Source organism: Littorina saxatilis, linkage group LG8, assembly GCF_037325665.1.
Source record: "Littorina saxatilis isolate snail1 linkage group LG8, US_GU_Lsax_2.0, whole genome shotgun sequence".
In the NCBI taxonomy this organism is placed as follows: Eukaryota; Metazoa; Mollusca; class Gastropoda; order Littorinimorpha; family Littorinidae; genus Littorina; species Littorina saxatilis.
Genome location: NC_090252.1, coordinates 2,973,214 through 3,117,392, shown reverse-complemented (window position 1 = coordinate 3,117,392; position 144,179 = coordinate 2,973,214). Strand labels below are relative to the sequence as shown.

The window sequence follows — 144,179 nt, the reverse complement described above, 5'->3', positions numbered from 1 at the left end:
ACTCCTGCTCTTTTCTCAGTTCTGGAGCTAGAAAAGCCCAGTGCACCATAGCTGCTTCTGACTTCCACACAGACCCCACTGTGGCCTGTGCTACAGCAGTCAGAAGCAGCCTCCTCACACATAGCATGTTCTGCTTCCAAGCAAAGCTTATACTGTACATTAGTTCAAATCGTTTTTCAAAGTTTATTACCGTCATAAACAAACAAATGTCAAGTCACTTGCAAAAATATCATCAAGGACTCATGTATTCATTCATTGTGTGGCCTAATGAACGCAACACGCATAAATAAAAATTAAATTGCCGGTACTTTTCATAGCGAAAAAAAAACACATAACAAAAACAACACACACACAAAACTCTCTCTGAAATCATTATACTTTTTTTTTATTGTGTTTTTCAAGAAATCCCAACGGTAATCTTATGTTGTATCAGCTCATATCGTTTTGCGTTACGCACAAAACTACACACCCAATAACACTAACAACAAACCAAACGAACAAAGCAGCAAACAAGCAAACAAACAAACAAATAAACACAAGGCTGAAGGCGCATTTTAACCACACAATGCAAATGGTAACAAAATCACGAGCTTTAGATCCTGACTGCATGCTACTCTGTTCATTATCAAGAAAACAAATTGGCATTCTTACCTTTTGTTGTACTTTCCTCTTCACAAAAATGTTGTGCACAAAGGTCGAAATAAATAAACACATTTTGCACTTTTAACAGTCGACCTCCTGTACTGCTTTTGTCTTTGCCGTTTGACCAGTTATTCCTGTGTAACATTCATCTCTGAGTGTCTTCGCTTTTCGAACACACCTTTTCTCGTAGTCCCGGGTTGCAGAGTCTTTAAGTTCGGCTGAACTTCTTCTCATGAGGTGTCACATAGGATGCTTCCTTCATCGATGACAGAATTTTCTTTGTTGGGGTTCCATAAACAGATGGAAGAGATGCTGTGGTAGTTTCACCTAAAGGAGCAGTGTCTGACATATATACTACAAGCTGATGTGAATACACCTACAGGGTAACAGAAACTGTGGAAGCACACACAGGAGAAAGATGTACAGGAGTTGGGTAGCTTGATTCATTTTTGAGGGGTGGAATCACAATCAGCAAGTATTGGAGTTGATGCATGACTCGAACAGGAGGATAACCCCCATTCACCATGTTCTCAAAAGGATCTTCGATTGAAGAAACAGCACAATCGTCATATTTTGGGGTAGATTTTGCCAATGGAGACGCATCAAAGTCATCAGGTTTCACTTTTAGCATTGGCAGAAAGGAGATTATGCAACCGTAATCCGTGAATCCGAAGGACAGTTTCCTGAAATGCATGGTGCTTCTTACTTGCCTGGACGGCCTGATGATTCATCTCCTTTCAAACAGCGTCTGCAAAAGACATGGATACTATGAATGTTATCTCCTTTGAACAGGCAATTACTACATGTACTTCTATTTTAAAATTATTAACCGATAATAAAAAAAAAAGGTAATTGCCTCCGTATTATCGCTTCTGCGTTAAAACTTTGGATAGTTTTCGTGTTTCTATTCACACAAGTACATTAGTACTTGATTACACTCTGACCACTCATGCTCATCAGTTTGACATTGTGATAACCTCTGAATAACAAAATATATTAGAGTCAATTAAACTGACAAAATCCATCAACCAAATCATTCATCTATCCATCTTTACAAGCATACACAAATACTGTAAACACTCACTTACATTTTTTTTATTTTTTAACAAACACTAAAGAGCTGCATGGATACACTACAACATTAAGGCATGAGCACATGCACACACCGTCACACACAAACACACACTGACACAAACAAACACACACGCGCGCAAGAACATTCACGCTGAAACAAACACATTTACCTGCCTGTGTTTTACAATTAGGAAAACAAAACACAAAAAGCTAGGAATCAGTTTGCAGATACAGGATTTAGACTGAATCAGAAGGTTAATCCCCTATATTTAAAAAAGGAATCTGAATTTCAGCTTTTATGGTCTGTTCAAATGGGGAAAAACATAATACTTGAAGATACTCACTTGAATCTGTGTCCTGACTCGAGCAACAGCCAAATTGACTGTGCAGCAGATGTAAAAATGGCAGAGAGCTGTTCTCTGTTCCAGTGTTTTCAGACGACCATCCTTTTGTCAGTTTAGGACACCACCCCCCCCCCCCCACCCCACCCCACCCCCTTGCACCCACTTTACCACCAACCCCCCTCCCCGGCCCCAACCCCCTTATTACCACCCTCCTCCCTCAATATCAAGGGACTGCATCTTTTCCAATTCATTCTTCATTCACTCTTTATCACAGGAAAGTTAATTGTGTTTCAACCCTGTACATCCGGAGTCAGGAATTCGGATACTGACACTTGACAGGTGTCACTGACCTGTTTTAGTTCCCACAGTCTATCAAATTCCTTTTTCTGTCAACAGCAGACTCTACTACTGCTAGTTACACTATTCTGTGTGCTGGAGGAAATCCTACACCACACAGAAAGGGTCAAGACCAGATACCACTATCGCTAATGTGCGCTTATCTGGCTGCGCTGTGAACAGGAAAAATGACTGTGACACAGCAAGCAGAAGAGGTCAGGTGACGATGGCTGCATCTGGCTCGCTGTGAAACACTCCCCTTTCCCCACAGGCCTCAGTAGCAGAACAGACTAAACTGAACTTAGCACGTTCTGCTTCCAACCTGGATGGAGTTAGAGGGTTCTGCTTCCAAGATGAGCAGGAGAAATGCTTGGAGCCAGAACAAATTATGACTTATAAATACGCAATTATGCAAGATTTTCAAGAATCCTTTACAGAAAGTGAGAATCATGTTACCATAAGTCAAATAACTATAAAGTTGCAAAACAGGTTATTTTGAGGTAATTGGTTCTGGTTTTAGCCCATCGCTTTTAACTACCAAGTTTATTGTTCTGTAGAATCCCTCAGCTCCCAAGTTATTTTGAGCAGAGACGGTCAAAAACGGGTATGCGTGTTTAAATTATTATTACTCAGTTTCTCTTTGTCAGATTGATAAAAAAAATTGGTATGTTATTGGATAGGGATCAAACTTCAAAGAGTATGTGTTCTTCTTCTTGGTGGTATGTATGTCGCAGTGTTATCATGATTTATCTACCTGTTTACCTGTCAATAAAGTTGAAAAATTACGCTTACTTGTTGCTCCGGTATATCATCCGTTTCACTGTCACTTGTTGATATTCATTGAACGATCAAAGTAGGTCAGATCAGCAGTGTTCACAGAAATGCTGATGTCGAAGCCAGAATCTTCTAGTTGATGTCTATTTTCGTGGAGATAATCAAGCATAGTCATGAAATCAGGATCACTGTCATCTGAATCCATGTCGGCACCAAGCGCCCAAAAGATTTGGTGAAAAAAGATCGATTGTAACTCTCACAGAGATCGAAAGCACATGGGGAAAAATCAAGGCGGAAGTGAGACAATCCCACAATGCATTTGCAACCGTCTTATTACTACTGCTCGCGCACAACAACCGCAAACAACCGAAACAGACGCTACACCGGCGACGGGCGGTATCGGGCGGTATGGGAATAGCGGCAATGGCGGAAGACGGGCGGTATCGGGCGGTATGGTAGTTAAAAGGTTAAACATACCTGTGTTTGATTTGCAGGGAGTGGAGTTAAACATACCTGTGTTTGATTTGCAGGGAGTGGAGTTTTTCAGTTAAACATACCTGTGTTTGATTTGCAGGGAGTGGAGTTTTTCGACGAGAAGCTGAACTCTCTCTGCATGACCTGGCTGGTGGACCATGGTAAGTCACTTGATCGCTTCACTGAATGAATTGATGTCCTGGATCAATGAATTGATCGCTTGAATGAATGATTTGATGTCTTGGATGAATGATTTGATCGCTTGAATGAATGATTTGATCACTTATATGAATGATTTGATCACTTGGATGAATGATTTGATCACTTGGATGAATGATTTGATCACTTGGATGAATGAATTGATACAAGGCAGGGATGTCGGACATCAGACATAGACCGATTAAAAGGCTCAAATGTCCGATTCACAAAGCCACATGGCGGTCAGATGTCCTATCGTTTTGAACTGAGCGCTGTCATTGTCCGATAAGAACTCCATTCCTTCGGACAGCGCGATATTTTCCCTTCAAGATACACACATTTTAAAAATACGACCGAGCACTCTCGCGTACGAGGTCCTGATTTGGCCTATTATGGTCCGCTGGACCCGAAAAGCAACAGCTAACTAACTAACTCTCGCGTACAGGTGCACTGAAGTTGTGCAGTGCGGATCTTGCTTTTTCGGGAATTCCGAACCGTTTGTGACATAGCCATTTGGGAACACCCTTCTGCAGCACACTAAAGTTAGGAGAACGGGAGACAACCCCAACTGATTACAAGTCTTACGTCTGCTGTTGATTTTAGTTCCAGACATTTTGAAGAAGCGCATTGAATTATGACACTGAAATTAAACTTAGGACTCCCAAAGATCGACAAAAGCTGAACACCTTTGTCTTTCAACGGCATCCTGTGCTACGTTTGGGTCAAAAACAGGTGAAAACACGCCGAGCGTCATTCTTGAAAATGACAGTGCCAATGACAGTGCCAATGACAGTGCCAATGACAGTGCCAATGACAGTGCCAATGACAGTGCCAATGACAGTGTCGCCGCTGAAACTGACACAACTACAAAAAGAGAAGTGTTGTCAAACAAGTGAAGAACTGGGAGGCAACAAGGGGAGGCAACAAGGGGAGGCAACAAGGGGAGGCAACAAGGGGAGGCAACAAGGGGAGGAGAAGAGAACACCTCATCCGTACAACGCGAGCAGACGGCACGAAGTTTTCAGTTTGGGTGAATGGCATTTATACTTGTCTCGTCATGAAGCGAATTTTTCAACCTCAGTTTTAAACGACTACATGAATGTTAGTGCCATGGGTTGTACATCAATACTTCAGAGGGGAAGTGGGGTATTTAGTGTGGAGTTACGAGATAAGAAAAGCCGAATGCGAAAGTTTGTGTCAGTCGGCAACTGCGCTCACAAAAACGGCTGTTCCGTTTTACTCCCCTGTTTGTACTACATCTTTCGACTTTGGGCATTTTGTGGTGTTTAGGGACAGAAAATAATTGGTTTAGTCCTGTTTCATAGGGAAGTTAGCAGAAAAGGGTATGCTATCGACATTTGTAAAGCTGAAAAACATTCCCGAGAAGAATTTCACGTCGTCAGTGTATGCTGTTGTCGACTGAAACATCGTGTGGTACAGATGGGTAAACCGGAACCATGCGTCTTTGTTATTGCCAATATGCTTTTGGATATTGGCAAAAATGGCCGACTTCCGTAGCAATATGCTTTGATGATCGGAAGAGACCATCCTATCACAGCCCCCGAATTCCCCCACGTGTCCATCAGAATAGCTATATATTATGATGATCACTGTGTGGTTATATTATGATGATCACTGTGTGGTTTTAGTGTACGCCATTCGTGAGGCGGCCACACTCAACCTGAAGAAGCTGGTGGAGAAGTTTGGCATGGACTGGGCCCAACAGACCGTCATCCCTAAAGTGGTGCACATGTCACGCGACCCCAACTATCTGCATAGGATGACCTGCCTCTTCTGCATCAATGTAAGTATACATCATGTGAGGCAAGCTTGGCTTTCCTATCTGTTTTCTAAACCACCGTTCAGTGACTTGTACTTTACGCTATATCGGTTCCTGATTCAGGGACTATTAGCAGTTTTCAAAACCACGGTTCAGTGACTTGTACTTACGCTATATCGGTACCTGATTCAAGGAATATTAGCCGTTTTCAAACAGAATGATTTAATAAGCTCTTCATACAAACTACTAAACTTCACGTTTTGGCAACTGTTTCGTGAGTTTCACGTTGCAGCAATTGTTTCATGAGTTTGACGTTGTGCAATTGGCAACAGTTCATGAGTTTCACATTGTGGCAACTGTTCATGAGTTTCACATTGTGGCAACTGTTCATGAGTTTCACTTTGTTTCAATTGTTTCATGAGCTTCACGTTGCAGCCACTGTTTCACGAGTTTCAAGTTGTTTCAATTGTTTCACTTTGCAGCCACTGTTTTGTGAGCTTCACGTTGCAGCCACTGTTTCATGAGCTTCACTTTGCAGCCACTGTTTCATGAGTTTCACTTTGCAGCCACTGTTTCATGAGTTTCACTTTGCAGCCACTGTTTCATGAGTTTCACTTTGCAGCCACTGTTTCATGAGTTTCACTTTGCAGCCACTGTTTCATGAGTTTCACTTTGCAGCCACTGTTTCATGAGTTTCACTTTGCAGCCACTGTTTCATGAGTTTCAAGTTGTTTCAATTGTTTCACTTTGCAGCCACTGTTTCATGAGTTTCACTTTGCAGCCACTGTTTCATGAGTTTCACTTTGTTTCAATTGTTTCATGAGTTTCACTTTGTTTCAATTGTTTCATGAGTTTCACTTTGTTTCAATTGTTTCATGAGTTTCATTTTGTTTCAATTGTTTCATGAGTTTCACTTTGTTTCAATTGTTTCATGAGTTTCATTTTGTTTCAATTGTTTCATGAGTTTCACTTTGTAGCAACTGTTACAGCTGCTGGCAGACACAGTTGGGTCGGAACTGACGACCAAACTGTTGCTACCCACCGTTATCGGCATGGGACAGGACCCTGTGGCCAACGTTCGTTTTAACGTTGCAAAGACTCTGCAGAAACTGTCGCCTCTACTTGATCAGTCGTGAGTGTTAGGTTGTGTGTCTGTCTCCGTCTGTCTGTCTGTCTGTCTCTCTCTCTCTGAGTCTCTCTATCTGTCTCTCTGTCTTTCTCTCTCTCTGTCTGTCTCTCTCTGAGTCTCTCTATCTGTCTCTCTGTCTGTCTCTCTCTGTTTCTCTCTCTATCTGTCTCTATCTGTCTCTCTCTGTCTGTCTCTCTCTCTGTCTGTCTCTCTCTGTCTGTTTCTCTCTCTATCTGTCTCTATCTGTCTCTCTCTGTCTGTCTCTCTCTGAGTCTCTCTGTCTGTCTCTCTCTCTATCTGTCTCTATCTGTCTCTCTCTGTCTGTCTCTCTCTCTGTCTGTCTCTCTCTGTCTGTTTCTCTCTCTATCTGTCTCTATCTGTCTCTCTCTGTCTGTCTCTCTCTCTATCTGTCTCTATCTGTCTCTCTCTGTCTGTCTCTCTCTCTGTCTGTCTCTCTCTGTCTGTTTCTCTCTCTATCTGTCTCTATCTGTCTCTCTCTGTCTGTCTCTCTCGTCTGTCTGTCTCTCTCTATCTGTCTCTCTCTCTATCTGTCTCTCTCTATCTGTCTCTCTCTATCTGTCTCTCTCTATCTGTCTCTCTCTCTATCTGTCTCTCTCTGTCTGTCTCTCTCGTCTGTCTCTCTCTGTCTGTCTCTCTCGTCTGTCTGTATCTCTTTGTCTCTCACTCTATCTCTATCTATTTGTTCTCTGTCTGTCTCTCTCGTCTGTCTGTCTCTCTCAGTCTATAAACTGCAAAAAAGTAAAGTTTTGGACACAGTGAGACAAGCAAAGGCAGAATATTTTAACAAACTGATTTCTGGAAAAAAGGATACAGCTACAATCTGGCGAGCAGTGAATGAAATTCTTGATAAATCTAGGAAGGCATCAACCAATTCTCATTCACAAATATCTCCAAATGATTTAAACAAACACTTCATTTCGCTAGCAGACAACCTAAAATCTTGTCTCGATCAGAAGGATTCCCTTGATACGGATGATTGTTTTGAAAAGTTAAAAACATTCTGTGGACAAAAGTTGACTCAAACTGACACTTTTTCTATTTCTTTAATCTCAGTGCACGAGGTAGGAAAACTGGTAGAACAAATGGCAAACAAGAAGTCAATGGGCCCAGTTTCCAGTCAAGTTGCTAAAACTAGCTTTACCTTACATTGTCGATTCCCTAACTTATGTTTATAACCTAAGCATACAACAAAACGTGTTCCCTTCTATTTTAAAGTGTGCAAAGGTATTACCACTTCCAAAAAATAAGGATCTTACAGACCCAAACAACTTTAGACCTATTTCCCTCTTACCTGTTCTATCTAAACCCTTGGAAAAGCACATACAAAAACACTTACTGGCATATATGGAACAAATGAATCTGTTTCATCCTTTCCAGTCTGGATTCCGCTCTAAGCATTCCTGCCACACCGCCTTAAGCTCTTTATGCGAGACTTGGCTGTCAGCAATAAACAAAGCAGAAATAACGGGAGCGTTGTTTTTGGACTTTAAGAAAGCCTTTGACCTAGTAGTTAATGTTAGCCAATTTTTGTAAAGATTTTAGTCAAGCAGTATGTAAGAAATGTTAAGTCCTTTGTACTGAAAACTTGCATTCTCCCAGTAAGGTAATATATTGTACTACGTTGCAAGCCCCTGAAGCAAATTTTTGATTTGTGCTTTTGTGAACAAGAAACAATTGACAAGTGGCTCTATCCCCTCTCCCCCCTTTCGCCGTCGCGATATAACCTTGAATGGTTGAAAATGACGTTAAACACCAAATAAAGAAAGTGGTTAAAAACGACGTTAAACACCAAATAAAGAAAGTGGTTGAAAACGACGTTAAACACCAAATAAAGAAAGACTGTTGGTTGTGGGGAGGCATGATGGAAAACACCAAATAAAGAAAGACTGTTGGTTGTGGGGAGGCATGACGTTAAACACCAAATAAAGAAAGACTGTTGGTTGTGGGGAGGCATGACGGTAAACACCAAATAAAGAAAGACTGTTGGTTGTGGGGAGGCATGACGTTAAACACCAAATAAAGAAAGACTGTTGGTTGTGGGGAGGCATGACGGAAAACACCAAATAAAAAAAGACTGTTGGTTGTGGGGAGGCATGACGTTAAACACCAAATAAAGAAAGACTGTTGGTTGTAGGGAGGCATGACGGTAAACACCAAATAAAGAAAGACTGTTGGTTGTAGGGAGGCATGACGGTAACTTGTTTCCTTGTGTGCTTGCAGAACGATACAGAACCTGGTGAAACCTTTGTTAGAAAAACTGAAGGCTGACTCAGACTTGGATGTACAGTTTTTCGCTGCGGAGGCTTTAGACGGTAAGCACTGACATCTTGGTGTGTTTGGTATCCTGCTTGTCTTCTGGTTCCTTCCCCCTTTCTGTCTCAGCTGGCTTGGCTATTTTGTTTTCGCAACACTGCTTTGCTTTTTTTATCTCTTTCTTTTCTCTTTTGGAGTGGAGCAAGCAGACAGCAATATGGGTGTGTTGTATATTGGTGTCAATGTCAACTTGGTGTGTTGTATGCTGGTGTCAATGTCAACTTGGTGTGTGTTGTATGCTGGTGTCCATGTCAACTTGGTGTGATGTATGCTGGTGTCCATGTCAACTTGGTGTGTTGTATGCTGGTGTCAATGTCAACTTGGTGGGTCATATACTGGTGTAGATGTCAACTTGATGGGTCATAGACTGGTGTCAATGTCAACTTGGTGGGTCATATACTGGTGTCAATGTCAACTTGGTGGGTCATAGACTGGTGTCAATGTCAACTTGGTGGGTCATAGACTGGTGTCAATGTCAACTTGGTGGGTCATAGACTGGTGTCAATGTCAACTTGGTGGGTCATAGACTGGTGTCAATGTCAGCGGTGTCGTGGGTTGAACAGAATGCAACATACATCTTTTTCAATCAGCCCGTTTGTTTTTTATATTTAGTCAAGTTTTGACTAAATATTTTAACATCGAGGGGGAATCGAAACGAGGGTCGTGGTGTATGTGCGTGTGTGTGTGTGTGTGTGTCTGTCTGTGTCTGTCTGTGTGTGTGTGTGTGTAGAGCGATTCAGACTAAACTACTGGACCGATCTTTATGAAATTTGACATGAGAGTTCCTGAGTATGAAATCCCCGAACGTTTTTTTCATTTTTTTGATAAATGTCTTTGATGACGTCATATCCGGCTTTTCGTGAAAGTTGAGGCGGCACTGTCACGCCCTCATTTTTCAACCAATTGGTTGAAATTTTGGTCAAGTAATCTTTGACGAAGCCCGGACTTCGGTATTGCATTTCAGCTTGGTGGCTTAAAAATTAATTAATGACTTTGGTCATTAAAAATCTGAAAATTGTAAAAAAAAATAAAAATTTATAAAACGATCCAAATTTACGTTTATCTTATTCTCCATCATTTGCTGATTCCAAAAACATATAAATATGTTATATTCGGATTAAAAACAAGCTCTGAAAATTAAATATATAAAAATTATTATCAAAATTAAATTGTCCAAATCAATTTAAAAACACTTTCATCTTATTCCTTGTCGGTTCCTGATTCCAAAAACATATAGATATGATATGTTTGGATTAAAAACACGCTCAGAAAGTTAAAACAAAGAGAGGTACAGAAAAGCGTGCTATCCTTCTTAGCGCAACTACTACCCCGCTCTTCTTGTCAATTTCACTGCCTTTGCCATGAGCGGTGGACTGACGATGCTACGAGTATACGGTCTTGCTGAAAAATGGCATTGCGTTCAGTTTCATTCTGTGAGTTCGACAGCTACTTGACTAAATATTGTATTTTCGCCTTACGCGACTTGTTTGTTTTTTTCTTTAATCACTTCTACCCCCGTGCACCCTCCTCCCTGCTAATATGTTATTTCTGAACCCTGCCTAAACTTTACCAAAGGTTCACATCTTGATGTCTTCCCTTACTTTCCCTGTTGCTGTGACTTGTGTATCTGCTGCATGCTGTGACTTGTGTATCTGTTGCTGTGACTTGTGTATCTGTTGCTGTGACTTGTGTATCTGTTGCTGTGACTTGTGTATGTGCTGCATGCTGTTTGAGGAATACATGTGTAGACAAACATATGGCAGTCTTACATCTGTGCAACTCCCAGCCTTCATTCTCAACTTATGGCTCAATCTTCCCACCCCAGTCCCAACATTTCATATTCTAACCACACACACACAAGTGAACAAAGAATGTTACCAACGTTACACACCCCAGTCCCAACATTTCATATTCTAACCACACACACACAAGTGAACAAAGAATGTTACCAACGTTACACACCCCAGTCCCAACATTTCATATTCTAACCACACACACAAGTGAACAAAGAATGTTACCAACGTTACACACCCCAGTCCCAACATGTCATATTCTAACCACACACACACACAAGTGAACAAAGAATGTTACCAACGTTACACACCCCAGTCCCAACATTTCATATTCTAACCACACACACACAAGTGAACAAAGAATGTTTCCAACGTTGCACACTACTGTCCCCTGTGTCTCATTTCCAGTTATTGTGCTCAAACGCAAAGGGGAGAAGACCAAGTAAAGATGTGATTGTATTTGTTAAGAAAGGTAACTCTGTCTTTAAAGGTATTCTCCTCCTGGTGTTAGCCATCATGTACGTCATCACCGATCTGTCCGGACTGTTAGCCATCATGTACGTCATCACCGATCTGTCCAGACTGTTAGCCATCACGTCATCACCGATCTGTCCAGACTGTTAGCCATCACGTCATCACCGATCTGTCCAGACTGTTAGTCATCACCGATCTGTCCGGACTGTTAGCCATCATGTACGTCATCATCGATCTGTCAAGACTGTTAGCCATCACGTCATCATCGATCTGTCCAGACTGTTAGCCATCACGTCATCACCGATCTGTCCAGACTGTTAGCCATCACATCATCATCAAGACTGTTAGCCATCACATCATCATCAAGACTGTTAGCCATCACGTCATCATCAAGACTGTTAGCCATCACGTCATCATCGATCTGTCCAGACTGTTAGCCATCACGTCATCATCAAGACTGTTAGCCATCACATCATCATCAAGACTGTTAGCCATCACATCATCATCAAGACTGTTAGCCATCACGTCATCATCAAGACTGTTAGCCATCACGTCATCATCGATCTGTCCAGACTGTTAGGCATCACATCATCATCAAGACTGTTAGGCATCACGTCATCATCGATCTGTCCAGACTTTTAGGCATCACGTCATCACCGATCTGTCCAGACTTTTAGGCATCACGTCATCACCGATCTGTCCAGACTTTTAGGCATCACGTCATCACCGATCTGTCCAGACTGTTAGGCATCACGTCATCACCGATCTGTCCAGACTGTTAGGCATCACGTCATCACCGATCTGTCCAGACTGTTAGGCATCACGTCATCACCGATCTGTCCAGACTGTTAGCCATCACGTCATCACCGATCTGTCCAGACTGTTAGCCATCACGTCATCATCAAGACTGTTAGCCATCACGTCATCATCAAGACTGTTAGCCATCACGTCATCATCAAGACTTCCACAGTGATACCACCATCAACCTGGACACAACCCTCCACCCCCCACAACAACAAGATTCGTAACTTTGTGACAGACATGGGAGTTGTTGATACGATGCAGAGTATGGACTGTAGCTAGTGGATCACACTGTGAATACTTTGTGACAGACATGGGAGTTGTTGATACGATGCAGAGTATGGACTGTAGCTAGTGGATCACACTGTGAATACTTTGTGACAGACATGGGAGTTGTTGATACGATGCAGAGTATGGACTGTAGCTAGTGGATCACACTGTGAATACTTTGTGACAGACATGGGAGTTGTTGATACGATGCAGAGTATGGACTGTAGCTAGTGGATCACACTGTGAATACTTTGTGACAGACATTGGAGTTGTTGATACGATGCAGAGTATCGACTGCAACATAAGCTAGTGGAACACGCTGTGAATACTTTGTGAACATTAAGCCCAGAACACAACACAGAATGGGATTGATGTTGCATCCGTCTTGCACAACCTCTGGCTTCCCGAGACGAGCAACAACATTAAACAATCAGGTGTAGAGCCTGGGCAGGCGTGTGATGGTTTACACGGTGGTTTAAACAAGGAGGAGGGTACCTGAAAGAGCCACTGCTGTGTTCTGTTGGTTGTGTATGAGTGCATGATGTCTGCTGCTTTCAGATCCCTGTGTTCTGTTGGTTGTGTATGAGTGCATGATGTCTGCTGCTTTCAGATCCCTGTGTTCTGTTGGTTGTGTATGAGTGCATGATGCCTGCTGCTTTCAGATCCCTGTGTTCTGTTGGTTGTGTATGAGTGCATGATGTCTGCTGCTTTCAGATCCCTGTGTTCTGTTGGTTGTGTATGAGTGCATGATGTCTGCTGCTTTCAGATCCCTGTGTTCTGTTGGTTGTGTATGAGTGCATGATGTCTGCTGCTTTCAGATCCCTGTGTTCTGTTGGTTGTGTATGAGTGCATGATGCCTGCTGCTTTCAGATCCTTGTGTTCTGTTGGTTGTGTATGAGTGCATGATGTCTGCTGCTTTCAGATCCTTGTGTTCTGTTGGTTGTGTATGAGTGCATGATGTCTGCTGCTTTCAGATCCTTGTGTTCTGTTGGTTGTGTATGAGTGCATGATGTCTGCTGCTTTCAGATCCTTGTGTTCTGACGGCTAATTCCCTGATGTGAGCTGTGCTAGTCCCCCCTAGTGCACCTCTGTTGGCATGTGGTAATTGAGACACACACTTTTTTCTCTCCTCCGTTTGCCTTTTTCCTTTGACTCGTTTGCTGTTCTTGGATTGGTTCTTGAATTCATTCATCTTATTCGTTCTTTTCTTTTTAATTTTGTTTCCATCTGGCATCTCAGCCTGACTGGAGGTGTTACTGAGTGGAGGTGTTACTGAGTGGAGGTGTTACTGAGTGGAGGTGGTACTGACTGGAGGTGTGACTGACTCTACTAAACTTGATTATTGTGGGGAAGTCTGGTTTTGTGTGTGTTACACTGTGTTAGTGGGGGATGTCTGGTTTTGTGTGTGTTACACTGTGTTAGTGGGGGGTGTGTGGTTTTGTGTGTGTTACACTGTGTTAGTGGGGGATGTCTGGTTTTGTGTGTGTTACACTGTGTTAGTGGGGGGTGTGTGGTTTTGTGTGTGTTACACTGTGTTAGTGGGGGGTGTGTGGTTTTGTGTGTGTTACACTGTGTTAGTGGGGTGTGTGGTTTTGTGTGTGTTACACTGTGTTTGTGGGGGATGTCTGGTTTTGTGTGTGTTACACTGTGTTAGTGGGGTGTGTGGTTTTGTGTGTGTTACACTGTGTTTGTGGGGGATGTCTGGTTTTGTGTGTGTTACACTGTGTTAGTGGGGGATGTCTGCTTTTGTGTGTGTTACACTGTGTTTGTGGGGGATGTCTGGTTTTGTGTGTGTTACACTGTGTTAGTGGGGGATGTCTGGTTTTGTGTGTGTTACACTGTGTTAGTGGGGGTGTGTGGTTTTGTGTGTGTTACACTGTGTTAGTGGGGGTGTGTGGTTTTGTGTGTGTTACACTGTGTTAGTGGGGGTGTGTGGTTTTGTGTGTGTTACACTGTGTTAGTGGGGGTGTGTGGTTTTGTGTGTGTCACACTGTGTTAGTGGGGGATGTCTGGTTTTGTGTGTGTTACACTGTGTTAGTGGGGGTGTGTGGTTTTGTGTGTGTTACACTGTGTTAGTGGGGGTGTGTGGTTTTGTGTGTGTTACACTGTGTTAGTGGGGGTGTGTGGTTTTGTGTGTGTTACACTGTGTTAGTGGGGGATGTCTGGTTTTGTGTGTGTTACACTGTGTTAGTGGGGTGTGTGGTTTTGTGTGTGTTACACTGTGTTAGTGGGGGATGTCTGGTTTTGTGTGTGTTACACTGTGTTGTTAGTGGGGGATGTCTGGTTTTGTGTGTGTTACACTGTGTTAGTGGGGGTGTGTGGTTTTGTGTGTGTTACACTGTGTTGTTAGTGGGGGATGTCTGGTTTTGCGTGTGTTACACTGTGTTAGTGGGGGATGTCTGGTTTTGTGTGTGTTACACTGTGTTAGTGGGGGATGTGTGGTTTTGTGTGTGTTACACTGTGTTAGTGGGGGATGTCTGGTTTTGTGTGTGTTACACTGTGTTAGTGGGGGATGTCTGGTTTTGTGTGTGTTACACTGTGTTAGTGGGGGATGTCTGGTTTTGTGTGTGTTACACTGTGTTAGTGGGGGATGTCTGGTTTTGTGTGTGTTACACTGTGTTAGTGGGGTGTGTGGTTTTGTGTGTGTTACACTGTGTTAGTGGGGGATGTGTGGTTTTGTGTGTGTCACACTGTGTTAGTGGGGGATGTCTGGTTTTGTGTGTGTTACACTGTGTTAGTGGGGGATGTCTGGTTTTGTGTGTGTTACACTGTGTTAGTGGGGGATGTCTGGTTTTGTGTGTGTTCCACTGTGTTAGTGGGGGATGTCTGGTTTGTGTGTGTTACACTGTGTTAGTGGGGGATGTCTGGTTTTGTGTGTGTTACACTGTGTTGTTAGTGGGGGATGTCTGGTTTTGTATGTGTTACACTGTTAGTAGGGGATGTCTGGTTTTGTGTGTTACACTGTGTTAGTGGGGGATGTATGACTCAACTTTGGAATTTTGTTTCTTTGAGCTTAGCCTTAATGTTCTCAAATAACATAATTTAGTGTGAATGTTTGGGTGGTTAGGAGTGTTGACACAAGTCAGACTTTTTCCACAAGGGGTGAAGGGCTTTGCTGTGAACACCATGTTTTCGGGACTATAAGGCACGTTTTTCCACAACTTTCACCCCTGTGCCAGAGTTATGTACCCATCCCCACATGCGCACGATAAAGAACCCAGGGTCACAGGCTTTGGAAACATGATTACACGCAGGCAGGAAAAATGAGAAAACAATGGCTATCGTGATTCTTTGGCTGCAAGTTATCGCCAGAGGTAAACCAGGCATGAGCAAGTTCCAAAATTTCCACTCACCTTGTGGGCTAGTGAATTTCAAAATTGACTAGCCCACAAACATATTCACTTGCCCACAAAAATGAGTTACCAAAGAACAAAACGATTCCATCCATTCAAACATGGTGAAAGGCGAGCAGGTCTTTGCAAGCGCCTGTACCGATCGTATCAGTTGAGCGACATGAGCACGCTGGTCTTGCGTTAGCTGGTGCATAGCGTGTTCCACCTCGATGTCTTCGACTTTCTTGTTTGAGTATACCCATTTTTTGGTGTTTTGTTGGTGAGACTTTGATGTTTCGTGTGCACGTATGTTTTTTAGCTTAAATTTGTCCGTACCAACAACGAATGGCCCCTTTCTCTCCTTCTCAGAAGCGGCATGCTTTTCGCAAGCAGTACACAACATGACGTTTTTTTCCCGATCATAGTTTAGCCAGTCTCTCTGCTCACCAGAGTCAGATTTTGTCCAGTCTGCCTGGAAGAACACTTCCTCTGTCCGGAGTCATACTTTGTTTCAGTCTTCGGACTACGTTCCCTCTGGTTTGGCTTTTTTCTTTGGGGGCTGGCAGTTGTCCAAGTATTTCCACATGTTTACAGCTTTAGATCTGCCTAGGCTTCTGAGACACGCGTGCTGCGTCGACAATTCTGATTGGTTCGCGTCAACGGAAGGTCCTGATAACCCCGAAATACGGTTCTGGTCATTCTGATTGGTTCATGATCACTAAAGAGAATTTCCCGATCAGCTCAAAATGGAGCTACTATCACATCTAATTTTAGCAGTCGTAGACGACAACGTACTTCACAACAGACACTCGTCGCTCGGAAAATGATACCACAGACCCAACATTTTCACTCGTTAAGTGGGCGATCATTATAAGACTTTCTACTCGCCCATACTCATTTCTGGTCGCCTGTGGCGAGTGGGCGACCGATCTTGCTCATGCCTGTAAACGTTTCCCAAGGATAATAAAATAGCAAAGCAAACACCTTATACAGTATCAGGTGAACACTCAATCATTGACCAATAAAATAGCAAAGCAAACACCTTATACAGTACAGGGGCGGAGCAGTTAAGCCAGAGGGGGGGGGGGGGGGGGGGGGGGGGAGTTACAACCTGGGGTAGATCCCTTGTGGGGTACATGAGCAAGGCCCCGTTGGGGGGTCTGGGGGGCTTTGTCCCCAGAAGCTGAAGAGCTTTAGCTATTTTATGAACAATGTATGGCTTATCCTTGATTTTAAACATGATCAACTGGTGTCAGCAGCCACTCATTATTTCTTTTAAAGGTGGTCGTCTACATTTTTGCTTTTTTTCAATAATCTTATGGTTAGATTTTGCTAAAAAGTTATGTCAGATGATGAATGAACCATGGGGAAAAAAGTTATAGAAAAAAAAAATATGTAAAAAAAAGATTTTATTTTTGGGTAGCGTGACTCACGCTTCCAATATTTTGTTTTCTGTTTGCTGAGAACATGTGCTTTGCCTAAAAATACTGACCAATCAAATTCATGTCACCATGCTTATAGCCACGCCCAAACAAGTGCAGCAACAGTTTAACACTGGAGCGCTGTCCACGCTTTTTTTTAAACGCACGAAATGCACGGGATTTGAGTACTACGCTGGAACACTACAATGAATTTTCAAATGGCTACACTGGCTTAGTCTTTCCTGATCGAAAGGGGGTGTATTGTTGATAATTGTAGATAATAGACTGCATTTTAATGGTCAAATGGCGATTTCGGTATAAAAATGTGGACAAGGACCTTTAAAGTTAGTATTAATTTTGTTGTTGTTTTGTTTTACAGCCGGGGAGGAGGGGGGTTCCGGAACCCCTGTAACCCCCCCCCCCCCCTAATCCGCCCCTGCAGTAACAGGTGAACACTCAATCATTGACCAATAAAATAGCAAAGCGAACACCTTATACAGTAACAGGTGAACACTCAATCATTGATCCGGGGTCAGTGTTTCCAAACAGGAGCAGGCAGCTGGTCTCAGCTGAGAATATAGGTCACTGACCGAGGTCACAAGGCCAACCAGCTGTTAGATTGCAGTACTTTGGTATGGTCGCACATCTTGGATGGAACATATTTCCACTCTGTTTCCTGTGGCTTGCGCCTGATACGCTGGAAGCGCCTATTGAGTTGATGTTTCTCATTTTGATATTAAAGTGGGGGTTGTGCCGTCTACTATGCAGTGCCTTGTAGTCCCCAAACACAGCAACTAAATAGTGAGGGCACAAAACTATGCCCTGTGGTTTCTTTTCTGTTTTCATGTGTTCTTTGGTAGATTGTTACTGCAAAGTTTGATGTGTTCTTTGGTAGATTGTTACTGCAAAGTTTGATGTGTTCTTTGGTAGATTGTTACTGCAAAGTTTGATGTGTTCTTGCTACTACAGTGTGGGCTGTTTGAAAGTAATCATTCTAAACAACGGATTGAGGTTTCCTAACAGTTAACATAAGCTTAAACAAATGTTGCTATTTTTGGCTCACGAAGTGTAGCCTATGCGATCGTAACTTTGTCTGTTTGTGCGTGCGTGTGTGTGTGCGTGTGTGTGTGTGTATGTCTGTGGTAGAAACTTTAACATTTCCGAGTCTATGTGTGAGTGGTTATTCAAGACTATGGATAAAGCTCGCATAAGATTACGTCACGGTCAAAAGTGTTTGACGTCAATTAATGCATCATGACGGCATGCCTCCCTGTAGTCTTTCTCTCTCGCGTGGTGTGTGTGGTCTCGGTCATTGTTATTTTGAGCGGGCCGAGACTATTTGGCAGTCGTGTCCCTGTAAGTAGGCTACATGCAGACACAGACAGATCTAGATCTAGTGTCTCTCTTTCTTGCACAGTGTCACCTAAGCTTACTGTGTGTGTGGGTGTGTATGTGTGACGGAGTGATTGAGTTTGTGTTACTGTTTGTCTATTTCTTACGTGAGCCTTGAAGGCTTCGCCTCTTGTTTTAAATGGAATAATTAGACAGACCTGTGGTTGCTTGAGAATTCCACGGTAACTACATATACTCAGCAAATATGTTTCTGTTTAATTGTAAATTTCAACCACAATGCTGTTAAGAAGGATTACTGACTTCTCTAGGTTGTGTACTTAGCAGCCTATGTTCTCTGTAAAAAAAAACCTTAGTAGCCTATAAATGTTACCCAAATATCTTCAAGAACGGTTGAAAAATATGTGGACCTATGTCTTGTCAAGTTAGTTTGACAGTTTTTGTAGTTCCTGGAATAGAAAATAGCTGTGTGTTTTGTCCACGGGTTGAGGGGAAGGAGACCTCACCTATAACATGTACTTATGTATTTATTTTCACCTATAACATGTACTTATGTATCTATTTGTTTTGAACAATACAAGGTTACCTCAACACTCACTTGTTGTCCCCGAGTCACATGAAATGTGAAAGCTTGTTTACTTCTCTGTTTATTCCTTCATTGATGGGGTCAATAGTGAGGGTTAGTTTGGTGTGTGACTCGACACGCTGTCCCTGTCACACTCACATGAAATGTGAAAGCTTGTTTACTTCTCTGTTTATTCCTTCATTGATGGGGTCAATAGTGAGGGTTAGTTTGGTGTGTGACTCGACACGCTGTCCCTGTCACACTCTCTCCCCCTCTGTCTGTTTCTCTCTCCCCCCTCTGTCTGTTTCTCTCTCCCCCTCTGTCTGTTTCTCTCTCTCTCCCCCCCCCCCCCTCTGTCTGTTTCTCTCTCTTCCCCCCCCCCCCCTCTGTCTGTTTCTCTCTCTCCCCTCTGTCTGTTTCTCTCCCCCCCCCCCTCTGTCTGTTTCTCTCCCCCCTCTCTGTCTGTTTTTCTCTCCCCCTCTATCTGTTTCTCTCCCCCCCCCCCCCCCTCTGTCTGTTTCTCTCTCCCCCCTCTGTCTGTTTTTCTCTCCCCCTCTGTCTGTTTCTCTCCCCCCCCCTCTGTCTGTTTCTCTCTCCCCCCCCCCCCCCCTCTGTCTGTTTCTCTCTCCCCCCTCTGTCTGTTTCTCTCTCCCCCCTCTGTCTGTTTCTCTCTCCCTCCTCTGTCTGTTTCTCTCTCCCCCTCTGTCTGTTTCTCTCTCCCCCTCTGTCTGTTTCTCTCTCCCCCTCTGTCTGTTTCTCTCTCCCCCTCTGTCTGTTTCTCTCTCCCCCTCTGTCTGTTTCTCTCTCCCCCCTCTGTCTGTTTCTCTCTCCCCCTCTGTCTGTTTCTCTCTCCCCCTCTGTCTGTTTCTCTCTCCCCCCTCTGTCTGTTTCTCTCTCCCCCCCCTCTGTCTGTTTCTCTCTCCCCCCTCTGTCTGTTTCTCTGTCCCCCCCCCCTCTGTCTGTTTCTCTCTCCCCCCTCTGTCTGTTTCTCTCTCCCCCCCTCTGTCTGTTTCTCTCTCCCCCCCCTCTGTCTGTTTCTCTCTCCCCCCTCTGTCTGTTTCTCTGTCCCCCCCCCCCCCTCTGTCTGTTTCTCTCTCCCCCCTCTGTCTGTTTCTCTCTCCCCCCCCTCTGTCTGTTTCTCTCTTCCCCCCCCTCTGTCTGTTTCTCTCTCCCCCCCCTCTGTCTGTTTCTCTCTCCCCCCTCTGTCTGTTTCTCTCTCTCCCCCCTCTGTCTGTTTCTCTCTCCCCCCTCTGTCTGTTTCTCTCTCCCCCCTCTGTCTGTTTCTCTCTCCCCCCTCTGTCTGTTTCTCTCTCCCCCCCTCTGTCTGTTTCTCTCTCCCCCCTCTGTCTGTTTCTCTCTCCCCCCTCTGTCTGTTTCTCTCCCCCCCCCCTGTCTGTTTCTCTCTCCCCCCCCCCCTGTCTGTTTCTCTCTCCCCCCTCTGTCTGTTTCTCTCCCCCCCTCTGTCTGTTTCTCTCTCCCCCCTCTGTCTGTTTCTCTCTCCCCCCTCTGTCTGTTTCTCTCTCCCCCCTCTGTCTGTTTCTCTCTCCCCCCTCTGTCTGTTTCTCTCTCCCCCCTCTGTCTGTTTCTCTCTCCCCCCTCTGTCTGTTTCTCTCTCCCCCCTCTGTCTGTTTCTCTCTCCCCCCCTCTGTCTGTTTCTCTCTCCCCCCTCTGTCTGTTTCTCTCTCCCCCCTCTGTCTGTTTCTCTCTCCCCCCTCTGTCTGTTTCTCTCTCCCCCCTCTGTCTGTTTCTCTCTCCCCCCCTCTGTCTGTTTCTCTCTCCCCCCCTCTGTCTGTTTCTCTCTCCCCCCTCTGTCTGTTTCTCTCTCCCCCCTCTGTCTGTTTCTCTCTCTCCCCCTCTGTCTGTTTCTCTCTCCCCCCTCTGTCTGTTTCTCTCTCCCCCCTCTGTCTGTTTCTCTCTCCCTCCTCTGTCTGTTTCTCTCTCTCTCCCCCTCTGTCTGTTTCTCTCTCCCCCCTCTGTCTGTTTCTCTCTCCCCCCTCTGTCTGTTTCTCTCTCCCCCCCTCTGTCTGTTTCTCTCTCCCTCCTCTGTCTGTTTCTCTCTCCCCCCCCCTCTGTCTGTTTCTCTGTCCCTCCTCTGTCTGTTTCTCTCTCCCCCCTCTGTCTGTTTCTCTCTCCCCCCTCTGTCTGTTTCTCTCTCCCCCCCCTGTCTGTTTCTCTGTCCCTCCTCTGTCTGTTTCTCTCTCCCCCCCTCTGTCTGTTTCTCTCTCCCCCCCCTGTCTGTTTCTCTCTCCCCCCTCTGTCTGTTTCTCTCTTCCCCCTCTGTCTGTTTCTCTCTCCCCCCTCTGTCTGTTTCTCTCTCCCCCCTCTGTCTGTTTCTCTCTCCCCCCTCTGTCTGTTTCTCTCTCCCCCCCTCTGTCTGTTTCTCTCTCCCCCCTCTGTCTGTTTCTCTCTCCCCCTCTGTCTGTTTCTCTCTCCCCCTCTGTCTGTTTCTCTCTCCCCCCTCTGTCTGTTTCTCTCTCCCTCCTCTGTCTGTTTCTCTCTCTCCCCCTCTGTTTCTCTCTCCCCCCTCTGTCTGTTTCTCTCTCCCTCCTCTGTCTGTTTCTCTCTCTCCCCCTCTGTTTCTCTCTCCCCCCTCTGTCTGTTTCTCTCTCCCCCCTCTGTCTGTTTCTCTCTCCCTCCTCTGTCTGTTTCTCTCTCTCCCCCTCTGTCTGTTTCTCTCTCCCCCCTCTGTCTGTTTCTCTCTCCCCCCTCTGTCTGTTTCTCTCTCCCCCCCTCTGTCTGTTTCTCTCTCCCTCCTCTGTCTGTTTCTCTCTCCCCCCTCTGTCTGTTTCTCTGTCCCTCCTCTGTCTGTTTCTCTCTCCCCCCTCTGTCTGTTTCTCTCTCCCCCCTCTGTCTGTTTCTCTCTCCCTCCTCTGTCTGTTTCTCTCTCTCCCCCCTCTGTCTGTTTCTCTGTCCCTCCTCTGTCTGTTTCTCTCTCCCCCCCCTGTCTGTTTCTCTCTCCCCCCCTCTGTCTGTTTCTCTCTCCCCCCTCTGTCTGTTTCTCTGTCCCTCCTCTGTCTGTTTCTCTCTCCCCCCTCTGTCTGTTTCTCTCTCCCCCCTCTGTCTGTTTCTCTCTCCCCCCTCTGTCTGTTTCTCTCTCCCCCTCTGTCTGTTTCTCTCTCCCCCTCTGTCTGTTTCTCTCTCCCCTCTGTCTGTTTCTCTCTCCCCCTCTGTCTGTTTCTCTCTCCCCCCTCTGTCTGTTTCTCTCTCCCCCTCTGTCTGTTTCTCTCTCCCCCCCTCTGTCTGTTTCTCTCTCCCCCCCTCTGTCTGTTTCTCTCTCCCCCCCCTCTGTCTGTTTCTCTGTCCCCCCTCTGTCTGTTTCTCTCTCCCCCCTCTGTCTGTTTCTCTGTCCCCCCTCTGTCTGTTTCTCTCTCCCCCCCTCTGTCTGTTTCTCTCTCCCCCCCTCTGTCTGTTTCTCTCTCCCCCCTCTGTCTGTTTCTCTCTCCCCCTCTGTCTGTTTCTCTCTCTCCCCTCTGTCTGTTTCTCTCTCCCCCCTCTGTCTGTTTCTCTCTTCCCCCCTCTGTCTGTTTCTCTCTCTCCCCTCTGTCTGTTTCTCTGTCCCCCCCTCTGTCTGTTTCTCTGTCCCCCCTCTGTCTGTTTCTCTCTCCCCCCCTCTGTCTGTTTCTCTCTCCCCCTCTGTCTGTTTCTCTCTCCCCCCTCTGTCTGTTTCTCTCTCTCCCCCTCTGTCTGTTTCTCTCTCCCCCCTCTGTCTGTTTCTCTCTCCCCCCTCTGTCTGTTTCTCTCTCCCCCCTCTGTCTGTTTCTCTCTCCCCCTCTTGTCTGTTTCTCTCTCCCCCCCTCTGTCTGTTTTTCTCTCCCCCCCCTGTCTGTTTCTCTGTCCCTCCTCTGTCTGTTTCTCTCTCCCCCCTCTGTCTGTTTCTCTCTCCCCCTCTGTCTGTTTCTCTCTCCCCCCTCTGTCTGTTTCTCTCCCCCCCTCTGTCTGTTTCTCTCTCCCCCCTCTGTCTGTTTCTCTCTCCCCCCCCCCTCTGTCTGTTTCTCTCTCCCCCCTCTGTCTGTTTCTCTCTCCCCCCTCTGTCTGTTTCTCTCTCCCCCTCTGTCTGTTTCTCTCTCCCCCTCTGTCTGTTTCTCTCTCCCCCCTCTGTCTGTTTCTCTCTCCCCCCTCTGTCTGTTTCTCTCTCCCCCCCTGTCTGTTTCTCTGTCCCTCCTCTGTCTGTTTCTCTCTCCCCCCTCTGTCTGTTTCTCTCTCCCCCCCCCCCTCTGTCTGTTTCTCTCTCCCCCTCTGTCTGTTTCTCTCTCCCCCTCTGTCTGTTTCTCTCTCCCCCTCTGTCTGTTTCTCTCTCCCCCTCTGTCTGTTTCTCTCTCCCCCTCTGTCTGTTTCTCTCTCCCCCTCTGTCTGTTTCTCTCTCCCCCTCTGTCTGTTTCTCTCTCCCCCTCTGTCTGTTTCTCTCTCCCCCCCTCTGTCTGTTTCTCTCTCCCCCCCTCTGTCTGTTTCTCTCTCCCCCCTCTGTCTGTTTCTCTCTCCCCCCTCTGTCTGTTTCTCTCTCCCCCTCTGTCTGTTTCTCTCTCTCCCCCTCTGTCTGTTTCTCTCTCCCCCTCTGTCTGTTTCTCTCTCCCCCCCCTCTGTCTGTTTCTCTGTCCCCCCTCTGTCTGTTTCTCTGTCCCCCCTCTGTCTGTTTCTCTCTCCCCCCCTCTGTCTGTTTCTCTCTCTCCCCCCCCTCTGTCTGTTTCTCTCTCCCCCCTCTGTCTGTTTCTCTCTCCCCCTCTGTCTGTTTCTCTCTCCCCCTCTGTCTGTTTCTCTCTCCCCCTCTGTCTGTTTCTCTCTCCCCCCTCGGTCTGTTTCTCTCTCTCCCCCTCTGTCTGTTTCTCTGTCCCCCCCCCTCTGTCTGTTTCTCTGTCCCCCCTCTGTCTGTTTCTCTCTCCCCCCCTCTGTCTGTTTCTCTCTCCCCCCTCTGTCTGTTTCTCTCTCCCCCCTCTGTCTGTTTCTCTCTCCCCCCCCTGTCTGTTTCTCTGTCCCTCCTCTGTCTGTTTCTCTCTCCCCCCCTCTGTCTGTTTCTCTCTCCCCCTCTGTCTGTTTCTCTCTCCCCCCTCTGTCTGTTTCTCTCCCCCCCTCTGTCTGTTTCTCTCTCCCCCCTCTGTCTGTTTCTCTCTCCCCCCCCCCCCTCTGTCTGTTTCTCTCTCCCCCCTCTGTCTGTTTCTCTCTCCCCCCTCTGTCTGTTTCTCTCTCCCCCTCTGTCTGTTTCTCTCTCCCCCTCTGTCTGTTTCTCTCTCCCCCTCTGTCTGTTTCTCTCTCCCCCTCTGTCTGTTTCTCTCTCCCCCCCCCCTGTCTGTTTCTCTGTCCCTCCTCTGTCTGTTTCTCTCTCCCCCCTCTGTCTGTTTCTCTCTCCCCCCCTCTGTCTGTTTCTCTCTCCCCCCTCTGTCTGTTTCTCTCTCCCCCCTCTGTCTGTTTCTCTCTCCCCCTCTGTCTGTTTCTCTCTCCCCCTCTGTCTGTTTCTCTCTCCCCCCTCTGTCTGTTTCTCTCCCCCCTCTGTCTGTTTCTCTCTCCCCCCCTCTGTCTGTTTCTCTCTCCCCCCTCTGTCTGTTTCTCTCTCCCCCTCTGTCTGTTTCTCTCTCCCCCCTCTGTCTGTTTCTCTCTCCCCCCTCTGTCTGTTTCTCTCTCCCCCTCTGTCTGTTTCTCTCTCCCCCTCTGTCTGTTTCTCTCTCCCCCCTCTGTCTGTTTCTCTCTCCCCCTCTGTCTGTTTCTCTCTCCCCCCTCTGTCTGTTTCTCTCCCCCCTCTGTCTGTTTCTCTCTTCCCCCTCTGTCTGTTTCTCTGCCCCCTCTGTCTGTTTCTCTCTCCCCCCCTCTGTTTGTTTCTCTCCCCCCCTCTGTCTGTTTCTCTCTCCCCCCCCCTCTGTCTGTTTCTCTCTCCCCCCTCTGTCTGTTTCTCTGTCCCCCCCCCCCCCTCTGTCTGTTTCTCTCTCCCCCCTCTGTCTGTTTCTCTCTCCCCCCCCCCCCCCCTCTGTCTGTTTCTCTCTCCCCCCTCTGTCTGTTTCTCTCTCCCCCCTCTGTCTGTTCTCTCTCCCCCCTCTGTCTGTTTCTCTCTTCCTTATTTTTGTTTTAAAGCTCATTTTGAATATCTGTGAATGCGACACAGAGGTTGGTTAATGGTTGCATCTCGTCTGTTTGCAGCTAACGCCACGGCCGGAGGGAAGTGAAGCATTAGCCATATCAAGTCCAGCAACCCTGTCATCTCTTCACGCACTTCTTAATTCTCTCCCCTGCACGAGGCCAGTGGGAAAGGTTTTTTACCACGTCTTCTCACAGAGATAACGCCATGTTCCAAACTTCACATTTTGGGGACTCGAATTTTCTTGTTTTCTTTTTGATTGACTCAGAAGAAGGGATTGACTCAGGAGAAGGGATTGACTCAGAAGAAGGTATATTTAGCAGGAAAGCAATGTTGGAGTGTAGTTCTGTCTGTATTTGTCTGATGTTAGAATGAACATTTTTTGGTCTTGCATCTTTACTGTTTCACTCTGTTTCTTTGCCACTTTTGAGTATATGGCATCATGGACAATTGAAAGTTTCATAAACAGTGAAAAATGAAAAGCATGTAAGGTTAGACTTTCAAGGGAAAGTGCTGTTTGATGAAGATTTCTGTTTGATGAAGATTTCTGTTTGATGAAGATTTCTGTGCTTGAAAGTTTAAACAGTTTCATGTATTCAACCTTGTGCATTGTTCATGTGTATGTTTATTTATATGGATCATTAGTTTTAAGACAGTTATTGTTTTCTGTATGAGAATTAGATGGTACTCTTCACCGCCTGTACTGTACGTGTGTGACAAACTCGGCCCACAGAGTGCTAACAGTCTCCGCCTGTACTGTACAACAGTGCCAACTCTTGGTGGTCACAGACAAGTACTTTTTTTCCTTTCCGTTTTCTTCCGTCTTTTTCCCTCTCGTATCCTAATTTTATGTTTTGAGTGCAAGGGAAGTAAGCGTGTCTACTGTGGGTCATTATGTTGTGTGGGTCATTATGTTGTGTGGGTCATTATGTTGTGTGAATGTAGAGCTAACAGTAGGTGGAGCTGTTTCAAAGTGGAACTCGCAGTATTTTGCATCGTTGTAGGAAAGCAGTGCCCCTTCCCTCAGACACACACTCACACGCAGGCACACACGCAGGCTATAACCTTCGTGGTTGAAAACGACGTTAAACACCAAATAAAGACAGAACACACGCAGGCACACACACACACACACATATGCCCACACACACTTTTTGTAATCACTGGCAGTTGCATTCTTTCTGTGACTATTTCAGCTGGTGCCAGTCACACATTTAACCCCCCCCCCCCCCCCCCCCCCCCCCCCCCCCTCAGATATCCAGTGAACACACGCTCCAGGCATAATGCGAGCAAGTGCGCTACCACCGACTTATATTTATGTTAGGATGCTATGCTTGTTGCCAGGAGTTGTGTTTAGCCCTGCACTGCTGTATGCTATGTGTTCCCTTCAGTTCGTCTTCACTAACCCCCCCCCCTCGTCTGATTTCACTTGTGAATGAAATACAGGCTAACAATCTGCACACTGTTGTCGATGTCAAGAAACGAACAAACAGTTAAAATGACAACAGTTTGAGCAAAACAAGTGGCTCCTCCATTTATATTTGTTTCTATGTTTTGAAAATATCTTGGTAGGTACATCTATGTTTTGAAGAGTAACTTGGTATGTACATGTACGAGCCCGAAGGACGCGTGAAGTTTGGATTATTATTGGTGTTGCTTGCTAGAGGTGTGACCCTGGTCGCAATTAATACAGCGCTTCAACTCACAAGGTGTCACAACAAGTTGCTGCGTGTTGCGTAGCACATGTTGATGTGTTCTTTGGTACATTGTGTTGTTCTCTCATCGTGTCGTGTGTGTTGCGTGTCCCCAACGTGTCAGTGTGATCTGATGACGCTACACATTGTGACACGTTTCCTTAACATGTGATTAAACTGGTTCAGTAATATACACGTGTGTGTGGGTCTGTGTGTTTGGAATGTGTGTGTGCATGCCTGTGTTCATGTTTCTTTGTGTGTGTGTGCGCGTGTGCTTTAACTGTTTGTGTTATATGCATGGGCTCTCTCTATCTCACTGTCAAAGTGGTACTTTTATTTTTGTGAAAGCTTGTAAACAATAACACGAACAGAAAATGCTGCACAAACACACGAAGAAGTACACAACGCACACACGAACAAGTGCACAACGCACACACGAACAAGTGCACAACGCACACACCAACAAGTGCACAATGCACACACAAACAAGTGCACAACGCACACACCAACAAGTGCACAACACACACACGAACAAGTGCACAACACACACACGAACAAGTACACAACGCACACACAAACAGTACACAACGCACACACCAACAAGTGCACAACACACACACCAACAAGTGCACAACGCACACACCAACAAGTACACAACGCACACACCAACAAGTGCACAACGCCCACACCAACAAGTGCACAACACACACACGAACAAGTGCACAACACCCACACAAACAAGTGCACAACACACACACCAACAAGTGCACAACGCACACACACCAACAAGTGCACAACGCACACACCAACAAGTGCACAACACACACCAACAAGTGCACAACACACACCAACAAGTGCACAACACACACCAACAAGTGCACAACGCACACACCAACAAGTGCACAACACACACACCAACAAGTGCACAACGCACACACCAACAAGTGCACAACGCACACACCAAGTGCACAACACACACACCAACAAGTGCACAACACACACCAACAAGTGCACAACACACACACCAACAAGTGCAAAACGCACACACCAACAAGTGCACAACGCACACACCAACAAGTGCACAACGCACACACCAACAAGTGCACAACACACACACCAAGTGCACAACACACACACCAACAAGTGCACAACACACACACCAACAAGTGCACAACACACACACCAACAAGTGCACAACACACACACCAACAAGTGCACAACGCACACACCAACAAGTGCACAACACACACACCAACAAGTGCACAACACACACACAAACAAGTGCACAACACCCACACAAACAAGTGCAAAACGCACACACGAACAAGTGCACAACGCACACACCAACAAGTGCACAACGCACACACCAACAAGTGCACAACGCACACACCAACAAGTGCACAATGCACACACCAACAAGTGCACAACGCACACACGAACAGTGCACAACACCCACACGAACAAGTGCACAACACACACACCAACAAGTGCACAACGCACACACAAACAAGTGCACAACACACACACGAACAAGTGCACAACACACACACGAACAAGTGCACAACACACACACCAACAAGTGCACAACGCACACACAAACAAGTGCACAACACACACACAAACAAGTGCACAACACCCACACGAACAAGTGCACAACACACACACCAACAAGTGCACAACGCACACACAAACAAGTGCACAACACACACACAAACAAGTACACAACGCACACACCAACAAGTGCACAACGCACACACAAACAAGTGCACAACGCACACACAAACAAGTGCACAACGCACACACAAACAAGTGCACAACGCACAAGTGCACAACGCACACACGAACAAGTGCACAACGCACACACGAACAAGTGCACAACGCACACACGAACAAGTGCACACACAAACAAGTGCACAACGCACACACGAACAAGTGCACAACGCACACACAAACAAGTGCACAACGCACACACGAACAAGTGCACACACAAACAAGTGCACAACGCACACACGAACAAGTGCACAACGCACACACAAACAAGTGCACAACGCACACACGAACAAGTGCACAACGCACACACAAACAAGTGCACAACGCACACACGAACAAGTGCACAACGCACACACAAACAAGTGCACAACGCACACACAAACAAGTGCACAACGCACACACAAACAAGTGCACAACGCACACACGAACAAGTGCGCAACGCACACACGAACAAGTGCACAACACACACACCAACAAGTGCACAACGCACACACAAACAAGTGCACAACGCACACACGAACAAGTGCACAACGCACACACAAACAAGTGCACAACGCACACACAAACAAGTGCACACACAAACAAGTGCACAACGCACACACAAACAAGTGCACAACGCACACACAAACAAGTGCACAACGCACACACAAACAAGTGCACACACAAACAAGTGCACAACGCACACACAAACAAGTGCACAACGCACACACAAACAAGTGCACAACGCACACACAAACAAGTGCACAACGCACACACGAACAAGTGCACAACACCCACACAAACAAGTGCACAACACACACACCAACAAGTGCACAACACACACACCAACAAGTGCACAACGCACACACCAACAAGTGCACAACACACACACCAACAAGTGCACAACGCACACACCAACAAGTGCACAACACACACCAACAAGTGCACAACACACACACCAACAAGTACACAACGCACACACCAACAAGTGCACAACGCACACACCAACAAGTGCACAACGCACACACCAACAGTGCACAACACACACACCAACAAGTGCACAACACACACCAACAATTGCACAACACACACACCAACAAGTGCACAACGCACACACCAACAAGTGCACAACGCACACACCAACAAGTGCACAACGCACACACAAACAAGTGCACAACGCACACACGAACAAGTGCACAACGCACACACCAACAAGTGCACAACACACACACCAACAAGTGCACAACACACACACCAACAAGTGCACAACACACACACCAACAAGTGCACAACACACACACCAACAAGTGCACAACACACACACCAACAAGTGCACAACACACACACCAACAAGTGCACAACACACACACGAACAAGTGCACAACACACACACAAACAAGTGCACAACACCCACACAAACAAGTGCACAACGCACACACCAACAAGTGCACAACGCACACACCAACAAGTGCACAACGCACACACCAACAAGTGCACAACGCACACACGAACAGTGCACAACGCACACACGAACCAGTGCACAACGCACACACCAACAAGTGCACAACACACACACCAACAAGTGCACAACGCACACACAAACAAGTGCACAACACACACACGAACAAGTGCACAACACACACACACGAACAAGTGCACAACACACACACCAACAAGTGCACAACGCACACACAAACAAGTGCACAACACACACACAAACAAGTGCACAACACCCACACGAACAAGTGCACAACACACACACCAACAAGTGCACAACGCACACACAAACAAGTGCACAACACACACACAAACAAGTACACAACGCACACACCAACAAGTGCACAACGCACACACAAACAAGTGCACAACGCACACACAAACAAGTGCACAACGCACACACAAACAAGTGCACAACGCACAAGTGCACAACGCACACACGAACAAGTGCACAACGCACACACGAACAAGTGCACAACGCACACACGAACAAGTGCACACACAAACAAGTGCACAACGCACACACGAACAAGTGCACAACGCACACACAAACAAGTGCACAACGCACACACGAACAAGTGCACACACAAACAAGTGCACAACGCACACACGAACAAGTGCACAACGCACACACAAACAAGTGCACAACGCACACACGAACAAGTGCACAACGCACACACAAACAAGTGCACAACGCACACACAAACAAGTGCACAACGCACACACAAACAAGTGCACAACGCACACACAAACAAGTGCACAACGCACACACCAACAAGTGCACAACGCACACACCAACAAGTGCACAACGCACACACCAACAAGTGCACAACACACACACCAACAAGTGCACAACGCACACACAAACAAGTGCACAACGCACACACCAACAAGTGCACAACGCACACACAAACAAGTGCACAACGCACACACAAACAAGTGCACAACGAACAAGTGCACAACGCACACACAAACAAGTGCACAACGCACACACAAACAAGTGCACAACGCACACACGAACAAGTGCACACACAAACAAGTGCACAACGCACACACAAACAAGTGCACAACGCACACACAAACAAGTGCACAACGCACACACAAACAAGTGCACAACGCACACACGAACAAGTGCACAACGCACACACGAACAAGTGCACAACGCACACACCAACAAGTGCACACACAAACAAGTGCACAACGCACACACGAACAAGTACACAACGCACACACCAACAAGTACACAACGCACACACCAACAAGTGCACAACGCACACACCAACAGTGCACAACGCACACACGAACCAGTGCACAACGCACACACGAACAAGTGCACAACGCACACACCAACAAGTGCACACACAAACAAGTGCACAACGCACACACGAACAAGTGCACACACAAACAAGTGCACAACGCACACACGAACAAGTGCACAACGCACACACAAACAAGTGCACAACGCACACACAAACAAGTGCACAACGCACACACGAACAAGTGCACAATGCACACACCAACAAGTGCACAACGCACACACGAACAAGTGCACAACGCACACACAAACAAGTGCACAACGCACACACAAACAAGTGCACAATGCACACACAAACAAGTGCACAACGCACACACAAACAAGTGCACAACGCACACACAAACAAGTAAACAACGCACACACAAACAAGTAAACAACGCACACACAAACAAGTGCACAACGCACACACAAACAAGTGCACAACGCACACACGAACAAGTGCACAACACACACACAAACAAGTGCACAACGCACACACGAGCAAGTGCACAACGCACACACGAACAAGTGCACACACAAACAAGTGCACAACGCACACACGAACAAGTGCACAACGCACACACGAACAAGTGCACACACAAACAAGTGCACAACGCACACACGAACAAGTGCACAACGCACACACAAACAAGTGCACAACGCACACACAAACAAGTGCACAACGCACACACAAACAAGTGCACAACGCACACACAAACAAGTGCACAACGCACACACAAACAAGTGCACAACGCACACACAAACAAGTGCACAACGCACACACGAACAAGTGCACAACGCACACACGAACAAGTGCACACACAAACAAGTGCACAACGCACACACGAACAAGTGCACACACAAACAAGTGCACAACGCACACACAAACAAGTCCACAACGCACACACAAACAAGTGCACAACGCACACACAAACAAGTGCACAACGCACACACGAACAAGTGCACAACGCACACACAAACAAGTGCACAACGCACACACAAACAAGTGCACAACGCACACACAAACAAGTGCACAACGCACACACAAACAAGTGCACAACGCACACACAAACAAGTGCACAACGCACACACGAACAAGTGCACAACGCACACACGAACAAGTGCACAACGCACACACAAACAAGTGCACAACGCACACACGAACAAGTGCACAACGCACACACGAACAAGTGCACACACAAACAAGTGCACAACGCACACACGAACAAGTGCACAACGCACACACGAACAAGTGCACACACAAACAAGTGCACAACGCACACACGAACAAGTGCACAACGCACACACAAACAAGTGCACAACGCACACACAAACAAGTGCACAACGCACACACAAACAAGTGCACAACGCACACACAAACAAGTGCACAACGCACACACAAACAAGTGCACAACGCACACACAAACAAGTGCACAACGCACACACGAACAAGTGCACAACGCACACACGAACAAGTGCACACACAAACAAGTGCACAACGCACACACGAACAAGTGCACACACAAACAAGTGCACAACGCATACACGAACAAGTGCACACACAAACAAGTGCACAACGCACACACGAACAAGTGCACACACAAACAAGTGCACAACGCACACACGAACAAGTGCACAACGCACACACAAACAAGTGCACAACGCACACACAAACAAGTGCACAACGCACACACGAACAAGTGCACAATGCACACACAAACAAGTGCACAACGCACACACGAACAAGTGCACAACGCACACACAAACAAGTGCACAACGCACACACAAACAAGTGCACAACGCACACACAAACAAGTGCACAACGCACACACAAACAAGTGCACAACGCACACACGAACAAGTGCACAACGCACACACGAACAAGTGCACACACAAACAAGTGCACAACGCACACACGAAGAAGTGCACACACAAACAAGTGCACAACGCACACACGAACAAGTGCACAACGCACACACGAACAAGTGCACACACAAACAAGTGCACAACGCACACACGAACAAGTGCACACACAAACAAGTGCACAACGCACACACGAACAAGTGCACAACGCACACACAAACAAGTGCACAACGCACACACAAACAAGTGCACAACGCACAAACGAACAAGTGCACAATGCACACACAAACAAGTGCACAACGCACACACGAACAAGTGCACAACGCACACACAAACAAGTGCACAACGCACACACAAACAAGTGCACAACGCACACACAAACAAGTGCACAACGCACACACAAACAAGTGCACAACGCACACACAAACAAGTGCACAACGCACACACAAACAAGTGCACAACGCACACACGAACAAGTGCACAACGCACACACAAACAAGTGCACAACGCACACACGAACAAGTGCACAACGCACACACGAACAAGTGCACACACAAACAAGTGCACAACGCACACACGAACAAGTGCACAACGCACACACGAACAAGTGCACACACAAACAAGTGCACAACGCACACACGAACAAGTGCACAACGCACACACAAACAAGTGCACAACGCACACACAAACAAGTGCACAACGCACACACAAACAAGTGCACAACGCACACACAAACAAGTGCACAACGCACACACGAACAAGTGCACAAAGCACACACAAACAAGTGCACACACAAACAAGTGCACAACGCACACACGAACCAGTGCACAACGCACACACGAACAAGTGCACAACGCACACACCAACAAGTGCACAACGCACACACCAACAAGTGCACAACGCACACACCAACAAGTGCACAACGCACACACGAACAAGTGCACAACGCACACACGAACAAGTGCACAACGCACACACCAACAAGTGCACAACGCACACACGAACAAGTGCACAACGCACACACGAACAAGTGCACAACGCACACACCAACAAGTGCACAACGCACACACAAACAAGTGCACAACGCACACACAAACAAGTGCACAACGCACACACAAACAAGTAAACAACGCACACACAAACAAGTAAACAACGCACACACAAACAAGTGCACAACGCACACACAAACAAGTGCACAACGCACACACGAACAAGTGCACAACGCACACACAAACAAGTGCACAACGCACACACGAACAAGTGCACAACGCACACACGAACAAGTGCACACACAAACAAGTGCACAACGCACACACGAACAAGTGCACAACGCACACACGAACAAGTGCACACACAAACAAGTGCACAACGCACACACGAACAAGTGCACAACGCACACACAAACAAGTGCACAACGCACACACAAACAAGTGCACAACGAACAAGTGCACAACGCACACACGAACAAGTGCACAACGAACAAGTGCACAACGCACACACAAACAAGTGCACAACGCACACACGAACAAGTGCACAACGCACACACAAACAAGTGCACAACGCACACACAAACAAGTGCACAACGCACACACGAACAAGTGCACAACGCACACACAAACAAGTGCACAACGCACACACGAACAAGTGCACAACGCACACACGAACAAGTGCACACACAAACAAGTGCACAACGCACACACGAACAAGTGCACAACGCACACACGAACAAGTGCACACACAAACAAGTGCACAACGCACACACGAACAAGTGCACAACGCACACACAAACAAGTGCACAACGCACACACGAACAAGTGCACAACGCACACACGAACAAGTGCACAACGAACAAGTGCACAACGCACACACAAACAAGTGCACAACGAACAAGTGCACAACGCACACACAAACAAGTGCACAACGCACACACAAACAAGTGCACAACGCACACACAAACAAGTGCACAACGCACACACGAACAAATGCACAACGCACACACAAACAAGTGCACAACGCACTTACAAACAAGTGCACAACGCACACACAAACAAGTGCACAACGCACACACGAACAAGTTCACAACGCACACACGAACAAGTGCACAACGCACACACGAACAAGTGTACAACGCACACACGAACAAGTGCACACACAAACAAGTGCACAACGCACACACAAACAAGTGCACAACGCACACACGAACAAGTGCACAACGCACACACGAACAAGTGCACACACAAACAAGTGCACAACGCACACACAAACAAGTGCACAACACACACACGAACAAGTGCACAACGCACACACCAACAAGTGCACAATGCACACACAAACAAGTGCACAACGCACACACGAACAAGTGCACAACGAACACACGAACAAGTGCACAACGAACAAGTGCACAACGCACACACAAACAAGTGCACAACGCACACACAAACAAGTGCACAACGCACACACAAACAAGTGCACAACGCACACACAAACAAGTGCACAACGCACACACAAACAAGTGCACAACGCACACACGAACAAGTGCACAACGCACACACGAACAAGTGCACAACGCACACACAAACAAGTGCACAACGCACACACGAACAAGTGCACAACGAACACACGAACAAGTGCACAACGAACAAGTGCACAACGCACACACAAACAAGTGCACAACGCACACACCAACAAGTGCACAATGCACACACAAACAAGTGCACAACGCACACACAAACAAGTGCACAACGCACACACGAACAAGTGCACAACGAACACACAAACAAGTGCACAACGAAGAAGTGCACAACGCACACACAAACAAGTGCACAACGCACACACCAACAAGTGCACAACGCACACACCAACAAGTGCACAATGCACACACAAACAAGTGCACAACGCACACACCAACAAGTGCACAACGCACACACTAACAAGTGCACAACGCACACACGAACAGATGGAAAGACCATCCCATTCAAACTGAGCAAGATGTGGAACTGAGCAAGATGTTGAACTGAGCAAGATGTGGAACTGAGCAAGATGTTGAACTGAGCAAGATGTTGAACTGAGCAAGATGTGGAACTGAGCAAGATGTGGAACTGAGCAAGATGTGGAACTGATATGTTGGTGTTTTTAAAATGACAAAAGAACGAGTCTACAGAGCTTTATATACATGTGCATTCCTTAGAGAATGAGTACAGCTCCACATAAACTTGTCCACAATGTACAGCTCCACATAAACTTGTCCACAATGTACAGCTCCACATAAACTTGTCCACAATGTACAGCTCCACATAAACTTGTCCAGAATGTAAGTGTGACAGGGAGCTAGGCTACCGTCGTGTTCGGTCACTTCGCCTCCAAAGGTGATTGTGGTGTTTCGGCACTCGGTTATATAAGTTTAGTCTACCACATACGTGTATAGGCCACTAATCATCAACCATATTATACATGTAGCAGTCGTGCATCACATTGAGAAGAACCAAACCTATCAAGGATTTCATCAGTTGCGCTCTTATAGGACATTATAAGGTGTTTGGTGGTTTGTTAGACCAGCTTTCTTATAGGACATTATAAGGTGTTTGGTGGCTTGTTAGACCAGCTTTCTTACAGGACATTATAAGGTGTTTGGTGGTTTGTCAGACCAGCTTTCTTACAGGACATAAGGTGTTTGGTGGTTTGTTAGACCAGCTTTCTTATAGGACATAAGGTGTTTGGTGGTTTGTTAGACCAGCTTTCTTACAGGACATTATAAGGTGTTTGGTGGTTTGTTAGACCAGCTTTCTTACAGGACATTATAAGGTGTTTGGTGGCTTGTTAGACCAGCTTTCTTATAGGACATTATAAGGTGTTTGGTGGCTTGTTAGACCAGCTTTCTTATAGGACATTATAAGGTGTTTGGTGGTTTGTTAGACCAGCTTTCTTATAGGACATTATAAGGTGTTTGGTGGCTTGTCAGACCAGCTTTCTTATAGGACATTATAAGGTGTTTGGTGGTTTGTTAGACCAGCTTTCTTATAGGACATTATAAGGTGTTTGGTGGCTTGTCAGACCAGCTTTCTTATAGGACATTATAAGGTGTTTGGTGGTTTGTTAGACCAGCTTTCTTATAGGACATTATAAGGTGTTTGGTGGCTTGTTAGACCAGCTTTCTTATAGGACATAAGGTGTTTGGTGGTTTGTTAGACCAGCTTTCTTATAGGACATTATAAGGTGTTTGGTGGTTTGTTAGACCAGCTTTCTTATAGGACATTATAAGGTGTTTGGTGGTTTGTTAGACCAGCTTTCTTATAGGACATTATAAGGTGTTTGGTGGTTTGTTAGACCAGCTTTCTTACAGGACATTATAAGGTGTTTGGTGGCTTGTTAGACCAGCTTTCTTATAGGACATTATAAGGTGTTTGGTGGTTTGTTAGACCAGCTTTCTTATAGGACATTATAAGGTGTTTGGTGGTTTGTTAGACCAGCTTTCTTACAGGACATTATAAGGTGTTTGGTGGTTTGTTAGACCAGCTTTCTTATAGGACATTATAAGGTGTTTGGTGGCTTGTCAGACCAGCTTTCTTATAGGACATTATAAGGTGTTTGGTGGTTTGTTAGACCAGCTTTCTTATAGGACATTATAAGGTGTTTGGTGGTTTGTTAGACCAGCTTTCTTATAGGACATTATAAGGTGTTTGGTGGCTTGTTAGACCAGCTTTCTTATAGGACATTATAAGGTGTTTGGTGGCTTGTTAGACCAGCTTTCTTATAGGACATAAGGTGTTTGGTGGTTTGTTAGACCAGCTTTCTTATAGGACATAAGGTGTTTGGTGGCTTGTTAGACCAGCTTTCTTATAGGACATAAGGTGTTTGGTGGTTTGTTAGACCAGCTTTCTTACAGGACATTATAAGGTGTTTGGTGGTTTGTTAGACCAGCTTTCTTATAGGACATTATAAGGTGTTTGGTGGCTTGTCAGACCAGCTTTCTTATAGGACATTATAAGGTGTTTGGTGGTTTGTCAGACCAGCTTTCTTATAGGACATTATAAGGTGTTTGGTGGCTTGTTAGACCAGCTTTCTTATAGGACATTATAAGGTGTTTGGTGGCTTGTCAGACCAGCTTTCTTATAGGACATTATTCAGGGTACCCACCCCCTGCCCAACCGGGACTATTTCAGGGTACCCACCCCCTGCCCAACCGGGACTATTTCAGGGTACCCACCCCCTGCCCAACCGGGACTATTTCAGGGTACCCACCCCCTGCCCAACCGGGACTATTTCAGGGTACCCACCCCCTGCCCAACCGGGACTATTTCAGGGTACCCACCCCCTGCCCAACCGGGACTATTTCAGGGTACCCACCCCCTGCCCAACCGGGACTATTTCAGGGTACCCACCCCCTGTCCCAACCGGGACTATTTCAGGGTACCCACCCCCTGTCCCAACTAACCCCGTGAGTCAAGTGTTGGCTTCAAGCATAGACCTATATTATAGGTCTCTGGTTCAAGCCTGCATCTAGCTGAACTTAGCCCCGGCCGAAAAGGTGCAGACTCGCACAGGGACTCAACTACTCAGACTACTCAGTGTACATGTCTGCACGTAGCCTGCTTGTTTGATCGTCCCTTCAACCTATTAGGATATGCAGGACTCTCGTACGTACACACACACACACACACACACACACACACACACACACACACACACACACACACACACAAACAAACACACTGAGACAGATACTGAGACAGACACACTGCACGGACAGACAGACAGAAAGACAGACACACACTCCACGGACAGAAAGACAGACTGCTCGGACAGACAGAAAGACAGACGGACAGACACACACACTGAGTGTCACACACTGACATACGGCCCAGTGACACACACACACACACACACACACACACACACACACGGACACTCACCGTGCACACACACACACACACACACACACACACACACACACACACACACACGGACACTCACCGTGCACACACACACACACACACACACACACACACACACACACACACACACACACACACATACTGCATACACACACACACACACACACACACACACACACACACACACACACACACACACACACAAACACCCGGCACACTGACAAACAAATACGGCTGGGGGGGGGGGGGGGGGGGGAGGAGCACGGACGAGACGTTAGGGTGAATAGTTTCATGTCCTTTGAGACGTCGGTGAACGATGTCTTTTTTCACAGCACGCCCACACACATGACACAGCCACCTCATCAAGAGTACCACTGGAAGTAAAGGGAAGTAACTTTTATAACGCAGTTTAAAGCTTACTTGCAACAGTTACCTCCCATAGAACGCTGTGCCAAGCAAAACAAATTGGCGGCAGCATCCACGACTGAAAAGCCCTCAAAGAACATTCCTCCCTTCATATCCCGCAGCTCGAAGACGTGAAAAGTGAGAATGGCAACACACTTACCTCTTAGATCACACCCAGACACACACTTACCTCCTAGATCACACCTAGACACACACTTACCTCCTAGATCACACCCAGACACACACTTACCTCTATGATCACACCCAGACATACACTTACCTCCTAGATCACACCCAGACACACACTTACCTCCTAGATCACACCCAGACACACACACTTACCTCCTAGATCACACCCAGACACACGCTTACCTCCTAGATCACACCCAGACACACACTTACCTCCTAGATCACACCCAGACACACACTTACCTCTATGATCACACCCAGACACACACACTTACCTCTATGATCACACCCAGACACACACTTACCTCTATGATCACACCCAGACACACACTTACCTCTATGATCACACCCAGACACACGCTTACCTCTATGATCACACCCAGACACACACTTACCTCTATGATCACACCCAGACACACACTTACCTCCTAGATCACACCCAGACACACAATTACCTCTATGATCACACCCAGACACACACTTACCTCCTAGATCACACCCAGACACACACTTACCTCTATGATCACACCCAGACACACACTTACCTCCTAGATCACACCCAGACACACACTTACCTCTATGATCACACCCAGACACACGCTTACCTCTATGATCACACCCAGACACACACTTACCTCTATGATCACACCCAGACACACACTTACCTCTATTATCACACCCAGACACACACTTACCTCCTATATCACACCCAGACACACACACTTACCTCTATGATCACACACAAACACACACTTACCTCTATGATCACACCCAGACACACACACTTACCTCTATGATCACACCCAGACACACACACTTACCTCTATGATCACACCCAGACACACACTTACCTCCTAGATCACACCCAGACACACACACTTACCTCCTAGATCACACCCAGACATACACTTACCTCCTAGATCACACCCAGACACACACTTACCTCCTAGATCACACCCAGACACAAACTTACCTCCTAGATAACACCCAGAGATACACTTACCTCCTAGATCACACCCGGACACACACTTACCTCCTAGATCACACCCAGACACACACTTACCTCATAGATCACACCCAGACACAAACTTACCTCCTAGATCACACCCAGACACACACTTACCTCCTAGATCACACCCAGAGATACACTTACCTCCTAGATCACACCCAGACACACACTTACCTCCTAGATCACACCCAGACACACACTTACCTCCTAGATCACACCCAGACACACACTTACCTCCTAGATCACACCCAGACACACACTTACCTCCTAGATCACACCCAGACACACACTTACCTCCTAGATCACACCCAGACATACACTTACCTCCTAGATCACACCTAGACACACACTTACCTCCTAGATCACACCCAGACACACACTTACCTACTAGATCACACCCAGACACACACTTACCTCTATGATCACACCCAGACGTTACATACACTTACCTCCTAGATCACACCCAGACATACACTTACCTCCTAGATCACACCCAGACACACACTTACCTCCTAGATCACACCCAGACACACACTTACCTCCTAGATCACACCCAGACACACACTTACCTCCTAGATCACACCTAGACATATTACCTCCTAGATCACACCCAGACATACACTTACCTCCTAGATCACACCTAGACATATTACCTCCTAGATCACACCCAGACACACACTTACCTCCTAGATCACACCCAGACACACACACTTACCTCTATGATCACACCCAGACATACACTTACCTCCTAGATCACACCCAGACACACACTTACCTCTATGATCACACCCAGACACACACACTTACCTCCTAGATCACACCCAGACACACACACTTACCTCCTAGATCACACCCAGACACACGCTTACCTCTATGATCACACCCAGACACACACTTACCTCTATGATCACACTCAGACACACACACTTACCTCTATGATCACACCCAGACACACACTTACCTCTATGATCACACTCAAACACACACTTACCTATATGATCACACCCAGACATACACTTACCTCCAAGATCACACCCAGACACACACTTACCTCTATGATCACACCCAGACACACACACTTACATCTATGATCACACCCAGACACACACACACTTACCTCTATGATCACCCCCAGACACACACTTACCTCTATGATCACACCCAGACACACACACTTACCTATATGATCACACCCAGACACACACTTACCTCTATGATCACACCCAGACACACACTTACCTATATGATCACACCCAGACACACACACTTACCTCTATGATCACACCCAGACACACACTTACCTCTATGATCACACCCAGACACACACACTTACCTCTATGATCACACCCAGACACACACTTACCTCTATGATCACACCCATACACACACACTTACCTCTATGATCACACCCAGACACACACACTTACCTATATGATCACACCCAGACACACACTTACCTATATGATCACACCCAGACACACACTTACCTATATGATCACACCCAGACACACACTTACCTCCTAGATCACACCCAGACACACACTTACCTCCTAGATCACACCCAGACACACAAATACAGGTCTCCTAGATCACACACAGACACACACTTACCTCCTAGATCACACCCAGACACACACTTACATCCTAGATCACACCCAGACACACACTTACCTCTTAGATCACACCCAGACACACACTTACATCCTAGATCACACCCAGACACACACTTACCTCCTAGATCACACCCAGACACACACTTACCTCTATGATCACACCCAGACGTGACATACACTTACCTCCTAGATCACACCCAGACACACACTTACCTCCTAGATCACACCCAGACACACACTTACCTCCTAGATCACACCGAGACACACACTTACCTCTATGATCACACCCAGACATACACTTACCTCCTAGATCACACCCAGACACACACTTACCTCTATGATCACACCCAGACACACACTTACCTCTATGATCACACCCAGACACACACTTACCTATATGATCACACTCAGACACACACACACTTACATCCTAGATCACACCCAGACACACACTTACCTCTATGATCACACCCAGACACACACTTACCTCTATTATCACACCCAGACACACACTTACCTATATGATCACACCCAGACACACACTTACCTCTGTGATCACACCCAGACACACACACACTTACCTCTATGATCACACCCAGACACACACACTTACCTCTTTGATCACACCCAGACACACACACTTACCTATATGATCACACCCAGACATACACTTACCTCCTAGATCACACCCAGACACACACACTTACCTATATGATCACACCCAGAAACACACACTTACCTCTATGATCACACCCAGACACACACTTACCTCTATGATCACACCCAGACACACACACTTACCTCTATGATCACACCCAGACACACACTTACCTCTATGATCACACCCAGACACACACTTACCTCTATGATCACACCCAGTAACACACTTACCTCTATGATCACACCCAGACACACACACACTTACCTATATGATCACACCCAGACACACACATTTACTTCTATGATCACACCCAGACACACACTTACCTATATGATCACACCCAGACACACACTTACCTCCTAGATCACACCCAGACACACACTTACAACCTAGATCACACCCAGACACACACTTACCTCCTAGATCACACCCAGACACACACTTACCTCCTAGATCACACCCAGACACACACTTACCTCCTAGATCACACCCAGACACACACTTACCTCCTAGATCACACCCAGACACACACTTACAACCTAGATCACACCCAGACACACACTTACCTCCTAGATCACACCCAGACACACACTTACCTCCTAGATCACACCCAGACACACACTTACCTCCTAGATCACACCCAGACACAAACTTACCTCCTAGATCACACCCAGACACACACTTACCTCTATGATCACACCCAGACGTGACATACACTTACCTCCTAGATCACACCCAGACATACACTTACCTCCTAGATCACACCCAGACACACACTTACCTCCTAGATCACACCTAGACACACACTTACCTCCTAGATCACACCCAGACACACACTTACCTCTATGATCACACCCAGACATACACTTACCTCCTAGATCACACCCAGACACACACTTACCTTCTAGATCACACCCAGACACACACTTACCTCCTAGATCACACCTAGACACACACTTACCTCTATGATCACACCCAGACACACACACTTACCTATATGATCACACCCAGACACACACTTACCTCTATGATCACACCCAGACATACACTTACCTCCTAGATCACACTCAGACACACACTTACCTCCTAGATCACACCCAGACACACTTTTACCTATATGATCACACCCAGACACACACTTACCTCTATGATCACACCCAGACACACACTTACCTCTATGATCACACCCAGACACACACACTTACCTATATGATCACACCCAGACACACACACACTTACCTCTTTGATCACACCCAGACACACACTTTTCTCTATGATCACACCCAGACACAAACGTACCTCCTAGATCACACCCAGACACACACTTACCTCCTAGATCACACCCAGACACACACTTACCTCCTAGATCACACCCAGACACACACTTACCTCCTAGATCACACCCAGACACACACTTACCTCCTAGATCACACCCAGTAACACACTTACCTCTATGATCACACCCAGACACACACTTACCTCTATGATCACACCCAGTAACACACTTACCTCTATGATCACACCCAGTAACACACTTACCTCTATGATCACACTCAGACACACGCTTACCTCTATGATCACACCCAGACACACACTTACCTCCTAGATCACACCCAGACACACACTTACCTCCTAGATCACACCCAGACACACACTTACATCCTAGATCACACCCAGACACACAGATACCTCCTAGATCACACCCAGACACACACTTACCTCCTAGATCACACCCAGACACACACTTACCTCCAAGATCACACCCAGACACACACTTACCTCCTAGATCACACCCAGTAACACACTTACCTCTATGATCACACCCAGACACACACTTACCTCCTAGATCACACCCAGACACACACTTACATCCTAGATCACACCTAGACACACACTTACCTCCTAGATCACACCCAGACACACACTTACCTCTATGATCACACCCAGACGTGACATACACTTACCTCCTAGATCACACCCAGACATACACTTACCTACTAGATCACACCCAGACACACACACTTACCTCTATGATCACACCCAGACACACACACACTTACCTATATGATCACACCCAGACACACACACTTACTTCTATGATCACACCCAGACACACACTTACCTCTATGATCACACCCAGACACACACACTTACCTATATGATCACACCCAGACACACACACACTTACCTCTTTGATCACACCCAGACACACACTTTTCTCTATGATCACACCCAGACACAAACGTACCTCCTAGATCACACCCAGACACACACTTACCTCCTAGATCACACCCAGACACACACTTACCTCCTAGATCACACCCAGACACACACTTTTTTTTTTTTTTTTTTTTTTTTTTTTTTTTGGCTTTGACATATGTTTTATGAGCTGGTTTAAGCCAAACAATCCATCCGTCTTCATCACTTACAGGTTAAGGTCTTTTTTTTTTTTTTTTTTTTTTTTTTTTTTTTTTTTTTTTCTTTTTCTTTTCTTTTTTTCTTTCCTTATATTTACAAATCAAATTTTCTACTTAATATTTGAAACTCGAAAATTACGAACACTGATCCCTGACAAGTTGTCTTTCTAAAAATACTAATACACATTTTCCCAATTAATATTACGTGATTTACAAAATTTCTCATCTTTTTACAACAACTTGTGTCTTGATAGCCAAATATTATATCCTGCATCTTAAAATTAACCCTCAATCCAGCCTTTTCCTCTATCCAGTTTTCTATCTTCGTCCAAAACAACTTTACCGGTATGCACTCATAAAAGAAATGTTCAACAAAATCAACTTCCGTCCAACAAATACAACATCTGTTATTCTCCCTGACTTGCATTTTACATAATAAAATATTTGTTGGATATATGTTATGTAAGATTTTCCATTGCAATTCTCTTAACCTCACTTCTTTGGAAACATGGGCAAGTGTCCAAATTTCCTTATCTACTTGTACACCAAACTTCCTCAACCAAAAATTATATACACAAGGTTTTTCTACAGCAGTATCTACACTTTTCTTTTCTATCATTTTTCGTATTTGGCTTATTTTTATCATATACAGGCTACCATCAAACAATTGCTTATCCATCTGGACAATAATATGTTTATTTTTAATCCAATTAATCCATACTTTGGGTAATGCGTTTATTAATGCCCAATAATCCTCAAATGTGTCCACACTACCCTCTGCCAAAATGGGCTTCCAATCATTGTCAAATTCAATTCCTTACTCGGTTTAACATTCAAATCAAAACAACCATACCCTGAAACAACATGTCCCAGAAACCATAGTGGTATAAACGTCCAATTTGCTCCCTTCTCTTCATACAAACGTCCGACCCATTGTAAATAAAAAGACTCTTGCATCCTGTGCACATTTAGCATTTTCAACCCACCTTCACTTATTTCTTTCTCCATTACTTTTCTTTTCACTTTTTCAAATGCTTTTTTATTCGAACACTTTCTCTGCCAAATAAACTTATAAAACAATCTATTTAACTCTGTCAAAACCCGATCTGGCAATCCAATCGTCTGCATCACAAATACTAGCTGTGAAATAAAAAAACATTTGATTATTACAATTTTACCGTGAATCCTTAAATCTCGTCGACTCCATATCTTAATCAACTTCTTAATCTTCTGAACTCTTAATACCCAATTCTGTTCAACAGTTATTGCTCTATCATTATTTACGAAATATATACCTAAAATCTTAATCTTCTCTGTGCACTCAAAGGGCAACTTTTGCTGACCACAATGCTGTCCAATTTTCATTATTTTGGTTTTATTAACATTCAGGGTCAGTCCTGAAAACTTTGCAAACTGTATTATTATATCTTTAACTTTAAAGACATCACCACTGTTCTGTAAAAATATTGTTGTATCGTCTGCTAACTGTTTAATTTTTAGGGCACTCTCCTCGCCCACCTTTGAGGGTAATTCAACACCCGTTATATCACTTTTCCTAATTTTAATGGCAAGTATTTCCACCGCCAATATAAAGGCCAGGGGTGAAAATGGACAACCTTGTCTTATACCACACTTCAAGGGAAACGGTTCTGAAATCCACCCTCCGTGATTAATACTACTAAAAGTGTCTGTCATTAAAAGCTTAACCCATTTTTGAAAATCTTCACCAAAACCATATGATCTAAATGCTTCTATCATAAATTCCTTATAAATGGAATCAAACGCTTTACGATAGTCAAGGGCCAATATAAACCCAGACTTATTCGTTCGATTTAAATACTCTATTACGTCATCTATTGTACGAATCACGGTTCCAATATTCCTTCCTTTTATGTAACCAACTTGATCTTCATTTACTAACTTACAAATAACCGAACTCAATCTCTGATTTAAAACCTTTGCCAAGATCTTATAATCTGTATTAAGTAGGGTAATTGGACGCCAATTATTAAGGTCTTCCCTGGGTAATTCTGTACTTTTTTGTAATAACTTAATTATTCCTTGTTTTTGCGTAAAAGACAAATTATTATTACGAAAGGCTTCATTAAACGAGTCTGTAATCATGCTCTTTAATCTATTCCAAAACATTTTAATAAACTCTGTGGTGAGTCCGTCACTTCCAGGTGATGAACCATTTTTCATCATCTTTAATGCTGCTGCCACCTCTGCTTCCGTCAACATCCCTTCACATACATTACTATCTTCGTTCGTTAATTTAACCAATTCTTCTTCATCACAAAATTCCTTTGCTTCTGCCCTGATGCGTTCCTGACTTTCTGGACTTTTACCATACAAACATTTATAATACTGCACTTGTTCATTCAACACAAGAAATTGATCATCAACAATATCACCATTACTTGCCCTCACATGTGTCATCACATTATTTTGGGCTTGTACTTTTTCCAAATTCAAAAAATATTTCGTATTTCTTTCTCCTTCTTCTACCCACTTAGCTCTTGATCGTACATGAGCTCCTCTTGCTTTATCCATGGTCATTATTTCCAATTTCGATTTAACATTAAACATTTCTGCCTGCAATTTCTCATTATTAGGTTGTTCTGCACAATGTTTTTCCAACTGTTGCAACTTTGCTTGTAAATCTACAAATTCATTCTTCTGGCTTCTTGACCTTGATTTACCAAATTCTATACAAACCGATTTAATGTTTGATTTACATGTTCCCAGACACACACTTACCTCCTAGATCACACCCAGACACACACTTACCTCCTAGATCACACCCAGTAACACACTTACCTCTATGATCACACCCAGACACACACTTACCTCTATGATCACACCCAGTAACACACTTACCTCTATGATCACACCCAGTAACACACTTACCTCTATGATCACACCCAGTAACACACTTACCTCTATGATCACACCCAGACACACACTTACCTCCTAGATCACACCCAGACACACACTTACCTCCTAGATCACACCCAGACACACACTTACATCCTAGATCACACCCAGACACACACTTACCTCCTAGATCACACCCAGACACACACTTACCTCCTAGATCACACCCAGACACACACTTACCTCCTAGATCACACCCAGACACACACTTACCTCCTAGCTCACACCCAGTAACACACTTACCTCTATGATCACACCCAGACACACACTTACCTCCTAGATCACACCCAGACACACACTTACATCCTAGATCACACCTAGACACACACTTACCTCCTAGATCACACCCAGACACACACTTACCTCTATGATCACACCCAGACGTGACATACACTTACCTCCTAGATCACACCCAGACATACACTTACCTCCTAGATCACACCCAGACACACACACTTACCTCTATGATCACACCCAGACACACACACACTTACCTATATGATCACACCCAGACACACACACTTACTTCTATGATCACACCCAGACACACACACTTACTTCTATGATCACACCCAGACACACACTTACCTCCTAGATCACACCCAGACACACACTTACCTCCTAGATCACACCCAGACACACACTTACCTATATGATCACACCCAGTCACACACTTACCTCCTAGATCACACCCAGACACACACTTACCTCCTAGATCACACCCAGACACACACTTACCTCCTACATCACACCCAGACACACACTTACCTCCTAGATCACACCCAGACACACACTTACCTCCTAGATCACACCCAGACACACACTTACCTCTATGATCACACCCAGACACACACTTACCTCCTAGATCACACCCAGACACACACTTACCTCCTAGATCACACCCAGACACACACTTACCTCTATGATCACACCCAGACGTGACATACACTTACCTCCTAGATCACACCCAGACATACACTTACCTCCTAGATCACACTCAGACACACACTTACCTCCTAGATCACACCCAGACACACACTTACCTCCTAGATCACACCTAGACACACACTTACCTCCTAGATCACACCCAGACACACACACGTACCTCTATGATCACACCCAGACATACACTTACCTCCTAGATCACACCCAGACACACACTTACATCCTAGATCACACCCAGACACACACTTACCTCCTAGATCACACCTAGACACACACTTACCTCTATGATCACACCCAGACATACACTTACCTCCTATATCACACCCAGACACACACTTACCTCTATGATCACACCCAGACACAAACTTACCTCCTAGATCACACCCAGACATACACTTACCTCCTAGATCACACCCAGACATACACTTACCTCCTAGATCACACCCAGACATGCACTTACCTCCTAGATCACACCCAGACACACACTTACCTCTATGATCACACCCAGACACACACTTACCTCTATGATCACACCCAGACACACACACTTACCTATATGATCACACCCCGACACACACACTTACCTATATGATCACACCCAGACACACACTTACCTCCTAGATCACACCTAGACACACACTTACCTCTATGATCACACCCAGACATACACTTACCTCCTATATCACACCCAGACACACACTTACCTCTATGATCACACCCAGACACAAACCTACCTCCTAGATCACACCCAGACACACACTTACATCCTAGATCACACCCAGACACACACTTACCTCCTAGATCACACCCAGACACACACTTACCTCTATGATCACACCCAGACACACACTTACCTCTATGATCACACCCAGACACACACTTACCTATATGATCACACCCAGACACACACTTACCTCTATGATCACACCCAGACACACACTTACCTCTATGATCACACCCAGACACACACACTTACCTCCTAGATCACACCCAGACACACACACACTTACTTCTATGATCACACCTAGACACACACTTAAGTCTATGATCACACCCAGACACACACACTTACCTATATGATCACACCCAGACACACACACTTACCTCTATGATCACACCCAGACACACACACTTACCTATATGATCACACCCAGACACACACACTTACCTCTATGATCACACCCAGACACACACTTACCTCTATGATCACACCCAGACACACACACTTACCTCTATGATCACACCCAGACACACACACTTACCTCTATGATCACACCCAGACACACACACACTTACCTATATGATCACACCCAGACACACACATTTACTTCTATGATCACACCCAGACACACACTTACCTCTATGATCACACCCAGACACACACTTACATCCTAGATCACACCCAGACACACACTTACAACCTAGATCACACCCAGACACACACACTTACCTCCTAGATCACACCCAGACACACGCTTACCTCCTAGATCACACCCAGACACACAGTTACCTCCTAGATCACACCCAGTCACACACTTACCTCCTAGATCACACCCAGACACACACTTACAACCTAGATCACACCCAGACACACACTTACCTCCTAGATCACACCCAGACACACACTTACCTCCTAGATCACACCCAGACATACACTTACCTCCTAGATCACACCCAGACACACACTTACCTCCTAGATCACACCCAGACACACACTTACCTCTATGATCACACCCAGACGTGACATACACTTACCTCCTAGATCACACCCAGAGATACACTTACCTCCTAGATCACACCCAGACACACACTTACCTCCTAGATCACACCTAGACACACACTTACCTCCTAGATCACACCCAGACACACACTTACCTCTATGATCACACCCAGACATACACTTACCTCCTAGATCACACCCAGACACACACTTACCTTCTAGATCACACCCAGACACACACTTACCTCCTAGATCACACCTAGACACACACTTACCTCTATGATCACACCCAGACATACACTTACCTATATGATCACACCCAGACACACACTTACCTCTATGATCACACCCAGACATACACTTACCTCCTAGATCACACTCAGACACACACTTACCTCCTAGATCACACCCAGACACACTTTTACCTATATGATCACACCCAGACACACACTTACCTCCTAGATCACACCTAGACACACACTTACCTCTATGATCACACCCAGACACACACACTTACCTATATGATCACACCCAGACACACACACACTTACCTCTTTGATCACACCCAGACACACACTTTTCTCTATGATCACACCCAGACACAAACGTACCTCCTAGATCACACCCAGACACACACTTACCTCCTAGATCACACCCAGACACACACTTACCTCCTAGATCACACCCAGACACACACTTACCTCCTAGATCACACCCAGACACACACTTACCTCCTAGATCACACCCAGTAACACACTTACCTCTATGATCACACCCAGACACACACTTACCTCTATGATCACACCCAGTAACACACTTACCTCTATGATCACACCCAGTAACACACTTACCTCTATGATCACACCCAGTAACACACTTACCTCTATGATCACACCCAGACACACACTTACCTCCTAGATCACACCCAGACACACACTTACCTCCTAGATCACACCCAGACACACACTTACATCCTAGATCACACCCAGACACACACTTACCTCCTAGATCACACCCAGACACACACTTACCTCCTAGATCACACCCAGACACACACTTACCTCCTAGATCACACCCAGACACACACTTACCTCCTAGATCACACCCAGTAACACACTTACCTCTATGATCACACCCAGACACACACTTACCTCCTAGATCACACCCAGACACACACTTACATCCTAGATCACACCTAGACACACACTTACCTCCTAGATCACACCCAGACACACACTTACCTCTATGATCACACCCAGACACACACTTACCTCCTAGATCACACCCAGACATACACTTACCTACTAGATCACACCCAGACACACACACTTACCTATATGATCACACCCAGAAACACACACACTTACCTATATGATCACACCCAGACACACACACTTACTTCTATGATCACACCCAGACACACACTTACCTCTATGATCACACCCAGACACACACACTTACCTATATGATCACACCCAGACACACACACACTTACCTCTTTGATCACACCCAGACACACACTTTTCTCTATGATCACACCCAGACACAAACGTACCTCCTAGATCACACCCAGACACACACTTACCTCCTAGATCACACCCAGACACACACTTACCTCCTAGATCACACCCAGACACACACTTACCTCCTAGATCACACCCAGACACACACTTACATCCTAGATCACACCCAGTAACACACTTACCTCTATGATCACACCCAGACACACACTTACCTCTATGATCACACCCAGTAACACACTTACCTCTATGATCACACCCAGTAACACACTTACCTCTATGATCACACCCAGTAACACACTTACCTCTATGATCACACCCAGACACACACTTACCTCCTAGATCACACCCAGACACACACTTACCTCCTAGATCACACCCAGACACACACTTACATCCTAGATCACACCCAGACACAAACTTACCTCCTAGATCACACCCAGAGATACACTTACCTCCTAGATCACACCCAGACACACACTTACCTCCTAGATCACACCCAGACACACACTTACCTCCTAGATCACACCCAGTAACACACTTACCTCTATGATCACACCCAGACACACACTTACCTCCTAGATCACACCCAGACACACACTTACATCCTAGATCACACCTAGACACACACTTACCTCCTAGATCACACCCAGACACACACTTACCTCTATGATCACACCCAGACGTGACATACACTTACCTCCTAGATCACACCCAGACACACTTACCTCCTATATCACACCCAGACACACACACTTACCTCTATGATCACACACAAACACACACACTTACCTCTATGATCACACCCAGACACACACTTACCTCTATGATCACACCCAGACACACGCTTACTTCTATGATCACACCCAGACACACACTTACCTCCTAGATCACACCCAGACACACACTTACCTCCTAGATCACACCCAGACACACACTTACCTATATGATCACACCCAGTCACACACTTACCTCCTAGATCACACCCAGACACACACTTACCTCCTAGATCACACCCAGACACACACTTACCTCCTACATCACACCCAGACACACACTTACCTCCTAGATCACACCAAGACACACACTTACCTCTATGATCACACCCAGACACACACTTACCTCTATGATCACACCCAGACACACACTTACATCCTAGATCACACCCAGACACACACTTACCTCCTAGATCACACCCAGACATACACTTACCTCTATGATCACACCCAGACGTGACATACACTTACCTCCTAGATCACACCCAGACATACACTTACCTCCTAGATCACACTCAGACACACACTTACCTCCTAGATCACACCCAGACACACACTTACCTCCTAGATCACACCTAGACACACACTTACCTCCTAGATCACACCCAGACACACACTTACCTCTATGATCACACCCAGACATACACTTACCTCCTAGATCACACCCAGACACACACTTACCTCCTAGATCACACCCAGACACACACTTACCTCCTAGATCACACCTAGACACACACTTACCTCTATGATCACACCCAGACATACACTTACCTCCTATATCACACCCAGACACACACTTACCTCTATGATCACACCCAGACACAAACTTACCTCCTAGATCACACCCAGACATACACTTACCTCCTAGATCACACCCAGACATACACTTACCTCCTAGATCACACCCAGACATGCACTTACCTCCTAGATCACACCCAGACACACACTTACCTCTATGATCACACCCAGACACACACTTACCTCTATGATCACACCCAGACACACACACTTACCTATATGATCACACCCAGAAACACACACTTACCTCTATGATCACACCCAGACACACACACTTACCTATATGATCACACCCAGACACACACTCACCTGTATGATCACACCCAGACACAAACGTACCTCCTAGATCACACCCAGACACACACTTACCTCCTAGATCACACCCAGACACACACTTACCTCCTAGATCACACCCAGACACACACTTACCTCCTAGATCACACCTAGACACACACTTACCTATATGATCACACCCAGACACACACTTACATCCTAGATCACACCTAGACACACACTTACCTATATGATCACACCCAGACACACACTTACATCCTAGATCACACCTAGACACACACTTACCTATATGATCACACCCAGACACACACTTACATCCTAGATCACACCTAGACACACACTTACCTATATGATCACACCCAGACACACACTTACCTCCTAGATCACACCCAGACACACACTTACCTCCTAGATCACACCCAGACACACACTTACCTCCTAGATCACACCCAGACACACACTTACCTCCTAGATCACACCCAGACATACACTTACCTCCTAGATCACACCCAGACACACACTTACCTCCTAGATCACACCCAGACACACACTTACCTCCTAGATCACACCCAGACACACACTTACATCCTAGATCACACCTAGACACACACTTACCTCCTAGATCACACCCAGACACACACTTACCTCCTAGATCACACCCAGACACACACTTACATCCTAGATCACACCTAGACACACACTTACCTCCTAGATCACACCCAGACACACACTTACATCCTAGATCACACCTAGACACACACTTACCTCTTAGATCACACCCAGACACACACTTACATCCTAGATCACACCTAGACACACACTTACCTCCTAGATCACACCCAGACACACACTTACCTCCTAGATCACACCCAGACACACACTTACATCCTAGATCACACCTAGACACACACTTACCTCCTAGATCACACCCAGACACACACTTACATCCTAGATCACACCTAGACACACACTTACCTCCTAGATCACACCCAGACACACACTTACCTCCTATATCACACCCAGACACACACTTACCTCCTAGATCACACCCAGACACACACTTACCTCCTAGATCACACCCAGACACACACTTACCTCTATGATCACACCCAGACACACACTTACCTCCTAGATCACACCCAGACACACACTTACCTCCTAGATCACACCCAGACACACACTTACCTCTATGATCACACCCAGACGTGACATACACTTACCTCCTAGATCACACCCAGACATACACTTACCTCCTAGATCACACTCAGACACACACTTACCTCCTAGATCACACCCAGACACACACTTACCTCCTAGATCACACCTAGACACACACTGTCACGTTTCAATATATCACTAAAGGTGATTATGAACCGGTTAATTACTACTAATTAACTAACCACACCACGATCCACTCTCGCAGTCATACAATTAAATAGAGTCAACAAAAGTATAAGTTTCAGACGCCTGTTTATGTATAAACTCTCCACCTCCCTCGAGCCTTCACTCAAAATATGTTCCTTTTACGTTCTCAACACGTAAAAAAACCAGTGTTCACTGACAAAATGCCAGTAGTATGTAGAAAATTATAGTAACACGCTGAACCCGTGTAAATACAGTCAAATGAGAATGTTCTGTTCGAAAAGCTCTAGTTCGTGCAGGTGTCACACACCCCACGTTGTCACTACTCCAATGAAATCATAGATACGAAAAGACAACGGTGGTCAACGGGGTGCGTCCGACATGGTGCACTTAGCTTTATCTCTGCTGCTGCTGCTTAGCCGGTATGCTGGTTAGTCGGTTCGCTGGTTAGCCGGTCCGCTGGTTAGCCGGTTCGCTGGTTAGCCGGTCCGCTGGTTAGCGCAGCTTCAACAGTTCCCGCCAGAGTCAGCCGTGCAGATGTTACAGGAATGTAACGAAGCGAGGCGAACGAAACGAAGCGAAGGCTGCAAACAGAAAGCATCGGTGCACTAAACATGTCAGCTACCCCTCACCCACCACCTTAAAACATGTCATCTTTAAATATCTCATCGAGCACGTGGGCCTGCACAAAATGGACTTTTTACAACAACAAAACAGTCATTTTCCGTCCTTCTCTCCCTATCTGCAAAAACCATATACAGATTAGTATTTTAGCGTCACAGAGAGTAAATTATGCGCTAACCTGGAAAGAACAACAGAGAGTATTTCATTCCAACACACAGACTCATCAACAGCGTTAAATAATGATTTATTACCTCAAAAGCCTATGATTGTACTCTCAATGGAAGCAAAGTCCGCTTCCTCCCTGGACCAGCCTCTGTTCGTCAACAGTGACCAAAACCGTCCAGAACCCCTTGTCGAATCCTTATGCGAAAGCCATCGCCGACGAAGGAAAGTTGACGACTTGTCCTCAGCAAAATACGTGGCAGAGAGAAGAAATAACTCGTGGAAGTTCCCCTAGAGTGCCGAATATAATACTCGGTGAAAAACCATCATACTCTAGAAACTGTGTATACGATCCTTCCCCTTCTGCCGCTGGGTGTCAAGTGTGCCGTCCTTGAGTCTCTGACAGACCACCTAGCCAAATACACGTGACTGACCTTGTCACCAAACCAGTCCAGCTATACACAATTCTGCCTCCCAAGCAGGAAAAGACACGAGAAACTCAATCCGTGAAAATCCCGTGTGCGCTGTCAGCGAAAAACCGTCAGCCCTAGCTATGACAGCAGAAACCTCCACTGTAAAACTCGTGCGATACAAAACATCCGTGCTCGTTGAGCACCGTCAGCAAACTCTGCTGTAACCCAATATCACGCACAGGCGCTTTCTATCATACACGACCAAGAACAGGCACTCCACTGAGTGACACTTTCTTGGTCTCTGTCACCCGATCGTGACACACCTCCCCTCTTCAAGACGAAACCTCGGTTTCGCTCACAGTCATGTTCTCCTCTACGGCCCGAGAGAGAAAGTCAGCTCCAACATTGTTGGCGCCCGGAATGACGCGTACCGTGAATTGGTACGGTTGGAGAATCAACGCCCAGCGCATAAGTCTGGCGTTTGCCAACCTTGCAACCTGAAGATATTGCAGAGGTTGATGGTCCGTCTCCAGACAGAAAGGTCGTCCGTACAGGTACGCTTCGAACTTCTGGATGCCCCAGACAATGGCGAGACACTCGCGTTCAACCGTTGCATACGCTGCCTCGGCCGAGGTCAGCTTGCGGCTGGCGAAGCAAACAGGGTGCAAAAACCCCTCTGTCTCCTGAAGCAACACTGCCCCAAGTCCCTTCCCTGAAGCGTCTGTCCTCAGCACGAAGTCCTTGTTCAGGTCTGGTAGTCGGAGAATAGGCTGACTGGTGAGTCGCCTCTTCAGGGTGTTGAATGCGGAGCTGCATTCCTCAGTCCACACTACAACGGTCGGTTGTAGTTTCTTGGTAAGGTTGGTCAGTGGTAGTGCGATTTCGGCAAAGTGCGGGATGAAGCGTCTGTAGAAGCTGGCTAGGCCCAGGAAAGACCTGACTTCTTTCTTCGTGCGCGGTGGCTCCGCCTCCCGAATCTTCTGGATCTTGTCGTCCTCTGGAACGAGCAATCCCTCGCCGACAACATGACCCAGGAAAGACAATTCCCGAAATCCCAAGTAGCACTTGGACGGTTTAGCTCCCAGATTTCCGTCCTTCAACCTTCCGAACACGTCGCGCAGGGCGTCGAGATGTTCAGTCCATGTCTCTGTCGCGATCAGCACATCGTCGATGAAACTGCTGATGTCCTCGCGCTTCAAAGGTTCCAAAAGTTTCCTCATCATGCGAGTGAAGACGGCACCTGCATTCTGTAGACCAAAAGGCATGACTGTCCACTGGAACTGGCCGAATGGAGTGGTAAATGCAGTCTTTGGGCGATCTTCCTCGGCAACTGGGATTTGCCAGTACCCCTTGGTGAGGTCCAGTTTGGAAAAGTACTTGGCCTTGGCCAAGTGACTGAAGAGGTAGTCCACATCAGGCATGGGTTCCGCGTCAAACGCCGTAATCTTGTTCAGCTTCCGGTAGTCGACACAGAACCTGACGCGTCCATCCTTCTTCTTCACAAGCACAATTGGTGAACTGTAGGGAGAGTTCGCTGGCTCGATGACGCCCAACTTCGTCATGTCGGCGATTTCCTTCCTGACCACCTCCTTCTGGGCATGAGGCATGGGATACTGCTTCGTCCTCACTGGCTGTTTCTCCAGCAAGTCGAAGGTAAACTCCTCTAGATGCGTCTGAAGTGGTATGTCTGTAAGGACCCGTGCTGCATCCTTCAGGATCTCTTGCAGGTCCGCCTGCTGGTCGTCCCCAAGATCAGGTGAGATGTGCACGTCCGTGTGATCCTCACTAGCCTCCAGCGGACAAACTGGTACACGTCCTCCTCCCTGTTCTTCCGTTGTCTCGTCCATCACGACAGCAACTGCTTCTGTCACTTTGTCCTTTTCCCCGTAGGCAGTCCTCTCTATGTAGGCGCGCAGCAGGTTGGCGTGGTACAGGCGTGCTTTCCCGTTCATGACGATCCTGTAGTCGTTCTGGCCCACTTTCGCTGTCACCTCAAAAGGTCCTTGCCACTGCAGTTGTAGCTTGTTGTGTTTGACAGGTAAAAGTAGCAACACCCGTTCTCCAATCTTGAAGCTGCGCGGCCGTGCCTTGCGGTCGAATCCTCGCGCATAACGCTGTGCTGCTCTCCCCAGGTTCTCTTGAGCCAGTTTGCAGGTCTCTTCAATCCTGTTCCTGAGTTCTACGATGTAGGTCGCTGTCGTCTGCACCTCCTCGTCAGCTTCTTCGTCTGTCCAAGCCTGACGCAGGATAGCCATGGGACCGCGTACCTGTCTGCCGTACAACAGCTCGAATGGGGAAAAGCCCAAGCTCTCCTGAGGAACCTCGCGGTATGCAAAAAGCAATGCTGGGATGTACCTGTCCCACGTGCGTGGTTTCTCCTGAGCTAGTTTCCTCAGCATGGTCTTCAAGGTGCCATTGAACCTTTCCACCAGTCCGTTGCACTGAGCATGGTAAGGAGTGGTGAAGTGCTGCTCCAGTGATAGCAGTCGTGCTGCCTCCGCCATCACTCCTCCCGTGAACTGCGTGCCTCTGTCGGTGAGTACCTCTGATGGAATTCCCAGCCGGGACCACATAGTAACCAGAGCCTCAGCTACTCGCGTGGCTTCAATCGATTTCAGAGGGATCGCCTCTGGGTATCGAGTAGCGTAGTCCACCATGGTCAAAATGTATCTGTTTCCGTCCTCAGACGCAGGCAAGATGGGCCCGATGATGTCCACTGCCACCCGACGAAAGGGTTCGTCGATGAGCGGCATCTTCTCTAAGGGGACCTTCCTCACCCTTCCTTTGGCAACCACCTTCTGGCACTTATCGCAGGACGCACAGAAACGTCGGACATCCGTGCAGATGCCTGGCCAGTAAAAGTGGCGCCAGACACGATCCGTGGTCTTCTTGGTGCCAAGATGACCTCCCAGAATCGAGTCGTGTGCCGTTGCCATGACACCCTCGCGAAACTCGCGAGGCACGACAACCTGTTTGAATGTACCTTCTTGGTTGCTGAACTCACGGTAGAGCAACTTCTTGTCCCTGAGGAACCTTGACCTCCCATGCTTCCCGCTCAGCTTCACCTTCCCCGACTTCGCGTGCTCCCGAGGAGTCGCTAATGTCGGATCAGATGCCTGAGCCTTCGCGAGAAGCGCGGGGGTCACGTTCCCCAGGGCAGCTCGTGCAGCAGGTAGAGGTTTGAGAGGTTTGTCCTCTCGCTCCGCCTGTGCCCGCGTGAGCACTGAAATGACGTCGGGAGACCGATAAACGGGAACCTCCCTGGTGACGCCGTCCACAAACTGAACCCGGTTTCCAATGAGCAGGTCGCATGGAGGATCGTCCATGACGACGGCCACAATGGTCCCCGTGAACAACGGGGTTACGACCTTGATCACTGCCGTGTTCAAGTCGTAAGCGTGAGATGCCTCGGCCATCCTCACCCTGATGCTGTCTCCTGTGTAGGCCATAGCTGGAACCAGACTCGCCCGAACCACTATCATGTCTGCCCCTGTGTCCCGCAGACCCTCGCCCTTCACTCCGTTAACGTAGACGTTGCAGTGGGGCTGGAAATGTTTCCTGGAGCACGGAACGCAGAGTTGTGGAATTGTGCATGAGCTCGTGACGTCCCTTAGCTCCTCACTGCCAACAAAGTGTACGCCCTTCTGGTCAGCCTGTCTCCTGTGGCAGTCCTTCTTCACGTGGCCCCGCTTGTTGCAGTAGTAACACTGGATGTCAGATCTGGAACTCGATCCCTTGTGTCCCTGATCGTCCTTCCCGTCCTTGGGTCCTGAAGAACCCGAATTTCCCGATTTTCCCGGCCGTGAGCCTGAAGATTTGCCAGAGATCGCCTGGGCGTCCTCGTGTACTCTGATCCAGTCGGCTGCTTCCTGAGTAGTCTTAGGCTGGTGTTCCTGCACAAAGGTCACCACCTCAGGTCGCAGGCTGGACATCAGTTGCTCCATGACAATGAGGTCGGCAAGGTCGTTGACGGTCCAGTCCTTTTCGGCCATCTCCACCCAGCGCCGCAGGTAGAGATTAAGGCGTGCCACAAACTGATGACTCAGCTCGCCGCTCAGTCTCTTGCTGTTACGCAGACGTCGTCTGTAGGCTTCCGCAGTCAGGTTGAAGCGCTGGAGTAACGCCTTCTTAAGTGCCTGATAGTCTCTCGCCTCGTCGTCCTCCAAAGCGTTGTAGAGCTGCAATGCGCGTCCTTTTAAGCAGGTGCTAAGGCGGCTAGCCCACGTGGCCTCTTCCCACTTCTGGTCAGATGCAATGCGCTCAAACCGGCGTAGAAAGTCGTCGAGCTCGTCCTTGTCATCGTCGAACGTCGGCAGTCTCGTACGGTCGGCAACAAATGTCGGCGCGCTAGCCTGAGTAAGCGTACCCTTCTCTGCCTGTAGCCTAGCTAGTTCTAGCTGGTGATCGCGATCCGCCTGTTTGTCCTGTCTGTCACGTTCGGCCTGTCGTTCCTGTCTCTCAAGTTCAGCCTGTTCTTTCTCTTTCCGTTCTTGTCTGTCTCGTTCGGCCTGTCGTTCTTGTCTCTCAAGTTCAGCCTGTTCTTCCTTATCCTGTCGGTCACGTTCGTCTTTCTCTTTCTTGTCCTGTCTGTCACGTTCGGCCTGTCGTTCTTGTCTGTCAAGCTCTTCTTTTCTCGTCTGTCGCTCTATGTCTTCCCTACGTTCCAGCTCCTTGCGTTTAAGCAAACTACGCGCTCTAACGCGTGCGTCTCGCTCTGTCTGTTCCTCACTACCAGGAGTCTCAAAAGTTAATCTCTTCGTAGGAGATCCCCCTGTAGCCATGGTTAGTTTAGCAAAGCTTTATCACAAAAGTAAGTCTAACGCAGCTATAGCTAGAATACGCGGTGACGAAAGCGGTGGATACAAAAATCCAGCAACCAGAAAATGCAGAAGAAAAATCCAAACGGTGTAGAACAAATCGCGTAGCCTACTTTATGGCTGCTTTTTGCGGTGAAACAAAGTGTTTCCCACAGCCGTGGCCTACTTTATCGGCTGCTTTTTGCGGTGAAACAGAGTGTCTCCCACAGCCTTGGTTAGGACAGAAGTCCTCGGACCCTTCCCCCCCAAAATTCCAACAAAGTCAAAATATGGAGAAAAATCCAAGTAAAACAAGACGGTAGAAATGTAACCTGTTACAGAATGCGAAACAACAATGTAGAGAAAACTGAGTAAAACGAATAACAAATCCGCTAACCCCGCTCAGCTCTCTGCAACGGAAAACTCTGAACGTACAACAACAAAGATTCACAAACAAAGGAAAGGGAAGTAATCACAGTTAGCGCATACAATAACTCACAAATTACAATTTACATTTCCTGCAAGATGTGAATCGCTTAAGGTGTGGTATATGATCAAAACTATACAAAAAAGGGTAGCACCAAGCAGAAAATAAGTCGAGCACTGACGAGATTATCTGCTCTTAGTTATCCTTAATTGGTGGGTCTTTATCAGTTGGAAATTAACTGAGTAAATCCCGGCTTGGCCCCCATGTGTCACGTTTCAATATATCACTAAAGGTGATTATGAACCGGTTAATTACTACTAATTAACTAACCACACCACGATCCACTCTCGCAGTCATACAATTAAATAGAGTCAACAAAAGTATAAGTTTCAGACGCCTGTTTATGTATAAACTCTCCACCTCCCTCGAGCCTTCACTCAAAATATGTTCCTTTTACGTTCTCAACACGTAAAAAAACCAGTGTTCACTGACAAAATGCCAGTAGTATGTAGAAAATTATAGTAACACGCTGAACCCGTGTAAATACAGTCAAATGAGAATGTTCTGTTCGAAAAGCTCTAGTTCGTGCAGGTGTCACACACCCCACGTTGTCACTACTCCAATGAAATCATAGATACGAAAAGACAACGGTGGTCAACGGGGTGCGTACGACATGGTGCACTTAGCTTTATCTCTGCTGCTGCTGCTTAGCCGGTATGCTGGTTAGTCGGTTCGCTGGTTAGCCGGTCCGCTGGTTAGCCGGTTCGCTGGTTAGCCGCTGGTTAGCGCAGCTTCAACAGTTCCCGCCAGAGTCAGCCGTGCAGATGTTACAGGAATGTAACGAAGCGAGGCGAACGAAACGAAGCGAAGGCTGCAAACAGAAAGCATCGGTGCACTAAACATGTCAGCTACCCCTCACCCACCACCTTAAAACATGTCATCTTTAAATATCTCATCGAGCACGTGGGCCTGCACAAAATGGACTTTTTACAACAACAAAACAGTCATTTTCCGTCCTTCTCTCCCTATCTGCAAAAACCATATACAGATTAGTATTTTAGCGTCACAGAGAGTAAATTATGCGCTAACCTGGAAAGAACAACAGAGAGTATTTCATTCCAACACACAGACTCATCAACAGCGTTAAATAATGATTTATTACCTCAAAAGCCTATGATTGTACTCTCAATGGAAGCAAAGTCCGCTTCCTCCCTGGACCAGCCTCTGTTCGTCAACAGTGACCAAAACCGTCCAGAACCCCTTGTCGAATCCTTATGCGAAAGCCATCGCCGACGAAGGAAAGTTGACGACTTGTCCTCAGCAAAATACGTGGCAGAGAGAAGAAATAACTCGTGGAAGTTCCCCTAGAGTGCCGAATATAATACTCGGTGAAAAACCATCATACTCTAGAAACTGTGTATACGATCCTTCCCCTTCTGCCGCTGGGTGTCAAGTGTGCCGTCCTTGAGTCTCTGACAGACCACCTAGCCAAATACACGTGACTGACCTTGTCACAAAACCAGTCCAGCTATACACAATTCTGCCTCCCAAGCAGGAAAAGACACGAGAAACTCAATCCGTGAAAATCCCGTGTGCGCTGTCAGCGAAAAACCGTCAGCCCTAGCTATGACAGCAGAAACCTCCACTGTAAAACTCGTGCGATACAAAACATCCGTGCTCGTTGAGCACCGTCAGCAAACTCTGCTGTAACCCAATATCACGCACAGGCGCTTTCTATCATACACGACCAAGAACAGGCACTCCACTGAGTGACACTTTCTTGGTCTCTGTCACCCGATCGTGACACACACTTACCTCCTAGATCACACCCAGACACACACTTACCTCTATGATCACACCCAGACATACACTTACCTCCTAGATCACACCCAGACACACACTTACCTCCTAGATCACACCCAGACACACACTTACCTCCTAGATCACACCTAGACACACACTTTCCTCTATGATCACACCCAGACATACACTTACCTCCTAGATCACACCCAGACACACACTTACCTCTATGATCACACCCAGACACAAACTTACCTCCTAGATCACACCCAGACATACACTTACCTCCTAGATCACACCCAGACATACACTTACCTCCTAGATCACACCCAGACATGCACTTACCTCCTAGATCACACCCAGACACACACTTACCTCCTAGATCACACCCAGACATACACTTACCTACTAGATCACACCCAGACACACACACTTACCTATATGATCACACCCAGAAACACACACTTACCTCTATGATCACACCCAGACACACACACTTACCTCTATGATCACACCCAGACACACACTTTTCTCTATGATCACACCCAGACACAAACGTACCTCCTAGATCACACCCAGACACACACTTACCTCCTAGATCACACCCAGACACACACTTACCTCCTAGATCACACCCAGACACACACTTACCTCCTAAATCACACCTAGACACACACTTACCTATATGATCACACCCAGACACACACTTACATCCTAGATCACACCTAGACACACACTTACCTATATGATCACACCCAGACACACACTTACATCCTAGATCACACCTAGACACACACTTACCTATATGATCACACCCAGACACACACTTACCTCCTAGATCACACCCAGACACACACTTACCTCCTAGATCACACCCAGACACACACTTACCTCCTAGATCACACCCAGACACACACTTACCTCCTAGATCACACCCAGACACACACTTACCTCTATGATCACACCCAGACACACACTTACATCCTAGATCACACCCAGACACACACTTACATCCTAGATCACACCTAGACACACACTTACCTCCTAGATCACACCCAGACACACACTTACCTCCTAGATCACACCCAGACACACACTTACATCCTAGATCACACCTAGACACACACTTACCTCCTAGATCACACCCAGACATACACTTACATCCTAGATCACACCTAGACACACACTTACCTCTTAGATCACACCCAGACACACACTTACATCCTAGATCACACCTAGACACACACTTACCTCCTAGATCACACCCAGACACACACTTACCTCCTAGATCACACCCAGACACACACTTACATCCTAGATCACACCTAGACACACACTTACCTCCTAGATCACACCCAGACACACACTTACATCCTAGATCACACCTAGACACACACTTACCTCCTAGATCACACCCAGACACACACTTACCTCCTAGATCACACCCAGACACACACTTACATCCTAGATCACACCCAGACACACACTTACCTCCTAGATCACACCCAGACACACACTTACCTATATGATCACACCCAGACGTGACATACACTTACCTCCTAGATCACACCCAGACATACACTTACCTCCTAGATCACACCCAGACACACACTTACCTCCTAGATCACACCTAGACACACACTTACCTCCTAGATCACACCCAGACACACACTTACCTCTATGATCACACCCAGACATACACTTACCTCCTAGATCACACCCAGACACACACTTACCTCCTAGATCACACCCAGACACACACTTACCTCCTAGATCACACCTAGACACACACTTACCTCTATGATCACACCCAGACATACACTTACCTCCTATATCACACCCAGACACACACTTACCTCTATGATCACACCCAGACACACACTTACCTCCTAGATCACACCCAGACATACACTTACCTCCTAGATCACACCCAGACACACACTTACCTATATGATCACACCCAGACATACACTTACCTCCTAGATCACACCCAGACACACACTTACCTCTATGATCACACCCAGACATACACTTACCTCTATGATCACACCCAGACACACACTTACCTATATGATCACACCCAGACATACACTTACCTCCTAGATCACACCCAGACACACACTTACCTCTATGATCACACCCAGACATACACTTACCTCCTAGATCACACTCAGACACACACTTACCTCCTAGATCACACCCAGACACACTTTTACCTCTATGATCACACCCAGACACACACTTACCTCTATGATCACACCCAGACACACACTTACCTCTATGATCACACCCAGACACACACACTTACCTCTATGATCACACACAAACACACACACTTACCTCTATGATCACACCCAGACACACACTTACCTCTATGATCACACCCAGACACAAACGTACCTCCTAGATCACACCCAGACACACACTTACCTCCTAGATCACACCCAGACACACACTTACCTCCTAGATCACACCCAGACACACACTTACCTCCTAGATCACACCCAGTAACACACTTACCTCTATGATCACACCCAGACACAAACCTATACCTCCTAGATCACACCCAGACACACACTTACATCCTAGATCACACCCAGACACAAACTTACCTCCTAGATCACACCCAGACATACACTTACCTCCTGACACACTTACCTCCTAGATCACACCCAGACATACACTTACCTACTAGATCACACCCAGACACACACTTACCTCCTAGATCACACCCAGACATACACTTACCTCCTAGATCACACCCAGACATACACTTACCTCCTAGATCACACCCAGACACACACTTACCTCCTACATGATCACACCCAGACATACACTTACCTCCTAGATCACACCCAGACACACACTTACCTCTATGATCACACCCAGACACAAACTTACCTCCTAGATCACACCCAGACACACACTTACCTCTATGATCACACCCAGACACACACTTACCTCCTAGATCACACCCAGACACACACTTACATCCTAGATCACACCCAGACACACACTTACCTCCTAGATCACACCCAGACACAAACTTACCTCCTAGATCACACCCAGACACACACTTACCTCCTAGATCACACCCAGACACAAACTTACCTCCTAGATCACACCCAGACACAAACTTACCTCCTAGATCACACCCAGACACACACTTACCTCCTAGATCACACCCAGACACACACTTACCTCCTAGATCACACCCAGACACACACTTACCTCCTAGATCACACCCAGACACACACTTACCTCCTAGATCACACCCAGACATACACTTACCTCCTGACACACTTACCTCCTAGATCACACCCAGACACACACTTACCTCCTAGATCACACCCAGACGCACACTTACCTCCTAGATCACACCCAGACACTGGGTGGCCGGGTTGCTGTCATGGATGGTTGTCGGAAACAGTTCGCTACATGACACTTCCAGTCTTGTAACTAACAGATACATAGAGAATACTACATGGCTTGCTGTGTCGTACCAGATTTACACGAGTTGTATTTTCAAATATTGAACTGCGAGCGAAAGCGAGCTGTTCACTATTTGAAAAAGCAACGAGTGTAAATCTGGTACGACACAGCAAACCATGCAGTATTCTGTTTATCCTACATACTGTACTTACGTGTATTTTACTGAAAATGTCTTGCAGACGAGGCAGCTAAATTGAATACGCTTGTTTTGGAACCTCGATCTCTTGTAAAGCCTCGTGCAATCTATTACGTCAAAGCAAAGAAACGTCACTTTGAAAGTGTGGCGTGACGTGTTAGTTCTAAAGAGTCATCGAGGGTAATTAGCGAGCGCAATTTTTGTTTCTATAATGACGTTTGTCTCGGTGACTTTAGCATCATAAGCAGTGGAAAAACAGGTCCCTGCCAGACTTGCTTGACATGACCTCATTTACATGATATACACACGTGTGATTTGAACGATTATTGTCTCACGGGTGTCTCTCTCACGTATGTAGGATAATATAGAAGCTCCCCCCTCCCCCTCCCCCTGTCAAGCTGTGGAACTCACAGAATGAAACTGAACGCACTGCATTTTTTCACAATGACCGTAATCCGCCGCTTGTGCAAAAGGCAGTGAAATTAACGAGCCTGTTTAGCGCGGGGGTGGTTGCGCTGTGCTGCATAGCGGCACGCTTTTCTGTACCTCTCTTCGTTTTAACTTTCTGAGCGTGTTCGTAATCCAAACATATCATATCTATATGTTTTTGGAATCAGGAACCGACAAGGAATACGATGAAATTGTTTTTAAATCGATTTCGGAAATTTTATTTTAATCATAATTTGTATATTTTTTAATTTTCTGAGCTTTTTTTTTAATCTGAATATAACATATGTATATGTTTTTGGAATCAGAAAATGATAAAGAATAAGATTAAAGTAATTCTGGATCGTTTTATAAAAAAATAATTTTAATTACAATTTTCAGATTTTTAATTACCAAAGTCATTAATTAATTTGTAAGCCTCCAAGCTGAAATGCAATACCAAAGTCCGGCCTTCGTCGAAGATTGCTTGGCCAAAATTTGAATCAATTTGATTGAAAAATGAGGGTGTGACAGTGCTGCCTCAACTTTTACAAAAAGCCGGATATGACGTCATCAAAGACATTTATCCAAAAAAAAACCCACGTCTGGGTATATCATACCTAGGAACTCTCATGTAAAATTTCATAAAGATCGGTCCAGTAGTTTACTCTGAATTGCTCTACGCACACACACAGACAGACAGACAGACAGACACACACACACACACACATACACCACGACCCTCGTCTCGATTGTTAAAAAGAACATGCTTTGTACTAACTAATGGAAAGATAATGCAATATGTCAGCGCTTTCTCTTCCGCGGGGTATCAGCAACCCTTCTGTCTTGGTGATTTCTGTTTAGTGCGTTCTGTGTGTAGACTGGATACCGAGCGAAGCCTTTTAATGAACGAAACTTTTTGTCTCAGCCATTTTTGAGCTGGTGTATACAGTCAGGCCACGATGAGCCACACTTAGCAGTAACCCAGCTCATTTCTACACCCCCCCCCCCCCCCCCCCCACACCCACGATGAGCCACACTAGCAGTAAACCCAGCTCATTTCTACCCCCAACACACAAACATACTCCAAACACACTCTGCGCCCAAATCGCTGCAGGCCATCTCGGGGATTCCTCTCCAAATGGTATTCCCCCGCAATCCAAAGCGAGGCAGCTGAGTAATGAATATGTATGACGTGATTTTAAGATGGCGGCTTCCGAGCTAACTCGGTTTGTGTTTGGTAGTCATGCTCCTGTGTAGATAAAGTGACCTTGTTCTCACGTGGACATAGATCCGCGATGATTTTGGATTTACGAGTGTTTTCAACAGTGCTGGCGTGGAGGTAAGCAGGTAACCAATATTTGATCTCGTTAGTAAACAATCTTTTTAATGATTCGTATCGAGTGACCTACTTCTCGTTCTCGTCGTACTGGCTAGCAGCACCTGGCTCTCTTACTCTGGCCTCTATCTTGAGATCTCTTCAAACTTTCTTCCTCTTTTCTCAATTACAACCACAAAGACACCACCCTACGCCATTATCATGATTTCTGAAGAAAGAGTCGGGGTGCTTGGGTCAAAGCAGAGGGTAGATTGTGATGACGAGTACAGTACACCAACTTTGCAACATGTAAACATGGAGGATAATCCGAGAAGGAAGAACACAGCACACCTTTACGCGTAAATTGATCACATCCGATTGTCATTGAGAGCAATCCAGACGGTCTTAATCTGAATCGCTTTCGGAGAGGACGGCCCTGAAGAGCTGCGTTTGAACATGATCGCTTAGTTAGTGTCCATTTCCCTGTTCACGCTCTTTGTTGTTAGGGTGGGTTTGAATTTTGAGCAACGTGTGATCATGGTTGATATGGGGTAACGATACCAGTAGTTGGCAAACATGGTGTCGTCTTTCAGCTGCGCTGTCCTACAAGCTGACAATAGGCGCTGATCTTAGCAAGGTTAAACTGGATGTGTGATGTCAGGTCCTGGTTGTTGGGAGTATTTGTGACTGCAACACATGCTGCTTGTTTTGCTAAGAACTGCCAAGTCCAATCAAGTGCTTTGCAACACATGCCGCTTGTTTTGCTTCCAACTCCAAGCAAGCGCTTCACAGATCAAGCAGGGAGGATTTCTCGTCAAGAGCACTTCATATTACACTTTTGATGAATACAGATCTATACAATACAGTTGACACTGCCTACTACTACCACTACCAGCCTTGTTTGATACAGAAAGCTGTGGTGTTATTACTGGTGTTAAAGGCCGTGGCTGGAGATCCGGCGAGTTGGTTACGTACAGAGCTCCCAGGCTCGAGAACCGGCACTCACAAAATAGCCATTCCTAGTTTTCCCTATCCAGCAGATATCATCCCTTTATAGCTCAGTGGTTAGCGAACTGTGCTTTGGATCGTGAGGTCGTAGGTTCGAGCCCTGTCCTTGCTTTTTTAACTCCTTTTTTCTCCGGGCCTAACAACTTGTTTTACCAAATGTTTTGGTGGTGTGCTGGGGTGGTGTGCTGGAGAAGGTGACCCACTGGGTCAATTGGAACCAAATGCTGGGTCGCACTGGTTGAACCCAGCATGCACCACTCCCATCATCGTTAGTGCTGCCTAACTCACTGCATAACGGTTTAGAAAATGTTGATGCATGTACAATTTTACATGCAAGGACTTTTAGTTTTACTGTACATGCAACAGCTACTGTGCTAGTTATCTTTTAGAATTTAGAAGAAGCAGCACCCTTGGTGGTTGAGTGACAAGGATAAAGAAGGGAAAGAAAGAAGGAAGAAGAAGCAGCACCCTTGGTGGTTGAGTGACAAGGAGCGAGCATTTTTCAAAGAATTTATTTCGTGCAGTCGGAACGGATTTACAATGAGACAAATCGGACGCCTCGCTTTGGCGCTAGAACTAACTTTTAAAATCAAAACAATAAATTGACAGCTTGTTACACATGATACATTCTTAAATCATAAAAGATTTCTTTTTTCATCAAGACAAGATCAGTACAATTCGAAGTTTTGAAAGTTTGAAAAAAGGCAGCCGGGAAGCAGGTTCACGCAAGGTCGTGTTTCCTCAAGCAGACGAATGTTCTGCATGGCGCTTGCTTCTTTGAAATTGAAGCCAACCACCGCTGATAAGTACGTGTGACTCGTTTGTTGCCTTTTAGATTCAGAGGCACACAATAACGTGCTATTGCAGATACAGCGAGTCGCATGGAAATCACAAACTGACAACTAGATTGTGAAAAAAAGGAAAGTGAATCACACGGGTTCATGATGGGTCAGGGGTAAAAACTAAAATAAACCATGGAATCTGGTGTGTGGTTTACGCAAGCTAAATAGTAAATAGCCATTCAAATAAACTGCTATTAAATTCTGTTGTAAGTGTGTTCCATTAGGTTAGAACTGCTTTTTTCGTGAGAAGATTTAAATTGTTCTGTAAACAATTTGAGGCAGACTGTGCCTTTAAGTGATGTGTAATTGACTAATCGCATTATTCTTGTCTTGACAGATACAGAGCGTGATGGAGGAGGGCAACTTGCGTCTGGACCCTGGAGGTCCTGACAATAACGGGTAAGCTGTGTGGTGTGTGTTTGTGGTGAGTGTGTGTGGCGTGTGTTTGTGGTGTGTGTGTGGTGAGTGTGTGTGGCGTGTGTTTGTGGTGAGTGTGTGGCGTGTGTTTGTGGTGAGTGTGTGTGGTGAGTGTGTGTGGCGTGTGTTTGTGGTGAGTGTGTGTGGCGTGTGTGTGTGGCGTGTGTTTGTGGTGAGTGTGTGTGGCGTGTGTTTGTGGTGAGTGTGTGGTATGTGTGTGTGGCATGTGTTTGTGGTGAGTGTGTGTGTGGCGTGTGTTTGTGGTGAGTGTGTGTGGCGTGTGTTTGTGGTGTGTGTGTGCCGTGGTGAGTGTGTGTGGCGTGTTTTTGTGGTGAGTGTGTGTGGTGTGTGTGTGGTGAGTGTGTGTGGCGTGTGTTTGTGGTGAGTGTGTGTGGCGTGTGTTTGTGGTGTGTGTGTGCCGTGGTGAGTGTGTGTGGCGTGTGTTTGTGGTGTGTGTGTGGTGAGTGTGTGTGTGGTGAGTGTGTGTGGTGAGTGTGTGTGGTGTGTGTGTGGCGTGTGTTTGTCAGTGGTGTGTATGCGGTGAGTGTGTGTGGCATGTGTTTGTGGTGTGTGTGTTTGTGGTGTGTGTGTGGTGAGTGTTTGTGGTGAGTGTGTGTGGCGTGTGTGTGTGGTGAGTGTGTGTGTGTGGCGTGTGTTTGTGGTGAGTGTGTGTGGCGTGTGTGTGTGGTGAGTGTGTGTGGCGTGTGTTTGTGGTGAGTGTGTGTGGCGTGTGTTTGTGGTGAGTGTGTAACTATGAGTGTAGTGGGAGGAGGGGAACTTGCGCCTGGACCCAGGAGGTCCTGACAATAACGGGTAAACTGTGTGTGGGGGGGGGGGGGAGGGCAACTTGCGTCTGTGTGTGCTGATAACTAAGTATGGGTATGTGGTCTTATTATTTATTGTATATTATGTGTGTGTATGTGTTGAGGCCGGTGGAGGGGGAGCAGCAGCATCGCCGCATGACGCACAACATGGTGGAGAAGCGTCGCAAGGACAAGATCAAGCAGTGGATCTCGCACATCGCTCAGCTCCTCCCGCCCGTCACCAGTTCTGGGCCAGACAACCGCCCGGTAAGACATTGCAAATCAACTGCAGCTAACCCAGCAAAAACACCATAAAAACCCAGCATTTTTTTCCGCTTTCCAGGATTGTGGTCGCTCTCTTTACACACTGGATCAGCCTGACTGTGGCGGATTTAAACGAAATGTGTTTGACCTTTGACTTGTTAGGTCAGACAGCAAACAAATTTTCTGATGTATAAAAAAAAAAGTAAAATATCTTTCAGTTTAAGTCACCGGTTCGATGGTTGAAAGTGAATCATGCCGTCAAAACACGCCATTTTTGAGGGTAGGCGTAGGCGAGGACCTGTGACGTCATACCCAAATATTGCTCAGATCCAAGAAACACATTTTTGAGCAGAAGAAAGACATCTTCAAATACAGTATATTTCTGGGGAAAAAACTGCTGTTTAACATCTGGGCCTATCCCATTGAAAAAATATCCTTAACTTTTTGTGCTCAGTGCATATCACAGAGCTCCTGCCTGATTGATACAAGTTGTTACAGTAGAACGTGATGAAGAATGCAATTGGGTGTGTGTCTCTGTAAATGATAGAACAAGAATTGTTAATCAGACTGATAATGAAACAGTGAGTGATGAAGAAAGAATGTGAAACAGTGAGTGATGAAGTGAGGGATGAAGTGGGTGATGATATGAGTGGCGAAGTGACTGATGAAGTGACTGATGAAGTGACTGATGAAGTGGGTGATGAAGTGAGTGGCGAAGTGATTGATGAAGTGACTGATGAAGTGGGTGATGAAGTGAGTGATGATGAGTGTGGTGTTTCAGAGCACACTGGATATCATGGAGCGGGCGGCCAAGTACATCTCTGAGCTGAAAGCGTCCTACGAGAAAGTGGTGACAGAGAAAGGCGACCCTGTATTAGGTGAGTCAAGATACCGTTGGATTATTTTGTTATTAGCACCAGTTAAACTTAAAGCTAGCGTCTTTCTGGGCCAAGTCTCCATTCCCCTCACTACAGACATGTGTGGAACAATGCGTGCACCATTCACATGGAAACCGGCACGGTTGGCCTAGTGGTAAGGCGTCCGCCCCGTTATCGGGAGGTCGTGGGTTCAAACCCTGGCCGGGTCATACCTAAGACTTTAAAATTGGCAATCTAGTGGCTGCTCCGCCTGGTGTCTGGCATTATGGGGTTAGTGCTAGGACTGGTTGGTCCGGTGTCAGAATAATGTGACTGGGTGAGACATGAAGGCTGTGTTGCGACTTCTGTCGTGTGTGTGGCGCACGTTAAATGTCAAAGCAGCACCGCCCTTCGTGGTCTGCTGTGCGTTAAGCAAACAAACAAACAAATTCACATGGAATGTGTTGCTGGTTGCTTTCTAGGACTACCTTGACCTCGACTTTTAGAGTGATGGAATGTGTTGCTGGTTGCTTTCTAGGACTACCTTGACCTTGACCTGTAGAGTGATGGAATGTGTTGCTGGTTGCTTTCTAGGACTACCTTGACCTCGACCTGTAGAGTGATGGAATGTGTTGCTGGTTGCTTTCTAGGACTACCTTGACCTTGACCTGTAGAGTGATGGAATGTGTTGCTGGTTGCTTTCTAGGACTACCTTGACCTTGACCTGTAGAGTGATGGAATGTGTTGCTGGTTGCTTTCTAGGACTACCTTGACCTTGATGGAATGTGTTGCTGGTTGCTTTCAGTGGCTGAGATGAACAAGATGCGTAATGAGATCGAGAAACTGAGTCGAGAGCGGGACCACCTGGCTGACGTCATCAAGACTCAGGGTGAGTTGTACCGCAGTGTGACATCATCATCTGGTTTATTCCTTGCACCATGTTTTACCTTTCATTTATATGTACCGGGGGGGGGGGGGGGGGAGATGATTTACTGAATTGCATTGTACTCAGCAGTTTTTTCACAGACACAATGAGAAACAAGGTCTTATCCCACCTGCTAGGAGAGACTCAGAGTACTTGTGTGATATATAAACCATCTCTTCTTATGATGATAAAGTCACTGAGACCAACCTCATTCTCAGATCAGGTATATCGCTACAAGTGGACATGTCACAGTGGGGTCAGGTAGAGAGGTGTGAATGTGATATACAGATGATATGTCACCAGGTATATCGCTACAAGTGGACACGTCACAGTCAGGTAGAGAGGTGTGAATGTGATATACAGATGATATGTCACCAGGTATATCGCTACAAGTGGACACGTCACAGTCAGGTAGAGAGGTGTGAATGTGATATACAGATGATATGTCACCAGGTATATCACTACAAGTGGACCCGTCACAGTGGGGTCAGGTAGAGAGGTGTGAATGTGATATACAGAAGATGATATGTCACCAGGTATATCGCTACAAGTGGACAATTCGCAGTGGAAGGGGGTCAGGAAGGGTGGCGACCACTCGGCCACCACGTCCACCGCGGACAACGAGTCCAACCTCTCAGGGGACAACAGCTCGGACGGCAGCAAGAAGAAGTCGTCGTCACGGCGACAGAACACAATCATCGCTCACTTGGAACAGCAGAAACTGGAGCAGGAGCAGCAACAACAAGCCCTGTCACAGCTCATCTCCGCTCACAACGGTAGGGTTAACAATTCAGCCAATCAAACGATTATAAGAAGATATTTGAATAATGAGTCAGTTATTACAGCACACAGCGGCTCTTACACACAGCACACACACTGAACACGTTTGTAAAATATTAGATAATTAGTCAGTTATTACAGCACACAGCGGCTCTTACACACAGCACACACACTGAACACGTTTGTAAAATATTAGATAATTAGTCAGTAGTCAGATTTCACGGCACACTTCCACATACAGCACTTACAGGCACAGCACTTACAGGCACAGCACTTACAGGCACAGCACTTACAGGCACAGCACTTACAGGCACAGCACTTACAGGCACAGCACTTACAGGCACAGCACTTACAGGCACGTTTTCTCAGACTTTCTGTTCATAACTTATGTAAAGTTACCCCTATCTCACGGTCTCGAATAGCAGCTAGCATCTGCTGAAGGGACATTAAAACCTAAAAACCAAACCAAACCCCTATCTCATAAACAAATGTTGTTATAATGCTTGGCTAATAGTCTGCCACACACACAGCCTGATGATTGGCTAATACTCTGCCACACACACAGCCTGATGATTGGCTAATAATCTGCCAGACACACACAGCCTGATGATTGGCTAATACTCTGCCACACACACAGCCTGATGATTGGCTAATAATCTGCCAGACACACACAGCCTGATGATTGGCTAATAATCTGCCACACACACAGCCTGATGATTGGCTGATAATCTGCCACACACACAGCCTGATGATTGGCTAATACTCTGCCACACACACAGCCTGATGATTGGCTAATAATCTGCCAGACACACACAGCCTGATGATTGGCTAATAATCTGCCACACACACAGCCTGATGATTGGCTAATAATCTGCCACACACACAGCCTTTCTTGTTTCACATCATGTTCCACTGTGAGAGCCGGCCTTAGATCAGCATTGCACTCAAAGGAACTCTTAGCTAGATCAGCATTGTACTCAAAGGAACTCTTAGCTAGATCAGCATTGTACTCAAAGGAACTCGTGGCTATATCAGCATTGCACTCAAAGGAACTCTTAGCTAGATCAGCATTGCACTCAAAGGAACTCTTGGCTAGATCAGCATTGCACTCAAAGGAACTCTTAGCTAGATCGGCATTGCACTCAAAGGAACTCTTGGCTAGATCAGCATTGTACTCAAAGGGACTCTTGGCTAGATCAGCATTGCCCTCAAAGGAACTCTTGGCTAGATCAGCATTGCACTCAAAGGAACTCTTGGCTAGATCAGCATTGCACTCAAAGGAATTCTTGGCTAGTCCAGCATTGCACTCAAAGGAACTCTTGGCTAGATCAGCATTGTACTCAAAGAAACCCGTGGCCAGATCAGCATTGCACTCAGAGGAACTCGTGGCTAGATCAGAATTGCACTCAAAGGAACTCGTGGCTAGATCAACATTGCACTCAAAGGAACTCGTGGCTAGATCAGCATTGTACTCAAAGGAACTCTTGGCTAGATCAGCATTGCATTCAAAGGAACTCTTGGCTAGATCAGCATTGTACTCAAAGGAACTCTTGGCTTGATCAGTGTCACGTTTCAATATATCACTTAAGGTGATTATGAAACGGTTAGTTACTACTAACTAACTAACCACACCACGATCCACTCTCGCAGTCATACAATTTAATAGAGACAACAAAAGTATAAGTTTCAGACGCCTGTTTATGTAAATACTCGCCACCTCCCTCGAGACTTCACTCAAAATATGTTCTTTTACGTTCACAAAACGTAAAAAACCCGTGGTCACTGACAAAATGCCAGTTAGAATATAGAAAATTATAGTAACACGCTGATCCCGTGTAAAGATAAGAAAATACGACTGTTCTGCTCCAAAAGTGCTAGTTCATGCAGGTGTCACACACCCCACGTCGTCCCTACTCGAGTATAATCACAGATAACATAAAAGACAACGGTGGTCAACGGGGTGCATAAGACATGGTGCACTTAGCTTTCTTTCGCCACTGGGTGGACGTCCTGTAATTAGTCTTTTAGCCTCCACAACTGCTCCGTCGAATGAAGTGCTGGTTAGCGTGGTGACGAAGCAGGGAACTGTGGAGGCATCAGGCGCCGCACCCAGTCGCTGGTTAGCTGGTTAGCCGGTTCGCTGGTTAGCTGGTTAGCCGGTTCGCTGGTTAGCCGGTGTGCTGGTTAGCGTGGTCCCTCAGAAGGCAGCCGAATAGAAGTTAGGAAAACGAAGGCTGCAAACAGAAAGCATCGGTGCACTAAACATGTCAGCTACCCCTCACCCTCCACCTTTAAACATGTCATCTTTACATATCTCATCGAGCACGTGGGCCTGCACAAAATTAATGGACTTTTCACAACAACAAAACAGCCGTCTTTTCGTCTTTCTCTCCCTATCTGCAAAAACCATATACAGATTAGTATTTTAGCGTCACAGAGAGCAAATTATGCGCTAACCTGGAGAGAACAACAGAGAGTATTTCATTCCACAAACACAGACTCGTCAACAGCGTTATATACTGATTTATTACCTCAAACAGCCTATGAATGTAGCACTCTCATGGAAGCAAAACCCGCTTCCTCCCTGGAATGGCCTCTGTTCGTCAACAGTGACAACAACATCCAATAAACCCTTGCCGAATACTTATGCGAAGACCGTCGCACGGCGAAGGAAAGATTTGACGACTCGTCCTCAGCAAAACATGTGGCAGTGAGAAGGTGATAACTAGTAGAAGTTCCCCTAGAGTGCCGAATATCCTATTCGGTGAAATCCATCATACTCTAGAAACTGTGTATTCACGAAACTCCCGTGCGCGCTGTCAGCGAAAAACCGTCAACTCTCGACAGCAAAAAACACGCCGTGAAATTCGTGCACCCCAAACATCCGTGGTCGTTGAGCGCTGTCAGCAAAACCCTGCCGTAGCCCAATCTCACGCACAGGCGCTTTCAGTCGCAATTTGACCAAGAGAAGGCACCCCACTGAGTGACACTTTCTTGGTCTATGTCACCAGATCGTGACAATCAGCATTGTACTCAAAGGGACTCTTGGCTAGATCAGCATTGCACTCAAAGGAACTCTTGGCTAGATCAGCATTGTACTCAAAGGAACTCTTGGCTAGATCAGCATTGCACTCAAAGGAACTCTTGGCTAGATCAGCATTGCACTCAAAGGAACTCTTGGCTAGATCAGCATTGCACTCAAAGGAACTCTTGGCTAGATCAGCATTGCACTCAAAGGAACTCTTGGCTAGATCAGCATTGTACTCAAAGGAACTCGTGGCTAGATCAGCATTGCGTTCAGAGGAACTCGTGGCTAGATCAGCATTGCACTCAAAGGAACTCTTGGCTAGATCAGCATTGCACTCAAAGGAACTCTTGGCTAGATCAGCATTGCACTCAAAAGAACTCTTGGCTAGATCAGCATTGCACTCAAAGGAACTCTAGGCTAGATCAGCATTGCACTCAAAGGAACTCTTGGCTAGTTCAGCATTGCACTCAAAGGAACTCTTGGCTAGATCAGCATTGTACTCAAAGGAACTCGTGGCTAGATCAGCATTGCACTCAAAGGAACTCTTGGCTAGATGAGAATTGCACGCAAAGGAACTCTTGGCTAGATCAGCATTGTACTCAAAGGAACTCTTGGCTAGATCAGCATTGCACTCAAAGGAATTCTTGGCTAGATCAGCATTGCACTCAGAGGAACTCTTGGCTAGATCAGCATTGCACTCAAAGGAACTCTTGGCTAAATCAGCATTGCACTCAGAGGAATTCGTGGCTAGATCAGCACCCCCCGCGGGTTAGGGGGAGTCCCATATTGGTTGGGACTAGAAAGAATTTACCCGATGCTAACCAGCATGTCGTAAGAGGCGACTAACGGTTCTGTTTCTTCTCTTCTTTTGTCTTATTTCTGCCTTACCAGTCCTTTCACCTATATTTCCTTCCAAGAAAACTCTCCCTACTATTCCCTGCAGTTTTCCAATTCTTTTCTTGTTGTCTTATTTCTACCTGACTGGATCCATCACCTTTATTTCACTTACCAAAAGTCTTCTTTTCCACATCCTTATTTCTCTGCACCCCGGGGGCATGTCGAATGAGGCGACTAACGGATTCTGTTTCTCCTTTAACCCTTGTTAAGTGGTTCTTGTATAGAATATAGTCAATGTTTGTAAAGATTTTAGTCAAGCAGTATGTAAGAAATGTTTAGTCCTTTGTACTGGAAACTTGCATTCTCCCAGTAAGGTCATATATTGTACTACGTTGCAAGCCCCTGGAGCAATTTTTTGATTAGTGCTTTTGTGAACAAGAAACACTTAACAAGTGGCTCTATCCCATCTCCCCCCTTTCCCCTATCCCATCTCCCCCCTTTCCCTCGTCGCGATATAACCTTCGTGGTTGAAAACGACGTTAAACACCAAATAAAGAAAGAAAGAAAGGCTAGATCAGCATTGTACTCAAAGCTAGATCAGCAATACACTCAAAGGAACTCTTGGCTAGATCAGCATTGCACTCAGAGGAACTCTTGGCTAGATCAGCATTGCACTCAAAGGAACTCTTGGCTAGATCAGCATTGCACTCAAAGGAACTCTTGGCTAGATCAGCATTGCACTCAAAGGACTTCTTGGCTAGATCAGCATTGCACTCAGAGGAACTCTTGGCTAGATCAGCATTGCACTCAAAGGAACTCTTGGCTAGATCAGCATTGCACTCAAAAGAACTCTTGGCTAGATCAGCATTGCACTCAAAGGAACTCTTGGCTAGATCAGCATTGCACTCAAAGGAACTCTTGGCTAGTTCAGCATTGCACTCAAAGGAACTCTTGGCTAGATCAGCATTGCACTCAAAGGAACTCTTGGCTAGATCAGCATTGCACTCAAAGGAACTCTTGGCTAGATCAGCATTGCACTCAAAGGAACTCTTGGCTAGATCAGCATTGCACTCAAAGGAATTCTTGGCTAGTCCAGCATTGCACTCAAAGGAACTCTTGGCTAGATCAGCATTGTACTCAAAGGAACTCGTTGCTAGATCAGCATTGCACTCAGAGGAACTCGTGGCTAGATCAGCATTGCACTCAAAGGAACTCGTGGCTAGATCAGCATTGTACTCAAAGGAACTCGTGGCTAGATCAGCATTGCACTCAAAGGAACTCGTGGCTAGATCAGCATTGCACTCAAAGGAACTCGTGGCTAGATCAGCATTGCGTTCAGAGGAACTCGTGGCTAGATCAGCATTGCACTCAAAGGACTTCTTGGCTAGATCAGCATTGTACTCAAAGGAACTCTTGGCTAGATCAGCATTGCCCTCAAAGGAATTATTGGCTAGATCAGCATTGTACTCAAAGGAACTCTTGGCTTAAGTTTTTTGTATGTTGGTCAAAAATGCAAATAACAATTTTTGAGTCACTTGAGAAAATGTGACTCTATGTAATCGGTCAGTGTTAGTCTGTCCGGCCGGCCGTCTGGCCGGCCGGCCGTCCGTAGACACCACCTTAACGTTGGACTTTTCTCGGAAACTATCAAAGCGATCGGGCTCATATTTTGTTTAGTCGTGACCTCCAATGACCTCTACACTTTAACGATGGTTTCGTTGACCTTTGACCTTTTTCAAGGTCACAGGTCAGCGTCAAAGGAAAAATTAGACATTTTATATCTTTGACAAAGTTCATCGGATGTGATTGAAACTTTGTAGGATTATTGTTTACATCAAAGTATTTACATCTGTAGCCTTTTACGAACGTTATCAGAAAAACAAGGGAGATAACTAGCCTTTTCTGTTCGGCAACACACAACTTAACGTTGGGCTTTTCTCGGAAACTATAAAAGTGACCGGGCTCAAATTTTATGTGAACGTGACTCATTGTGTTGTGAATAGCAATTTCTTCCTGTCCATCTGATGCCTCATATAATATTCAGAACTGCGAAAGTGACTCGATCGAGCGTTTGCTCTTCTTGTTATTTATCAATTCAAAGTTTTATCGTGTGCAGGTCAGTACATGTTGCTGAACTTGCTGACCAGTCCCTGCACTGCTGTGTCCAGTGTGTCATGTATAGAGTGTTGATTGTGTGTTGTCCTAACACGCTGACCAGTCCCACCACTGCTGTGTCCAGTGTGTCATGTATAGAGTGTTGACCAGTCCCACCACTGCTGTGTCCAGTGTGTTGTCCTAACACGCTGACCAGTCCCTGCACTGCTGTGTCCAGTGTGTCATGTATAGAGTGTTGACCAGTCCCACCACTGCTGTGTCCAGTGTGTCATGTATAGAGTGTTGACCAGTCCCACCACTGCTGTGTCCAGTGTGTCATGTATACAGTGTTGACCAGTCCCACCACTGCTGTGTCCAGTGTGTCATGTATACAGTGTTGACCAGTCCCTGCACTGCTGAGTCCAGTGTGTTGTCCTAACACGCTGACCAGTCCCTGCACTGCTGTGTCCAGTGTGTCATGTATACAGTGTTGACCAGTCCCTGCACTGCTGTGTCCAGTGTGTCATGTATAGAGTGTTGACCAGTCCCACCACTGCTGTGTCCAGTGTGTTGTCCTAACACGCTGACCAGTCCCACCACTGCTGTGTCCAGTGTGTCATGTATACAGTGTTGACCAGTCCCTGCACTGCTGTGTCCAGTGTGTCATGTATAGAGTGTTGACCAGTCCCACCACTGCTGTGTCCAGTGTGTCATGTATAGAGTGTTGACCAGTCCCACCACTGCTGAGTCCAGTGTGTCATGTATACAGTGTTGACCAGTCCCTGCACTGCTGTGTCCAGTGTGTCATGTATACAGTGTTGACCAGTCCCTGCACTGCTGTGTCCAGTGTGTCATGTATACAGTGTTGACCAGTCCCTGCACTGCTGTGTCCAGTGTGTCATGTATACAGTGTTGATTGTTTGTTGTCCTAACACGCTGACCAGTCCCACCACTGCTGAGTCCAGTGTGTCATGTATACAGTGTTGACCAGTCCCTGCACTGCTGTGTCCAGTGTGTCATGTATACAGTGTTGACCAGTCCCACCACTGCTGTGTCCAGTGTGTCATGTATAGAGTGTTGATTGTGTGTTGTCCTAACACGCTGACCAGTCCCACCACTGCTGAGTCCAGTGTGTCATGTATAGAGTGTTGATTGTGTTGTCCTAACACGCTGACCAGTCCCTGCACTGCTGTGTCCAGTGTGTCATGTATACAGTGTTGACCAGTCCCACCACTGCTGTGTCCAGTGTGTCATGTATACAGTGTTGACCAGTCCCACCACTGCTGTGTCCAGTGTGTCATGTATAGAGTGTTGATTGTGTGTTGTCCTAACACGCTGACCAGTCCCACCACTGCTGAGTCCAGTGTGTCATGTATACAGTGTTGACCAGTCCCACCACTGCTGTGTCCAGTGTGTCATGTATACAGTGTTGACCAGTCCCACCACTGCTGAGTCCAGTGTGTCATGTATAGAGTGTTGATTGTGTGTTGTCCTAACACGCTGACCAGTCCCACCACTGCTGAGTCCAGTGTGTCATGTATACAGTGTTGACCAGTCCCACCACTGCTGTGTCCAGTGTGTCATGTATAGAGTGTTGATTGTGTGTTGTCCTAACACGCTGACCAGTCCCACCACTGCTGTGTCCAGTGTGTCATGTATACAGTGTTGACCAGTCCCACCACTGCTGTGTCCAGTGTGTCATGTATACAGTGTTGACCAGTCCCACCACTGCTGAGTCCAGTGTGTCATGTATAGAGTGTTGATTGTGTGTTGTCCTAACACGCTGACCAGTCCCACCACTGCTGTGTCCAGTGTGTCATGTATACAGTGTTGACCAGTCCCACCACTGCTGTGTCCAGTGTGTCATGTATACAGTGTTGACCAGTCCCACCACTGCTGAGTCCAGTGTGTCATGTATAGAGTGTTGATTGTGTGTTGTCCTAACACGCTGACCAGTCCCACCACTGCTGTGTCCAGTGTGTCATGTATACAGTGTTGACCAGTCCCACCACTGCTGTGTCCAGTGCGTCATGTATAGAGTGTTGACCAGTCCCTGCACTGCTGTGTCCAGTGTGTCATGAATACAGTGTTGATTGTGTGCTGTCCTAACACGCTGACCAGTCCCACCACTGCTGTGTCCAGTGTGTCATGTATACAGTGTTGACCAGTCCCACCACTGCTGTGTCCAGTGTGTCATGTATACAGTGTTGACCAGTCCCACCACTGCTGTGTCCAGTGTGTCATGTATACAGTGTTGACCAGTCCCACCACTGCTGTGTCCAGTGTGTCATGTATACAGTGCTGACCAGTCCCACCACTGCTGTGTCCAGTGTGTCATGTATAGAGTGTTGATTGTGTGTTGTCCTAACACGCTGACCAGTCCCACCACTGCTGTGTCCAGTGTGTCATGTATACAGTGTTGACCAGTCCCACCACTGCTGTGTCCAGTGTGTCATGTATACAGTGTTGACCAGTCCCTGCACTGCTGTGTCCAGTGTGTCATGTATACAGTGTTGACCAGTCCCACCACTGCTGTGTCCAGTGTGTCATGTATAGAGTGTTGACCAGTCCCACCACTGCTGAGTCCAGTGTGTCATGTATACAGTGTTGACCAGTCCCACCACTGCTGTGTCCAGTGTGTCATGTATACAGTGTTGACCAGTCCCTGCACTGCTGTGTCCAGTGTGTCATGTATACAGTGTTGACCAGTCCCACCACTGCTGTGTCCAGTGTGTCATGTATACAGTGTTGACCAGTCCCACCACTGCTGTGTCCAGTGTGTCATGTATAGAGTGTTGATTGTGTGTTGTCCTAACACGCTGACCAGTCCCACCACTGCTGAGTCCAGTGTGTCATGTATACAGTGTTGACCAGTCCCACCACTGCTGAGTCCAGTGTGTCATGTATACAGTGTTGACCAGTCCCACCACTGCTGAGTCCAGTGTGTCATGTATACAGTGTTGACCAGTCCCACCACTGCTGAGTCCAGTGTGTCATGTATACAGTGTTGACCAGTCCCACCACTGCTGAGTCCAGTGTGTCATGTATACAGTGTTGACCAGTCCCTGCACTGCTGTGTCCAGTGTGTCATGTATAGAGTGTTGATTGTGTGTTGTCCTAACACGCTGACCAGTCCCACCACTGCTGAGTCCAGTGTGTCATGTATAGAGTGTTGACCAGTCCCACCACTGCTGTGTCCAGTGTGTCATGTATAGAGTGTTGATTGTGTGTTGTCCTAACACGCTGACCAGTCCCACCACTGCTGTGTCCAGTGTGTCATGTATACAGTGTTGACCAGTCCCACCACTGCTGTGTCCAGTGTGTCATGTATACAGTGTTGACCAGTCCCACCACTGCTGTGTCCAGTGTGTCATGTATAGAGTGTTGACCAGTCCCACCACTGCTGTGTCCAGTGTGTCATGTATAGAGTGTTGACCAGTCCCACCACTGCTGTGTCCAGTGTGTCATGTATACAGTGTTGACCAGTCCCACCACTGCTGTGTCCAGTGTGTCATGTATACAGTGTTGACCAGTCCCACCACTGCTGTGTCCAGTGTGTTGTCCTAACACGCTGACCAGTCCCTGCACTGCTGTGTCCAGTGTGTCATGTATACAGTGTTGACCAGTCCCACCACTGCTGAGTCCAGTGTGTCATGTATAGAGTGTTGATTGTGTGTTGTCCTAACACGCTGACCAGTCCCACCACTGCTGAGTCCAGTGTGTCATGTATACAGTGTTGACCAGTCCCACCACTGCTGTGTCCAGTGTGTCATGTATACAGTGTTGACCAGTCCCTGCACTGCTGTGTCCAGTGTGTCATGTATACAGTGTTGACCAGTCCCACCACTGCTGTGTCCAGTGTGTCATGTATACAGTGTTGACCAGTCCCTGCACTGCTGTGTCCAGTGTGTCATGTATAGAGTGTTGATTGTGTGTTGTCCTAACACGCTGACCAGTCCCACCACTGCTGTGTCCAGTGTGTCATGTATACAGTGTTGACCAGTCCCACCACTGCTGTGTCCAGTGTGTCATGTATACAGTGTTGATTGTGTGTTGTCCTAACACGCTGACCAGTCCCACCACTGCTGAGTCCAGTGTGTCATGTATACAGTGTTGACCAGTCCCACCACTGCTGTGTCCAGTGTGTCATGTATACAGTGTTGACCAGTCCCACCACTGCTGTGTCCAGTGTGTCATGTATACAGTGTTGATTGTGTGTTGTCCTAACACGCTGACCAGTCCCACCACTGCTGTGTCCAGTGTGTCATGTATACAGTGTTGACCAGTCCCACCACTGCTGTGTCCAGTGTGTCATGTATACAGTGTTGACCAGTCCCTGCACTGCTGTGTCCAGTGTGTCATGTATAGAGTGTTGACCAGTCCCACCACTGCTGTGTCCAGTGTGTCATGTATACAGTGTTGACCAGTCCCTGCACTGCTGTGTCCAGTGTGTCATGTATACAGTGTTGACCAGTCCCTGCACTGCTGTGTCCAGTGTGTCATGTATACAGTGTTGACCAGTCCCACCACTGCTGTGTCCAGTGTGTCATGTATAGAGTGTTGATTGTGTGTTGTCCTAACACGCTGACCAGTCCCACCACTGCTGTGTCCAGTGTGTCATGTATACAGTGTTGACCAGTCCCACCACTGCTGTGTCCAGTGTGTCATGTATAGAGTGTTGATTGTGTGTTGTCCTAACACGCTGACCAGTCCCACCACTGCTGTGTCCAGTGTGTCATGTATACAGTGTTGACCAGTCCCACCACTGCTGAGTCCAGTGTGTCATGTATACAGTGTTGACCAGTCCCACCACTGCTGAGTCCAGTGTGTCATGTATACAGTGTTGACCAGTCCCACCACTGCTGTGTCCAGTGTGTCATGTATAGAGTGTTGACCAGTCCCACCACTGCTGTGTCCAGTGTGTCATGTATACAGTGCTGACCAGTCCCACCACTGCTGTGTCCAGTGTGTCATGTATACAGTGTTGACCAGTCCCACCACTGCTGTATCCAGTGTGTCATGTATAGAGTGTTGACCAGTCCCACCACTGCTGAGTCCAGTGTGTCATGTATAGAGTGTTGACCAGTCCCACCACTGCTGTGTCCAGTGTGTCATGTATACAGTGTTGACCAGTCCCACCACTGCTGAGTCCAGTGTGTCATGTATACAGTGTTGACCAGTCCCACCACTGCTGTGTCCAGTGTGTTGTCCTAACACGCTGACCAGTCCCACCACTGCTGTGTCCAGTGTGTCATGTATACAGTGTTGACCAGTCCCACCACTGCTGTGTCCAGTGTGTCATGTATAGAGTGTTGACCAGTCCCACCACTGCTGAGTCCAGTGTGTCATGTATACAGTGTTGATTGTGTGTTGTCCTAACACGCTGACCAGTCCCACCACTGCTGTGTCCAGTGTGTCATGTATAGAGTGTTGACCAGTCCCACCACTGCTGAGTCCAGTGTGTCATGTATAGAGTGTTGACCAGTCCCACCACTGCTGTGTCCAGTGTGTTGTCCTAACACGCTGACCAGTCCCACCACTGCTGAGTCCAGTGTGTCATGTATAGAGTGTTGACCAGTCCCACCACTGCTGAGTCCAGTGTGTCATGTATACAGTGTTGATTGTGTTTTGTCCTAACACGCTGACCAGTCCCACCACTGCTGTGTCCAGTGTGTCATGTATACAGTGTTGACCAGTCCCACCACTGCTGAGTCCAGTGTGTCATGTATACAGTGTTGACCAGCCCCTGCACTGCTGTGTCCAGTGTGTCATGTATACAGTGTTGACCAGTCCCACCACTGCTGTGTCCAGTGTGTCATGTATACAGTGTTGACCAGTCCCTGCACTGCTGTGTCCAGTGTGTCATGTATACAGTGTTGACCAGTCCCACCACTGCTGAGTCCAGTGTGTCATGTATACAGTGTTGACCAGTCCCTGCACTGCTGTGTCCAGTGTGTCATGTATACAGTGCTGACCAGTCCCACCACTGCTGTGTCCAGTGTGTCATGGATACAGTGTTGATTGTGTGTTGTCCTAACACGCTGACCAGTCCCACCACTGCTGTGTCCAGTGTGTCATGTATACAGTGTTGACCAGTCCCACCACTGCTGTGTCCAGTGTGTCATGTATACAGTGTTGACCAGTCCCTGCACTGCTGTGTCCAGTGTGTCATGTATACAGTGTTGACCAGTCCCACCACTGCTGTGTCCAGTGTGTCATGTATACAGTGTTGACCAGTCCCTGCACTGCTGTGTCCAGTGTGTCATGTATAGAGTGTTGACCAGTCCCACCACTGCTGTGTCCAGTGTGTCATGTATACAGTGTTGATTGTGTGTTGTCCTAACACGCTGACCAGTCCCACCACTGCTGTGTCCAGTGTGTCATGTATACAGTGTTGACCAGTCCCACCACTGCTGTGTCCAGTGTGTCATGTATACAGTGTTGACCAGTCCCACCACTGCTGTGTCCAGTGTGTCATGTATAGAGTGTTGACCAGTCCCTGCACTGCTGAGTCCAGTGTGTTGTCCTAACACGCTGACCAGTCCCTGCACTGCTGAGTCCAGTGTGTCATGTATACAGTGTTGACCAGTCCCACCACTGCTGAGTCCAGTGTGTCATGTATACAGTGTTGATTGTGTGTTGTCCTAACACGCTGACCAGTCCCACCACTGCTGTGTCCAGTGTGTCATGTATACAGTGTTGACCAGTACCTGCACTGCTGTGTCCAGTGTGTCATGTATACAGTGTTGATTGTGTTTTGTCCTACAGGTCAGAACATGTTGCTGAACCCGCTGACCAGCCCCACCACTGCTGTGTCGTCAGCCTCGCCCTCTGTGTCTGCCATGGGAGGCCACCCTCAGGACGCGGCCAGCCCCGACAAACTCCCGGTCAACATCGGCCTGGGCGGCCTCATTCAGATTGCCATGCAGAACGCCGGCATCACGCAGATGGACACGTCCCAACAACCAAGCCCCGCCCCCGTCAACGACCTTCAGGCTGACCTCAGCTTGGAGTCAAGGTCACAGCTGATGGACGAAGGTCACGACGCGTTGCAGACACTGGCGTCAGTGGCCTCCAACACAGTTAGCCAGTCGGCCATGATGTTCCCGTCGTCAGGGGTGCTGCATATGGGGGGTGGGAGCAGCAACGCGGGGGTGTCCTTCGCCTCTGCTCCCAGCACTGTCACCGTGGCAACGTCCGCCATGAACCAGAACACGCCCATCATGTCTGTCGGGCAGTCAGCGTCTCAGCCCTCATCCCAAGCCGGCATGCTCATGGGCATGAACTTCCTCAACTCCCTAAACCAGAATGCCGGTTTGGGGATGGTTGGCCAGGGTCAGAACCAGAATACTGGTTTAGGAATGATGAACCAGGGCCAGAACCAAAATAACGGTTTGGGTATGGTTAGCCAGGGCCAGAACCAGAATAACGGTTTGGGTATGGTGAACCAGGGACAGAACCAGAATAACGGTTTGGGCATGGTGAACCAGGGTCAGAACCAGGTCATGTTGCCCGGTGCGGGTCAGAGTGCGTCTGTACCCAACACGAGTGGTTTAGCGGCAGGGACCATTTTGCTCAACCAGCAAGGCAATATGCTCATCATCAACGAAAATGGTGTGCCGGTACCGTACGATTCCGCTACGGGTACGGCGGTTCAGAGTGACAAGATGTCGGCTATAGGAGGTTTGGGCGGTGGTGTGGGCGGTGCTCTGGGCGGTGGTGTGGGCGGTGCCATGTCCGTGTTGGACCAGCAGCACCAGGCGTTGCTAAACAGCGGTGCCCTCACGCTGGGCAAAGCCGACCACTCCGTGTCGTCAGCCCTGGCCTCGCTCAGCGTGTCTCAGCCACAGTCACTCCTCGCCGGCATGAACCAACAGATGGGGGGCGGCATCAACTTCCTCGGCTCACAGCTCCTTACCCAGAATGCCCTGCAGTCCCTGGCGGTGCAGCAGGGAAACCAGGGTGGCGGTTATCTCAACCAGCAGTTGTTACAGTCCATGGGGGTGTCCTTCCCTGGTATGATGGCAGGTGAGATATCCATATTTGTTTTGACCAAAATCAAGAAGAAATAGGTTGATTCATGTATTGTGTTTTAAAACATTTTTGTACTGGCTCCAGGATAAAAAAAAGAAACTTGATGAAGAACCATAAGAAGAACAATGCAATGGTTGATTGTGTGCTTGCCACAAGAAAGAAGAACAAGATGGTTTATCAACAAACTGTCCTTCGCTTGGTTCTTCAACAATGTGTTTTGAGTCTGCTAGTGCTATTGCTGAAGATTGAATTCAGCTCTTAGCCAGAGGTAATCATATGTAGAATGTGAACACCTTCACTATGATAGTATGTCAGATTTTAAATAAAATACCATTCGCTGTAAGTTTTACTTAATGATAAAGTGTATAAACAAACAAACAAAAGTGTTCATCCGCCTTATTCTCATCCGCCTTATTCTCATCCGCCTTATTCTCATCCGCCTTATTCTCATCCGCCTTATTCTCATCCGCCTTATTCTCATCCGCCTTATTCTCATCCGCCTTATTCTCATCCGCCTTATTCTCATCCGCCTTATTCTCATCCGCCTTATTCTCATCCGCCTTATTCTCATCCGCCTTATTCTCATCCGCCTTATTCTCATCCGCCTTATTCTCATCCGCCTTATTCTCATCCGCCTTATTCTCATCCGCCTTATTCTCATCCGCCTTATTCTCATCCGCCTTATTCTCATCCGCCTTATTCTCATCCGCCTTATTCTCATCCGCCTTATTCTCATCCCAAACCCTCATGTTTGCCAGGGTCTGCAGCAGGGGGTGTGAGCAACAACAGTAACGGCCAGGCCACGCAGGCTATTCCAGGAAGCGGACCGACAGGCCTGGCTCAGGCAGGAGGCAACTTTGTGTTCCCGGGCAACCAGGGGGGCGGCATGATGACGCTGAACACGCTTCCCAGCACCCCCCAGCACCTGCCCTCAGCCTTCGTGCTGCCCAACGGCCAGGTGATCCCCGTGGTGTCCAACCCCCAGATGGTGGGCCAGGGCCAGCAAGGGGCAAACCCACCAGCCCCCGGGCAGCTCCAGCTACCTGCAATGGCTGGCGGGCAGGGAGGAGCGGGACAGGTTAGCATGGGGGATGGTGGTTTTTAAAAATATTTGATGGTGTTGAGGGGGTATGGGGATGTTTGCGTGTGTCAGGATATGTTGGTGTGTCAGGATATGTTGGTGTGTCAGGATATGTTGGTGTGTCAGGATATGTTGGTGTGTCGGTATACATGTAAACCAGAACTTCCTTTATAGATGACTTTCTTCCTCTTGCTGTGTGTGTGTGTCACTGTGTGTGTGTGTCCTGGTGTGTCACTGTGTGTGTGTGTCCTGGTGTGTCACTGTGTGTGTGTCACTGTGTGTCCTGGTGTGTCACTGTGTGTGTGTCACTGTGTGTCCTGGTGTGTCATTGTGTGTGTGTGTCCTGGTGTGTCACTGTGTGTGTGTCCTGGTGTGTCACTGTGTGTGTGTGTGTGTCACTGTGTGTGTGTGTGTGTGTGAAGAATACAGACGGACTGTGATTGCCATGTGCAGGTGATACAGATGGATCCCAGTGGATGTGTGTGTGTGTGTGTGAAGAATACAGACGGACTGTGATTGCCATGTGCAGGTGATACAGACGGACTGTGATTGCCATGTGCAGGCGATACAGACGGACTGTGATTGCCATGTGCAGGTGATACAGACGGACTGTGATTGCCATGTGCAGGCGATACAGATGGATCCCAGTGGATGTGTGTGTGTGTGTGTGTGTGTGTGTGTGTGTGTGTGTGTGTGTGTGAAGAATACAGACGGACTGTGATTGCCATGTGCAGGTGATACAGATGGATCCCAGTGGAAACCCCAACGCTCCGCACATCATCTTCGGTCCTAACGGCATTCAGATGGCGGCGCCCTCTGCTGGCCAGGGCGCCTTGACACAGCAGCAGCAGGTAGGATAACTCCTGGTGTACATGGGTTTTGCTGGAGTACTCTCCCTTCCTTGTGTTCTGTCTACGAGGATATGTACCTGTCTGGTTCTCTTTGTCAATTTTCTCGTCATTGCATTGATTTTAAATGTTTTAACATAGAGGGGGAATCGAGACGAGGGTCGTGGTGTATGTGTGTGTGTGTGTGTGTGTGTGTGTCTGTCTGTCTGTCAGTGCATGTGTGTGTGTAGAGTGATTCAGACTAAACTACTGGACCGATCTTTATGAAATTTGACATGAGAGTTCCTGAGAATGATATCCCCGGACTTTTTTTTCATTTTTTCGATAAATACCTTTGATGACGTCATATCCAGCTTTTTGTAAAAGTTGAGGCGGCACTGTCACACCCTCATTTTTCAATCAAATTGATTGAAATTTTGGCCAAGCAATCTTCGGCGAAGGCCGGACTTTGGTATTGCATTTCAGCTTGGTGGCTTAAAAACTAATGAATGAGTTTGGTCATTAAAAATCGGAAACTTGTAATTAAAATCATTTATTTATTAAATGATCCAAAAACAATTTCATCTTATTCTTCGTCATTTCCTGATTCCAAAAACATATACATATGTTATATTTGGATTACAAACAAGCTCTGAAAATTAAAGATATGAAAATTATGATTAAAATTAATTTTCTGAAATCAATATAAAAACAATTTCACTTTATTCCTTGTCAGTCCCTGATTCCAAAAACATATACATGTAGATATGATATGTTTGGATTAAAAACAAACTCAGTAAGCTAAAAAGAATAGACATACAGAAAAGCGTGTTATCCTGCTCAGCGCGACCGTTACCGCACTATTCTGCATGGCTTGTCGATTTCACTGCCTTTGCCACAAGCGGTGGACTGACGAAACTACGAGTATGTGGTCTTGGTGAAAAAAGCAGTGCGTTCAGTTTCATTCTGTGAGTTCGACAGCTTGACTAAATGTTGTTATTTCGCCTTACGCGACTTGTTGATTTTTATATTTTAGCCAGGTTTGAAGCATATAAACTCTGTTATGATACCTTCGTGAGTGAGACCACCCATAAGATAACAATATTGTTCAAACCACATGTGTGTATATCGTGTAAAAGAGGTCATGTCAAACTACTTTGGCAGGGACCTGCTTTTTGATGCCAGAGTCACCGAGACAAACGTCATTATGGAAACCCTTTTACGCTATGCTGTTTCTCCTGGTAGAAGTTTTAGAACTTTTACGTCATGCTACACTTTCCAGAGTGACGTGTCTTTGCTTTGACGACAAAGATTGCACGAGGCTTTGGAATAGATGAGTCTTTGCTTTGACGTCAAAGATTGCACGAGGCGTCAAAGATTGCACGAGGCTTTAGAATAGATGAGTCTTTGCTTTGACGTCAAAGATTGCACGAGGCGTCAAAGATTGCACGAGGCGTCAAAGATTGCACGAGGCGTCAAAGATTGCACGAGGCTTTGGAATAGATGAGTCTTTGCTTTGACGTCAAAGATTGCACGAGGCTTTAGAATAGATGAGTCTTTGCTTTGACGTCAAAGATTGCACAGGCTTTAGAATAGATGAGTCTTTGCTTTGACGTCAAAGATTGCACAGGCTGTAGAAGAGATGAGTCTTTGCTTTGACGTCAAAGATTGCACAGGCTGTAGAAGAGATGAGTCTTTGCTTTGACGTCAAAGATTGCACAGGCTTTAGAATAGATGAGTCTTTGCTTTGACGTCAAAGATTGCACGAGGCTTTAGAATAGATGAGTCTTTGCTTTGACGTCAAAGATTGCACAGGCTGTAGAATAGATGAGTCTTTGCTTTGACGTCAAAGATTGCACAGGCTTTAGAATAGATGAGTCTTTGCTTTGACGTCAAAGATTGCACAGGCTTTAGAATAGATGAGTCTTTGCTTTGACGTCAAAGATTGCACAGGCTGTAGAATAGATGAGTCTTTGCTTTGACGTCAAAGATTGCACAGGCTTTAGAATAGATGAGTCTTTGCTTTGACGTCAAAGATTGCACAGGCTTTAGAATAGATGAGTCTTTGCTTTGACGTCAAAGATTGCACGAGGCTTTAGAATAGATGAGTCTTTGCTTTGACGTCAAAGATTGCACAGGCTGTAGAATAGATGAGTCTTTGCTTTGACGTCAAAGATTGCACGAGGCTTTGGAATAGATGAGTCTTTGCTTTGACGTCAAAGATTGCACAGGCTTTAGAATAGATGAGTCTTTGCTTTGACGTCAAAGATTGCACAGGCTTTAGAATAGATGAGTCTTTGCTTTGACGTCAAAGATTGCACAGGCTTTAGAATAGATGAGTCTTTGCTTTGACGTCAAAGATTGCACAGGCTTTAGAATAGATGAGTCTTTGCTTTGACGTCAAAGATTGCACAGGCTGTAGAAGAGATGAGTCTTTGCTTTGACGTCAAAGATTGCACAGGCTGTAGAATAGATGAGTCTTTGCTTTGACGCCAAAGATTGCACGAGGGTTTAGAATAGATGAGTCTTTGCTTTGACGTCAAAGATTGCACAGGCTGTAGAAGAGATGAGTCTTTGCTTTGACGTCAAAGATTGCACAGGCTGTAGAATAGATGAGTCTTTGCTTTGACGTCAAAGATTGCACGAGGGTTTAGAATAAGATTGCACAAGGCGTCAAAGATTGCAAGAGGCGTCAAAGATTGCACGAGGCGTCAAAGATTGCACGAGGCTTTGGAATAGATGAGTCTTTGCTTTGACGTCAAAGATTGCATGAGGCTTTAGAATAGATGAGTCTTTGCTTTGACGTCAAAGATTGCACAGGCTTTAGAATAGATGAGTCTTTGCTTTGACCTCAAAGATTGCACGAGGCTTTAGAATAGATGAGTCTTTGCTTTGACCTCAAAGATTGCACGAGGCTTTAGAATAGATGAGTCTTTGCTTTGACGTCAAAGATTGCACGAGGGTTTAGAATAGATGAGTCTTTGCTTTGACGTCAAAGATTGCACAGGCTTTAGAATAAGATTGCACAAGGCGTCAAAGATTGCAAGAGGCGTCAAAGATTGCACGAGGCGTCAAAGATTGCACAGGCTGTAGAAGAGATGAGTCTTTGCTTTGACGTCAAAGATTGCACGAGGCTTTAGAATAGATGAGTCTTTGCTTTGACGTCAAAGATTGCACAGGCTTTAGAATAGATGAGTCTTTGCTTTGACGTCGAAGATTGCACAGGCTGTAGAATAGATGAGTCTTTGCTTTGACGTCAAAGATTGCACGAGGCTTTAGAATAGATGAGTCTTTGCTTTGACCTCAAAGATTGCACAGGCTGAAGAATAGATGAGTCTTTGCTTTGACGTCAAAGATTGCACGAGGCTTTAGAATAGATGAGTCTTTGCTTTGACCTCAAAGATTGCACGAGGCTTTAGAATAGATGAGTCTTTGCTTTGACCTCAAAGATTGCACAGGCTGAAGAATAGATGAGTCTTTGCTTTGACGTCAAAGACTGCACGAGGCTTTAGAATAGATGAGTCTTTGCTTTGACGTCAAAGATTGCACAGGCTGTAGAATAGATGAGTCTTTGCTTTGACGTCAAAGATTGCACGAGGCTGTAGAATAGATGAGTCTTTGCTTTGACGTCAAAGATTGCACGAGGCTGTAGAATAGATGAGTCTTTGCTTTGACGTCAAAGATTGCACAGGCTGTAGAATAGATGAGTCTTTGCTTTGACGTCAAAGATTGCACAGGCTGTAGAATAGATGAGTCTTTGCTTTGACGTCAAAGATTGCACGAGGCTGTAGAATAGATGAGTCTTTGCTTTGACGTCAAAGATTGCACAGGCTGTAGAATAGATGAGTCTTTGCTTTGACGTCAAAGATTGCACGAGGCTGTAGAATAGATGAGTCTTTGCTTTGACGTCAAAGATTGCACAGGCTGTAGAAGAGATGAGTCTTTGCTTTGACGTCAAAGATTGCACGAGGGTTTAGAATAGATGAGTCTTTGCTTTGACGTCAAAGATTGCACAGGCTTTAGAATAGATGAGTCTTTGCTTTGACGTCAAAGATTGCACGAGGCGTCAGAATAGATGAGTCTTTGCTTTGACGTCAAAGATTGCACGAGGCTTTAGAATAGATGAGTCTTTGCTTTGACGTCAAAGATTGCACAGGCTGTAGAAGAGATGAGTCTTTGCTTTGACGTCAAAGATTGCACGAGGCTTTAGAATAGATGAGTCTTTGCTTTGACGTCAAAGATTGCACGAGGCTTTAGAATAGATGAGTCTTTGCTTTGACCTCAAAGATTGCACGAGGCGTCAGAATAGATGAGTCTTTGCTTTGACCTCAAAGATTGCACGAGGCTTTAGAATAGATGAGTCTTTGCTTTGACCTCAAAGATTGCACAGGCTGTAGAAGAGATGAGTCTTTGCTTTGACGTCAAAGATTGCACGAGGCGTCAAGAGTCTTTGCTTTGACGTCAAAGATTGCACGAGGCGTCAGAATAGATGAGTCTTTGCTTTGGTGAACAGCTCAGATCATGGGTAATTTTAACACCTTCACATTTAAATGCTTATTTTATAGCCATCCATTGAATTGAGAAGAAAACAAAGCATACTAAACTGCTAAGCATGAATCAAACAATAAGAAAATAAAAAGAACCAACAGCATCGTTTTGTATGTGTGGGTACTAAACACGTTTTATTTACAAAACACGGCGGAAAATGGCGACAAATTTGTTGCACAGCGACAGGTCACTTTCTTCAACCAAGGCCAGTACTTTCATACATGACAAAGGAAAGCAAATATGGCCTGAATAATAAAGTTATAGTGTTCCTTTGCGTGTCTGAGTGATAAACTGTTTTAACCAACTATCTTCTGAAACGTAATTGCACTCAGCAGATTTGTCTTCCGCTCATAACTTTCGTGTCACACGGTCTTTGCGACAAACAGATAGATCGCATTCTCGCAGAAAATCATTGACAACACAGACCAGTCATTTTTAGCATTGCATTTGGGAAGGGCTACTATTATAGTGTGTTTTAAGAAAGAAAAACATTACAGTATCGGCAGAACACGACCAAATGAGTTTTCGTGTCACAGCGTTATGGGCGTGAGATTGTGTTCTCACACTGTAGCAACATCATTGACAACACAGATAAGTCTGTTTTAGCATAGACATTGGGAAAGGCTACTATTATAGTGTGTTTTAGGAAAGAAAAACATTATAGTATCAGCAGAACACGACCAAATCATGACAAATGAGTTTGCGTTTTGGGCGTTATGGGCGTTTTTTCACACTGCAGATCATATCTCAAAAACTACGGAGTGGATCTTTATGAAATTTGATATGGATATTTTTGACTGGATTTTCTCATAGAAGGTTTTTCCGTTTATTGATAGGACAGTTTGATGACGTCATATTTTACCGTTTGCCAAAAGGTCGAGGTAGCACTTTCACAGTTACAGTTTTTCATCAATTTGATCGAATTTCTTATCACACAATCTCAGATCTAGGCCGGATTATGGGATTGCATTTCAGTTTGGTCACTTAAAGTTTTGTCATTGAAATGTTTGTTCGAAATATGTCATTTTTTCAAATTTTTAAAAACTAATATTTGAAACAAAAAATTTATATTGGTGTATTCCCTATTGCGTCCTGTATCTAAAACTATATAGTTTTGTTGTTTTGTATTGATAATTATGCTTAAAAATGAAGAAAACCGATAAATAACCACTATCTTTATTTATGAAAAAAGACACTTAAAAACAACTTCTATCTATTCCTTACCATTTTCTGATTCCAAATATATATAGTTTCATGGTGTTTGACGTTGAAAATAGGCTAAAACTTAACAAACTCGAATCGTTGAATGGAAATTATACTTCCAAGCTCCGTGCAGCTGACAACATGATAAAAACACGTCATTTCAAGTGTGGAACACGCTCATGACGTCATACTGAACGGTGATGAATTATGGCTTCACCTTGCGATGTTTCATTTCAAACATGGTAACATTTTTAAAGGGGTTTCTTTCTCAGATTTCTGTTTGCCCTCTGTCTGTCTCTCTATGTCTCCGTCTGTCTGACTGATTCAATTAAATGTGTAATTACTTAGTTTTGCAAAAGTCAAACTAAGTAGGATATACCTAATTGATTCAGGTCTCTAAATTCTTATTGTAAAATTGTGAGTTTTATTCAAAACAAATTTAATTGGTGTTTTAAACTCAATAATGGGGCATGCTGTGATGAGTAGAAGAATGTGTGCTTACGAGCAGAAAAAGCCCATCAAAGTCAAGAATCGTGTTTTTCTTTTTCTATTTTCACCTTGTAGCTTCATACGTACACTAAGCAACAGTGTAGTTCCACTTCCAGTGCAATATCTTGTACTTTAATTTTGACCATCTGTGTAACACTTTATTGACCCATGATCTGAGCTGTTCACTTTGACATCAAAGATTGCACCAGTGCAGCCTGATGATGTCACTTGTTGTTGTGACCCTGACACCTGTCTGTACAGCCTGATGATGTTACTTGTTATTGTGACCCTGACACCTGTCTGTGCAGCCTGATGATGTTACTTGTTATTGTGACACTGACACCTGTCTGTGCAGCCTGATGATGTTACTTGTTATTGTGACCCTGACACCTGTCTGTACGCCTGATGATGTTATTGTGACCCTGACACCTGTCTGTGCAGCATGATGATGTTACTTGTTATTGTGACACTGACACCTGTCTGTACAGCCTGATGATGTTACTTGTTATTGTGACCCTGACACCTGTCTGTGCAGCCTGATGATGTTACTTGTTATTGTGACACTGACACCTGTCTGTGCAGCCTGATGATGTTACTTGTTATTGTGACACTGACACCTGTCTGTACAGCCTGATGATGTTACTTGTTATTGTGACACTGACACCTGTCTGTGCAGCCTGATGATGTTACTTGTTGTTTTGACCCTGACACCTGTCTGTGCAGCCTGATGATGTTACTTGTTATTGTGACACTGACACCTGTCTGTGCAGCCTGATGATGTTACTTGTTATTGTGACACTGACACCTGTCTGTACAGCCTGATGATGTTACTTGTTATTGTGACCCTGACACCTGTCTGTACAGCCTGATGATGTTACTTGTTATTGTGACCCTGACACCTGTCTGTACAGCCTGATGATGTTACTTGTTATTGTGACACTGACACCTGTCTGTACAGCCTGATGATGTTACTTGTTATTGTGACACTGACACCTGTCTGTACAGCCTGATGATGTTACTTGTTATTGTGACCCTGACATCTGTCTGTGCAGCCTGATGATGTTACTTGTTATTGTGACACTGACACCTGTCTGTACAGCCTGATGATGTTACTTGTTATTGTGACACTGACACCTGTCTGTACAGCCTGATGATGTTACTTGTTATTGTGACCCTGACACCTGTCTGTGCAGCCTGATGATGTTACTTGTTATTGTGACACTGACACCTGTCTGTGCAGCCTGATGATGTTACTTGTTATTGTGACCCTGACACCTGTCTGTGCAGCCTGATGATGTTACTTGTTATTGTGACCCTGACACCTGTCTGTGCAGCCTGATGATGTTACTTGTTATTGTGACCCTGACACCTGTCTGTGCAGCATGATGATGTTACTTGTTATTGTGACACTGACACCTGTCTGTGCGACCTGATGATGTTACTTGTTATTGTGACACTGACACCTGTCTGTGCAGCATGATGATGTTACTTGTTATTGTGACACTGACACCTGTCTGTGCAGCATGATGATGTTACTTGTTATTGTGACCCTGACACCTGTCTGTGCGACCTGATGATGTTACTTGTTATTGTGACCCTGACACCTGTCTGTGCAGCCTGATGATGTTACTTGTTATTGTGACACTGACACCTGTCTGTGCAGCCTGATGATGTTACTTGTTATTGTGACCCTGACACCTGTCTGTGCAGCATGATGATGTTACTTGTTATTGTGACACTGACACCTGTCTGTGCAGCCTGATGATGTTACTTGTTATTGTGACCCTGACACCTGTCTGTGCAGCCTGATGATGTTACTTGTTATTGTGACCCTGACACCTGTCTGTGCAGCATGATGATGTTACTTGTTATTGTGACACTGACACCTGTCTGTGCAGCATGATGATGTTACTTGTTATTGTGACCCTGACACCTGTCTGTGCGACCTGATGATGTTACTTGTTATTGTGACCCTGACACCTGTCTGTGCAGCCTGATGATGTTACTTGTTATTGTGACCCTGACACCTGTCTGTGCAGCCTGATGATGTTACTTGTTATTGTGACACTGACACCTGTCTGTGCAGCCTGATGATGTTACTTGTTATTGTGACACTGACACCTGTCTGTGCAGCATGATGATGTTACTTGTTATTGTGACCCTGACACCTGTCTGTGCGACCTGATGATGTTACTTGTTATTGTGACACTGACACCTGTCTGTGCAGCATGATGATGTTATTGTGACCCTGACACCTGTCTGTGCAGCCTGATGATGTTACTTGTTATTGTGACCCTGACACCTGTCTGTACAGCCTGATGATGTTACTTGTTATTGTGACCCTGACACCTGTCTGTGCAGCCTGATGATGTTACTTGTTATTGTGACCCTGACACCTGTCTGTGCAGCCTGATGATGTTACTTGTTATTGTGACACTGACACCTGTCTGTACAGCCTGATGATGTTACTTGTTATTGTGACCCTGACACCTGTCTGTGCAGCCTGATGATGTTACTTGTTATTGTGACACTGACACCTGTCTGTGCAGCCTGATGATGATACTTGTTTAATGTTATTGTGAACACTGACAATGATTGTGACCCTGACACCTGTCTGTGCAGCTCCAACAGCTTCTCCAGCAGCAGAACCTCGGCCTGATGATGCCGACACCCTCCATCAACGTGTCCCAGAACAACACCATGACCACCCCTAGCGTGGTGACCTTGCCCTCCGCACCCATCACCGTCACCTCCGTCAAGGCCGCCACGCCAAGGTCAACCCTTACCACCTCCAAGGTGAGGGCTTGGTGCAGACTGATGAGTGTTGGGTGTTGGTCGTGTTGGTGGGGGTTTGTGTGTGTGTGTGTGTGTGTGTGTGTGTGTGCGTGCATGCGTGCGTGCGTGCGTGCGTGTGTGTGTGTGTGCGTGTTAAGGATGTTGTAGCTTTTTTTTTGCCTGGGATGAATTGACTAGGTTGTACTTACATTGTATTAACATGATCATTTATAAAACAGACATTTTGACCATCAGGTGTTACACATTCAATCTTTGTCCACAGCTGTTGCTGTCTGCATAGGACCCCCCTTCACCCCCCCCCCCCCCCCCCCCCCCCCCTGATTGATGGCCGCTAAGACCTGAATGTCTCAGATTGTCTTGTCTTAAAAAGGGAGTTCCCCTGTATGTTGTAAATAGGGAGTTAATGAGCTCTAGAGCTCTAAGTCTTACACTGCAGCAGAATTTATCCAGGTGTCACCATGGTTTCAGGTGAATGTGACGACGCCGCCGGCCCATCGTAGCAACAGTCGCAGTCAGACCCCATCGGCCGCCAGTCGCAAGTCCCACTCTGTCAAGACGACGGCCGCAGACATTCAGCTCTCCATGCCGACCAGCAGCGGGGGGCTGGTGGTTCAAACCAACAAATCGTCGGCTGTGTCGCTGGCATCACAGACAAACTGTGCGGTGGTGTCGGCACCGAGCGGCGGGAACAGCGGGGGGAACAGCGGTGCTGGACATCCCTTGCTGCTGATGATGCAGCACAACGGGCAGACGCTCAACGTCCTGGTCGACCCAAATACTTTCCAGGTTTTGAACCAGGCCCAACCAAGCCCCGCCCAGCCCCTGTCAATCACTGCCACGTCTTCCGCCTCATCGGCCGCTGATCCCCCCACCATCGCCACCAGCACCCCCGCCCCAGTGTCTTCCAACCCCAAGAAGTCCAAGAAGGGGGCAGGGCAGCGCGCCATCTTCCCCAAACCCAAGTCAAAATCCTCGGCCAAGAACCAGGCCGCCGCTAAGAGTTCCCTGGCCAGCATGATGGCGGCGACCTCCGTGGTGACCTCCGTGTCCACCCCCCTCATGATCAGCACGGAGGCTCCGTGGGGCGAGCGGAGCGCGGGGTCGGGGGGTGAGAGACAGCCGAGTGGTGACGATCTCCAGTCAGAAGGTCAGGACATCCTGGCCAAGGCGGCGCAGTCCATCTTCACGGAGGACATCTCCCCGCCGCTGGTGTACAGCCCGACTAACGACGACAACCCGCTGCTCATCGACACCAGCGCACACGACGGGGAGGACGATCGCGGGTCTTCGTCCTCCCCCAGGAAGGGCGTCACCACCCCCAGAACCACCCCCGTCACCCCCAACGACCGCTCCAAGAAAGCTCAGAAAGCCGTGCAGCACAAACAGCTGTCGGAGCTGGAGCAACATGAGCAGCAGACTGACCGGCACCAATCCAGCCTCCTGCTCCAGCGGCAACAGACTGACCGGCACCAATCCAGCCTCCTGCTCCAGCGGCAACAGACTGACCGGCACCAATCCAGCCTCCTGCTCCAGCGGCAACAGATGCAGACGTCGGAGTCTTTACACAACTCTCTGCTTCAGGCGCAGCACGTGTCGCTGGATGGGGGGGACGGGGGGGAGGGGGTGATGCAGCGTCAGGACCGGGAGGAGCAGCACAAGTTGCAGCAGCAGCAGCAGGAACAGCACGACCAGCTGATGCGCCACCTGGAGAGTCAGATAATCCTCACACCCACATCCTCCGCTTCTGCCCTCTCTGTGGTCAGTTTGTGTGTGTGTGTGTGTGTGTGTGTGTGTGTGTGTGTCTGTGTTTGTGTTTGTGTGTGTGTGTGTGTGTGCGTGTGTGTGTGTGTCTGTGTTTGTGTTTGTGTGTGTGTGTGTTTGTGTGTGTGCGTGTGTGTGTGTGTGCGTTTGTGTGTGTTTGTGTGTGTGTGTGTGTGTGCGTGTGTGTGTGTGTGTGTGTGTGTGTGTGTGTGTGTGTGTGTGTGTGTGAGAGTCAGATAATCCTCATGCCAACATCCTCTGCTTCTGCCCTGTCTGTGGTCAGTGTGGGTGTGTGTGTGTGTCTGTGTTTGTGTGTGGGTGTGTACGTTGGTGTGTGGGTGAGTGGGTGTGTCAGCCCTGAAGGTCCAACAAATGGTGTGATTCTGAACGTTTACGAGACAGGGAGCAAACTTTACCAGCCCAACCAACAATTTGATTCGCATTTGGCGAGTAGATGAAAATATTTGCTCGCCAGTTACATGTTTGTACTCGCATGTGTGTGTGTGTGTGAGGGAGAAACAGAGAGTCAAATGGTTCTCAGCCCCCCCTTAGGGCGGGGATGTAGCTCAGTTGGTAGCGTGCTGGATTTGTATCCAGTTGGCCGCTGTCAGCGTGAGTTCGTCCCCACGTTCGGCGAGAGATTTATTTCTCAGAGTCAACTTTGTGTGCAGACTCTCCTCAGTGTCCGAACACCCCCGTGTGTACACGCAAGCACAAGACCAAGTGCGCACGAAAAAATCCTGTAATCCATGTCAGAGTTTGGTGGGTTATAGAAACACGAAAATACCCAGCATGCTTCCTCCGAAAAACGGCGTATGGCTGCCTAAATGGCGGGGTAAAAAACGGTCATACACGTACAATTCCACTCGTGCAAAAAACATGAGTGTATGTGGGAGTTTAAGCCCACGAACGCAGAAGAAGAAGAAGTTCTCAGTCCCAAGTGGTTGACATTTGCCAGTGAGAGTGTGTATGATTTGAGTGTGAGATGAGTGTGAGATGATTTTCTCCGATTGTACGAGGTCTTAAAGGGGGTTCCACTAACCCTAACCCCTTGATCATCACACGGTCACTCTACCTATGGCAAAATGAACACTTGATCATCACACGGTCACTATACCTATGGCAAAATGAACACTTGATCACACTGTCATTGCACAAACTGACCTCCACTTTATACTTTATACTCACCTGCGTTCATTGTTCGTGCAGGTGGCACCGTCCATGCCCACCCTCATGTCTCCCATCAGCATGAGCTCTCCCCCAGCCACCTCCGTCACCTCCGACCTCGTTCCAGCGCCCTCGATGATCGTCTCAGAGCCTGTGGCTGAAGCCCCCACCACCGTCGCCACGGCAACCACCGCCAAGAAGCCAAAGAAGTCCAAGAAGAAGAAAGACAAGGACAAAGAAAACCCGGCGGTGGCCGCAGACAAGACGGTAGAGACGGTGGAAGCGACCCCAGCAACCTTGACCTCGACAAAGAAAGCTTCGAGCAAGAAGAAGAAGAAGGAGGGGGAGGAGGAGGCGAGACTGAACGAGGCGGCCCTCAGGCGGCGCGAGGAGATCGACAAGAAACAGCAACAGCTTCTTCTGGACCAGCAGCAGCGACGCAAGGAGGAGGAGGAGACACTGCGCCAACAGCAAGGGGAACAACTCCTCCTGCTACAGCAACAGCAGCGGCAGCAGCACACACCCCTGCTCATGGCCGAGCCTCAACAAATGAAAGCGCCGTCAGAGCTTCTGGACGAGTCTACTCTGCAGAACGCGCCGGACTCCTTCTTTCCCGACACCATCGAGTTCACGCCCAACGAGCTGTCCGACGTCCTGGACCAGGTGGAGCAGCTGGGTCAGATCACCGGCGTTGACGAGCCGGTCAAGCCCGTGGAGAAGGTTCCGGACAAACCGGTAAAGCCGGAGAAAAAGAGCAAGAAGAGCCGAGACTCTTCGGTGGACGGTGGGGAACCTGTGGCCAAGAAGTCACGCAAAACCACGAGCAAGGAGAACTCTTCCAGCCTGTTCCTCATGAGTCCTCAGACCGCCATCAAGTCTACCAGCAAGGAGAACTCGGCCATGTTCCTCATGAGTCCTCAGACCCCCATCAGCTTTCCCCTCGTGCCGCAGCCTCCGTCAGACGATCTGACGCCGTCCGCCCGCATGTCCATCTACGACTTCCAGGACGACAGTCCGCCCACAGCCGCCGCAAAGGTGGACACGCCCAAAGCCAAGAGCCGCAAGAACACCAAGAACAAAGCCGCAGCCAGCGCCAACACTCAGCCCTCCGCCATCCTGTCCCCCCCCTTGAACATCACCGCCATGGCCACCATGGCAACCTCAGCCAACACGCTCGACTCTCTCTTGACCCCGCAGGCTAAAACCTCCGAGACTCTCAACACCCCCAAGCCCAAGTCAAAGAGCAAGAAAGAGAAGAAGTCGCAGAGTGTTGCCGTGGTGACCGGTAGCGGTGTGAACGGCGTGCTGGACTCGCTGGTGACGACCATGACCAGCAGCAAGAGCAACGACAGCATCAGCACCACCGACTCTGCCTCCATCATCCTCCCCATGCCCGGCTTCGACACGCTCGAGTCCCTCAATAGCCCCGCCCCCTTGGTGTCGCCGCCCATCGCCATTGCCGCGCACAAAGCAGCGTCCTGTGAACAAAAAGCGCACAACCAGACTTCAGGTCGGTCCCCTGAGGACACTCTCGGTCACATCGCGTCTGTGGTGTCCCCTGACGTGTCAAAGATGGGTCAAATATCCTCGGTGGTTTCACCTGACATGTCAAAAATGGGTCACATAGCTTCGGTGGTGTCATCCGACGTGTCGAAGATGGGTCACATATCCTCGGTGGTTTCACCTGACGTGTCGAAGAGCATGCCAGTGATTGACACTCTGCCCGATATCGCGGACATTGCCACGCCAGCTAGCAGTGTTGAGACGTCCGTAATGCAGTCGCCCCACCCTCCCCCGCCCGCCTTACATCACCAGCCACAGCCACTCAGCCGTAACGACAGTAATAACACCCCCACCGCCTTACATCACCAGCCACAGCCACTCAGCCGTAACGACAGTAATAACACCCCCACCGCCTTACATCACCAGCCACAGCCACTCAGCCGTAACAACAGTAATAACACCCCCACCACTGTGTCTCCCTTGCTGCAGCACAAACAGTCCACACCTCCACAGCAGAAACAACAGCAACAGAAGCAACAGCAACAGCAGCAGCAACAGAAACAACAGCAACAGCAGCAGCAACAGAAACAACAGCAACAGCAGCAGCAACAGCAGCAGCAACAGCAACATTCTCAGCAACAAGCAGTACCCAACAAAGTCCACCAGCAGGCGTCCCCAAGGCAGAATCCGCCCGCAGCCCAGCTGTCCAATCACACACCCCCCATCCTGGCCACGCCCCAACAGACCCTGCCCCAGCCCCTGCCCACCATGCGACCCCCCACCAGCCCGGCCCAGGCTGCCGTCAGACCCCGCTCCGCCACGTCACACTCTCTCCAGGGCTCTGTGTACCCAGCCACCTCTCCTCTCCACCCCTCGCCCTCGCCCCTCCACCCCTCGCCCTCGCCTCTCCACCCCTCCCCCTCGCCTCTCCACCCCTCCCCCACCGCCCCCTGCATCTCCCCCTCCTCCACTCACTCGCGCGGCTCTCACGACGGCTTCACCCCGAGCGGCAGTCACCTGACCCCGTCGCCCTCGGCCCGACTGACGGACATGTCCAGTCTGCTGGGCGGGGCGGACATGCCCTGTCCCAACGCAAACCTCTTCGCCAACTCCACGCCCAAACTGTCGCATGTCAAGCAGGGGTCACAGGGGTCACAGGGCAAGATGCTGGGGGAGGATGCCACTGGGGGGAGGTCGCGACCTGGGATCTTCTCTGCCGACAACTTCGTTCAGCCCAGCCAGCAGACCGCCATGGACCCCCGGGGGTCTCAGCAACACTCGTCCAGCGGGCTGGGTCGCATGCCGGGCCTGGGAGACGTCAACAACGACAGTTTCAACTACACCAGCATCAGCCTCAACCTGACGTCGGCGGGCGCGGTGCACGGTGGGGGGGACATGGGGGGCATCCCCTCCAGCGCCCCCTTCTCCTTCTCTCTGACCTCCGCCACCACCACCCAGCCCTCCCCCTCCACCTCCACCCCCCACAACCACCCCGCCCCCACCTTCCCCTTCTATGCCTCCCAATCAGCCAATCAGCTGTCGGGGCACCAGGGGCCATCACTCAGCATGCTCAACCTGCCGGAGCTCAGGATGGACGGCCACACCCACCCGTCGTCACGGCAACACAGCGGGCCGCTTCCCCCCATGCCGACTTCCTCGCAGAACGCGTTCAACTTCGGCCTGATGGACATGAACAGCTGCTCGGTGGCGTCGCGGGAAAACCCCAGCATGCCCGGCGACCAGTCGCGCATGGGGCGGAGTGTGGAGAAGAGTCCGATGGCCGGCTTTGGTCAGCATCACTCCAGCGCTAGCGGTGGTGGTAGTGGGGGTGGCAGTGGCAGTTGTCAGAAACGAGGGAACGACATCGCCGCCCCCCAGCAAAGCAACAACCCCACACAGCAGCAGGCCACTCAACCGCTGGACCACGTGCCCCCCATCAACCGATCGCCGCAGATGGGAGGTCACTCCTCCAAGTCCGCCAGTTACTTCCCCTCCTCCAACTTCCCGTCGTCAGTGAGTCTCAACACCCCACCCCTGCACCATCCACCACTCCCCACGTCTGAATCGGGCCACCTGATGAACCGGGGCTACGAGCACACCTTCGCTGCATCTCAGCCGTCCAACAGTGTGCCGGGCTACGGGGCCATGCCCTACCAGAAAGACTTGAACCAGACGCGGCCTCTAGAGCACGTGTCCACCGGGCCCACCTCCACCTCGCGCAAAGCCAGCTCACAGCAGTCGGGGGGCAGCAAGCAGAAACAGGGCGCCGCCCCGGCTGGGTCAGGGGGAAACACGATGGGGGGAGTGGCGCCTCACAGCCAGTCAAGGTCCCTGCCCCCCGCACAGAACTCCTCCCACTCCTCCACCCCGTCCCAGCGATCAGCCGCCGCCCAGCCCCCTCCCCCCGCCCACCAGACGTCCGGCAGCAGTCACGCCCCCGCCCCCGCCCCCAACCAGCAAGCGCGGTCAGCCAAGCGGAAAGCAGCGTCCTCGCAGAGCAAGAAGAAAGCGGTGTTCTCCACGGACATCGACGCCAACCTGTCACACAACATCTTCGACTCCAACCAGAGCTTCTCGTCGCTCTTCTCGCTGCAGAACATGTCACCGCCCCCTGGGAGGAACATGCAGGGCGAGGGTGGTCCCCCCTACCTCCCCGCCAACTTCTTCACGTCCTCGTCACGCCCCCTGTCCAACTCTTCCAGCAAGAACACGCCCGACCTGGGCCCCCCCTACTCCATGCTGCCCCCGTCCCGCCCGCAGAATGGCATCGGCTTCAACTTCCAGCACGGCTTTGGTATGCAGGCCATGACGGGTAACCATGGTGGCGGCCCCATGACCCCTCACTCCGTCGCTGTGACGCCGCACATGAGTAACTTCAGCCTGGGCAACATCTTCCCCGACGTCAACGGGGGTGGGGGGGACTCGGGCCTCAACATCTCCCCCATCAAGTTCCCTCACCACGGCAACCCCATCCTGCCCCCCCAGCCCGGCATGGACCCCAACCTGCAGCACCCCCACCAGAACGCCCTCTACCACAACCGCTCCCACCACGGACAGCCCCACATGCTGTCCAACGCCATGACCCTGAACTCGATCCTGGGTCACAACCACCACGGCTTCGACACGCGCCCCATGAGCCAGGGCATGGCGGGGGGGGTTGGACCTCCGTTCCACGGTGCCGCTCATCCCTCGTCCTTCGCCATGCCGCCGCTCAACTTCTCCATGCACGAACACTGACACAAGGCCTGGCCTTGAACACACAGTGCTGGCCTCCTAGTGTGTGTGTGTGTTACCAGTGTGTTGCGGTGGCAGTGGTAGCTGTGGGAGTGTGTGTTGTGGTGGCGGTGCTAGCTGTGGGTGTGCGTCAGTGCGTCGTCAGGGATGCCAAGTGTTCTATGAGTGATGTGTCGTCACTCGGCACGTTATTTCTAATGTCATCTGTGTGTTGTGTGATCAGTATGTGACTACTGCTGATGGCACGTTATTTCTAATGTCATCTGTGTGTTGTGTGATCAGTATGTGACTACTGCTGATGGCACGCGTGCGGGGTGTCATCACAACATCATCACTGAAGACATCTGTGCTTTGCGGTTGTAACTAAAGACAGTTGTGCTATCAGTATGTCGTCATGACAACCAGAGTGCCATGTGTTCTCTCTAAGTACGTCTTGACTCGTCAACTTCCATGCTTTGTATTGCCAGTTTATATCACCTCCGATGACTTCAGTACTTTGTGTCTTCATGGGCTAATATCAGTTTGTGTCTTGATAGGGTGATAACAGTTTATATCACCACTGACTTGAGAACTTGGTGTCTTCATTGGCTGATAACAGTTATTGTTTAGTTTTCACAGTGCGGGACAGAGACAGAGACAGAGACAGAACAAAGTGACAATGCTGCCTGTGCTGTGTTTTACGGCTCACACATTGTTACCTTTTTTCACCATGTGAACTCGGTAGGTTTGCTTGGCACGTTATGAGGTGAAGCCGTGTATGCCTAGGACTAGGAGTGAGTGATGTGGTGTCAGTGCAAGAAGCTACAACTCTCCACACCTTATAATGTGTGTGTGCTGAACATTCTCCAGACCTTATTGTGTGTGTGTGTGTGTGCGTGCGTGCGTGCGTGCGTGCATGCATATATGTGTGCTGAATATTCTCTCTATGCATGACGGAAAAGAGGGTAGCTTTATTTTCCTGCAGAAACTTTGAGAACATTGTAATGGTTTTGATGTGAATGTTTTTATGAATTTAATATTAGCAAGGGTTTTTGGGTGTGTGGTGTTGTCAGTGGTGTGAGCGATCATGACGGGATGAATTGAGATTTGAACCACAGTGTGTCTGATGACACCACAGTGTGTCTGATGACACCACAGTGTGGCTGATGACGCCACAGTGTGTCTGATGACACCACAGTGTGTCTGATGACACCACAGTGTGTCTGATGACACCACAGTGTGTCTGATGACACCACAGTGTGTCTGATGACACCACAGTGTGTCTGATGACACCACAGTGTGTTTGATGACACCACAGTGTGTCTGATGACACCACAGTGTGTCTGATGACACCACAGTGTGTCTGATGACACCACAGTGTGTCTGATGACACCACAGTGTCTGATGACACCACAGTGTATCTGATGACACCACAGTGTGTCTGATGACACAACTTGTAAGTTGTTCCATGGCAGCTGAAGAGAACATGTTCAGAAACAAATTGCATGTGTAGAGATACATGTCCTGTTGCCATGACTACATGGATTGAGTTACATGCCAAGTGACAGCTTTTCTCTCTCTTCCCTTCTCCACCATGACTACATGGATTGAGTTACATGCCAAGTGACAACTTTTCTCTCTCTTCCCTTCTCCACCATGACTACATGGATTGAGTTACATGCCAAGTGACAACTTTTCTCTCTCTTCCCTTCTCCACCATGACTACATGGATTGAGTTACATGCCAAGTGACAACTTTTCTCTCTCATCCCTTCTCCACCATGACTACATGGATTGAGTTGTGCCAAGTGACAACTTTTCTCTCTCTTCCCTTCTCCACCATGACTACATGGATTGAGTTGTGCCAAGTGACAACTTTTCTCTCTCATCCCTTCTCCACCATGACTACATGGATTGAGTTGTGCCAAGTGACAACTTTTCTCTCTCATCCCTTCTCCACCATGACTACATGGATTGAGTTGTGCCAAGTGACAACTTTTCTCTCTCATCCCTTCTCCACCATGACTACATGGATTGAGTTACATGCCAAGTGACAGCTTTTCTCTCTCTTCCCTTCTCCACCATGACTACATGGATTGAGTTACATGCCAAGTGACAACTTTTCTCTCTCATCCCTTCTCCACCATGACTACATGGATTGAGTTGTGCCAAGTGACAACTTTTCTCTCTCTTCCCTTCTCCACCATGACTACATGGATTGAGTTACATGCCAAGTGACAACTTTTCTCTCTCTTCCCTTCTCCACCATGACTACATGGATTGAGTTACATGCCAAGTGACAGCTTTTCTCTCTCTTCCCTTCTCCACCATGACTACATGGATTGAGTTACATGCCAAGTGACAACTTTTCTCTCTCTTCCCTTCTCCACCATGACTACATGGATTGAGTTGTGCCAAGTGACAACTTTTCTCTCTCATCCCTTCTCCACGTGTGTACATGCATGGGTCTGAGCATGCGTGGACGTTTGTGTGTGTGTAGGGGGGAGGGAGGTGGGGGGGGGGGTGATGGGGAGGTGGGGGAAGGATGGGGAGGTGGGGGGGAAGGATGGGGGGGGTTGGGGATGGGGGGATGAGGGGGTTGGGGATGGGGGGATGGGGATGGGGGGGTTGGGGATGAGGGGGTTGGGGATGGGGGGGTTGGGATGGGGGGGTTGGGGGGGGGGGATGCATGCACACATCCATTGTTAATAAAGTTGAGAGGCAAAAAGAAAGGATGAAAGGTTCTCTTTTTTATTTTTAATTTTTATTTTGATGCCTGATTAGATGGTTTAAGGAGAGCTGATCAATTTCAAATGTAATGTTGATACTTATATTATATATATATACCATCATCTTGAAATGTCATGTCATTTACAATATCATTTGCAAAGGACCTTGTCTGATAACAAACAGGAAGCTTATTTATTGTTTTGTGAACTTGTTGTTTTGTTAATGCGAAATGCACATTATGAAAGGAAGTGTATTGTAGTTGTGCTTTGAAGCGATCATGATCATACAAACTTCAATGTCTTGGGCAAGGAGGGTAATCTGTTTTGTCATTGTCTATGAGAATTTATTTTGTGAGTTTTGTTGAGTGAGGTTACAAGAGTTAGACTTGGGAGTGCTCTGGGGGCTTTCTAAGAAACGTTACCAGTTACGCAGAAGCTGTACAAAATGCAGATTTTGTTTTATACTCACAAGGATATTACTGCCAACATGTTGCAACTAGTATGTAGCCTGTAAGGGTTTGGTAATAGGTGAACTTGGGAAATAACTGTTGTTATGGCTTGTGAAAGAGTGAAGACTTGCTTTTAGTGAGGCAAACTGTCTACCAGTGCTCCTTGTCCATGTGTTTCAGCCACACCCCTTGCTACTGATTGGCCACACCCCTCGCTAATGACTGGCCACACCCCTCACTACTGACTGGCCACACCCCTCGCTACTGACTGGCCACACCCCTCGCTACTGACTGGCCACACCCCTCGCTACTGACAGGCCACACCCCTCGCTACTGACTGGCCACACCCCTCGCTACTGACTGGCCACACCCCTCGCTACTGACTGGCCACACCCCTCGCTACTGACTGGCCACACCCCTCGCTACTGACTGGCCACACCCCTTGCTACTGACTGGCCACACCCCTCGCTACTGACTGGCCACACCCCGACAGTTATTTTGAAAATGTCTATTCAACATCACGCCCCGACAGTTATTTTGAAAATGTCTATTCAACATCACGCCCCGACAGTTATTTTGAAAATGTCTATTCAACATCACGCCCCGACAGTTATTTCTGAACAATGTCAGTTGAACATCACGCCCCGACAGTTATTTCTGAACAATGTCAGTTGAACATCACGCCCCGACAGTTATTTCTGAACAATGTCAGTTGAACATCACGCCCCGACAGTTATTTCTGAACAATGTCAGTTGAACATCACGCCCCGACAGTTATTTCTGAACAATGTCAGTTGAACATCACGCCCCGACAGTTATTTCTGAACAATGTCAGTTGAACATCACGCCCCGACAGTTATTTCTGAACAATGTCAGTTGAACATGACGCCCCGACAGTTATTTCTGAACAATGTCAGTTGAACATCACGCCCCGACAGTTATTTCTGAACAATGTCAGTTGAACATCACGCCCCGACAGTTATTTCTGAACAATGTCAGTTGAACATCATGCCCCGACAGTTATTTCTGAACAATGTCAGTTGAACATCACGCCCCGACAGTTATTTCTGAACAATGTCAGTTGAACATGATGCGTTGTGCTTGTTGTCACATCTTAACTCTTCAGCAGAGAAACAAAGAGGTCAGAGGTCATTGAGATTTTTGAGGTCAGAGGTCATTGAGGTCAGAGGTCATTGAGGTGAACATGAGGTGAGCATGCTGCTGTCATCACTGATCACTACTGGTGTCCATATATTGTGTCAAAACAAAGAAGGATTCATTCATCTAAAATTCATTTCCTTTAGGTTTGCTGATTATAATGATAATTACGTGATAATCATATGCACCATCACTTTATCAGCAGTAGCCAGCTAGGGGACTCAGAGGACACGACAGTCAAAGTTTCAAACACCTTCCCCCTCCCCCCTCCCCCTCCCCCATCTAGCAAAGACACACCTCCCCCATCGCTCTCTCTATCCCCCCACCTTACATGATGTGAATGAACAACTGTTCCAGACATATGAAGAGGTTAAGTCGGGCTTACTTTTAGAGCGGGAAATCTTCCACAATTTGATTGTGTGTGTGTGTGTGTGTGTGTGTGTGTGTGTGTGTGTGTGTGTGTGTGTGTGTGTGTGTGTGTGTGTGTGTGTGAGAGAGGGAAGAGAGAGAGAGAGAGAGAGCAAGGCACATCTATAGACAAAGTAAGAAGGAAAGGGTATATATAAATATATGGCGCCATTATGTATTACAACTATTATCTTTGTATACTTTTCAATGCGTCAGCTTTATTGATCAGAAGACAGAAGATTGCGAATGTTAACACAGTGTTTTGCTGCAAGCAAAAATAGTGTTTAACTTGCTGTTTCTGGTGCAAGTTTATTTAACAAGCGTTTTGGGGCACATCATCAGGTTTTGTAGCCTTTCGTATTTCTGTTGTAATCCGATGATTGTCTTGTAAACTATGATCAAATGGGTCATCTGCTAAATGACTGGCTGACTGGCTTAGCGTGTATGCATTCCGTGCAGCTGTGATATACTATAAAGGGTTCAGAGCATAATGACATGTGTGGGCGTTCTAGAACTCAGTTGTATTTTGTACCAAACTCTGTTGTCATGGTTACTGTGTGTGATCTAGCTGTATCTACTCTAGAACTCAGTTGTATTTTGTACCAAACTCTATGATCATAGTACATGTAACTGCATGTGAACTGTGTATGCAAAAAGGTCAATTTCTCCGTGTAGGTACAGTCATTTCAGTGTACACGATTGGACAAAGTGCGCGTGGACTCAGTGTAGGCAAAGTGTGAGTTTCTCCTTGTGTTTTGTTAATACTTTGTGAGGTGCATGATTGTTTGAAGACCTACGTGTGCGAATTGTAGATTTCTCTGTGCGTTTTATACTGTGGGTAGTGTGGCAGTGTACATGGTGCTATGAAGTGGGTAGTGTGGCAGTGTACATGGTGCTATGAAGTGGGTAGTGTGGCAGTGTACATGGTGCTATGAAGTGGGTATAATCCGCCATGCAAAGAGTTATCTTTTCCTCTTCTATTTATTGTACCTGACTACGTGGACTCTGTGTGAACTGAACGGTACATTTGTCGTTCTGTCTTTTTGAAATCAGTTTTAGTTTTGTATCTGTATAGAGAGTGAAGGTCCATGAATATTTATATGTTGTGTTTTGCTGGTCGTGGCTGAAATGTAGTTTTTAGAATTGATTTGCTTTGTTAGCATGTTTCTTTGTTAGCATGTGTTTCTTTGTTAGCATGTTTCTTTGTTAGCATGTGTTTCTTTGTTAGCATGTGTTTCTTTGTTAGCATGTGTTTCTTTGTTAGCATGTGTTTCTTTGTTAGCACGTGTTTCTTTGTTAGCATGTGTTGCTTTGTTAGCATGTGTTTCTTTGTTAGCACGTGTTTCTTTGTTAGCACGTGTTTCTTTGTTAGCATGTGTTTCTTTGTTAGCACGTGTTTCTTTGTTAGCATGTGTTTCTTTGTTAGCATGTTTCTTTGTTAGCATGTGTTTCTTTGTTAGCATGTGTTTCTTTGTTAGCATGTTTCTTTGTTAGCATGTGTTTCTTTGTTAGCATGTTTCTTTGTTAGCATGTGTTTCTTTGTTAGCATGTGTTTCTTTGTTAGCATGTTTCTTTGTTAGCATGTTTCTTTGTTAGCATGTTTCTTTGTTAGCATGTTTCTTTGTTAGCATGTTTCTTTGTTAGCATGTGTTTCTTTGTTAGCATGTTTCTTTGTTAGCATGTTTCTTTGTTAGCATGTGTTTCTTTGTTAGCATGTGTTTCTTTGTTAGCACGTGTTTCTTTGTTAGCACGTGTTTCTTTGTTAGCATGTGTTTCTTTGTTAGCATGTGTTTCTTTGTTAGCATGTTGCTTTGTTAGCATGTGTTTCTTTGTTAGCACGTGTTTCTTTGTTAGCATGTGTTGCTTTGTTAGCATGTTTCTTTGTTAGCATGTGTTTCTTTGTTAGCATGTTTCTTTGTTAGCATGTGTTTCTTTGTTAGCATGTTTCTTTGTTAGCATGTGTTTCTTTGTTAGCATGTTTCTTTGTTAGCATGTGTTTCTTTGTTAGCATGTTTCTTTGTTAGCATGTTTCTTTGTTAGCATGTGTTTCTTTGTTAGCATGTTTCTTTGTTAGCATGTTTCTTTGTTAGCATGTTTCTTTGTTAGCATGTGTTTCTTTGTTAGCATGTGTTTCTTTGTTAGCATGTTGCTTTGTTAGCATGTGTTTCTTTGTTAGCACGTGTTTCTTTGTTAGCATGTGTTTCTTTGTTAGCACGTGTTTCTTTGTTAGCATGTGTTTCTTTGTTAGCATGTGTTTCTTTGTTAGCATGTGTTTCTTTGTTAGCATGTGTTTCTTTGTTAGCATGTGTTTCTTTGTTAGCATGTTTCTTTGTTAGCACGTGTTTCTTTGTTAGCATGTTTCTTTGTTAGCATGTTTCTTTGTTAGCATGTGTTTCTTTGTTAGCATGTTTCTTTGTTAGCATGTTTCTTTGTTAGCACGTGTTTCTTTGTTAGCATGTGTTTCTTTGTTAGCACGTGTTTCTTTGTTAGCATGTTTCTTTGTTAGCATGTGTTTCTTTGTTAGCATGTGTTTCTTTGTTAGCATGTGTTTCTTTGTTAGCATGTTTCTTTGTTAGCATGTGTTTCTTTGTTAGCATGTTTCTTTGTTAGCATGTGTTTCTTTGTTAGCATGTGTTTCTTTGTTAGCATGTGTTTCTTTGTTAGCATGTTTCTTTGTTAGCATGTGTTTCTTTGTTAGCATGTGTTTCTTTGTTAGCATGTTTCTTTGTTAGCATGTGTTTCTTTGTTAGCATGTTTCTTTGTTAGCATGTGTTTCTTTGTTAGCATGTGTTTCTTTGTTAGCATGTTTCTTTGTTAGCATGTTTCTTTGTTAGCATGTTTCTTTGTTAGCATGTGTTTCTTTGTTAGCATGTTTCTTTGTTAGCATGTGTTTCTTTGTTAGCATGTGTTTCTTTGTTAGCATGTTTCTTTGTTAGCATGTTTCTTTGTTAGCACGTGTTTCTTTGTTAGCATGTGTTTCTTTGTTAGCACGTGTTTCTTTGTTAGCATGTTTCTTTGTTAGCATGTGTTTCTTTGTTAGCATGTGTTTCTTTGTTAGCATGTGTTTCTTTGTTAGCACGTGTTTCTTTGTTAGCACGTGTTTCTTTGTTAGCATGTGTTTCTTTGTTAGCATGTTTCTTTGTTAGCATGTGTTTCTTTGTTAGCATGTTTCTTTGTTAGCATGTTTCTTTGTTAGCACGTGTTTCTTTGTTAGCATGTGTTTCTTTGTTAGCATGTTTCTTTGTTAGCATGTGTTTCTTTGTTAGCATGTTTCTTTGTTAGCATGTTTCTTTGTTAGCATGTGTTTCTTTGTTAGCATGTGTTTCTTTGTTAGCATGTGTTTCTTTGTTAGCATGTTTCTTTGTTAGCATGTGTTTCTTTGTTAGCATGTGTTTCTTTGTTAGCATGTGTTTCTTTGTTAGCATGTTTCTTTGTTAGCATGTGTTTCTTTGTTAGCATGTGTTTCTTTGTTAGCATGTGTTTCTTTGTTAGCATGTGTTTCTTTGTTAGCATGTGTTTCTTTGTTAGCATGTTTCTTTGTTAGCATGTGTTTCTTTGTTAGCATGTTTCTTTGTTAGCATGTGTTTCTTTGTTAGCATGTGTTTCTTTGTTAGCATGTGTTGCTTTGTTAGCATGTTTCTTTGTTAGCATGTGTTTCTTTGTTAGCATGTGTTTCTTTGTTAGCATGTGTTTCTTTGTTAGCATGTTTCTTTGTTAGCATGTTTCTTTGTTAGCATGTTTCTTTGTTAGCATGTTTCTTTGTTAGCATGTGTTTCTTTGTTAGCATGTGTTTCTTTGTTAGCATGTGTTTCTTTGTTAGCATGTTTCTTTGTTAGCATGTGTTTCTTTGTTAGCACGTGTTTCTTTGTTAGCATGTGTTTCTTTGTTAGCATGTGTTTCTTTGTTAGCATGTGTTTCTTTGTTAGCATGTGTTTCTTTGTTAGCATGTTTCTTTGTTAGCACGTGTTTCTTTGTTAGCATGTGTTTCTTTGTTAGCATGTGTTTCTTTGTTAGCATGTGTTTCTTTGTTAGCATGTGTTTCTTTGTTAGCATGTTTCTTTGTTAGCATGTTTCTTTGTTAGCATGTTTCTTTGTTAGCATGTGTTTCTTTGTTAGCATGTTTCTTTGTTAGCATGTTTCTTTGTTAGCATGTTTCTTTGTTAGCATGTTTCTTTGTTAGCATGTGTTTCTTTGTTAGCACGTGTTTCTTTGTTAGCACGTGTTTCTTTGTTAGCATGTGTTTCTTTGTTAGCATGTGTTTCTTTGTTAGCATGTTTCTTTGTTAGCATGTGTTTCTTTGTTAGCATGTTTCTTTGTTAGCATGTGTTTCTTTGTTAGCATGTGTTTCTTTGTTAGCATGTTTCTTTGTTAGCATGTTTCTTTGTTAGCATGTTTCTTTGTTAGCATGTGTTTCTTTGTTAGCATGTTTCTTTGTTAGCATGTTTCTTTGTTAGCATGTGTTTCTTTGTTAGCATGTTTCTTTGTTAGCATGTTTCTTTGTTAGCACGTGTTTCTTTGTTAGCATGTGTTTCTTTGTTAGCACGTGTTTCTTTGTTAGCATGTTTCTTTGTTAGCATGTGTTTCTTTGTTAGCATGTGTTTCTTTGTTAGCATGTTTCTTTGTTAGCATGTTTCTTTGTTAGCATGTGTTTCTTTGTTAGCATGTGTTTCTTTGTTAGCATGTTGCTTTGTTAGCATGTGTTTCTTTGTTAGCATGTTTCTTTGTTAGCATGTGTTTCTTTGTTAGCATGTTTCTTTGTTAGCATGTGTTTCTTTGTTAGCATGTTGCTTTGTTAGCATGTGTTTCTTTGTTAGCACGTGTTTCTTTGTTAGCATGTGTTGCTTTGTTTGTTTCATTGTTGTTTTTGTCCACTTTGTTTTGTTTTTGTTTCTTTGTTTGTCTGTGCTTTAGTTCTAGCTTGAGTCTGTTGATATTAATATGATTACCACAGAAGATGAAAACTTTGACAAACGTAGCAGAAGATGTGTTGAGGGAGGGGGGCAAGTCTGACGTAAAAAAGCAAAGTTGTTAGAAAAGCTGGCAAAATGCAATTTTAACTTTTCTTGTTGTTAAAAAGCAGTTCACTGCTTAATTAGCGAGATTGGGTGTGAGTTGAAGACAGCTGAAGTTCTGGTTGGGCAGTGAACATTTCCTTGTTTAAAGTCATCAACACTTTTTACATTTTAATGTTTGACTACTTGGTCAATTTTTTACAAACTGCTGATCACTACTTTTAAAATCTCCTATAGAAGATACCAGCCTTTTTCTTGTTTCTTAGGCCTGTCTTACACTGTGCCGAATATCATTGCGAATATGAACATGTTGTATTCGGCAAAAAAAGAGACGAATGGACAGGAAAAAATATTGAAAATTCGAAGCCTTACCGATATTGCGAATGCATACAAATCCATATACGAATGTCTTGCGAATGTATTACGAACGTTGCGAGTGGCCTTGCGAGTGTTGCGAGTGCTTGCAAACATTTTACGAATAAAGCGATTATGCAATTCGCATTGTTCGTAATACTGCTCTTACACTGTGCCGAATTTCCCTTGCAAATAGCTTACGAATGGTTGCGAGCGCTTGCGAATGTCTACTGATCATTGCGAATGTCTACTGATCATTGCAAGGATATTCGGCACAGTGTGAGACAGGCATAACGAATGTTTGCGAATGCTTTGCGAGCCTGACGAATACATTGCGATGATTACGAATGTTCGCAAGGATATTCGGCACAGTGTGAGACAGGCATAACGAATGGTTGCGAATGCCTTGCGAGCGTTACGAATACATTGCGAGCATTACGAATATCTTGCGAAATCTTACAAGTACGTTGCCAAAAAGTTAAGAATATGACTTCTTTGCAAATATTAGAAACATGTTGCTATGTTCAAAACAAGAGACGAATGGTTAAGAACATTTACGAATGTCTTGCGACCATGCATGTCCCGATCATTGTGAATTATTGGAAAATTCTATTCGCAAGGGCAATTTGGCACAGTGTAAGAGTAGCTTGAAAGATACAAGGACTTACATGCTGACACCTGGGTAGCGCGACTCCGTTGCTGCTAGCTTTCCACTGGGAGGACGCGACCCAAATTTCCCAGCGATGGGACAATAAAGTAATGAGAATGAAAAAATAAAATGAAAAAATGAAAAAGATAGGTCTATTTCCCTGTAAAGCATCGGGTAAGTCCTTGTATGTGTTCAGGCTTTTTACATGGGATGAGGGCACCCTTCCCCTGACACACACACACAACCAGCCGTCCGGCTGCTCCCTGTGTCTTGCTGAACACAATGACACTGTGTCTTACTGAACACAATGACACTGTCTTGCTGAACACAATGACACCTGTGTCTTGCTGAACACAATGACACTGTGTCTTGCTGAACACAATGACACTGTGTCTTGCTGAACACAATGACACCTGTGTCTTGCTGAACACAATGACACTATGTCTTGCTGAACACAATGACACTGTGTCTTGCTGAACACAATGACACTGTGTCTTGCTGAACACAATGACACCTGTGTCTTGCTGAACACAATGACACTGTGTCTTGCTGAACACAATGACACTGTCTTGCTGAACACAATGACACTGTGTCTTGCTGAACACAATGACACCTGTGTCTTGCTGAACACAATGACACTGTGTCTTGCTGAACACAATGACACCTGTGTCTTGCTGAACACAATGACACTGTGTCTTGCTGAACACAATGACACTGTGTCTTGCTGAACACAATGACACTGTGTCTTGATGAACACAATGACACTGTGTCTTGCTGAACACAATGACACTGTGTCTTGCTGAACACAATGACACTGTGTCTTGCTGAACACAATGACACTGTGTCTTGCTGAACACAATGACACTGTGTCTTGCTGAACACAATGACACCTGTGTCTTGCTGAACACAATGACACTGTGTCTTGCTGAACACAATGACACCTGTGTCTTGCTGAACACAATGACACACCTGTGTCAGTCTGTGAGTGTCAAGTTGGTTGGACCAGAATATCCCACCTGGCACCCACACAAAGCAAGGTGTTGACTGATGATGTGTGCAGGTGGAACCAAGCCCTTAGCCTACGTACACGCCAAGACACCTTGTTTCAGACAGATGGGGGATGGTTTCATGTGACACCTTGTTTCAGACAGATGGGGGATGGTGTCATGTGACACCTTGTTTCAGACAGATGGGGGATGGTGTCATGTGACACCTTGTTTCAGACAGATGGGGTATGGTTTCATGTGACACCTTGTTTCAGACAGATGGGGGATGGTTTCATGTGACACCTTGTTTCAGACAGATGGGGGATGGTGTCATGTGACACCTTGTTTCAGACAGATGGGGGATGGTGTCATGTGACACCTTGTTTCAGACAGATGGGGGATGGTGTCATGTGACACCTTGTTTCAGACAGATGGGGGATGGTTTCATGTGACACCTTGTTTTAGACAGATGGGGGATGGTTTCATGTGACACCTTGTTTCAGACAGATGGGGGATGGTGTCATGTGACACCTTGTTTCAGACAGATGGGGGATGGTTTCATGTGACACCTTGTTTCAGACAGATGGGGGATGGTTTCATGTGACACCTTGTTTCAGACAGATGGGGGATGGTTTCATGTGACACCTTGTTTCAGACAGATGGGGGATGGTTTCATGTGACACCTTGTTTCAGACAGATGGGGGATGGTGTCATGTGACACCTTGTTTCAGACAGACAGATGGGGGATGGTTTCATGTGACACCTTGTTTCAGACAGACAGATGGGGGATGGTTTCATGTGACACCTTGTTTCAGACAGATGGGGGATGGTTTCATGTGACACCTTGTTTCAGACAGATGGGGGATGGTTTCATGTGACACCTTGTTTCAGACAGATGGGGGATGGTTTCATGTGACACCTTGTTTCAGACAGATGGGGGATGGTTTCATGTGACACCTTGTTTCAGACAGATGGGGGATGGTTTCATGTGACACCTTGTTTCAGACAGATGGGGGATGGTTTCATGTGACACCTTGTTTCAGACAGATGGGGGATGGTTTCATGTGACACCTTGTTTCAGACAGATGGGGTATGGTTTCATGTGACACCTTGTTTCAGACAGATGGGGGATGGTTTCATGTGACACCTTGTTTCAGACTAACCAGGGTGTTTTAAAGTGTACACTCTACACCTATTGGGCTTCAAATCATAACGATCACAAAATCGCACAGATCAAATACTGTACCATAGGCTTTTGTACTTAACGTCTTAAGGATTCAACAAAGATTTTACACAATTTCTTTTTTTTTTCATTTTAACATCTGAAGTTTTAAGCTTGTCTGAGTATGGACCAACATTTTTTTGTATTATGTCAAAAGCTTTTTATATTTAGTCAAGTTTTGACTAAATATTTTAACATCGAGGGGGAATCGAAACGAGGGTCGTGGTGTATGTGCGTGTGTGTGTGTGTGTCTGTGTGTGTGTGTGTGTGTGTAGAACGATTCAGACTAAACTACTGGACCGATCTTTATGAAATTTGACATGAGAGTTCCTGGGTATGAAATCCCCGAACGTTTTTTTCATTTTTTTGATAAATGTCTTTGATGACGTCATATCCGGCTTTTCGTGAAAGTTGAGGCGGCACTGTCACGCCCTCATTTTTCAACCAAATTGGTTGAAATTTTGGTCAAGTAATCTTCGACGAAGCCCGGACTTCGGTATTGCATTTCAGCTTGGTGGCTTAAAAATTAATTAATGACTTTGGTCATTAAAAATCTGATAATTGTTAAAAAAAATAAAAATTTATAAAACGATCCAAATTTACGTTTGTCTTATTCTCCATCATTTGCTGATTCCAAAAACATATAAATATGTTATATTCGGATTAAAAACAAGCTCTGAAAATTAAATATATAAAAATTATTATCAAAATTAAATTGTCGAAATCAATTTAAAAACACTTTCATCTTATTCCTTGTCAGTTCCTGATTCCAAAAACATATAGATATGATATGTTTGGATTAAAAACACGCTCAGAAAGTTAAAACAAAGAGAGGTACAGAAAAGCGTGCTATCCTTCTTAGCGCAACTACTACCCCGCTCTTCTTGTCAATTTCACTGCCTTTGCCATGAGCGGTGGACTGACGATGCTACGAAAATACGGTCTTGCTGAAAAATGGCATTGCGTTCAGTTTCATTCTGTGAGTTTGACAGTTACTTGACTAAATATTGTATTTTCGCCTTACGCGACTTGTTGTTTCTTGTAGCAGATTTCTTGGAGGTGAAGGGATGGCAAAGAAACTTACTCTTGAATAGGTTGGTCTATTGGGTTCTCTTAGCTTGGTCTATTGGGTTCTCTTAGCTTGGTCTATAGGGTTCTCTTAGCTTGGTCTATTGGGTTCTCTTAGCTTGGTCTATTGGGTTCTCTTAGCTTGGTCTATTGGGTTCTCTCATCTGTTTTTTTCTAGGTTTTTTTTCAAGTGGAAAAAATTAGCTTGAGATAATTCAAGAATTGCATTCTAGTGTTTGCTCTAGATTGTGAAGATTTTAGGTTATCTGTATGTGTGTGTGTGTGTGTGCATGAACGCGTGAGTGCGTGCGTGTCTTTGTGTGTATGTGTGTATGTGTGTGTGTGTGTGTTGAATGAGTAGATTTTTTCTTTTTTCAACCCAGCATGTGAAAAGAAAACTATTATGGATCTCCTTGTTATGTATATATAGTGATCGACAAGAAGAAGAAGAAGAAGTATATGTATTTATCTTGTTAATGCATTTGTACAGCCAGAAGACAGACTGTTGGTCTTTGCTTCTTGAAATTCTTCCTTTTATCATAACTTTGTATACTTTTATTTATTGATTGGTTTTATTTACGAAGACAAACATGAACAAATGTATGTGCACGCTGGCTGAATTGTGCACAGAAACTGGGGCAATGCTATTCTTAGAGTTGTGAACTTTGGCACATTTGTTGCTGTTTTATTTATGGAATTCTTTGCTGACGAAAACACGATGCTCTGATCTCAGCATCAGGAATACTGCAAACAAGCAAAAGAAACCGAGTCGTGGATTTGAACAAGAAATGTTTTCCATAATAATGATTTTGCATAATATTGCACATTGGTTGTATGAATTAAATCAGGTCTGACAGTATCTGACACAATCAGTCTGACAGTATCTGACACAATCAGTCTGACAGTATCTGACACAATGGGGTCTGACAGTATCTGACACAATGGGGTCTGACAGTATCTGACACAATCAGTCTGACAGTATCTGACACAATCAGTCTGACAGTATCTGACACAATCAGTCTGACAGTATCTGACACAATCAGTCTGACAGTATCTGACACAATCAGTCTGACAGTATCTGACACAATCAGTCTGACAGTATCTGACACAATCAGTCTGACAGTATCTGACACAATCAGTCTGACAGTATCTGACACAATCAGTCTGACAGTATCTGACACAAAAGGGGTTTCTGTTGTATAATTTATATTTGTAAGGAAGTTTAGAATAAAGTCCTTAAGTTAATTGTTGTTAATTTCATTTTTGTTCATTTTTGGTCACATTCATTGGTGTAAGCTGCAAGTGCAAGCTACTTGGATATCGGACCAACAGTATTCTCTGTTTGCTGGAATAGTTACTTTAAAATTCCATTTTGTTAATTTAATAACTTTTGTGTTGTTTGTTTTGTTGTTTTGTTCATTACTCTATTTGCACAGTGAAAGAGAGTTGAAGCTGGGTATCTTCTTCTTCTTCTGCGTTCAATATTAAAGCTGGGTATCTTCTTCTTCTTCTGCGTTCGATATTAAAGCTGGGGATCAAATGATTAGGGTTGAGGGAGCTATTGGATCATGACAATTTTTTCCTGTCGTCAAAACTTGACTAAATGTAATAAAAGGAGACTTGCAAAGGAAAATAAGCCTTGGAATTTATGGAAAGTTGATTTTCACACTTTATTTGAATCTCTTGACTGGAATAGTCTGTGAAACGGACTACTTTTCTCCTTCTCAACATATGTAATGTTAGTTCAGTAAAAGAAGCTGAGTGATATAATTATTTGAATGACTGTTAGGGTAATACAATGGATTTGTTTTGTTTTGTTGTAAAAATGTTTTACAAGAGAAACTTTTGTCAAAAGCACATTGTGACATTGTGACAATTCCCTAAAATGCAAAGTACATTTGATGAGTGAATCAGTTTTTAAGTTTGAAACGTTGCGTTGAAAGTGTGTATACATGTACTTGTAAAAACAACCATTGTGTATATAGTTGAAACTTGTACTTAATATGATGCTGTGACTGTGTTGAATGCCTTTGTTTATATTTTGACTTTATTAAGACGTGTTGGTTCTGTCTGTCTCTTGTAGATATATTTTGAGTGTTTATACTGGTAGTAAGCTTGGCTTGAAAATGCTCAAATTGTAAATAACACTGTTCAGAAAAATATTGTTTTATCTTTGAATATGGTTGAAGAAATGTGTCATTTCGTCAATCGTGCTGTACATTTCATCTTCGTTGGCAAGGTAACTTGGCGCAAACATTTTCTGACTGTTGTGAAAAAGAATTGACTTGAAAAATATGATAATGATGTGCTCATTTTTATACTGGTGGAGACAATGAAAGTGTCGTTATCAGCTCCCTAATAAAATGCTGACGCTATTCCGCAGTAGATTGTATGATAAATAAAATGAATTTACGGAATGAAATTCAGAATGTATTTCTGTGTCTGTGAGTGTGTGTGTGTGTGTGTGTGTGTGTGTGTGTGTGTGTGTGCATCCATGCGTGTACATGGTTTGCGTGTGTGTATTAATGTGTGCATTTGTGTGTGTGTGTGTGTATTTGTGTACGTGCATTTGTGTGTGTGTGTGTGTGTTTAGGGTGGTCAACAATGTGTTGATGACATTGGCCTCACCACTATTTATCATTTATTTATTTTCATGTTATTTGACAGACAAAAGGTAACGAAACTAGAACGCATGCCATTATTCAATCACTTTTTCATGTTATTTGACAGATAAAAGGTAACGAAACTAGAACGCATGCCATTATTCAATCACTTTTCCATGTTATTTGACAGATAAAAGGTAACGAAACTAGAACGCATGCCATTATTCAATCACTTTTCCATGTTAATTGACAGATAAAAGGTGACGAAACTAGAACGCATGCCATTATTCAATCACTTTTTCATGTTATTTGACAGATAAATGGTAACGAAACTAGAACGCATGCCATTATTCAATCACTTTTCCATGTTAATTGACAGATAAAAGGTAACGAAACTAGAACGCATGCCATTATTCAATCACTTTTCCATGTTAATTGACAGATAAAAGGTGACGAAACTAGAACGCATGCCATTATTCAATCACTTTTTCATGTTATTTGACAGAGAAAAGGTAACGAAACTAGAACGCATGCCATTATTCAATCATTTTTTCATGTTATTTGACAGAGAAAAGGTAACGAAACTAGAACGCATGCCATTATTCAATCATTTTTTCATGTTATTTGACAGAGAAAAGGTAACGAAACTAGAACGCATGCCATTATTCAATCATTTTTTCATGTTATTTGACAGATAAAAGGTAACGAAACTAGAACGCATGCCATTATTCAATCACTTTTTCATGTTATTTGACAGAGAAAAGGTAACGAAACTAGAACGCATGCCATTATTCAATCATTTTTTCATGTTATTTGACAGAGAAAAGGTAACGAAACTAGAACGCATGCCATTATTCAATCATTTTTTCATGTTATTTGACAGATAAAAGGTAACGAAACTAGAACGCATGCCGTTATTCAATCATTTTTTCATGTTATTTGACAGAGAAAAGGTAACGAAACTAGAACGCATGCCGTTATTCAATCATTTTTTCATGTTATTTGACAGATAAAAGGTAACGAAACTAGAACGCATGCCATTATTCAATCATTTTTTCATGTTATTTGACAGATAAAAGGTAACGAAACTAGAACGCATGCCATTATTCAATCATTTTTTCATGTTATTTGACAGAGAAAAGGTAACGAAACTAGAACGCATGCCATTATTCAATCATTTTTTCATGTTATTTGACAGATAAAAGGTAACGAAACTAGAACGCATGCCATTATTCAATCATTTTTTCATGTTATTTGACAGATAAAAGGTAACGAAACTAGAACGCATGCCATTATTCAATCACTTTTTCATGTTATTTGACAGAGAAAAGCTAACGAAACTAGAACGCATGCCATTATTCAATCATTTTTTCATGTTATTTGACAGATAAAAGGTAACGAAACTAGAACGCATGCCATTATTCAATCACTTTTCCATGTTATTTGACAGATAAAAGGTGACGAAACTAGAACGCATGCCATTATTCAATCACTTTTTCATGGAATAGGTCTGCTGAAAATGTTCGTCCAGAAAAATGCAAGGGAGGTAACAACACAGAGATATTCTTCACCCTATCGTACGCGTTATTACTTCCCTTACACCGTAAACTGCTGTTGTGTCGAAGGCTTTCGCAGTGATGTTCGCGACTGATCTGTGAAGCTCCTAAAGCGATTGCAACTTTGAGATCGCAACCGAATGAAGGGAAAGATAACATTATTTCCAAAGTTATGAACTAATCTCAGCAACGGCAGTGATTTGAGACACAGCAAGGCGACCGAGCCGGTGACGGTCACGATTTCATCTTTCGCCTGTGCACATATCGACATAATTATACTCAAGACTGAAATGTTGTTTCCTGGTAAAATTAAGAAGTGAAATTATTTATGGACGAAAAGCATGTCAGTTTCTTGCACGTGAAGAAAATTGGTGGTAAAATTTAACAGTCCATCAGTCCCAATTAAACGCCTCTCACCAGAATGTAGTCGCTATTCGTGTCCAGTGGGGTGAAACATGATTAAGTTAGATGGGAGGCTATTTAACTCAAAACCAAATACCAACTAGAGCAGGTTAAATAAAATGCGGTACAGGTCACGGGGAGACTGAAGCAGAGACCGAAGAGTAGCCTGCACTCTATATCTACAGTCTCTGACTGAAGTAGCATTCTTCGCCACTGAGCCAACGCTGAACCACAAGAACGGATTCACCGGATTCTCTCCCCTGGCACAGTGAAAGAATCACTTTGGGGCTGGTTATTTGCGATGAAATGTTAAACATATTGTTACCTTTAGATACAATGAAAACGATTTAAGATGTGCTTCCGTTTTTCTTTGCCAGTAATAAGATAGAGACTTTCAATGCAAGTCACTTCAAAAGGCTTTGGTATATATTCGTTAAATGTGTCCGAAGCGTACAGATTGTCTCTGTGGCGCAATTGGTTAGCGCGTTCGGCTGTTAACCGAAAGGTTGGTGGTTCGAGCCCACCCAGGGACGATTATTTTTTTTTCTCTCCACGATATGAATTTCTTCTTTTAGATCATAAGGCTGCGCTTTTGAGCAGTTTATTATTATTTTTATTTGTTTACAGTAATTATTTGTTGTTACAATTTACTGGTGTTGAACATGGCAAAATGTTCACACAAAGAAGACCTTTAACCCCATCGCCACGCTATTCCAATCCCCGTCGTGGGACCCTCTAAAACATGGATTACAGGATCTTTTCCGTGCGCACTTGGTCTTGTGCTTGCGTGTACACACCAAGGGGGTTAAATCACTAGCAGGTCTGCACATAAGTTGACCTGGGAGATCGGACAAATCTTCACTCTTACTGGCATTTAAATACAGATACTTGTCATGCTAGTATCAAAACACAGATCTTTTTCAAACTTTTTTTGCTTAATTTATTTTTAACAATGATGATTGTGACATGGCATTCTATAACCCTTTTGAATCATTTGTTTTATTTGTTCTTCCTTTAATTTAGATGGCATTACTAAATGATGAATGTGACCCTGCATTCAGTATCCATTTTAATCTTATCTGTTCTCATTTTTTTTTCTTAACTTAATTGGCAATTTAATCATGAGCAATGTTGACCTTGTTTTCCTTAACCATTTCATAATACATGGAGGTTGTTTTTTTCTTTTAGATGGATGTTACGGTGTGTGCTTGTTTTAGATGGACGTTACGGTGTGCTTCGTTTAATGCAATGTCAGTCATGGCCAACCCGACCCTGCAGTAACAATTGTCACTTTGTGAACGGGTCATGACCAACCCGACCCTGCAGTAACAATTGTCACTTTGTGAACGCGTCATGCATAAGCTGCAGTTTTTTGTACACCAAATATGAAGTAATTTAATCAAAAGATATAAAATTATTAGCATTTATGTGGGTTGCATTTTGTTTGGGTCACCCTGTATAATATAAAAATCAGTCAGTTCGTCAGTCAGTCAGTCAGTCAGTCGCTCTCTCTCCCTCTCTCTCTCTCCCTCTCTCTCACTCTCTCTCTCTCTTTCTATACATATTACAAGAAAAATGTTCATTCAAAATGAACAGGCGTCCATGTTATTTTGACAAAATGAATATTTTTGTTAAAGAAGCTGGCAAGCACACCCTTTCGAATATAGCGGAAGTAGTTTCGACCCTAAATGCTTAAGTACTTAGGCCTTAAACTTAAGTACGGGTTGATAGAATATTTTAATGTAAGCAGAGATGTCTCTGATATAAGTGCAGTTTATTTTCAAAGTTTGGAGTCGTAGATCATTCTTTTTGGATGCAATGTGACTAGCATGTATCGGTGAAATTTGTTGTTTAATTCTGCAAGCAAATGTGTGTGCTGTTATTGCATTATTTACAAAAAACGCACAGAAAAAAACACTATTTTCGACTACTCACTGCGGAGCAGAGCGTGCAATATACGCTCTGCTACAGAGTTATCCCACGTGCGGTTAGATAGACGCTCATACGTACATGTAAGTACAGTTTATTTTCTAGGTTTGGTATCGTAGATAATTTTTTTTGAATGCAATGTGAAAAACAGGTATTGATACAGTTTGTTGTATAATTTTGCAAGTGAATATTTGTTTATTGGCTGCATGTTTGACAAAAACGTTGTAAAATAAACACTTTTTCGTTGCTTTTATTGTTTGCTTTGATTGCAGCCAAACGACTTGCTCTACGGGGCTGAAAATAAAGTGGAAGACACTTTGAGATATAAGGAATTGGATAGGCCATCATACGAGAAGGTGTAGAAATCTGCATGCTGGCAGCTTTAAAGTGTTACAGCGACATCAGAAAGCTCTAAAAGCTTTTTTTTTTTTTAAATGCATGATTTTCATAGTTTGTCACTTTAGACAATTTTTGTAATAATTAATTTGATCGGAAAAAAATAGTGTAATATACAAATAAGAAAATTTTTGAATCACATTTTTGCTATCCTTGATGAGAAGCGAGTTGAAATGTGCCTAAATAAAGTCACACCTTAACATTTTTTAGTTTTTGCCCACTAAGGCATTTGCAACATGAAATTTCAGTATTTTTTAAGTTTTTACCCCCCCCAAAATGACATGTTTTAACAATTTGAAGTTTTTGTCTAAACATGAAATGACATTCTAAGATCTGAAAGCTTTTTTTTTTTTTTTAATGCAACGTCATGAATAATATTTTCAATTTTTTGCATTAAAGAAGCTGGCAAGCACACCCTTTCGAATATAGCGGAAGTAGATTCGACCCTAAATGCTTAAGTACTTAGGCCTTAAACTGAAGTACGTGTTGACAGAATATTTTAATATAAGTGCAGTTTATATTTCAAAGTTTGGAGTCGTAGATCATTCTTTTTGGATGCAAAATGACTAACATGTATCAGTGAAATTTGTTGTTTAATTCTGCAAGCAAATGTGTGTGCTGTTATTGCATTATTTGAAAAAAAACGCAGTAAATTTTAAGGGGCTTATTGTCCGTCAGGTCTTAATTGCCTATATTGGACATGAATTGGTTTATACGATTCGAGTTTTACGCCCTCACGGCTTTTTGATGTTTGCGTGTTTAGGTGGTATCAGCCATCTGCACTTATGGTAGAATGACCAAGATCTTTAACGTGCCATTGTGGTGACACGGGGGTGGGAGATGGATACCGTCTCTGGGTCTGCACATAAAGTTGACCCGTGTCCGTCCCGGCCTGGATTCGAACCAGCGACCTCTCGATCACAAGTCCAGTGCTCTACCACCTGAGCTACCCGGGCTCCCCCAAAAAACGCACAGAAAAAACACTATTTTTGACGACTCACTGCAGTTATCCCAGGTGCGGTTAGATAGACGCGCATACATGTAAGTACAGTTTATTTTCTAGGTTTGGTATCGTAGATAATTTTTTTGGAATGCAATGTGACAAACATGTATTGATACAGTTTGTTGTATAATTTTGCAAGTGAATATGTGTTTATTGGCTGCATGTTTCACTAAAACGCAGTAAAATAAAAACTTTTTCGTTGCTTTTGTTGTTTCCTTTGATTGCAGCCAAATGACTGAAAATTAAGTGGAAGACACTTTGAGATATAAGGAATCGGATAGGCCATGACACGAGAAGGTGTAGAAATCTGCTTGCAGACAGCTTTAACATGACATCACATATTGATATATTTTTTAAGTTTTTGCATATTACCCCATTTTTGAGGTCACGTTTTAACTTTGGTTAAGTGTTTGCCCACAACTGACATTAGATTACATTTAAACATTTTACATTATTTTTCTAGCACATGTTCATGTTAGTCTGCGCCATCCATTGATCACAGAACATCCACATAGGAAGAAAAGGTGTTTGACTACTGAAATAAAAATGTTTAGAGAAATGTAGAAAGAGGTGAACAAAATGCAAGATGATTTGGTATGGAATTTAGTTGTATACGTGAATGAGGTGTGAAACGTATGCAGAAAGGAAGATGTTTATTTGCGATGAAAGAAAATAGATATAATAACTTCATACTGTAGTAAAAAAACAAAACAAAACAAAAACAACCAGTAATCAGCCAATCAATTTCAAATGTTCATTCAACAGTAACCATATACATTCGACAATGGTCCTCTGTAAATAAAAATTAAAAACAAATCTGCTTGGACAGAATTGTTGTTATTTTTGGGAATAAGAAAATATCAACTATCTTGAGATGCATCCTCTTGCACAAAAATAATGCAAGTTAAGGAGTTACGTCCATATGCGTAAAAAGTTAAGATGAATATATGGATCAACAATTACCTCCCCTACTTGCATTATATTTGGGCAAAGCTATAGGAATAGTGTAATGATATTTTAAAATAATTGTCACATTGCCTTAAACATTTGGATTTTGACATGGAGTATTTTACGTAATGTGTACATTTTAGACATGGCAACTGAAGGAAAAAAAAGTGGAGAAAAAAAACCTAACATTTTGTGGGACAAATTTTGTAAGTTGGGTGACGAAACCATGTAAACTTTTCCTTCACAACAGACAAAATTAAGAGGTTTTTCTTTTAACAAACACAAAGAAATATGTCTTTACCTTCGAACAAGCACAGAAAGTATGTGTTTTTGTTCATAAGACCATACATTTTGTTGTTGTGGAGATATGGATTCAACTGCAGAAAATGTGAAACTTTGCTAACAATTCCCATACCTGACATTTTAAAAGTCTAAAAAGTGCCTCCCACTAGCTTGTCACCAAATAAACAAAGTAGGTTGTAACAAAATTGCAGATTAATAAAAAAAATAGTTCAATCAATAGTATATGTCACACCTGACATTAAACTAGTAATTTCCATCACTATCCTTTTCAGGCATTAAAAATAGTTCAAAGCAGCTATAGCCCCACATGGAAGTAAGAGGCTCATTCACAAGCTAGTTAAAAGCTTTTCATTCTTTTTGTTTTTCTCAAAAGAAAGTTCATAGTATGACAACAGTATTCACAGCAGGCAGTTTTAAATCACGCAAGGGTCATTCTCAAGGTGTGTTCACGAAATACATTGTAATTTTAAACAGAGACAATTATCAGTTCACGCTTGAAGATGATTTTACTGACCAAGTTTCTCCCCATATATTTCATAACCCTGCAGGTGAAAATGGGAATACCAGCACAGAATGACTGTCAGTGAACATTTAATACCAACACTTCAAACTACATCACTCATCATAAAACAGAAGCTGTGACTTGGATTTAAATGAAAATCAAAAAGTGGAAAAACTCATACTCTGATAATTGTTGTCCAAGTGTTTCAAACTACATCACTCATCATAAAACAGAAGCTGTGACTTGGATTTAAATAAAAATCAACACGCGGAAAAACTCATACTCTGATAATTGTTGTCTAAGTGTTTGTGTGGTTAAAAAAACAAACGTACCTGATCCTGAATAAAATCAGAGCAACCCATATGATCATTAAAATGTAACCATTCACTGGTCCATAGGTATACTCTTTTCAAAAAGGAGATGGGTATGGAAGAGGCAGTGCTTCTGTTAGTGATTCAAAGTGCCAGACATCCCATCCTAGTGCTGTGAAATGGATATAAATTATATATATATTCAATATTTCATGGAAGCTTACTAATATTTGCATGCAAACATACTGTGACAGTACTAATACAGTAAAAGCATTATTGAGGGTGAACAGCCTGCTTTACTTGGTTTCAGTGAGGAGTAACAATACTAACAATAACAATAACATGCCTAAGTTGTGAAATGTAAGTACTTAACCCCCCCCCCCCCCCCCCCGGACACTGGCAAAATTCCAGCAGAATGTCCCCCACCTTCGCTGACGATTATCCACAGTTTATACAGGAAGTGTGCAGGTAGGTTGTCTGCCTCTGTGTCGGTTTTACCTCCGCGGTGTAGACGAAAAACTTTTCCACTTCTGCCACAGGGCGAAAAGTCTCGTTTTGGCACTTTAACTTGGCATATAACATCAAACATCACGTTAATCAACTGAATTGTGTGGCATTATACCTATGCGATTCATGTCACATTAGAAAAACTGCCGTAACGCAATAAAATTCCTGAGATGTTAGTATTATGCATAACACGGTAAAACATCGAGTTTTGGTGTCTGCGTTTTGGACGTTTTCGCTGGGATTACGGAGGGCTATTCACATCGTGTTAAACAAGTTGTCGCAGTGAGCAAAACACCAGATAACGTCTGGAATTATGACAAGTTATTGCAGTGACTTAAACTCGAAGTTAGCTGTTGGTTTTGATGTGTTTCACTGCGTTTTCGTCTTGCTTTTGTTTCATAATGTTGTTGCTGTTGTTGTTACTGTTGGGAGCTATACATCACATTTTTGTTCCCCCAAAAATTTATTCTTGATTAATATCAGGACGCAAACCATCCCCTTTACTTCACACACACACACACACACACACACACACACACACACACACACACACACACACACACACACACACACACACACAATCTACTCCTCAGTTTGCAGCGTGGCTTCGACAGCGAGTTTGCCCGTACCCAAGGGGAGTAACTCGAAATAACTCAGCGCGCGGTCTGCTGTAAAAGGCCCTAATAGAAATCACCCGCTAGGTACACGCGCACTCAAGTTAACCTCTGCTTTGACCTGTGGCTGTGTGCCAAGAGAGAGCAGAACACACACGCCGTAGACCAGATAAATAGGTGCTTGATTTTGGTATTTTGATTTTACATAACATTAAACCTTTCTTGGGGTTCATGGTCATGGCAACAGCCATAATAATATTATATCATGTATAATATTACATTTCAGCATATGTGAATTACATGTCATCATAACAAACTGTCATACATTTTTATTCCTCATCATTCTGATTGATCACAACCAAACCTACTATCAGTGGACACATCCAAATGCAAGCGCCTGTTCTTGACAAATTGCCACAGTGACTGATCTAAAAATATAGGTCCTTTGCCGCCACGGACACTGTTTGGCCTGTAGGTAAAATGTACAATGTATTTTCTGATTTGTGCACAAAAGCTTTTTTCTTTTTTTCTTTTTTTTAACATAACAATGTTTAATGTTACTGTATGTTTGAAAGACCATGGTCACATTTGTAAAACAAATGTTAAATTAAAAAATAAATAACATTTTGGTTCATGATTTTTTCCTACACCTGTGCTAAAACTAAGAAGTAAAAATGTCGGTATATAAGTCACTCAAATACTTCAAAGTATGAATGGTTAGAGTTTGATGCGGTTGACCCTGCACAGTTCGACCTACGATGTTTTTGTTGAACAATTTTGTCAAAAAAAACAAAACAAAAAAAAAGTAAGGGCAGTAACTCAAGACGTAAATGTGGCAGTGTCCCATAGGCAACCGCAGAGTTATCCTGTCCATAGGCAAGCGCTTACTTGATCCCAATTACTAGGCGTCTCCGGACGCCTAGAATAATGACCTGTTTTTCCACTGCTTATGATGCCAATGTATCGATTGGAGATTGGATTTCCCTTCTTTGAGTCATGTGACGTCAGAGGCCTACAAAACTTTATAATTGGGCGTTTCAGGTTGACCGAAACTTTAAAGGAACTACAAAACACACGTCATGTGTTTGATTGCATGTGTGTGTGCTGTTCAATGTCAAAACAACAACAAAGTCAGTACATGACGTGTGTTTTGTAGTTCCTTTGAAGTTTCGGTCAACCTGAAACGCCCAAATATGAAGCTTATGTGTTTGATTGCATGTGTGTGTGCCCGGGCTCGTTCAATCGTCAAAACAACAACAAAGTCATAGTACCTGAAAGGAATTCGATCGATACATAAATGTTATTTGCGTTTTTGACCAAAATATGACATTTTACACAGATCTCGACAGTCATTGTTCACCTCGACCGCTAGCGCGGTCTCGCAAATAACGTATATTGTCACCGAGACAAAAATTTCGCTCGCTAATTACCCACGATGAATCTTTAGAACTAACACGTCACGCCACACTTTCAGAGTGACGTTTCTTTGCTTTGACGTAATAGATTGCACGAGGCTTTAGAAGAGATCCAGGTTCCAAAACAAGCGTCTTCAATTTAGCTGCCTCGACTGCAGGACATTTTCAGTAAAATACACGTAAGTACAGTATGTAGGATAAACAGAATACTACATGGCTTGCTGTATCGTACCAGATCTCCACTCGTTGCTTTTTCAAATAGTGAACAGCTCGCTTTCGCTCGCAGTTCAATATTTAAAAAAAACCAACTCGTGTAAATCTGGTACGACACAGCAACCCATGTAGTATTCTCTATCTCTCTTTCTATCCCTCTCTCTCTCTTTCTATCTCTCTCTTTCTATTCCTCTCTCTCTGTCTCTCTCTGTCTCTTTCTGTCTGTCGCTCTATCTGTCTGTCTGTCTGTCTGTCTCTCTGTCTCTCTGTCTCTCTCTCTCTCTCTCTCTGATCTTCCTCTTCCCCCTCCGTCAGATGTGTTTATTACAATAGCATACCAGTCGAAGCAACAAAGTCATAGCTAAGTTCTCCCACCCCTTCCTCCCCCGTAGCATATGGCCCCAAAACAGCACGTTACCGGAAAGCCGCGTTGAACATGGGTGATCAAACACTGACCAAGGGACTCGGAGCGGACTTTGTCACAACGTCTTTCACACAACGTCTTTCACTGGACGTCCCCGCGTCTTCGTCGGGTCTTCAAAGGAACTTTGAGAGAGAGAGAGAGAGAGAGAGAGAGAGAGAGAGAGAGAGAGAGAGAGAGAGAGGGGGGGGGGAGCAGGAGGGGATTGAAATATTGTGGCGTAAAGGTTAAAGCCCCAGTATGTCTCAAATGGTTTACAGAACGATTTATATCTTCTCTTATGAAAAAAGCAGTTCTAACCTTATCGAACACACTTGCATTAGCATTTTAATAGCATTAAATGGCACAGTTCGTTTGAATGGCTATTTAGCTCGCGTAAACCACACACCAGTTTTCGTGGTTTATCTAACCCCTGAGCCATCGTGAATCCGTGTGACCCACTTTCCTTTTTTCACAATTTAGTCGTCAGTTTGTGATTTTAATGCGACTCGCTGTATCTGCAATTGCACGTTCTGAATCTAAAAGGCAACAGACGGCTGCGAGTCACACGAACTTATCGGCGGCGGTTGGCTTCCGACAAGCAAGCGCAATGCAGAACATTCGTCTGCTGCAAAAAACACGACCTTGCGTGACACGCTTCCGGGCTGCCTTTTTTAAAACTTTCAAAACTTCGAATTGTACTGATCTTGTCTTGATGAAAAAATAATTCTTTTATGATTTAAGAATGTTTGTGTAACAAGCTGTCAATTTAATATTACAAAGATTTTAAAAGTTAGTTCCAGCGCCAAAACGAGGCGGCCGATTGTGTTACTCAGACAATCCGGCTGGCCACCCAAAAATAAATTCTTTGAAAAATGCTCGCTCTTTACGGAGGGCACCTAGGATGTTCTCAAGCGGTGAGTGTTTAAACGAAAGGGTGTTTGTAGTGTGTGTAAAAGCCTGACAATGTCTGTGACCAGAAACTGGTGGTTTACGGGAAGCTGACTGTGCCTGTGACCAGAAACTGGTGGTTTACGGGAAGCTGACTGTGCCTGTGACCAGAAACTGGTGGTTTACGAGAAGCTGACTGTGCCTGTGACCAGAAACTGGTGGTTTACGGGAAGCTGACTGTGTCTGTGACCAGAAACTGGTGGTTTACGGGAAGCTGACTGTGCCTGTGACCAGAAACTGGTGGTTTACGGGAAGCTGACTGTGCCTGTGACCAGAAACTGGTGGTTTACGGGAAGCTGACTGTGCCTGTGACCAGAAACTGGTGGTTTACGAGAAGCTGACTGTGCCTGTGACCAGAAACTGGTGGTTTACGGGAAGCTGACTGTGCCTGTGACCAGAAACTGGTGGTTTACGGGAGGCTGACTGTGCCTGTGACCAGAAACTGGTGGTTTACGGGAAGCTGACTGTGCCTGTGACCAGAAACTGGTGGTTTACGGGAAGCTGACTGTGCCTGTGACCAGAAACTGGTGGTTTACGGGAAGCTGACTGTGCCTGTGACCAGAAACTGGTGGTTTACGGGAAGCTGACTGTGCCTGTGACCAGAAACTGGTGGTTTACGGGAAGCTGACTGTGCCTGTGACCAGAAACTGGTGGTTTACGGGAAGCTGACTGTGCCTGTGACCAGAAACTGGTGGTTTACGGGAAGCTGACTGTGCCTGTGACCAGAAACTGGTGGTTTACGGGAAGCTGACTGTGCCTGTGACCAGAAACTGGTGGTTTACGGGAGGCTGACTGTGCCTGTGACCAGAAACTGGTGGTTTACGGGAAGCTGACTGTGCCTGTGACCAGAAACTGGTGGTTTACGGGAAGCTGACTGTGCCTGTGACCAGAAACTGGTGGTTTACGGGAAGCTGACTGTGCCTGTGACCAGAAACTGGTGGTTTACGGGAAGCTGACTGTGCCTGTGACCAGAAACTGGTGGTTTACGGGAAGCTGACTGTGCCTGTGACGTCACGCTCCTTCCCGTGTAACCAGGTCCGATCACTGTGTCAGGCCTGCCCCGGCTCTACATGCCTCCACTGGGACACGTACCAAGTTTTACCACCCTGACTCTTTTCTTAGCTGGGTGTGAATTATTGTGTGTGAATACATTTCTCAAGAACAAGGAGCAAGGAGTAAGGAGCAAGCAGCAAGCAGCTCCTGGAGCGAGGAGCAAGGAGCGAGGAGTGAGGGGCAGACGTGATATACAGGCTGCTGGTTGGGGCAGACTTGATATACAGGCTGCTGACTGGGGCAGACTTGATATACAGGCTGCTGGTTAGGGCAGACTTGATATACAGGCTGCTGACTGGGGCAGACTTGATATACAGGCTGCTGACTGGGGCAGACTTGATATACAGGCTGCTGACTGGGGCAGACTTGATATACAGGCTGCTGACTGGGGCAGACTTGATATACAGGCTGCTGGTTGGGGCAGACTTGATATACAGGCTGCTGGTTAGGGCAGACTTGATATACAGGCTGCTGACTGGGGCAGACTTGATATACAGGCTGCTGACTGGGGCAGACTTGATATACAGGCTGCTGACTGGGGCAGACTTGATATACAGGCTGCTGACTGGGGCAGACTTACCGTAAAGGGATTCCGTAATTGAACCTCGAGTTGACTTTGCAAAGACTTCAAACCAACACTCAGTGCCACGTCATCAGTGCCACGTCATCAGTGCCACGTCATCAGTGCCACGTCATCAGTGCCACGTCTTCGTCCAGCGAGCTTCGTGAAGTCAACCTCACCCAATTAATATATTAAGGCTTTATGTTCGTATATGTGATAATGACGCAAATTACAGTTTCTTCGTCAGTTGGCATTTTAAAAAGAAAGTAGTTCGGCAAAGCTTTCAATTGGTGCTCAGTTGTTCCTGACCGGCTCTTAACATTGTCAGTCTTCTCTGCCATTGTCTGGTGTTCTCTGCCATTGTCTGGTGCCCTGATGTCACTGAGAGACGACGTTCACGCCTGAGTGGACTAGTGTCGCGAGACACAAAGCGCAAAGAGCGACCTGCCCGTCCTGCAAGGTTGCTACTGTCCTATTGAGGGTGGCGGGTCATTATGGCAGAAGAGCTGTGATTGTCTGCCCCTTGCGTAACCTTTCAACTCCCAGGTCGCACGCGGGGTCAGCGCGAGCCGCGGACACGAAGTCACAGACGCAAGGGAGACAATTCGCCGCGGAAGAGGTGCGAGATTCACTGCCCATTTTCGTCGCGTGTGGCTCTACGCGTGCGCAGAGAAGCCCCCCTGCTGACATCTGGTGGTTAGAGCCGTGGGGCAAAGGGAGGCTACTTTATGAGATGATTGGATTTCACGGCGAGGATGAAAGAGTTGTCTTTTTGATGTGACATGGGGGCAAGTTATGTCAACTTGAACTTCGACCTTGCAAAAGGGAGACAGACACTGGCCGCCATTGGTCTGATCGTCTTTATGCCTGCACTGAACCAGGGCTTGACCTGGGCATGTTCCTTATGCCTGCACTGAACCAGGGCTTGACCTGGGCATGTTCCTTATGCCTGCACTGAACCAGGGCTTGACCTGGGCATGTTCCTTTTGCCTGCACTGAACCAGGGCTTGACCTGGGCATGTTCCTTATGCCTGCACTGAACCAGGGCTTGACCTGGGCATGTTCCTTATGCCTGCACTGAACCAGGGCTTGACCTGGGCATGTTCCTGACAACGAATTCTTTAAACGGTGTTGGGACACAGACTGTCGTAAACATACGATTGCACCGAGTGTTTTAGGTGCACACAGACTGTCGTGAACATCAGATTGCACCGAGTGTTTTAGGTGCACACAGACTGTCGTGAACATCAGATTGCACCGAGTGTTTTAGGTGCACACAGACTGTCGTGAACATAAGATTGCACCGAGTGTTTTAGGTGCACACAGACTGTCGTGAACATCAGATTGCACCGAGTGTTTTAGGTGCACACAGACTGTCGTGAACATCAGATTGCACCGAGTGTTTTAGGTGCAGACAGACTGTCGTGAACATCAGATTGCACCGAGTGTTTTAGGTGCAGACAGACTGTCGTGAACATACGATTGCACCGAGTGTTTTAGGTGCAGACAGACTGTCGTGAACATCAGATTGCACTGAGTGTTTTAGGTGCACACAGACTGTCGTGAACATCAGATTGCACCGAGTGTTTTAGGTGCAGACAGACTGTCGTGAACATCAGATTGCACCGAGTGTTTTAGGTGCAGACAGACTGTCGTGAACATCAGATTGCACTGAGTGTTTTAGGTGCACACAGACTGTCGTGAACATCAGATTGCACCGAGTGTTTTAGGTGCACACAGACTGTCGTGAACATCAGATTGCACCGAGTGTTTTAGGTGCACACAGACTGTCGTGAACATCAGATTGCACCGAGTGTTTTAGGTGCACACAGACTGTCGTGAACATAAGATTGCACCGAGTGTTTTAGGTGCAGACAGACTGTCGTGAACATAAGATTGCACCGAGTGTTTTAGGTGCACACAGACTGTCGTGAACATAAGATTGCACCGAGTGTTTTAGGTGCACACAGACTGTCGTGAACATAAGATTGCACCGAGTGTTTTAGGTGCACACAGACTGTCGTAAACATACGATTGCACCGAGTGTTTTAGGTGCAGACAAATTGGTATTGACAATTCACACTCACTCAAAACACTATTAATAGTGATGTTGTATTGACAATTCACACTCACTCAAAACACTATTAATAGTGATGTTGTATTGACAATTCACACTCACTCAAAACACTATTAATAGTGATGTTGTATTGACAATTCACACTCACTCAAAACACTATTAATAGTGATGTTGTATTGACAATTCACACTCACTCAAAACACTATTAATAGTGATGTTGTATTGACAATTCACACTCACTCAAAACACTATTAATAGTGATGTTGTATTGACAATTCACACTCACTCAAAACACTATTAATAGTGATGTTGTATTGACAATTCACACTCACTCAAAACACTATTAATAGTGATGTTGTATTGACAATTCACACTCACTCAAAACACTATTAATAGTGATGTTGTATTGACAATTCACACTCACTCAAAACACTATTAATAGTGATGTGGTATTGACAATTCACACTCACTCAAAACACTATTAATAGTGATGTGGTATTGACAATTCACACTCACTCAAAACACTATTGATAGTGATGTTGTATTGACAATTCACACTCACTCAAAACACTATTAATAGTGATGTTGTATTGACAATTCACACTCACTCAAAACACTATTAATAGTGATGTTGTATTGACAATTCACACTCACTCAAAACACTATTAATAGTGATGTTGTATTGACAATTCACACTCACTCAAAACACTATTAATAGTGATGTTGTATTGACAATTCACACTCACTCAAAACACTATTAATAGTGATGTTGTATGGACAATTCACACTCACTCAAAACACTATTGATAGTGATGTTGTATTGACAATTCACACTCACTCAAAACACTATTAATAGTGATGTTGTATGGACAATTCACACTCACTCAAAACACTATTGATAGTGATGTTGTATTGACAATTCACACTCACTCAAAACACTATTAATAGTGATGTTGTATTGACAATTCACACTCACTCAAAACACTATTAATAGTGATGTTGTATTGACAATTCACACTCACTCAAAACACTATTAATAGTGATGTTGTATTGACAATTCACACTCACTCAAAACACTATTAATAGTGATGTTGTATTGACAATTCACACTCACTCAAAACACTATTAATAGTGATGTTGTATTGACAATTCACACTCACTCAAAACACTATTGATAGTGATGTTGTATTGACAATTCACACTCACTCAAAACACTATTAATAGTGATGTTGTATTGACAATTCACACTCACTCAAAACACTATTAATAGTGATGTTGTATTGACAATTCACACTCACTCAAAACACTATTAATAGTGCAGTGATGTTGTATTGACAATTCACACTCACTCAAAACACTATTAATAGTGATGTTGTATTGACAATTCACACTCACTCAAAACACTATTAATAGTGATGTTGTATTGACAATTCACACTCACTCAAAACACTATTAATAGTGATGTTGTATTGACAATTCACACTCACTCAAAACACTATTAATAGTGATGTTGTATTGACAATTCACACTCACTCAAAACACTATTAATAGTGATGTTGTATTGACAATTCACACTCACTCAAAACACTATTAATAGTGATGTTGGTGTCTACCCTTCTTTTCACGTTTTCTTTCTTCAGTGCAATTCAGTTTCTTGCCCTTTTCAACATGTCGTGTTATACTTCATTACTGTGAATCGGTTCTGACTGGAGTGAAGGTGACTGGAGTGAAGGTGACTGGAGTGAAGGTGACTGGAGTGAAGATGACTGGAGCAAGGAAAGGGCCTTGGCGCCATCATAACTGGAACGTGACCTGCAGGGCTGGATCCAAGGCATTTTTGATCAGGTGTTTGAATGTTTGAATGTTTTGCCTGTGTTAGTATGCTTGCAGCTTGTATTGATGTAGTGTTTCGTTGTTCACTTGTGTGCTGAATGCTGCTGCACATGCTTTTTTGCTTTGCTTTGTATGTATATGTATGGTGGTTTTTTTCATTGTAAAGCGCTTAGAGAACGCAAAGCGCTCTATAAATCTCCCATTGATCTTTTGAACACAGTTTTAAATGCGTCCATTGACGAAGCTGCTGCCTTGTTTTCTGAACATTTATTCCGTGTTGCAAAAACATGTATGCCTGTTAAGATAATAACAGTACGTGAAGATGATGCCCCATGGATGACTGAACATATTTTACAATTACGAAACGCAAAAAATTGTATACATCAAGTTGCTAAGCGCTTAAATACACCTGAGCAGTGGGCATTATTCCGCCTGACTAGAAATCAGTATACAGATGAAATTCGTAAAAGAAAAAGAGATTATTTTCTAGAACTTGATGAGAGGATAAATTGTAAACAGAACTTCGGAAGCAAAAATTGGTGGCAACTTGTTAATTCCTTCTTGAAGAAAAAAGGTGTTGCATGTAACGAAATTCCACCGCTAGAAGATAATGGAAAAATTATTGATAACATTTGTGAAAAAACGATTTTGTTTAATAATTATTTTGAAAGCCAGTCTAAAGTTGAAAATCCAGACGATCCCCTGCCCGAGGCAAATTGGTGTAATACATCTTTATCGACTTTTGAATTAACAGAAGCTGAAGTTGTCCAAGTGTTAAGGAATTTAAATTTATCCAAGGCCGTGGGCCCTGACGGAATACATAATAAATTGTTTGTAGATGGATTACCTGTTATCGTTCCACCGCTTACAGTTCTCTTTAACAGATCCTTGTCTGAGGGTATTTTTCCAGTTGTCTGGAAAACTGCTCACATTACGCCCATTTTTAAGAAAGGCGATAGGAGTGCTTGTTCCAACTACCGTCCAATCTCTTTGCTGAGTTGTATTGGGAAGGTGCTTGAAAAATGTATACAAATCCGTGTGTTTGGTTATTTGAAAAATTATGATTTGATTACACACTGCCAATCTGGTTTTATTGCTGGTGATTCGACTGTTTATCAACTATTGAGTATATATGATGATTTTTGTGTTGCACTTGATAAAAACATTATGTCACAGGCAATATTTTTTTATGTATCCAAAGCTTTTGATAAAGTCTGGCATCGCGGTCTGCTCCACAAGCTTGAGGCGATAGGTATAAGAGGTCCCTTGCTTGTTTGGTTTGAACATTACTTGAGCGATCGCAGACAAGCAGTAGTATTGAAAGGAACCAAATCAAGTTATGCTACCCCTTCTGCTGGTGTCCCTCAGGGTTCTGTCTTAGGACCTCTTTTATTTCTCATTTATATTAACGATATTGGTGTTGGTCTTGAATCAGTGTTGAAACTCTTTGCAGACGATACGAGTATGTACTTAAGTTTAGATAACGATGATGTACGAGCAGAGATTTTGAATTCTGATTTGGATAAAATTCGCACATGGGCTTCTAAATGGAAAGTCACTTTTAATTGTCAAAAGACAGAATTGGTGGACATTTGTAGGCTACAAAATGTTTTACTTCCACCATTGTATTTCGAAGATGCACACTTAGTTGATGTTGAAAATCACAAGCACCTTGGCGTCATTCTACAAGGTAATTGTAAATGGGATTCCCACATAAAAAATCTAATTGCTAAATGTAGAAAGTCAATTGCGTGTTTTGGTTTATTCAAGCATCGTTTAAACAGAAAATCACTTGAAGTTATATATAAATCCTTTATGTTACCATTGTTTGATTATGCGGACGTTATCTGGGATAACTGTACACAGTGTTTGGCAGACGAGTTGGAGACATTGCATCTCGATGCAATCCGAATCATTGTAGGTGCAGTACGTGGCACAAGCCACCAAAAACTGTATAACGAATCGGGTTTTGTGCCCCTGAAAGAAAGGCGACGTCGTCATAAACTTTTGCTGTATTATAAAATTGTAAATCGTTTAACCCCAGAATATTTATATTCCAAACTGCCGGTCCTGGTTTCCGATGTAAATCCTTACCACAGACGACGCCCTCTTGAACGTAAGATTCCATTGTGCAGAAGTGAGTTATATAAATCTTCATTTTTTCCTTCAACGACAGCTTTGTGGAATAATCTTCCAGAAAATATACAACAAACGCAGTCAGTTGGTGAATTTAAAAGGTATTTGACCGATGGAGATGTTGTTGTTCCACCGTATTATTATTTAGGCAACCGCCAGGGACAGGTACTTCACAGCAGGTTGAGATTAAACATGAGCGATTTGCAACAAGACTTAGTTAACCGACACCTCTCTGATAATCTAGAATGTACGTGTGGAGCATGCCCGGAAGATTCTGAACATTTCTTATTACACTGTCCAAAATTTAAAGAACATAGAACCATTTTATTCAATAGTCTGCCAACACACGTTCTGGACTGCAAAACACTCTTGTTTGGAAATACTGATTTAACTATATCTTTGAACACGAAAATATTCTCTGTTGTACAAGACTATGTTATGTTAACTAATCGCTTCGGCTGATATTATATTAACTGTGCAATTGATGTAGCCAGGCATTCTCTCCCTCCCTCTCTCTCTCCCTCTCTCTCTCTCTCTCTCTCTCTCTCTCTCTCTCTCTCTCTCTCTCTCTCTC

General features: G+C 45.4%; 3 protein-coding genes, 2 long non-coding RNA genes and 1 other non-coding gene across 13 annotated transcripts in view; 4 read left to right on the top strand and 2 right to left on the bottom strand.

Moving 5' to 3' along the window:
• Positions 1–27,039, top strand: part of LOC138972544 (serine/threonine-protein phosphatase 2A 65 kDa regulatory subunit A alpha isoform-like) — an 84,768-nt gene extending 57,729 nt beyond the window's left edge. For 2 of the 8 annotated variants that reach the window (XM_070345192.1, XM_070345189.1), the window contains exons 11-16: positions 3,745–3,805; positions 5,492–5,646; positions 6,612–6,754; positions 8,993–9,084; positions 11,287–11,350; positions 25,215–27,039. In XM_070345192.1, the coding sequence (XP_070201293.1) occupies positions 3,745–3,805; positions 5,492–5,646; positions 6,612–6,754; positions 8,993–9,084; positions 11,287–11,324 (489 nt within the window). In that variant the 3' untranslated portion in view covers positions 11,325–11,350; positions 25,215–27,039. Of the gene's footprint in view, positions 1–3,744; positions 3,806–5,491; positions 5,647–6,599; positions 6,755–8,992; positions 9,085–11,286; positions 11,351–13,449; positions 13,529–13,662; positions 13,738–25,214 lie in introns of those variants that run through there. The other 6 variants (XM_070345190.1, XM_070345186.1, XR_011457663.1 and 3 more) reach the window with 5 other exon arrangements.
• A 42,236-nt stretch (positions 27,040–69,275) lies between these two features.
• On the top strand, positions 69,276–109,757 carry LOC138974461 (mucin-5AC-like). Its single transcript, XM_070347179.1, has 12 exons — positions 69,276–69,412; positions 71,568–71,629; positions 72,576–72,717; positions 73,496–73,592; positions 74,377–74,460; positions 75,033–75,272; positions 88,004–89,263; positions 90,028–90,347; positions 91,085–91,201; positions 100,040–100,213; positions 100,682–101,971; positions 103,184–109,757. The coding sequence occupies exons 2-12, from the start codon at positions 71,580–71,582 to the stop codon at positions 107,879–107,881; spliced, it is 8,472 nt and encodes a 2,823-aa protein (XP_070203280.1). The 5' UTR covers positions 69,276–69,412; positions 71,568–71,579; the 3' UTR covers positions 107,882–109,757.
• Positions 109,758–119,450: 9,693 nt separating this feature from the next.
• LOC138972542 (uncharacterized) lies at positions 119,451–124,313 on the top strand. The gene is made up of 2 exons (XR_011457661.1): positions 119,451–121,917; positions 121,987–124,313. It is a non-coding gene; the product is annotated as an uncharacterized lncRNA (long non-coding RNA).
• Positions 119,639–119,919, bottom strand: LOC138972543 (uncharacterized). Its single transcript, XR_011457662.1, has 3 exons — positions 119,867–119,919; positions 119,753–119,790; positions 119,639–119,714 (listed from the first exon to the last, which is right to left on the bottom strand). It is a non-coding gene; the product is annotated as an uncharacterized lncRNA (long non-coding RNA).
• A 2,598-nt stretch (positions 124,314–126,911) lies between the features above and the next one.
• Trnan-guu (transfer RNA asparagine (anticodon GUU)) lies at positions 126,912–126,985 on the top strand. The gene has a single exon. It is a non-coding gene; the product is annotated as a tRNA-Asn (tRNA).
• A 10,092-nt stretch (positions 126,986–137,077) lies between these two features.
• On the bottom strand, positions 137,078–138,579 carry LOC138974460 (putative uncharacterized protein FLJ45035). Its single transcript, XM_070347178.1, has 2 exons — positions 138,433–138,579; positions 137,078–137,572 (listed from the first exon to the last, which is right to left on the bottom strand). Exons 1-2 carry the CDS (start codon positions 138,577–138,579, stop codon positions 137,078–137,080), a joined length of 642 nt encoding a protein of 213 aa, XP_070203279.1.
• Positions 138,580–144,179: the final 5,600 nt, after the last annotated feature.

Excerpts from the sequence above, each read along its gene's own strand:
- LOC138974461 (XM_070347179.1), top strand. The coding sequence starts at position 71,580 with ATGGAGGAGGGCAACTTGCGTCTGGACCCTGGAGGTCCTGACAATAAC. Across the intron at positions 75,273-88,003 it reads GCTCATCTCCGCTCACAACG|GTCAGAACATGTTGCTGAAC; the intron begins GTAGGGTTAACA and ends TTTGTCCTACAG. Across the intron at positions 91,202-100,039 it reads CCTTGACACAGCAGCAGCAG|CTCCAACAGCTTCTCCAGCA; the intron begins GTAGGATAACTC and ends CTGTCTGTGCAG.
- LOC138974460 (XM_070347178.1), bottom strand. The coding sequence starts at position 138,579 with ATGCCCAGGTCAAGCCCTGGTTCAGTGCAGGCAAAAGGAACATGCCCA. Across the intron at positions 137,573-138,432 it reads CCAGGTCAAGCCCTGGTTCA|TCTGCCCCAGTCAGCAGCCT; the intron begins GTGCAGGCATAA and ends CTTTACGGTAAG.